General features: G+C 39.7%; 1 long non-coding RNA gene across 1 annotated transcript; it reads right to left on the reverse strand.

Annotated features, from left to right (window-relative positions):
• Window positions 1-53838: 53838 nt before the first annotated feature.
• LOC139600409 (uncharacterized) lies at window positions 53839-120923 on the reverse strand. The gene is made up of 3 exons (XR_011682515.1): window positions 120295-120923; window positions 55368-55443; window positions 53839-55018 (listed from the first exon to the last, which is right to left on the reverse strand). It is a non-coding gene; the product is annotated as an uncharacterized lncRNA (long non-coding RNA).
• Window positions 120924-141813: the final 20890 nt, after the last annotated feature.

Below are 141813 nucleotides of genomic sequence, written 5' to 3' on the forward strand. Positions count from 1 at the left end.
GGAGGGGGACTTGATTTTGGAGGGGTTTCTCAAAGGTTTTTCCTTTTGCCACTTTTCTAACCTGTTCCAGCTTGGCTGGCAGAGGGGCATGGCATGTGTGTGTGTCCACTGGGCTAAAATTGTTTACTGTTGGAGAAGAGCACATGACCTTCCAGAGGTTTTTTTATGCTCAGCACGCACAGGTTTTGAATGTGAGATTTACCTACGGATGCCTGAGCATAAATGGGACAGGTTTTTCAGAACAGCCAGGGGAAGTTTGGCTTGCGCCATCGTGGAAGGGGAAGGGCCCCACTTCCTACATTATGGTGAACATGGACAGTTTTCCATCTGTGGAAAGGGAAGTCCCAAGCAGAGGTTGAAGCGGAGCAGTCTGAGGGGAGGCTCAGTTTCTTCTGAGATCCAGGAAGGGACTTCATGGCACTTTTTCCTAGGATTTTAGGGAAGAGGCATCTCCGGAATCTTTGAATGCAGTCACGGAACACTGTGTGAGCGAAGAAATCACACCCCCTATGAAGGAAGGCATGAAACAGTTGCTCTGACAGCTGTGGCTAGAGGTGGCCCCTGCCCTTGGCTGGACAATACCCAGGAGATGGAACAGGAGAGTGGTCCTTGGACTGGGTTTTCGCCTGTGCCTCTTCACTCCTGTCCTGGTGGATGGGCCACTTGAGTGCATCCATGGCCCAGCCTGCCTGCCACACCTGCGCCCGGCCAGCGTGGGACTGGGAGCGTGAGACCTGTGGGAGAGAACATCACCCCCCTGGGTGGCACTGCTTCTGCAGCTGTGGTGGGGAAAGGCAAATGAACTGGAGTTGAGCCATTTGGACAGACTGATGTCACCTTTGTAGACGGGAACACAGTTCCTATGATAGATGGCTGTATCGCAGTTTCTGTAGTAATGAGTTTTGTTTTGTGTTACAGTTTGTGTTTATTTTGTTAAGTTGTGGTTAAATGGTTCATTCTGTTATACCCCCATGTTTTCCATAAGTTGGTTTACCCCTGATTTGTGACCTCCCTCAAAGCTGTCTCTCATGCCCTTCCCCACTCTTTATTCCAGCTCCTTCCCTGCCTATCAAGGCAACCCTGCCCCTTATTCCTGAACCTTCCCTGCCACTCTCCCCATGGGCCAATCCCTGATTGTGACAGCCCCTTGGAAATCCCCTAAACCACGACATCCTATTGGCCCATGTGACCTGCCCTGTCCTCCCCCCTATCCCGTAGGAAATTTCACCGTAGATTTCACTGTAGAAATCTAAAACCTGATTGGTTTTAGACTATTGATGTAACCCCCTCACTCCTCCTTTGATAGCTCCCTATTGGTTGTTCTTTGGTATTCACCCCCTGATTTGTTAGTGTATTTAATCCCGTGCACACTGGTGCTTGGGGCTCTTTTGTCTTGCACCCTTCACCCGGAATAAACCTTTCCCTGTGGACCTTCAGAACAGAGAGCCTCCTCCTTTCTCCTTTGTCCAATCCCTGTCATCACCTGACATCCTTTACCATAGAAAAGCAGCTCTTCAGGTTCAGCTGTGGGCAGAACCTAGTCCCCAGCTGTTCACCATTGCTGGTGCAGTGCCAGAGTGTCCACAGAGCTAGCCAGGGCTCCGGTGGGCTGTGTCAGTTTTGGAGAAACATGGAAGCAATCATGAGCTGTGAGTGGCAGCAAGGGGCAAGGCACAGACGAAGTGGAGCATGCAACACCAGTTAGCCAGATGCCCACTGTGCATCTGTCTGTGCGCTGAGCTGTGGGCAGCAAGGCTCTTTGTCTGTGCTGCCAGGCAATCAAGAGGAAGACATCATGTCTAAACAGGGGGAAGACATTATGAAGAAAAAAATAAGTTTTTGTTTCTGTTCTAATTCATTTATATGAACGATGGAAAAAGGGCTCCAGCACATGTTTGCCAAAGGGTAAAAGCAAATTATACAAATCTAGTTTCATATGTATTTGAATGTGATTGAACTGGACTCTTGGAATTGAAGTCTTCTCACAGCATAAAATATAAGTCTTGTTTTTTAAACTTAGCCTTAAATGCTTAAATTTTCAATTTTCATTTTAACAATGTAAATCTTAGATTCAATCCACAAGGAGAACAGTATTCTGTTTATATCTGTAAGTCAGAAATTAACAATGGTTCTTGCAGTGGGGAGACTGGTTTTCTTCTCCATCCTTGGGAGGAAAACCCTGGGCCGGTGCTGGCGGGATGCCAGAGGGACGAAGAGCATGCCCTTGCCCAACAGCACTACCCCTCAGCCCACCTTCCGCCCAGTCCCAGATGTATATTATCTGCTCACCAGGGTAGAAGGAGGTGACTCAATCCCAGATAGTTCCAATGAGTTTATTGTAGGATCCAAGGTGTAGGAAAAGTTGGAGAAAAGGTGGTGGACTGAAAGGAGCAGGGAGACAACTGCAAAGGAGGGCACCAGGGAGAGAATCTGACTGTTGAGGGAGTCATATAGGATATATAAATGGATAGGGGTGGGAGGGGTCACAATACAAACGATCCAATGGGAGAAGGTATACGAAGAGGGGCAAGGATGAGCTGATGGAGAACAGTCCAATGGGGAATGAGGAGAGTGTGGTTTCAAGGGATTTCTCATTTAATTAAAAATCATAGTGGTCTTTTGTAGTTGTAAAAGGGCTTGTGTTCTGAAATCACTAATTTTATGTTATCCTTTCTCAGACATAAGGATGTTCATTGTTGGCTAAGGGTGTTTTCAGCCAAGATAATTCATCACGTGACAAACCATTCCAGTCTGACTTAGTTATGTATGATGGGGAAAAAAGTTTCTGCTGTATCAGGGGGAAAGGTCCTGTCACAGTCAAGCAGAAGTCTTTCAGCAGGTTATGGAGAGTTTCACAGTTATAGTACAGCCAGGACTATTCCACTTTAACAACTGGTATTTTGAAGGAAAGAAATGGAAAATAAACCCATTAGGTAATTTATACATTATGATCCTGTAAGAGGAAGGCATGTAGCTGTATGCAGACATGCCTTTGTCTTGTCAAAATCAAAGAATGTACATAATGCATTTTGAAAGTTTGTATTTCTATATTTGTTCAGGACACTATAGAAATTAGAATGTTTTCAGTCTTTTTGATAAGTTTCATGCAACAATATGGTCATTCTGCATTAGCACACCCTTAAGTTATTTTTACTAGCTAATTATTAGGTAGTTTATCCCTTGTGTAAGGCTTGACATCTGAAGTTATCATCATACAAAAAATTAGATTAAATGAATAAGGCAATTATTAACTATTAATATTTTCCCTTAAAAGATTTCTGGAGTCCAGGTGAAAAGTAGATTCTAAGATTAGATTAGAAAATCTAATAAACCATTTATATAAATTTGGCTTATTTCTCTTTGTTCCTCTTCCTTCACAGAAGATTGATGTTAAGGAGACCTCACAATTACTGCAGCTTACTTAACTTCCACAAATTGGTGCCACAGTATTTTCCTAGATTTGGTTACTCTGGTGAAATCCTGTAAATATTAGGTTTTTAGCTAGTATGCCAGTGAGAAGAGAGGAGAAGAAATATCAAGTATGTAGAATTAAGTTACAAATCTATATCTCTTTTATATTTGCATGAAAAGTGTAAAATGCACTAAGAACAACTGAGCTGCTTTGTTTTGTTAATTTCATTTTTTTATTACAAGTACAAAATTCACTGTAACAATGCATTTTTATCATAATAGGAAGACGTATAAATTGGATATTATTTTGCAGTCACAAGCTGGCCAAAAATTCCTTTGAACATAGAGTTAATCCTTACAGAGAAGAAAGTGTAGTTATAAGCACCTTGTATTTCTTATTTGCATTTCTTGGTTTTGCTGTTTTGTACTGTGATAATGCTGCTTTTCAACTTCAGTATTTTGATTTAACAATAGAGAAGATATAAAGGAAATAGGATCCTAAGGACAATTTTGACATTAGCATTACTGAAAAGCATGAAAATGTTCAACATTAGAGGAAAGATAAATTTAATAAATAAACATTTCATGCCTATTTGCATATGATATAATAATGAAAATGAATGAGCATTCATTACATCAAAGGCAAAAAAGAAAACAACATATTTTTTATAAACTTTGTTACACTAATCAGCAGTTCTCAAGATAAACCTGAAATGCCTATGATTGGAGGGCAGAAGTGCAAGAAATAAAATCTGGTTTGGCTAATGTAAAGGAAAGATTAGATTCCAAAAGTGCCTGTTTCTGTTAGTATTGTTCAAAAGATAGAAATAAAGATTATCAAAACTGACTTAACATACTAATTTAAGAAGGAATATGTGGACCACTTACCAAAATAGCAGGAAAAAGACTTAGCTATTAGTTGGTCCGACAACCTGCTTGGACATTCCTACGTTCAGTTTTGCTGTTCCAGGAACACTTCTAAAAAATCTACCAAAATTAAAAGATGATCAAATTAGAAGGCTCTATTTTCTGTAAAGATCAGATCAAGTAAATTTGAAATATTTTTATATTGGCAGACTAGTTTTTTTAGAGGTAAATGAAATTTTTCTGTATTGGGTGAAATAAATCTGGTTCATTTCTTCATACCTAAGAGTTTATATAATATCATCCACTACTAATTTCCAAAACTACCAAGTACCCTGATAAACACAGGCATGATTGTATCTGTAATAGCCTTTTTATTGCACTGTATGTCACTGAGGCAAATAGGGAATCTTGAATCCTATGACAGTCAAATTCGATGGAGACTAAATAGGGACGAATTAATAATATCTATTAATTTTGTTAAGGGTCTTGTGAGTAGTCCTATAAATAATGAACTAAAGCAGCAGTTTATGCATGCAGGAATTGAGAAGTGTAATGTACTTTTACTTATCAAAGTCAGGACAGTTTATCTGTAGTAAGGACTGGAACATGAGGTACAGAGGGCTGTTCTCTGAGGAGAGATTCTGTATTTTCATCATTTAGATGCTTACTTTTAAGCAGTTATCCTCAGTTTAGGGATTAACCAAACAAGGACAGATTTGAGAAAGACTAACTCAAAAATAAGTGATTACCGAATTATGACATTATCTTGAGAGGTGAGACATTTCATTTCGTGTTCCTTTAGGGATAGCTGGAATTTATAACACAGTTTGCCTTCAGTCTTGGGTAAAGTAAAGGTATGGCATCAATCTCACCCTGCCTGAGTGTGGGTCATGCAGGTGAAGACATCTCCATGTCTTCACAATATATTTTAGGGGATGTGAGATTCTTAGATTAGATTTTCAGAAATGTGGAAACATGACACGTTCTGATTTCTGGTAGGACTTAGGCATAGAACTCCTGAGCACAGTCAGAAAGTAGGTAGATATGGTGCCCGGATGTAAACATTTTGGTAAAAGTAGGTGAATAGGCAAATTTATAGTAAAGGTCTGGCTTACAAAGAGGCAAGAGTAGCAGTGCCTTGGTTTTGAGGACATGGATTTGAACTATAAGCTCTCAACTCTGTGAATCTAGCCAAGTTTTTTTTCTCTATTTATGTGAGTATCAGTGTATCATATCATGTGATATGACTTCTTTGTGAACAGGATGAATTTATTAGGTCATATGCCAAAGAGCACATGAAGAAAGGCCTACAAATAAATTAAGTATCAGTACATAAGTATCATACATAAGCTAACATATTTGTGTTTAAGATTGCATTTGTGTTGTGTTCCAAAGTGGACCAGCTGCTTCCTCAAGGCAAGGACAGTGGGATCAATGGGGATTTGCCATGGGGCAGCTGTGGATCTGGACTGGCCAGAGGGACAGCTGAGGGCATCTTCAGCCCAGTGAATCAGACAGCTTCTCAAGGATGAGGTCAAGCCAGGAGTTCCAGCAAAGAAGTAAAGGTGAATAGTCTTGTTAATATCACTGAGCAGCTAGACTTTCTGATTAGGTGTGATTTGTTGCATTACTAATGACCTTAACACTGCCTGTATCATCCTTCCTATGCTATGCAAATATAAACAGAAACTGAGTGTCATGGTTTGACACTGGCCAAACACCAGGCACCCATGAAAGTCATTCACTCATCTTCTTCTGCTACATTTGGGCAGAGGAGATGGAAAAAAATATTAACAAAGGACTCATGAGTTGAGATAACGATTAGGAGAAAAACACTGTAAGGACAAAATAGGTTCAAATTTAAAGGTATAAGGTGAATTTATTATTAACGGAATCAGAGGAGGATAACGAGAAGTAAAATAACCTTAAAACATCTTTTTCCCCTAGCTCTTCCCTCCTTCCCACCAACAGTGCAAGGAGACAGCGTGTGGGGGTTTTGGTCAATTCATCATTTGAGATCTTCAGCTCACTCAGCGAGAGGATTTTTTTTCCCTGCTATGCTGTGGAGTCCCTCCCACAGGCAAACAGTCTTCCGAAAACTGTTGTGGTGTGGGTCACTTCTTCACAGGGTGCAGTCCTTGAAGGATAGGCTGCTCTAGTTTGGAAGCAAAGGCCCTCTCTATCTCTGGAAGCAGAGGGGCTCTCTCTATTTGGGTCTCCCACTGGCTCACAGTTTTCTCTAGCATCCATCCGCTCCTGTGTGAGCACTTTTCCCACAGGGTGTGAGTGGATCCCTGCATCCCCCATGGACTTCATGCATTACAAGGAAACAGTCTGTTTTACCATAATCCTCACCATGGCCTGCAGAGGAACCTCAGCTCCGACATTTGAAGCACCTCCTCCCCCTCCCTTTTTTTCCACTGACCTTGGTGTTGCCATGTTGTTCTCTCTCACACAACCTCACTTCCTCCTCTCTGACTGGAAGAAAAACTACTGCTTGTAGGTACCATTGCCAACAAGTTCTACTAATTCAGATTCCTGCAGGATCCCGCAGCACTGAGAGGATCTTGATTTTATCTAAGTTCCATGTCAGGGAGTCACTTGTCATGCTTTTGCTGCCAGCCCTGTGGCCCCGCTGCCATTGCACAGGCAGTGGTGGCCACCACAAGTGCTGGCACTATTTAATGTATCTCTTCATTCAGGGCACTGTGATGGAGAAGCCACCGCTTCTACTCCTGCCCTTCTGTCCACAGTGTGGCTGGCTAGGAGCAGGTCACTCTGGGCTGCATTGAGATGGCAGGAGCTCTGGTGGTGCATCAGCACAAGCTGCACCAGGGATGGCCCCCGGCAGCAGCACCTCTCCACCCCTAGAAAAAAATTGCATGTGCTCTGTTATGTTTTTCTTAAATATGTCATCACAGAGACATATTGCCTGCCTCTCTAATTGGGCCAGTGGCATGTCTGTCTGTAGAGCCATCAGAGCTCTTTGGACATGGTGGAAGCTTCTAGAAGCTTCTCACAGAAACTACCCCTGTGGCCTCCTCCACTACCAAAAAATTAGGCTATGCCAAAATCAACACACTGAGGAACAGAATTTTCTAGATCTGTACAGAAAAGCTGCATCCTGTCTTTGTACTGAATTGTCTTATATCTTTAGAAGAAAAAAATATTGGCTCTTAAGGTAGCTATTGCCATGTCTACTGTCAGTGAAAGGTGAATGATGAGCTAAAGGTTTCTTCTGAACAAACATTTGTAGAAAGTATCTTAGGTAATATATGTGTTTTGGCATGAAATGAATGGTTCCTTAGCTGAGGCCACCTTATTGTGAAAGACACATGTTGACTCATCAGAGAAAAGAAGGGACTTTCACCTCTTGTTAAAACAATGGTTCTCTATCAGTTAGGCAAGCAGACACGATGGAAAATTCTCTTGAATGATAAAATTTAGACTCACATTAATAATAAACTGAAGAAACAGATCTAAATTTTTAGAACACACTTCAATGTTATTGCAGCAGTGCAACTCAATTGTCAGCGTCCGGCTAGCTACCAGCACTGCTAGCAGCACAAGGGGGTGCTTTTCCCAATAGCTGGCTTCAGGATAGCGCCTAAGACAGTGCCCAGCTTGCGGCTGTAGGCACACCTCGTGCAGGACGGAGTCTAGTAAAGGCTGCAACCAGCGGAAAGAAGAAGGCGGACTCCAACTGTGGCTTAATCCAGGCTTTAATGAATCCCAGAGGGACCGACAGGAGAAGACAGGGGGGAGGGGATGACAGCAAGTTTTAAGGGGTAGGGAGAACAAGGGAGGCATTGGGCCAGGCATTGGGCCAATGGGGGTGTAGTGGGGAGTGGGGTCCAAGGGATTGACACGTGGGCAACACCAACGGGAAACATTCTGGGGAGGGGCCCCGGTCCCTAAGCCAACCATCGAACTCCCCTGCTGGAACATTCTAGCAGTAAGGGTGGGGAGTGAGAGTGACTGGCAGGGTACTGGGGAGGGATCAGAAGAAAAGATACAAGGGTTTCCAGGGAAACCAGGGCAGAGTTTAGGGGATACATTGTTGGCTGAGGTGGAGCCAGGAAGACAGACAGCTCCAAAGGCGGGAAGGGAGAACTGGGGCAGAACCATTTTCAGACAGAAGGGGATTGGAACAAACCAACCTAATAACTTAACAAAACACACTTCAACATCTCCCCCTTTTTCGTTTAAAAAAAGAAAAATCAAGTGAAGGCTTAACACACATCTTGCGGGTCTTGACCTTCAAGTTCAGAGTCCATGTCTAAGTCTTCAGCGTCTTGAAACTCAATAGACTGTCTTCTTCGGCCGACACTTGATTAACATTAGGGGGGAACGTCAACTTAACCAAAAGTCCTTTAACTAATCTCCAAACAACCGTTGACACAACCGACACTACGAATATAACCAACAGGACTAGCAAAGCTGTCTTTAAGATCGAGCCGATCCAGCCGGAGAGGCCCCAGTTTTTGAAAAGGTCCCCCAGCCAATCCGATGTGTCTTGCTTGATCTGATGGACCATGTCCTGCATTTTTTGAATGGAGGCTCTCGCATCTTCGGCCCGGGATGATAAATTCAAACAGCAGAGGCCCTCGAACTCTTCGCAACGATGGTTATGTAAAACCAACAGGAAATCAATTGCTGCCCTATTCTGGAGCGTTGCCTTCCTCGTTATTTCCTCATCTGATAGGAGGTCTGATAAGGTGACTGATGTAAAATTGGCTTGCTTAGCAACCCAACACTCTAGGTGAGCCAATTCTCCTAGTGACTTAGCCACCAACAGCCAAGGTAAAAACAAGGTGACGGCTACAATTTTTGGCTTGGACCAATGGATAATTTCAGAGTCACACTCCGGATCGAGATCCTTAAGGTCTCTTTTGGACCGGACTGATTCCGGAGCGGCTCTTTTCACCTTCCAATCATTAATTTTGGTCAGGTTGGGTGTAAACAGCAACAGCCGACCCAAAGTACAAGGACCTCCGACCAGGCGAGAGGGGATGCCTGCCCACGCTCGGTCTCCGCAAATAAAGAAAATTCCCCGGGGTAGGGACAGCGGCTCGCTTCCCAGGGTGGATGCAATGGGTATTTCAATGGCCGTCTAACACCACTGGGCACCAACTTATTTGTTCTTTATTGGTTTTATACGAGTATACCTGCTGTCCCAGGGGGCTGGGGAAAACCAAAACAGAAAACAAAGCGAGGCATTAGCGGAGCCAAGCAAATCCAGCTCTGGAGGTTCAGAGGTCAAAGGGGCCAGCCCCTTGATTCCGTCCCTCCAGACATCTCTGGGATTCCTATGGTGAGAAAGGGTTTGGGTCACGAATGGGACAAGGGAGGAGTTGAAAGGGGAGGGCAACTCGTCGGGAGAGAGAGGGATCCCCACGAGGCAGGTCGACATCGGGTCCTCTGCTGATGCCATACTGAGGCAAATGTGTTCTTGGCCGAGGGCGTTGGCAAGAGTTCTCCAAACGTTGGCCCTTGGCTGGGGGATGATCCACGGGCTCGCAGGTGGGATAACGGGCCACAGAACGATGGCCAGCAGGAACATAACTGAACAGGGAGCCATCCGGAGAGAATAACTAAAACATCAAGAGAACAGAGTTAACGAAACAAAGCTTGAGGTTTGGTTCTGCCCTCAGAGTGGGGTGAGGTTTGAACAGGAGGGTTTGCGCTTCCTTCTCCAGCAGACTTCCTCCACCTGTGCTGCACTGCTGGTTTGTCTTGACCGCTTAGGGAGGAAGGGCCTGACCCACTTTGATGGCACCCACCTTAAACCTGAGGGGGTGGATACGCAGGCGTATCCCCTTCCCCAGGTGACCAGGTCATATGGCCCTTCTGTCTTCCATGTCTCCGGATCTTTGACTAAAACCAGAGGCTTGGCCTTTAGGTGCAGCTGCTCATGGTGACCGAAGTGCTGCACAATTGGGGGATTTAAGTTATCAAATGAACAGTTCAAAAAGTTGATGGTAAAGAGTGCCTTCAACAGCCGGACATGAGGGGACTTCACCTTCACAGCTGTTCGTTGTTGTTCGAGTACCCTTTTCAGGCTCTGGTGGGTCCTCTCTACCACGGCTTGGCCTGTCGGGGAATAGGGAATGCCAGTCTTGTGCTCTACTCCCCATTGCTGCAGGAAGCTCCTTAGCTCCCTGGACTTGTACGCTGGGCCATTATCAGTTTTGATAACCTTAGGGATGCCCAGAACAGCGAAGGCCTGCACAAGATGCTTTTTTACATCCGCTGCTCTTTCCCCTGTGTGGGCAGAAGCACACCCCGCACCAGAGAAAGTGTCAACAGAGACGTGAACATAACTGAGCAGGCCAAAGGAGGGGACGTGAGTCACATCCATCTGCCACACTTCACAGCTAGACAAGCCTCTGGGGTTTGCCCCAGAGCTGAGGGACGGAAGCTGATGAGATTGGCATTGGGGGCATGTAGCCACAATTGCCTTGGCCTGCTCTCGCGTGAGTTGGAATTGACGAACGAGGCCAGGGGCATTCTGATGGAACAGCTGGTGGCTAATCTTTGCTTGATTGAATATGTCAGGGAGTGGGGCCATCTGGGCTGCGGCAGCAAGGGCATCAGCTTTTCGATTGCCCTCTGCAATGAACCCCGGCAGGTCAGTGTGTGATCTGACGTGCATCACAAAGAAAGGTTGCTCTCGGTGGGAGACTAAAGTAATCATCCTTGAGAGCAAATTGAACAAAGGTACGTTAGACACCTCTTGAAGGACTGTGTTCTCTGCTCTGGACGCTACACCTGCGACATATGAAGAATCTGTAACCAAATTGAATGGTTCAGAGAACCTCTTGAAGGCTCTGACGACAGCGTCCAACTCAGCTACTTGTGGAGAGCCCTCCACCTTAGCAACATCAGCCTCCCACTGCTGAGTTTGAGGATCTTTCCAAGTCATTACGTACTTATGGGATGCTCCGGACACGTCAGTGGAAACGGTCAGGGCTTTCAGAGGGGTTTGACTCTGAACCTTTTTTATTGATAATGTGAATTGGACGTCCTGATTAAATAATTTATGGGCCGGCCAATCAACATCAATTTGACCGGTCTAACTGTCCAGTGCAAATTGTAGCGTCTCGTTTTCCTCAAGCAGCCTCTCAAGGGTTTTCTTTCTGAATTGGCCCGATCGCAATTGAATGGGAATGTGAATGCAGTCAAAATCACAGCCTGCAAGCTCCCTGATCCGTGATCTTGCTTTGCAGATGAGTTCTGCCACCAGCTCCTGTGGCTGTGTCATTCTCTTGGACCGGTGATGACTGAGAAAAACCCACTCTATAATCAGAAGAGGGTCTCTTGAGCCTTGGTCCTTGCCCCTAACTGGTTTGTCCCATTGAAAGATCATGCCATGTAGGTGTGGCAGTTTCCCCAAAACGATGAACCTGAATGGCAGACCCGGTTGATATCTGTGGGCCTGCCTGGCCGAGATGGATTCCTGGATTTTCTCCAATGCTGCCTGGGCCTCTGGGGTGAGTGACCTGGGAGAGCTGAGCTCCTCTCCCCCTTTCAACAAATTGAAAAAGGGGGCTAGGTCTTCGGTTGGAATGCCTAGCCAAGGCCTCACCCAATTCAAAGACCCACACAGTTGATGGACATCCGCTAAAGTCTTTACCTTCGTTTTAATAGCCAATTTTTGCGGAACAATGGTCCGCTTGGTGATTTCCAAACCCAGGTACTTCCAGGGTGGCATCCGCTGAATCTTGTCCTGTTGGAGCTCGAACCCTGCAGCAATCAATGCATTGATTGTCAGGTCAAGCACATGGGCAAGTATGTCATCGGTCGGAGCACAAACTAATATGTCATCCATATAGTAATAGATGGTAACGTCCTCCAAGGCTGTGCGAATTGGGGACAGCAAGGAAGCCACATACCACTGGCTGGTAACAGGGCTGTTCTTCATTCCTTGTGGAACAACATGCCAATGGTAGCGTTTCCTTGGGGCTTCACGGTTGATGGAAGGAACCGTGAAGGCAAAACGTGGTGTGTCATCAGGGTGTAAGGGAATTTGGAAGAAACAGTCCTTTATATCTACGACAGCCAGATTCCAATTTTGTGGGAGCATCGCTGGGGACGGCATCCCTGGTTGGAGAGGTCCCATATCTTCAATGATGTTGTTAATTTTGCGGAGGTCGTGAAGGAGCCGCCACTTGTCTTTATTAGGTTTTTTGATCACAAACACTGGGGAGCTCCAAGCTGACATGGACTCCACCAGGTTTCTTTTAATTAACTGCTCCTGGACGAGCTCACTGAGTGCTTTCAATTTTTGTTTGTTAAGCGGCCATTGTTCTACCCACACTGGTTCATTTGATTTCCAATTCAGTTTCTGGGTAGAGCGCTCTTCAGTGGCCGCTGCCCGAAAAATCTGGGGAGCCGTTGGGAGATCAATTCTGGCTCCCCATTGGGCGAGGAGATCTCTCCCCCACAGGGGTTCCGTGTAGTCTAAAATGAATGGGCGTACTGACGCCAATTGCCCATCCGGACCCCGAATTTGGACGATGCTCTTAGATCGTCGGGACAATTGCATACCCCCAACACCTTGTACGCGACCAGCCACGTCTTGCAGTTCCCAATGTGACAGCCATTCCCGAGAGGGAATGATCGTCACATCTACCCCTGTGTCCTCTGTGTCCACTTTGTCCAGGAGACCTCTGATTGATCTGTGGTCCCCTCCCCTCGAGAGCTGGCAAGTAATTCGGGGCTTTTCTCTCCCCAAGACTTGAGCCCAGGCTACCGTTGGAGAGCTGCTCTGTTGAGATGGTGAAAGTAGCTCTGGACTCAGCTTCAGCTCTGGCACTGGGATGGCTTGTGCCACCACTTGGCCTTTGGGGAGGAAGAGGGGAGGGCGGACACAGTACAGCCCCATCGAGAACTTCCCTGGGTCAGCTGTCAACAAGCCCGGGACGACATTGATCTCGAGTGGAGTGAATTTTGTGTCTCCGACAACAACATACCCACAACGTCCGAGCCGTCTCCACTGGCCGGGGCACTCTGGGCACACGGTCACCAACTGGAAATCAGTGTTTCTTAGATGCAGAGATCGAGTCAGCTGCAACCTATAGGGAGCAGATTTAGATGTTGTGGTCAGAATAGGCTGTGGCTCAAGACAGGCTAAACAGATCAAGTCTGGTGAGAAAATAGCATTGGGCACAGGTGGTTCTCCCCCTTCCCCCTTCCCACAAGATGTTATTGAACCCGCCTTATTTTTATCGTAGCGCAAGGGGGGACTGCGGTCAGTCTTTAGTTTTTTTGTGAGGGATTCCCCCTCTGTGATTTCCCCCTTTTAAAATCCATGAACTCCCGCCTTAGGGGGCAGTCTGGCATCCAGTGCCCTAGCTTGCCGCACAGGTGGCACGGAGAGACTGCCTTCCCATGTGGTCCCGGGGCGGATCGGGGTGTTGGGTGGTCATTGACAGGAGTGGCATCTACTAACGAATCATCCAGGGTATCAGCAGCAGCAGCTGGCATGCGAGGTGGCATGCGGGCCCTCTGGTCCAGTCTCCTGATGTTATGGTGACCCGGCGCGCGCAGACTTCAATCATTTGCTGCACGGTCGGTGGAGGATCTGGTGGGAGGCTAAGGATAGCCTCCTTGCAAGCAGGATTGGCGTTAGTACGGGCCACCTCCTTTAAGAGCTCCGCTCTGGTTCCCTCGCTTTTCACCTGCAACTCAATAGATTTGCGAAGCCTTTCCACAAATACAATGAACGGTTCATCTGCACGTTGCTTAATTATTGAGTAGGAAATGGGGGGTGCAGTTGATGGTAATCTCAGGAAGGCTCTTTCTGCCGCCTTACTGCTTTCCCGCAATGCCTCAGGAGGGATGACCCTCGCCTGAGTGTGCCCGTCTGCCCAATTCCCCATGCCACACATATGGATCAATTGAAATTATCTCCCCATTTGAGTCACGCCCAGTGCGGGGGTTTTCCCACAATGATGGTAGCACCTCTACCACTTCCCTTCTCCATATTGTCTCCCATATAGATAATTCAGTTGGGTTCAGAAGACAGGAGAAAACGGCCCTACTATTGTGGCCTTCAGGATCCTCCGGAAGTACTCACTCTCCCGGGAGAAATCCTTTTGGGCCTTACAGAGCTCTTTAATCTGATGGTGCGGGAAGGGAGTCCACTGAGCCACCACTCCTCTCTCCTCTTCTGGATGGTAAGTAACTGGAGCTGCTGATGGAATAGGAGCCAGCTCTGGCTCAGCGGTTCCCACCCCTCCCCCCCCGGATGCCAAAGCTTGGGAACCGGAAGGGGGAGCATGGGAACCGGAAGGGAGGGAGGGAGGAGGGGGAGTGGCCGAAGGATTGGGCAGAGGACTGGGCAAGCTGGGCGGGAAACACAGATGTCAAAGTTCCCGCCCCAAGGGAGGAGTCAGGGGGCAGGGTGAAGTAAGAGGGAGGAGGGGTGGGAGGGACCGACAAGGGAGGAGGGGCAGAGGGAAGCTGGGAGGGGTTGAGGGACAGGAAGGGGTTCTGGGAGAAAGAAGGAGAAAAGGCGGGAAAGACCATGTGGCCCCCTCCATCTTGGGCTCCACAGGAGCCATCTTGTGGAAGGAGCTGAAACTGAGCAGAGGGTTTTTTAACAGGGATTTTTTGAACTGGGGTTTTAACAGGGGTTTTTTGAACTGGGGTAGCGGGGGAGTGGGAAGAACCCCGAGAAGTCTGGCCAGGACTCCTCAGGCGGGGAGATTGGGAGCCTTGAGAGCAGCCAGGGGAATGGTGGCCACTCCACGCCGTGCTGGGACGAGCTGCTCCTCTCAAGATCCCAGCTTTAGGAAGAGCAGGGGAGGAAGGAGGGTTAGGGGTGGAGGGGCAGGGAGAACAAGGGGACAAAGTAGAACTCGTGGAACCTTTTCCCAGTTTCGAAGATCTTAACACTAGCCTGATTTGGAATACCCAATAATTGATCTCAGCTAGAGAGGAATCCCCGGATTTAATTTCCTTTTGTAATTTGCTGTAAACTGCGTCCCAAAAGAGGGAGTCACGAAACTGCTCCGGGGAAGCGTCAGGAAATTGGGAAAATATCCACTTCACTAACTTTTTTAATACTTTTTTATGAACAACGAAACCCCTCCCAGAAAGGAACCCCACAACTTGGGCAGAAGCCGTCTTCTGCACCGCAGACAACCGTGCACCCATGGTGAAAGATGTTAAAATCTGTGGCTCGCAGTGGACACCACCCAGGAATAATGGGTAAAGAAAACAAGAAAGAGCCCCCCACCAGTCCCTGCTGAGAAAGAGCTGTGCAGCGAGAAAAGGAGAGAGGGTCCACTTGGGGACAAATTAGTTAAAAAGACAGGGAAAAGAGAGAAATGCTCACCAATCCCGGCGAGGGCCAAAAGAAATCCAAGGGTGGCAGCTTCCACTGAGGGACGACTCCTCAGGCGCAAGAAGCTGCCGTCCCCAGTCCCCTGGAGCGCCACCCACCAAAAAGGGGTCTGCTCCCACAGGGGTAGTCCAGCGGCCAGTGGAATTGAAAATTCCGTCCGCAGGGTCCGGCGATGTCCTCGGACCCCGACGTTGGGCGCCAAGAACTGCAGCAGTGCAACTCAATTGTCAGCATCCGGCTAGCTACCAGCACTGCTAGCAGCACGAGGGGGCGCTTTTCCCAATAGCTGGCTTCAGGATAGTGCCTAAGGCAGTGCCCAGCTTGCGGCTGTAGGCACACCTTGTGCAGGACGGAGTCTAGTAAAGGCTGCAGCGGAAAGAAGAAGGCGGACTCCAACTGTGGCTTAATCCAGGCTTTAATGAATCCCAGAGGGACCGACAGGAGAAGACAGGGGGGAGGGGATGACAGCAAGTTTTAAGGGGTAGGGAGAACAAGGGAGGTGCCAGGCATTGGGCCAATGGGGGTGTAGTGGGGAGTGGGGTCCAAGGGATTGACACGTGGGCAACACCAACGGGAAACATTCTGGGGAGGGGCCCCGGTCCCTAAGCCAACCATCGAACTCCCCTGCTGGAACATTCTAGCAGTAAGGGTGGGGAGTGAGAGTGATTGGCAGGGTACTGGGGAGGGATCAGAAGAAAAGATACAAGGGTTTCCAGGGAAACCAGGGCGGAGTTTAGGGGATACATTGTTGGCTGAGGTGGAGCCAGGAAGACAGGCAGCTCCAAAGGCGGGAAGGGAGAACTGGGGCAGAACCATTTTCAGACAGAAGGGGATTGGAACAAACCAACCTAATAACTTAACAAAACACACTGCAACAGTTATCATGATGCATAAGCTTCCCAACATCATTCTTTTTCCTGTTTTTTCAGTGAAATAAGAGATCCTCCTCACATTCTCCACATATTTGCAGTTCAGCAATTGCAGTGTTCAAAATAACATTTGAATGTAAATATCTTGTTTCATAATCTATTGCATTCTTTTATTGCTTTAGTAAGCTCTACTTGTTCACATACTTTGCTGAGGAATTTATAACAGATTAATCAACAAGGAGTAATTAAGGTTAATGACTTTACCTCCTGTGGCTAGTATACAAAGTTTTATATGAGATGAGAGAGAGAGGAAAAAACTGAGTTTCCATTAAAAGAGATGAGAGATTGGGTAACTGCATGACACGACAGAGCTGTGTTACTAAAATACAGTAAAATACATAAAAGAAAGAGTGTAAGTAGAAAATCATGGGCATTTCTGAAAGTGCAGCAAATTTTCTTTTTGTGGTTAAGAGGAAGTTCTGCCAAAGTGTCTACCAAGTCTAGTATATGTTACAGGGAAAAATGTAATAATGCAGGAAGGAATTCCACGGAGCCCTGTATTTTTTTCAAAAAGAAAAATTGTATATGCATGCACATGTATATAAGATACAACTTAATACCCGAATGGTAATTTTCTTGGATTACAGGAGGCATGACAGGAAGTTTGTCATGATATATTAATTGCTTGAATTAAAGTATATAAAATTTAGCCATTTAAAGTGTAATGGCAAGACAATAACTAATGAATATATCTTGTACATTTAATAATTAATACATTTTTGGGTTTTTTTTATTAGTAAGTATGGGTGATGCTTGTTTTTTGGCTAATAGGATATTCTGGGTTTTTAATATGATATTTTAGATAAGGGCAGTTATTGATTGATTGTGGTAATAACAGCTCTGATATCAGCATTTTGAAAGAGGAGGAAATATTTTCTAGTACCTGAGTAATTATACCCCTTAACTGCTATTGCATTCCTGTGGCATCTGCCATAAAATCCATTTGCAACAAGTTTCTAAAAGAAATGTGAGTTTTTCAGAAGACCTGAGAAAATTTAGGGGAATGATTTACCTGGCCTGCTGGAAAAATGTAGACTTGTACCTAGAGTTTATATAGCACTGTGGTAACTGGTAACACAGATGGGCAAGGTGGACCTTTACCATTTACAGAACTTTCATGGTAATGCTAAAAAATCTGTGGAATGCACAGTGCCATGGAGGAAAGGAATAAAATATATCTCTTATCTCTGTGAATGAATGTAGCCGAACTAAGAATTGAGTTATGAAAACTGTCATTTCAAATAAATTAATGGTGGAAAAAACATGCAGTGAGGCAAGTAACACATGCAACACAGAATTTTATGTACACACACACAAGTGTGTGTGTGTATATATGTGCACATATATCAATGTGGTGCACTTTCATTGCTGCTCACATAAAACTGCATTAGGTGTAAACTGTTGCAACAGATTTCTCTCTATTCTATTCATTAGAGCTTGTGGAGTTTACTCTTTGATATTATGTCTTTTTTTGGTTTTCTCTTTTCTTGCTCAATTATTTTTAATTTCTGGATCTGAAAAAGAATTAAGTCCTCAATTTTGTGTCAGTTGATTGTAACTGTCACCAATAAATCCTCATGCATTTTTACTCTTCGGGACCATTTGCTGTCAGTTCTCAATCAGTTTTATACTCAAATACTTTGCTTCTTCACATCAGATCTGCTTACTTTGAAGATCAGTCTTTTTTGTGTTAGGTTGCACTGAAGCTTTCTTGAAGTGTTGGAAAATTATTTCCTCAGTTTTCAGTCTTCCCTTCAGAAGGTTCAGTAAGATTTAGAACAAAGACTTTTGCTTTCTTAAGTCCCTATTTGGACAATCTTTAATCAAATTGTGTCTCACGGGTTAGAGACCTAGTGTACACCTGATTTCCAACAAGGACATGTTGAAGTCTCATATCCAGCCTAGTCTCCACCATCACTGCCAGACCCTTTTCTGTAAAGCTGCTTTCCAGCTGGGTACAGGCCTAGCATACATTTGTCTCTGGGGTTGTTCTCCCTAAGACTTTGCTCCTCCCTTGTTGAAGTTCATCAGCTTCCTACCTCTCCAGACTGTCAGTCTCTCTGGATGGCAGAACACCTTCTACTCTATCAGCCACACTTAACAGTTTGGTGTCATAAGAAACCTTGCTGTAGGTATGCTCTACCCCACCATTCAGCTTATTAATGAAGGGAGTGGAAAAGACTGGACTCACTAGTGGCATAGTGAGCACATTGCTAGTCACTGACCCCCAACTAGACGTTGAGCTGCTAATCACCACCTTTAGTAACCAGCTGTTCAGTCAGTTTTCAATGCACCTCATTATCTACTCATCCAGCCCATACATCAGCCGCTTCTCTCTGAAGATTATATGGAAAACAGTGCCATACATGTCATCTTGGTTTGAAAAGACAGGTGTCTGCTTTCAGGCAAGGATATGAGAATAACAATTATTTACTAGTATATATAACATGGCAAACAAACAAACAACAACAATGGCAGTGACAACAACCAGAACCAGAAACCCAGTAACCTTCTTGGCCGCAGGCACTTTCCCTTTGGTGTAGTTATGGTCACAGCCAACAAAGGCTGGTGGCTCCCGGTGGGCAGTGCAGGTGCGGTGATTCCTTCATGGCTGCAGGGGGCACTATGGTGCAAGCCCAGGGAGCACGCTGTAAAGGCGGCTTGACCCAGACGGGAAGGGTTGGAAGAGAGGCTTTGCTTCACAAACCCCCTGGGGCAGTTGATCCCGGTGTCCCAGCAGGACCCTCAGAGACAGCAAGCTGGACAGCAAGAATGAGCAAAACTGTAGGGGTGTTGGATGAGATGTATCAGACGCTCCACACTTGTAGCTGGAACTGCGGGGCATCTCAGCAGGCAGGGGGTGCATGGCTACCCCTTCAGTGAAAGGGATAAGCAGTGCAGTGAAAGTTCCTAACAGTGGCAAAAAAGTGGTGGGAGCAGAGCAGTGGCTACCCAGCTCCCAGCAGGGCAGGGAAAGGCAAGCTCAGGATCCCAGGGTTTGTTTTTTCCTGAGGCACCGGCGCAGATGGTGAAAAATGTACCAGTGCAAAGGTCGCTCTTAGAAGCAGAGCTCTACTCATGGTAGAAGGAATGCAGCAGGACATGGAACTCCATAGTGGTGATGAATTCTCCTCTCTGAATCCAAAAGCCCAATAGTATCTGCACGCCACCCTGTTTTCTCATCCCAGCTCTGGCAGTATCTCTGCCCTACACTGGAAACCTAAGTTAAAGCGTGAGTAGCCAGCTGCACCCTTCCCCTGAGCTGACAACTTCTTTTGTCTCTGTTAAATATCCAGTGGTTATTGTCTCCTAGGAACATGGGTAGGGAAAAATTCCTGAAGAGGAAAAAAACAACAGGAGAACTCCTGAAACCCCACATATGTTCTTATGCTGCTTACCGATGTCCTGGTGTTCTCTGAAAACTTAAAAAAATTGTGAAAGTAAACACACTGTGTAGTATATAGTAGAGATAATTCATGCTATTAATGTATAAAATATTGTAAGATCCAAACTATGTCCTTTGACCACCCTGGCCGGGAGCAGTGTATTATTCATATACATCTAGTTCCCGGGTTCTTTAATGTAAGAATAGAACCTTCCAGGGTGATAATCACCGCCTTCCCGGGTCGCTGGGACCATCCAAGAGTGATTATCACCTCAAAGATTGCATCTACCACGATGATGGATGGCGTCACCCTGATGCATGTGAATGCCGACTTCCCTGAAGTTCTCTGACATCATCTAGACACATGGACTGGATCTTTGTCTGCCTCTGCACATGTAAAGCCACAGTTCTGCATGTGAAGGGACACAAAGAACATTCAGTCATCTCTGCCTCAGGCAGAATAACCTGTATAAGAACTCACTGTGCGAAGCAGCATTTGTGAACAGGGGGAAACTCTGACATTTGGAGGTCAGATCCGTGTGTTCACCCAGCGCCGAACCCAGGCTCAATGCTGACCCTTGGCTGTGGTGGTTTTTGACGACTGAAATTCGGTCTCGCAGACAAATTAATAAATCTTTGCTAAATTTTCTTATAATCTTGGCTCTCAATTCGATCATTTATAACACACTGGATAGTACTTCACTATTTTAATAGAAGAAACACATTTACTTTCAGAGAAGTAAAACCTTATTTCAGCTCAGAGTACCTTCTATAAAAATTAAAAACCCCAATAATTTTTTTCTTCATACAAAAGAGCATTTTGAGATTAATTTTATTTCGTGTGTTCTAAACAATCATTTGAAAACATAAATTGATTTAATAACTTCAGGAATCTATCCATAAATGCTTGGTGAATGTTTCCTATCAAAGACTGCATTTATCTATAGAAAAATGAAAGCTTTACTTTGATTACAGTCAGAACAAATATGGAAAGGAAATCTGATAATGATGGAAGGAAGAGTTAAAGGTTCAGAAATCAGATATTCTGGTATGGAAAGAAACATATAGAGAAATCAGGATGCAAGGAGTCTAACAATAAGATATTTTAGTCATGTAGAATATGTGCTTTGAAGAGTACAACACTATGTGACAGTGATTTGGTTATGAAAAATTTTTTAGAATAATGCCTCTGCCCAAATTTAGGTGCAAGTAAGGCCATATGCCAAAGTCAATAGTATGGTTTTTATTTAACAGTAAATGAGAGACACAGAGAGAGGGAAAAAAAAAAAAAGAAATAGAAAAGAGGTAGGGGGAGAGAAAGAGAGTGACAGAAAGTAAGTAGACAGAAAGAGTGAAAGAAAGTAAGTAGAAAATATCACCAGTCCATGGATCCCACCAGCATCCTGATGATCCTCTCCAGCTGGTCTTCTGGTGGAGAGGGTCCCCTGAAAAGCATAAAATCTAATGGATTAATATAGGCTCAGGCAAAGTGGGAATGCCCAGGTACCTCCCACAGGGAGGTGGAGGGGGGTGGAGAGGGGCAAAGTTATACACTGTCTCTTCCAATACACTCTGGACCTATTGCGTCACTTTGCATCACATGCAGTCCTCTACTGGATGTCCTCAGGAATTAATCTGAGGAGCTTTGATGGATTTAGGGGTCTTTGATGGATTTTGATACCTCCCAGCTGCCTCTCACGTCCTACTGGTGCAGTCTTCCTGGTATTGGGATACTGATCAGTTTGTGAAAAGGAGGACTGGTGTTCGCTCCCTCTGACCAGAGGTTATGCCCACACACCCAAAACTCTTCTCCTCTCACCTTGGTCGTGGGGTAGTGTGTGCAAACATGGCCTCAGCAGATAAGCCTGTGGGCTTTGGCCTTCTCCAGGAAGGCCAGAACTGGTTTTCAGGACAGCTGATGGGTTTGGATTTCTTGTAGATGCATTCTTCTCCCTGGACCTGAGATAACTGAACTGAGATAACTGAGATAGTGTCAACTTTATCTTATGTCAAGTTCCCTTAGGTGACTTAACTTACAGAATTCCCCTCAGGAGGCATCTTCAGGGAGGTGTGGGTTTTGGTGGTTGCAGCTTCTTTATACAATTTTGCCATAATGGGCAAAAGTCCTTCATAACAATGCTTAAGGCATGAACCCTAACATTTTAGTCTCTGACAGACTGCAACATTGAAGGAAATGAACTTGCCACAAAAAGCAATGGAGGAGCAAAACTTTTGTTACAGGTGTTCCATGGATAAATATAACCCAAAAGACTGCCCCAGTATGAAGTATTATGACATGCTATTGCTTTTCCTTAAAATTTAGCTGTAGCCTCATAATAACTGTCAAACACTGTTAAATTACTGAGATCCAAACCTAAAGCAAAGAATAGTTCCTAATGCAGCCTTCTCTGTTCTAGAATATCTGTTCAATTTCTGTTCATAAAAAGTCAGCCCAAGTTTCAAGGGTAACTGGTTCATTGTTTACTTTCTTGTTCAGTGCAGTTCTTTTTTTTAACATTTCCATACCAACGTGACATTTCTCTTCGCTTGAAAATATTTGTCTCCTGATTCAAAATCTCATTTTCTTTTTCAAAATTTGTAAAGTCTTATGCAACTATTTTGGATAGTGCTATGTTACTCTCATTGTAATTACATTGAACTGTGTTCCTCTCTAATAAGGTGACCGGAATGGCATACATTACTGTAAGTTATATCACTAATCCGTTACATTGTATTAAGTACAAATTAAATTAAATTATTCTAATTTTTCTATGCATTCTAGTTTTACCATTTTTAATTACTCCGTGTGATACTTCAGCATTTATAAAGAGTTTCCAGATCCCTCTCCTCCTCTCTGTTTGTAGAAAAAGTCAGTATAGTTTGCTATACTTCCTTCACCACTAGCTCTTCCTCTCTTTATAATGTTTACTTCAAGTTCCTGTCATCTGTTATAATTCTAATTCTTGGTATCAATAGCGATATTTTGTTAACTCCACAGCCCTTTGTTCATGGTCTGGATATTGAAAACACACCATCTATCCAAAGATGCTTTCAAATTAAGAGTTTACATTCCAAAAATAATCAGACCAATATGGGTGATTCAGCTTTCAGTAACTAGCTCTGTTTTTCAGGATAACACACAGTGCTACTGACAAAATACAGCCAGCTTCCTACCAGCTGTTTGATTGCATTTTGAGCCAATAGTTATTAATAGAGAAGGACCAAGAAACTATTTCAGGATGAATGTTTGTCCCATTATTTCCTTAGAAGTGAAATGTGCAAGATATTTTTATTAAATCTCTCTGCCAGTTCACCTAAAATCTAACTTTCATTCTTAAAAGTGAAATTAAAAGTAGGTACTCATCCCTCCTCAACTTCTCACTAGGCAATTGCACTGAGCACATAAGCCTTGACATGTTGCTTTCTAGGTTGGTAACACCAGTTAGAGCTAGAATATATTCATGTAGAAGAGACATTCTGTGCTGTTCTTGTGAGCCAGCAAAGGCCTCCTGAAGATAAAGGAAAGCCCCATATCTCTCCTGAGGAAGACACCAAGGTTGTCACCATGGAGATGTGATGAAGGACAGAAAGTTAAGAGATAGAGACTCTAGCTGTCTCACAGAATGACATGGCTCCTTGGTCACCCACTGAGAACTTTGTTTCTTTCCTATAACCAATGGGGAGTGAATGTGTATGTTAAGTGAATGTAAATATCTCAAAAAAGTATAAAAGGAATATGTTGCTGTAATAAATCTCTCTTGCACCCTTCTGATGGAGTTGTGGGTACCTTCCAATTCAGGACATTCTGTGATTCTATGATAGGCAAAAATATTTTGTAATCTAGATTTAAAAAAACAAAAAAATCCTGTTAATTCTTCTTGGGTTTTTGTTGTTGTTTTTGTTGGGTTTGGGGGTTTTCCTTGGGGTTCGGGGTTTTTTTAATGTTTTTTTCTCATACTGCTTTCCCAAGTCCTATAACAAGAGATACCTGATGCTGGGTAGCAGTTTAACTAGTTTTCAGGACACTGAACAAACTCTTCTATCAAATTTATGGACTAGAAGGATACAGATTCCCAATTATTTCCCAGAATTACCAGAGAGACATTGGAGATGAAAACTGTAGCAACAGCTTCTTACAGATTTTGGATATGAATCTGTATTAACAACCTACTGTGCCATAGACATGAGTGTCAGGATCTGAATACTAAGGTTCTTAGAAATGCCGCTGCTCGAATTAAGGTTCAAAAGAGCCCCTATGCCAGTGACAATAGTATGGGTTTTATCTGATTAATAGTATGGGGGGGGGGGGGGGGTGGAGAGAGAGAGAGGAGAAAAAAAGAAATAGGAAATAGGTTGGGGCGGGGTGGGGGAACAGAGAACAGAGACAGAGGAACAGGGACAGAATAAGGAAAACATCACCACTCTGTGGATCCAAGCGATGTTCTGTTGATCCTCTCCAGCTGGTCTTCTTTGTGGTGAAGGTCCCCCCCAAAAAGATAGAATCTGATGGGTCCATATACACTCAGGCCAGGTAGGAAAATCCAGTCACCTCCCAGGGAGCAGGGGGGGAGTTTGCCATTGTCTCTTGAAACAGACTCTGCATCTTTTACATCACATGCAGTCCTATGATGCAAGGCTTCAGGAATGACCCTGGGGGGCACTTCAGGGGACCTTTGATGGATTAAGGCATCCCCTCAGCTGCCCCTCATGTGACTGTCCCATGGATGTGCAATTCTCAGGGTTGGGGGTTCCATAACCAGTTTGTGTAAGGGTCCACGGCCCCCGAGTAGAGGTTACGACATACCAAAAATTCCTTTCCCCACCTCATTTGGTGGGGGAAATCTGTGGAAACCTGCTCCCAGCAAATGGGTGTGTGGGCTACAGCCTCCCCCACCCCAAAGCAAGGCTGTGAGAAACAACTGCTCACTTTAAAAATTTTAAAGGGTTTATTCAACCTTAACAAAAAAAACAACAAAAGGACAAAATAAGGAGAAACAGGCCTGAGAGGCTCCCTTGTAGCTGTCTACCACATGGCTCATTTTCAAGCTGGATGCTTTGCCTTTTCTACCGCTGGGAGTTGCATCAACTAGCCCTAGCCCTTCCCAAAGTCTGTCAGTCAACTCTTCTTTGCCATTTATTGGTGGAGACTGCTTTCTTGTAACTTGATTGGAGGGTCAAGTGCTGTCATGCCACGCCCCCCTAGCCACAAGCTTTTCCATTCTCAACTGCCTCGTGCCAGGGGTATACGTACACGTCTTCTTTCTACCTGTCCTAGATAACCCTGGCTGTCTGGTGGTAACAGTACAGAGCAGGGAAAAGGGGTCTATGGGGAGAACAGAGGACATCTAAACAACAATAACATAACTATACATCAATAAAGCTTCTTTTAATATTCACACAATATTTATCCCTTAATTATGAGAGCCAATCATTTCTTTATCCATCTATAACAAAGACAAAGATGATTCTTAGCACAGCTGCTGGGTTTGGCTCACATTCTTTTCCGTGTTTACATGTTTGTTTCAGGTGATTGAACAATGGGTTTTCCCTTTATCTCTTCTAAGCACTTTGACTTTCAGTCCAAAGTCTCAATCAGGTATCTTCAGGGAGGTTTCTTTGGTTGTAGCTTCTTTATACAGTTTTTGTTATAATGAGCAAAACTTTATATCAATGTTTGAGGGATGAACTATTTCAGTTTCAGACACATGAGTTCTTAAATCTGCCTTCTAGATGTTTTTGGTTTGTTTGTGAGAGAAGAGCTGCTAATTTAGAAAAACCATCGAACAAAATCTCTCCCTCTATACTTTCTTTAAGGCCATTTAAATTTGGTGCAAGGAAAAACTTCCTTTCTTGTCACCGCTTTTGTAGGAGATGTATCTCTTATTTTCAATTCACTAAGAATTGAGAATTTTAAATCATATTTTGTCTCTGTTTTTTAACAGGTTCGTCATGAAAAACTGTACTTGATATGACAAACTTGGAAAGAGAATTTCTCCTCTATGCTTCCCAATTTTTTTTACAGGCTTCATTTTATTAAATTGAATTATATGAAAACTACAAAGAGCTAAGAACAGACCTTGATTTTGAAAAGCCTTAAAAAGCTTCTTTAAAGAAAATCTTGACAAGTTGTTTTAGAAATATTTATAAACTCTCCACCAATTATCTGAAGCACTTATAAACTGTCAGAAAATTCATCTGGCACATGAAGCAATGTCTGAAACTCGAAAACATGTATTCTGTATAACAACATGGGAGTCTAGGTATAAATCTCTAATAGATGTAGAATTCAGAAAAATTTTGTTGTCTCATTTGATCTAAGCCCAACCTGTTTATTTGAAAAAAAGGAAAATGAAGTCTGTGCAAGTGATTGGATCCAAAACCAGTATGTAAAACAAGGTGTTTTCTCCTTGGTGAGCATTTGTTTAAACCAGGACTATATCCTGTTCTAGGCTGAATAGGAGAGTGAGGAAGACAATGTCCAGAGGTCTATATCAGCTTCATTCACTCTTTTATTCTGACTTGGATCTAAATTCTGATATATGAAAATAATCTGTGATTAAGCTTTGAATATTTAGTACTGGTGGAATGTCGTGCAAACTGGCTTGTAAGTACATAATGTATATTTAATAGTACAATATGAGTTTCTCTAGCCTGGCTTTATTTGGCTGCATTTTCTCTCATTTATCTTGAAAACTTTATGTAACTTTCACATTAAAATATGTAAATTACTTTATATCATTTTTACCATATGTATTTATATATATTTATATAAATATATTTATATATTTTATATATTTATATTTAAATTTATATATTTATATAAAATTTATATAAATTTTTATATATTTATATATTTAAAAATTTTAAAAATTTAAAAAATTAAAAAATTTAAAATTTAAAATTTATATATTTAAAATTTATATAAATTTATATATTTATATTTATTTATATTTATATTTATATTTAAATATTTATATATTTTAAATATATTTATATATTTTATATATTTATATATATTTATATTTATATATAAATATATATACACACACGTGTGTGTATATATATACACATATATATACATACTTATTAGAAAAATTGCAGGGAAAAAGCCCTGCAAGAGCAGAGGGCCAAGGCCTACAGAACTCTGCTCTGGATAGAGATGTAGAGATCAATGATGCATCTTGATCTAAACAATTAAAGGATAAGATTGTTTATCATATATTGTAGCCCTTCTTATTGACGAAGGAATTTGGGGGGCACATTGCTATATAGGAGTTAAAATAAATCTATGTATAAATAATTACAATGGGCTATAAGGCATCTGAAAAATTCTGTCACTGCAAGCTATAGACATTTCAGTAGATGGATCTTACTAATACTATGCTATTTTTAATAACTAAATGTTCAATGGAACAGATAATAGAATTCAGGCATATTAAATTCTTCATGTCTGTCTTACTAGTAGAATAGAGAAGTAGCTTTCAGATTATTGGATCAATTAAGTACTTTATGGTTAATGGTGGAAGAAAATATTCTTGAAATGTAATTTTGCTACTTGAGTGTAAGAGCATCCAGGATCTGGCTAATGAAGTACAGCAGCAAGTCTCAACTTTTCTGGAAAATGGTACACGCTTGGGCAGTGCTGACAGAAGTGAGCTTGCTTAGCAGCAAGCCAACTCTCAACAGTTAATTGATGTTTCTAGAAAACAGAAAAGTAAACCTGTGTCTATGTATATGTATGCATAGCTTCAAAGAGTTCCAGGTATGACTTTACAAGTGTAATACAGGATTTTGCTTCATAGAGTTCCAGGTATGACTTTACAAGTGTAATGCAGGATTTTGCTTCTGAATAATCATGATCTGGTTACTGTCTGATGTCAAAAAGAAATACCAGGAAAGCTTTGGACAGCTCTTTTACACATTTCATCAACAACTGAATTCTTCTGTGATTTTGTTTTTGACAGGGAAAATTGGAAGTTTTGTCCTATTTTCATCCAGTTGCATGAAAGGATGGATGCATCTAGACTCCAGGTCTGGACCACAGTTCTTAATCATTTCATGGCACTAGTATTGTACTTCTGAAACTAAGTGCAGATTCCCTTCTGGTTTTGAAGATGAGGTCCTAAATTTGTTGCCATTCAAATTTGAAGTGTGTGTCTGGGGTTTTTTAATGGGCTTTCCACCGTGGTTTTTTTTGCTAGTGATGGGTTTTTTTGTCCCTATGTCATTTCTTTGTCAGTTTGTGGTTTTTTCATTGAGTAAATGAAAGTTCAAACTGTTTTTTCTCTTTTGACATAATTACAAGTTTTTCTACTGGGCCAAGGCTTTTTTTTTGCTCTCTGTCCTTTAGGATACTAGATAGTGATGGCTTCTCTGAAAGAAAGATCTATGCTGGCATTATCTCTGAGGTATGTGATTTGGTATTATTAGGGTTCAGGTTGGTTTGCTGTTTACAGCTTTCAACTTTCTGCTGCTAAGTACTTCAGATGCATCTCAGGGTACCCCAATGTGATAGAGAAATATGCTAAACAAAAAGAAATTATTTAGAAAGAGGTAGATTTCTTGAGCAAGGTTTTAAGAAATGGGAATAAATTTTTAACTTCTCTTGCAACATAATTCTTTGCAACCCACTTTTATATCCTTGTAATGCTCCTTAAAAATTTCTTGAGGTCAATCAGTAAGAATTGTTTTGATGCTGTCGTTAGAGTTTGTAGTCTTGTGTCTTTACTTCTCCCACTAAAATCTGTCTTTTTTTTATTAATAGTCTCCTATGGATAATGAGAACTGAAAATCTGATTGCTTTCTCAGCAGCATTTAGAGAAATTGATAAACTTTTGGAAGATATGGGGGGATATTGACAAGGATCAATATAAATAATAAAACACAGATTCATCAATAAAATGAAATGTGTCTTGCACATAGACCTGTGGCTCACAGGTCCCGAACAATTTATTTAGTAAACATTCAAGAACATTTATTTATTTCAAGTTCGTATTTTGATCTTCAGCAGCAACAAAATTTAGTTGATGCCATACATACATATCATGATCTAATTTTGTAGTTCATTCACAGCTTTGGGTTTCCTTCTTAAGTCTATAAACCTGTCCGGTGCTTCAACAGCATAGCTGATAAGAGTGTTTTCCTCCTGATGACTTACAGGTACTCCTCAAAATTAATACAAGTAACTGTTCACACTGTAGCTAATAGTGTCAAGATAACAGTAAATGGAAAGGAAACATTACAGGATATATAAAAGAAAAATGTCACCAGAGATAAATCATCCTATCATCTGGAGCAGACTTTAATCTTACATACCTGTTAACATCTGAGGAACTGAACAAAACCACTATATTTTCACTGCTTTTCAAAGTGAGAAATCTTCTAGGGTTTAAAAGTAAAAGTTTAGATAAATTCAGGATTTTCTTTTAGAAAATTTATCCATCTGGAGAGTAAAAAAAACTATCAAAAGAAAAAGGAGGATACTTTCTAAGAAATTACCATTTTCAATCTTCATTATCATTGAAAAACACAGTCATACTGAGGCCATGTAGAAGGTATTCAGTGTAACTTGTTCAGCAAAGGGTTATGTGAAACTGTGCAGGCTGAGTCTGTTTTGCGAAAATGATTGTACTGCTCAATTTAGTTAATATATAGTTGCAGTACATTCCATTTGCATCTAAATGGTAGGAAAGACTTAAAACTGCAGTCTGCCAGCACAAAAATGTTTCCATAGCGCTGTGACACTGGTCCATTTCAGCCAGCACAATGAACTACTGGTAGTGCAAAAAAGGAGAAATACTCTTATCAATGTTCAGAATATAGAAAGTTTATGTTAGTATTTTTGGCATCTGGTGATCTTAGTCATGTAGTTTCTTCCGACATATCCATGTTTCTAATTTTATTTTTTATTTTTAGCTGTCAAGAGTTTTCATCTTCATAATAGATTTATTCTTAAGAGTGTATTAAATTACTTTTATTTCTGCCCTCTTAAATATCTTAACTCTGTGAAAACTCCCTTCTGTCACTGTTACTCATACCCCTGGATCTGACTGATGCTAGTATCTCCTAAAAAAAGCTTTTAATGTGGGTCAACAGCTCTGACTTTTTGTTTGATGCTTTCTGCTCTACCTAATGAAAGCAAATCGTACAGGTGAGCTTGTATTTTCAACTGCTAATGAGACTGCCTTAGGATCTAAGGCCAGTCAATTTTACACTTTTTTTATTTCTGCGATCCCTCTACAAGAACAACTCAGAGCCTGACCTGTCTTGACTTCTGTATGCTTGTGAGATCTGTAAAGTCTTTGTTCTGTCTCTATTTAATTCTTCCTCAATATGATTGAAGGTATCTCTTAAAGAGAACTACTGATTGTAATAGTCACCACTGACTTTTTCCCTTGAATTTGAAAAGTTTCCAGGTAGTGTTCCTGACTGTCAGTGCAGCTTGTTGCTTTGAACCAATGCCTTTTGGTCTTCATTGTTTGCTTAGCTAGTACAAACTATTTAATCCAAGTTTTTTTATGTGCTAAGGAGAGTCTTCAAACTGGAGTAAATTTTGATAACCAGTGAATTGAATGAATCCATTTTCACTTAAGTTTGGCTTTAACAAACTTAGCATCCAACTCATGCGAATGAACAAGTTTTATCCACAACATAGTCTATATGCTTTTGCAATTTTTAATTTTCGTTTTTCCCAACTATCACAGTTCGTATCTTGTCATCAAAGTCTATCACTTCTCCCTCACTGAAGCACACAATGGCAGAGATGGGTTGGTTGTGTAAGTCATTAACAATGTGATTACAGCTGCATAGGACCCAGAAGAAGTAGAAGCACTTTTTATTGTTTATTATATTTACCACTCCTTGTGTGCTGGGCTTGTACAAGCAGAGTGAGAGAGGTGTACAACTCATACAAAACATAAGGGAAATAATGATTTGGCACCTTTTTTACATTAGAACCGTTTCTCTTAGTGTGTAATAAAGCTTGTTCTGAAGACTTTTCTTATTTTTCTATCCAACACTGTTTATTTTTTTACAGCACCTTGGATATTACTGATATTAACTGTTAAGGTTCCTGTTTCAGTGTTTCTGGCAAGGTTCCTCCCTTTTAGGTGCAAGTATTGTAGCATCCATTCTAATGTCACAAGTTTGTCAGAAACCTTAACAGCTTTCCTACCCACTACAGTGGATAGGTTTGTTAAAACTAACTCAAAATCTGTTATGCAGCCTTTTTCCTTTCCAGACTGTTAAGGAGTTGGAGATTTTCAGCACAAATTCTGCTAAGCCCCTTTTTTTCTTTTCATGTTTCAGACTTCTCGTCAAAGCCCTGTGGAGAGCAGCTCAGCTCTTTCCTCCATTTACTTCCGATGTTTATTCTCAGATCAGTTCATCAAAGAGTCTTCTCCCTGAGCATAATGTTGGAGCAAAGGAATAATCTGGTACTGCCTCCAACACTGACTAAGTAGACAAGAGTACAGGAACAAAACAAGCATGTACTGGTGCCCTTCCCAAAATTACTCTCCCAATCCATTGTTGTAGGGATTTGTTTATCAGAGTTGTTTTTTGTATGTGAAAGATTTCTGTTTTACAGACTTTTTAGTCTCCCTTTGAATTCAAACATCAGTGTAGTGTCTACATTATCTTTTGACAAGTCACAAATTAATTACAAACTGAGTGAGCAGTCTACTTTTGTCTTTGGAATTTGACAGGATCATTCATTCTCTGTTAAAATTAAAAGACAATCTTTCAGAAACTGTCTGCTTCACTGAATTCAAGTATCTTGACAGATATTTTTCTGAAGCAACATCAGCTGAGGAAAAAAGTACAGCAGGCAAGTCCTACCATATTAGGTAGCAATAAAAGTGTTGTTATCCCAATAGCAAATTGGAGCTGAAGCATAACTTAGACATTTTACTGTAGAGAAGGCTTAAGGAAACTTGGTTTCCTGTCTCATCTAGACCTTTCCATATTTTTCCAGTATCAGGGGAATAATAATTGTTACAGCCCAAGGATGTACGTCTGGAATACCATAAATTTTATTTTAAGTGCTTATCCTTCTGCTGAGTTGACCAAAAATTTCTTGAACTTATTTTTCTGCCATGTTATGTAGTGCATGTATTTCATATATGCTGAAGAGAAAAAGCTAAACTGTTAGAAGAACCATAGAGCAATTATAAATATGACAATTTCACAAGAGAAAAGGAAAATCTATACAGTGAAGTCCTGAGTGTACCTGTGGCTAGTGTTTTGTGAAAAAAAAAGTGCTTGTTGGTGTGTCCCTTAGTAAAGACAGCACTTACAACCTTCCTCTATTGTAAACCTGTCAATACCAAGCTTCCTTTCCTTTAGCTGAATGCCTGAGGATATTTTTGGACAATTACCTGTATATAGGAGATGTATTATAAATAATGTAAAACTCTGGCATATGTGAACATGCATGTGCTTATGTTTGGGGAAAAGGGGCATGTTAGTGTTGAAAAAATCAAGCTCTGTGCATGAAAGCACATAGCTATGCAACTTCTGTGGATGGATGACATAGAAGAACATTATATCAGTGCGCTGTATGCATGGATTGAAGCTGATTTGCAAAATGCGTCATTTGGAGACTCTCTAAAGCAGTGGAATTCTGTATGCCTACTTAACTATAGTAGCTATCTACAAAGAAGAACCAAAACTGATCTGTTCATAAGCACATTTGTTGAAGATGTTGTGAAGCCCAGTAAAATATCAGCAATTTTTTACAACTGCCAAAACACCTTGTATCACCTAAACACCAAATAAGAATGACTAATAATTATTGAAATTATTTTTTCTTTGGTTATGAGTTTTCCTGAGTTATAAATTTTATAGGCTAGTTTTGTCTAATTCATTTGACAGCTCAGTAGAAAAGATTCACATACCTAACATTTGAACAGCTATATGGATGTTTTAAATAAGCAAATAACCTGGTGTTATGTTTTGTTGTAAAAGCCCTAGTAACTAAACAAACCTAAATAATTAAGAACGTTCATTTCACGTAGAAGACTTTCGGTTAACTGTACTATTCAGTAATTTAGTGAAGAATTGGGTCATTTTTGCTTATTTTATTTTCATGTATTTCAAATAAAGCAACTGATCATGGATGATAACCCAGGGGTACTTTATAATTTGGGACTATCTTCATCTTTTTACCTGCCACTGTGGAGCAGAAATAAAAAAACTTTAGAAAATCACTGTGCTTCTGACAATCCTGACAGGAATGCTGGAGTATACATTTAATTGTTATTATTGTTTTGTATGTTTGGTGAGGCTTTTGGTTGTGTTTGGTTTTTCATGTTTCTGCTTTAATGCTCTCTCTATATCATCAGCATCCTTCCTCTGTGTGATGTACGTGATATATTTAGCTTAAAATGTCTCTTTTGTCTGTAGATGGTATGTCACTGGACTGGATATGGGACTTAGTGCTATGGTTTAGTTCAGGTGGTAGAGTTTGAACAAAGATTGGACTTCATGATCTTGGAGGTCTTTTACAATGTTAATTCCATGATTCCATGATTCTTTGATCACAATGTCTGGCTTTATTTTCCCTGGGAATGTTACAGAACTTGATTGCTAGTCATGAGTTCCATTAGTACAGCCATCATAGTTCAGCTATTGTTTCACACTGTTTTGCTGATTAGTTTGTCTGCTGAGTTCCCTGTATTCCCAGCAGTCTGCTGCCAATAAGTCTAGGTAACTTTTCCTCTCCCATTCTGTGAGTCCTCCAAGCTGCATTTAATTCTCAAAACATTTCCAGAATATTCCAAATGATGAGAAAATTGTTTATTTTTACTCTTGCTTCTGCTTACAATATCTCCTAATATTGCAAGCAGTGTTGTGTTGGGCCAGTTTTCTAGCATATGCTGTTTTTCATTTCTTAAAAGCTCTACTTAATAAACTGTCTTGCCATTTTCTTCAATAGGAAAAGTCTTGCTTCCATTATTACCAAAATAAGTTTGCAATCATCATAAATTTGGATCATAGAAGTGGAAGTGTAGCTAAGATTATTTATATGCATTTTTTAAAGTGTCAAGACTAGAATCAAGTCTATTAAGAAAAAGAGAGAAAAAACCCAATTCAACAAAACTACAATAAATAAACAAATAAAAAGCACTACTGCATCAAGTCTTCACAGAACAGAATAATTTATAATAAGGGGGGTCCTCAAATAAATTTAAAGAAAAGCAAACAACTAACAATTTTTTAATAACTAGTCTGACACTGAACTTAATTCAGCTCCTTTTTTAAACACATTTAACACTTTTAACACATTCATTTTTTCACGGTCCTTGATTCAGCCTCTCCTTCCAGCCATATTTCCAGTCATGCAAGTAATTCCCTTCTCCATCTTAAAAACTGTCTCTACAAGTGCACAAATACATAGATGTGTGGCAGCAGGTCTCCGGCTACAGAGGGCAACACAACTTTTCCCAGGCATCATCCTGGGAAATGCTGTGAGAAGATCAGAGAAAAGAATGAGAAACAATTCTTATCTTGGTCTGCTGCAACAGGTTCTGCACCTGTTGTTGTGAACATGTGGAATGTATTATGAAGATTTATTTACCAAAGGGTGTTTCTTAATTAGCCAATGGTGATGGTGTTTGGACTGGAGGACCAACTAGGTCCACCTGTATTGTACCTGTCAATAAAAGCAATGGGTTTCTTAATATGTATAGTATAATAAAGTGATAGATCAGCCTTTTGTGAATCATGGAATCAATGCTAATTATTACCTGTCTGGGGGCCTGCGATGACAATTGGTGACCTGACGTGTGTTACATCAATCATGGAGTCACAGGATGGGCAGAGACACCTCAGGACCCTGCTGGGACCCCGCCAGGACTCTGCCAGGACTTCATTGGGACTCTGCCAGGACTCCGTCAGGACCTTGCTCAGACCCTGCGGCACCACTCATAACCGGACACCTTCTGTTTTTCTGGAGAGATAACGTAACCTTTCCCCGCGTCTTCCTGGAGAAGATCTGTCCCCCTGGCCCTAAGGCTATGACCTCGTGTCATAGCCTAAGGGCCAGGGTGGGGAACAGATTTCTCAGCAGTAGCACTGCCTGCAACCCAGGTTGGGCTTGCGATTGGGAAGAGGTGCCATGGGCATCCGAATTTCTATGCCTGAACATGTAACCCTCATGGTGTGGAAACTTATGAACAGAGACTTCCTGTGTCAGAGGATGCTCTCTACAGGCTTTTTGGTTGGGCCAAAATTCATTATTTCCCCATGGATGTGGAAACCTCTTTGGATCCACAGGCCTGGGACTCACTGGGTTTCTTTCTATTGGAGGGACTCAGGAGAGGAGATGCGAGTGTACCTCTACTACTACTGATTTGGTCGATGCTTTCCAAAGCAATGAGGGGCTGGACCCCAAGGAGAAGCAAAACCACCTCAATAGGCACGTCCCAGTCGGACTTGGAGGAGTGCCTCCCACCGCACGGGCAGCCACCGGCCTCTCCACCACAGCCAGCTGGGGAACGATCCGTTTACAGGGAACAATCCATTACAGGGAATGGTCCGTTAACAGAGAGCCACAGCTGGTTCTTTCTCCCACAGCACCACAAGGGGGGGCGGCATTGCCCACAGGGCACCCAGAGCAGCTCTCGCCTGGCTTCCTGGCACATGCGCAGGAAGGACCAAAGCCTTTAGAGGCTCCACGTCCACAGTCAGCAATTGTTCCGATTGGAGCCGCGGTCGCTTCTGCCCCTTCGCTTCCACCAGCGCAAACGGGACTATCACCTCCTGCTCCCACCCGGGTAGCATATGGATTGGCCCCACTGCCGGGTTTCCTCCCTGCCTGCAGCTTGCACTGCGGTCACAGGAGTGGAGAGATGCTGGCTAGCTGCTACTCGAGTGACCGGAGGGGGCCACAAGAGCAGCCACTCCCCGGCTCTCACGGAGACTACCCAGGTAGTGGTGAAGGCTGCAGCGTGGGTGATGCAGGCAAGTGCAGGCTGCAAGGATCCAAGAGGAAGGAATGAGAGAGAGGACACTTGTATAGATACCAAGGAGACATTATTCCTCAGTGGGACCAGGGACAAGTGCCAAGGAAAAGGGGTCTGGGTAACTTATAAAGGGAGCGGGCATGAGGGGTGGAAATACAAGGCAACCAATGAGTGAAAGCAAGGGGAGGGGTATAACGTGGTAGAACCAATGTGAATTACACAGAGGAGGGAAGAAGCCTTGGAGTTGAATCATCCGAGTTGGGGATGATTGATACAGAATTTTCTCAAAAGAAAGGCGGGTAGTTATGATGGCAGGCAGGGGCAGAGGGTAGTACTACTGGGATTGACATAGGCATTTAAGATCACAAGGGGAGGTGCAGGGGATAAGTCACCTTGAGGGACAGTCAGGTGGCGGGAAAAGCAGGGAGTAAACAACTTAGGGAGAAACTGTTCTGAGGGGGTACAGAGGATCAAACCATTTTCCTAACTAACAGAAAATAACTGTGTAACAGAACCAACAATAATACTTGAAAAACACATGACACCACACCTCCCCTGCACCTCAGGTGGGGGCAGAGCTGCAGCTACGAACCCCAGCACAGGATGCAGCCAGTTCTGTGCCAGTGCAGGGTGTGTCTCTGTGGAGTTTGTATCTCTAAGCTTGGAATTTTATCTGTAATGTTTTATTCACTGTCTTATAGATTGCTTTTGTAAAATTGTTGGGTGGCTCATTATTGACTTCTTCCTCTGGTATAATAAGTCTTTTTGAGGATGAGGGAGCAGTGCAACAACATTCATCTTTTTACCCAGCTTCTAACTATCATTTTACTCTATGCACAGTCCACTAGTGATTAGTCAGTTAATCCCTACTGACAGAAGTGGAATCAACAAAAGCTTATGTTTACGTACTGTTTTTATCCATATTGAAATTCTAATAAAGCTTTCACAGCTCCTGTGAAGAATTTGCATTCTTCTATGAGTTTGCATTCATATAATATGAATGAAAAAATTACAATTGATGTTCAAGTAGATCACCCATAGCAAAGGAATTTCCTACCCCACCCCTCTGAAGAAAAGCTCAGCTTCGTTTTTTCAGTGGCAGAAATGAAAGAATCAGGATGATTATCCTTAGAATTCTGGTTGTTTAGGGTTTCTTTAGATTTCAGGCATTTAGATTTCAAGAGGGAGACTAGAAACAACCAAATGTTTTCATAAATAACCTTTTAATTGAGACCTCAAATAACGTTTCAAATTCTTCACTTTACAGATTCAATAACTTGTTTGAGCTAAAACTAATTCATCATTACAGATCTAGGAAAAACCTTTTTTTTATTACTTTAACTTCTAAGACTCTCTTACTGGATGACATAGTGTCATAGTTTGACACTGGTACAATGCCAGTGCCCCCAAGATACCCTCTCCCTGGTAGCTGCTGTGAGATGTGACCAGGAATAAGCAAAGCAGGCTCCTGCTTAGGAAAGAAAAGAAAACAGAACTTTATTAACTACTCTACAACTACAAATAAAAAGGAACACACACACAGGGAAAATGAAAACCTCACATATGCATTTCCTCCTCTCCCCACCAAATTTCCAACACAATACATTTATTCCTCAAATCACCAACTCTCAGTCCAGCACCACCTTTTAGACAATCAATCCTCAGTTCATCAAGAGGAGAGGAGTCGTTCTTGTACCATGGGCTTCCCCTGGAAACACAGCTGAAGCCTCGTGTGTTTCTGTATCACTCGTGGCACCGCCCGGAGTACATCTGCCGTTGTGACCTTTTCCTTTTCATGTCCAGTGCTCTCACCACTGAACACGGACCAGAGCTGCTTCTAGGGTTTTTTAAGGATGCTCTGTCCCGATCCAAAAAAGGCACAGTCTCTCCTTTGGGACACCTGTCCCCCCCATATTTTTTTCACCCCCTGGGGCCGAGGGGCACCAACACTGAACCCTCTTGGTTCTGTGGCCATTGCCTCCCCCTAGAATGCAGTCTCTGTGTCACAAGGAACATGGGTCTGTCCATGGCTATACAAAAAGAGTCCAGCAAAAGCCACTCCATCATCTCTTCCCACTAGGATTCTTCTCTACTCTTCTACTATCTCTCGCTCGCCCAGACCTCTCTCACACATGCACATTTCCTTCCTCATCTTCCACTCTATCTTCTAGGAGAGGTCAATGATCTGTAAAGTTCTCATTCTCCAAAAAGGGGTTAAAAGCTCCTACAAGCGGCCGGCTGAACCCCCCCACCCCCCTTCTTCTCCGTCCCAGCCGTGCTGCCGGCACAGGCCCATGTTTATCAAGCTTCAAGGTTACAGTCCCAGGCAGCGGCTCTCTCTCTCTCTCTCTCTCTCTGTGTCTCTCAGGGGGGGCTGCCCGGTGGCTCCCGGTCTCTCTCTCTCTCTCTTCCACCCTTCCACCCCCGGGGTCAGGCCTACCTCTCCCGGCCACATGGCTTTTCCCCTCCCCCTGCCCAGCCAGCAGCTGGGCCGGGGGACAGACCCGAACTCTTTCCCGCCGGAAACCCAAAAGGACCCTTGCAGGGGAGAGCTCTGCTTTTAACCCCGTGTTCTCAGAGGCGTGTCCATGTCCTAATGGCCAGGTTAAATGCCAATATTAAAGCCTGAATATCCATTGGCCCAAAACACAGCATCCCAAAAAACACATTTCCTGTCAAACCACCACACGTAGATAGATGAAGCAAAGGAAATGAAGCTTTGGAAAATCTAAAATCTGTAAGAAAGGATTATCTAATGTTCTGCATGTATTTCCTGTATAAAATTACTACTTCAGTAACTGGAAACTGTCATTATGGCTATATTGTAGAGAGATAAAAGAAAAGGGGGGAAAATAAAAGAAAAAGGAAAGAAGAAAAATCAAAACCAAACCAAACAATCCCGACTTTTTGATATTGTAATAATTATGGTTCCTGGAGCCGAAGATCATCTATTTCTATCTATTTCAATCATCTATTTCTTGTATAACATCATTATTCTTGTACAGCAGAATATGAAACAATTTTATACACATCTTTGATACTTTATATTCAGATAACTTTAGCCACCTACTTGATTTTTATCATATATCTTGGTCTGACATGGTAATGCTTATTTTCTCTATAAATTTTTATGGGAAGCAATTAGAAAAATAAAAGCTCTTTTTGCAAATGAAATGTACAAATAATTTGCAAAAGCTGAGAGAACTTTTTGATGTCATTCCCTAGTCATTGCAACTTTTCAAATTTGAAAGCATCTTTTTAAGATTTTGATACCATTATATTTCTCAAATTGCAATATATTATACTTTAAAACTTACACATAAATCTCCCATTATAATATCCACTGATGAGAAAGAAGAGATCTGGAATTTATCTTTTTGTAAACTCTTTCTCATAGCCAAACAATTGTTTTATAAATTTTATTGAAGAAATTAAGGATAAAGATTGAGTAATTAACTTTTTAAAATTTTGATATTTCATGGTATTAAGTAGTGTGTCTATAGGCACACATAAGATATTTGGTGGCCTTTTTTGGTACTCTCCTAAATTAGATTAAAATATTTTTGTATTTATTTTATTACAGAAAACCATATAAAATGGTGGAAAATAGCCTATGGGTAGCCTAAGGGTAGAAATTATCTATGTGATAATTATTGCATGAAAGTTTGTCACAGTCTCAAAGATAAGTGCTTGATTCTATTATCATTGCTGTTTCTTTATCATTTAAACTCAAATTATTAAATAAATACAGTTCACTTTCTTCTCTGATGTTCCAAGTATTGTTACTATAAATGGATGTTTACATGTATCAAAATATAACAAGTTATGTGAAAAGCATATTAACTTAGGAAATTAATTTTGATTATTAAAGAGTTTTTGAAAGTGGTGACTTGGAGTCAAACTTCATGCAAATATATTACATCCCAGGGGATGTACAAAACTAAGCCTTAGGGATATGCAGCAGTTGGAATTTAGGATCATTCTTCAGTAAGTTCTGCATGTTTATTAAGTTCTAAGTGTCTCTAAACTGAAAGATCTGCATGTAATTGTTTGGAAAGCTTGCTGAATCAACATTGTAAATTACTTTGGACTAGCATTAGTTTTTTCCCCCTTCGAAACCATAATTCATAATGATGGAAAAAAATATTTTTAAATGCACAGTTAAGAAGATCTGTAGGGCAAATGGACGAGATTTGAGAGACTTTCTGTATTCAGGCATCTGATTTGCTACATAAGTTAGACAGAGCAGGAACTCTAACATTAGTGTTTAAAAGCTTCATGTCAACAGCTGGATCTGTTTTGATAAATTAGATAGTACACTGATATAACCATTACTTGAGGATTTGTTAGAATATTTCCACAAGCATCTCTCACTGAACACTGCTTTCCCACATTCAATAACACCAGATAGATGTGATGCGAGTCCTAAGAGTCCTCATGGACAGATTGGGTTGAAGAAGCCAACTTCTGGCGCATATTATAACTGAGTGATTGATCAGTTGTCTATGGCATTTCTCTTAAATTTTCAAGCAAAGAACTAGTCGCTTTATGCAAAAGAAAAGGGGAGTTCTTAGTAACTCCAGCCACTGGATTTGAGTACAAAAATATTTAATTTAACTATACGTCATGTCAATTTCATTTTTGTTCTAATGTTTTAGTAATTTCGTGGTGAATTACACAGACAAGAGAATAGTATTCATATTATCAAAACAAGCATATGACAACTGCACTGGCATTTCTGAGAGGATATTTATCTACTGTTTGAAAATGGATAAATACCAAATAAGATGCTATATTATTGGTCTCTGATGTACGCCTGATGGACTTTTCTAGTATTTAGACATATAAGACATATAATGTTACCCATTATATGTCTTATATGTCTAAATACTAGAAAATTTAGACATATAATGTTACCCATTGATCTGGTCCCTTATCAAGAACACTGGTTTCTTTTCAGTTTAGTGTTTTGCTAAGAGGTTTGAGTCCCCAGTTTGCATCTCATTATCTCATCTGTCTAGAGTACTTTTAAATCATCTGAATTAGATAATCAGTACAGGAGCAGAGTCCTTTAGATTCTTATTTTTCTGAGAATGATCCATACTAGCTCCTTTTGGTTTAGATGTCAATGAAGTAATTTCCTGTTTGTAGTAGAAGAGTGACCAAGCAGATGGTTTTGAATGAATAAACAATTTTATCATTGGGACTACCATGGTCTTCAAGATTACCATCTACATTGTTAAATAATTTAAAATTTTGCCTACCTGCTATTTAAGTACTGTCAAATGGCCATTTCATCATCTTCCTTGAACACTTATCTGTGTTGAATTGGCCCTTCATGCCTGATGATATAAGTGTCTTGGATTGCCTTCACTGCTGGCTCTGTGACAGAAATCTGCCTCTATTAAAGTCTCCTCACTGCCTCAGGAATTTGGTTTTGCTGGTAGCCAGAATCGCACTTTAAGCATGCCAGGGAAAATGCTAAAATGCATAATGAATCTGAGGTTCTTAAATAAGAGGTTCTTAAATAATGAAGTTCTTAAAATCACGATAAACCATAAACCCAGATCTCTCAATCTGTCTATGCTGATATTCTTCTTGCACTGAAGATGGATCAGTAATACAGCACATGGCTTTTGGCCTCCTCTGGACCCCAAATAGCATATGTCATCTGAAGAGATAAATGTACGTGCATGCTCTTCAAGTAATAACAGTGATAGCAATGGTGCAGTCAGGTTCATACTCCCACTACAGACAGTTCTCACATTTCTTGAATAATGCATGGCTATTGGGCATGGTGATAGCAATGGTGCAGTCAGGTTCATACTCCCACTACAGACAGTTCTCACATTTCTTGAATAATGCATGGCTATTGAGCCAGTGAATACTGCCAGTTACAGACAAAAACAAGATGAGGAAATGTGGAATGCAGTGTGGTTGATCAGTGTTACAGTGTCTCCCTGATTTTCTATTTACATAGTCAGGAATCAGTATAGTCATACTTACAAAGATTGGTGTGTGACAGGGCTAGATCAGGATATGACACTGACAAAATGTAGGATGAGTATTTGATACTAAAATGGAAAACAAATAAATAGAATGGAAATAAAAGAAAAAGCCCAATTAAGAATTACCATTATAAAAATAAAAAGGAACAGCTCAGCAAAATTTAAGAGATTTTTTTTGTTGTCATCTACAAATCATTGCTTATAAGGAGACAATTTCAGTATCAATTCACTGTCTCAAGTGTTTTGAAAAATTATTGTTTGGTTTCCAGTTGTAGGTTGTTTTATTGTGTGACAATGAATAGAAAGGAATGAGATCAACCTTGGATCCTATTTTCTTTTTCTTCCATTATTTCCTGTGTTACTATCATTATACATTGGTTTTATGTGCAATGAAGATGTGACTGAAGCATTAGTAGGCTTGTACAAAGACAAAAGGCAGAAGAAAAATCTTTCTTCTCAGAAGAAGAAGAAATGCAGGTTTGGTATCCGAATTGCTCCTTCACTTGCACTTCCATTGTGCACTTCATTCTTACTTAGATAACTCTCTCTGCTCAACTTGTTGAGTTTATATTCTGTATAAAATCAGAAACTATTGCAGTAAAAACATCTTACTAACTTTACAATTTGCAGTTTCTCTGGCACTTTACAGACATATTTGGCTCAGCACTACAAAACAAAAACATTAGAATGACTCAAGAAACTTGTTGCCACCACTTGGGGCATGGCATCCAGGGTCTAGACGGTTCAGTGGCAGTGCCTCTGCCACATGGGCCAAGCACACGCATACACCAATGTGGTGGACAGTAACTGGCCTTTATTAACGGTTAGGCAGGGTCTTTTATAACAGGGGGTAACAGTCAGTTAACGGTAAAAGGGGAGGGGTTCCGCCTAAGCGTAACATTGCGATATCTTGAGACTTCGTGATATCTTGAGACCTCGCAATATCTCCCCACATTAGCTCCCCCTTCTTTTTGCAGATTATTGCTTTAATTTATTTGAGTATGAAAATTTTACACTACAATACTAAAAAACTTTGATTAAACAGTGTGTCTGATGTTTCTTTCATTGCACTGACACGGTTCCACAGGAGATATTTCCAGGCTAGCCCTCTCCTGGACTGCACCAAGAGTGGTCCCTCCCTGTCCCTGAGGCTGGTCTGGGTAGTGGTGAGAGCAGGGCTGCTTGGCACCCAAAACAGCTGTGCTGCTCTCTATAGGAACTGATCCTAAAACGCATCAAGGATCAAGATAAAGGAATGGGAGGGGTCCCTTGCATGAATTCCCCAAAGCATTATTCTCAAGAGGAGCCAGAGGCAAAGAACAGAGAACAACAAAGTACAGTAAATTATAAAGGAGGGAGGTGACAGGGGGAGGGCACAGAACTTCAACCAATTGCAGGGAAATGGGAGGAGTACAAGGTGGGGACTACAATGCCTAGACCAGTAGGGAGTAACAGGGGAGGAGAACAGTTTGAGTACACTGATGTGGTCTCAGGGGATATACAAGTGACATGGAAAGTTTTAGGAACAAAGGCAGGGCCACAATGATAGACAAGAGAGGAGGGTAGAGTTACAATGATAGTCATGGAAGGGCCTGGAACAAATGGAAGGTCTTTGGGAAGATGGACAAGGGTGGTGCAAGAATACGACTCAGGTATAAGCCATCTACATAAGGGTAATGGAACAGACCATTACAAACCTGTAACAGAAAAACACACCACCATATTGGGCATAGTTTTGTCAGTTTTAAGTACAGCCAAAATACAGCCAAGTACTTTTGCTAGTTTAAACCAGTAATATTCATCTCTAATCATCTCACAGAGAATCTGAAATTATCATATATGTAAAATACTTTAAATATAATGGAGCTATTTTAAGACCTGGGATCAAGTAATACTATTATTATATTAATGTGAGATAATGAAGCAGAAATAGATCTAAAACACTCTTTTCAATGGGAACAAATTTAGCAACATATCCTTTATATATTTTTAAAGTCTTTTCCCCTCCAAAGTTGGTTGATCTTAACCCAACTCAAACTTATTAACTGTCTATTCCAAGACCATGGAATTTGGTTCATAGTGAGAATTTTTATCTGGATTGGTAAAAATGACTTTTTTTATATTTTCAAAATAGAGGAATGAAACTGTTGTAATACATTCTTATCAGTTATCACAACTGCAAAATCTGATTATAAAGGGGTTTATTTCTGCCCAGTGTGAGAAGAAAAAAGCAAACGTTTAGCAATACGATTCTCATTTATGATAAAGATGTGACTGGAAAGTTACTACAATGTCTTAAATAGTTGCTGAATTTTAGTGGGATATTTTTATGTAAAGAAAGAACATTTTTGAAACTATGAAAATAATCTGGGTTTATGGGGCTAATAATTCCATGTTTTCTAGAAATTTCAGATTTGGTTTTTGTACTGAGGTATTGGTGATCGTAAGGTCTCCTCCTAAACACAACGGGGATGCTTCTGTTCATATCACTGCATGCTTGCAGACAGAGACAGATTTATAAACATTCTGAAACTGCAGAATTTTTTGTTAAACTATAATGCACTCAAAACCACAGTTGTTTATCTGATATATACTACAGAAAAAGGCTTTGTTTATGCACATTCAGTAAATGGCAAACAGTAGTTTAAATAACTTAACTAACTGAAAATGTAACTATGTACTTCAAATTTCATGCAGTGAAAAACTATGCCCTCTGCTATCTACATTAAAATTTGACTTTACAAGACAAGAGGAACATTCTTGACTCTCAGTTCCATTTATTTATAGATGTCTCCTGATTGTTGTTTCTGTTTGATGACAGATTAGCTTCTTTTATGTTGTTCCCTCTTTCATCTTTCCCTTCCATCTCCTCCATGCTATTTAGTCTGAGTGTAGGGGACAGTTGGTAGAAGAGATTTTGATGGATACATCTATAATAAACCAAAGTTTCCTTCTACTGTGTTCAGTTTGATTCTAAATATGTCCTGTCATTCTGAACCTGAAATACATTTAGAACAGCCCTACTTAAAATTAAAGTAAATATGTTGCCAATTTTAGCAGTTAGCTCATGGGAGCATCTAATTTTTCTCATTGTAAGAGAATAAAACTTCATGTGTATTTCTAAGCAAAGTATTTATTTCTGTATACCAGTGTGCATCATAGTACATAGCCACAGAGAATTCTGTCGACAATGAAACACTGGTACATGCAACCTATTCTTGGATCGGCGGAAGAAATGCGGCACACAATATGTGTGATCAGCAAGTCTCAAATTTTATTGATAGTTCACACATATTTATATTGGTGTTAATGAAGCTTATACATATTGCAAAGCTGAGCTCATTATTGGTTAATTACTTATCAGTCAACCACGCCTACTTCTATATTCTTATGGTTATTTTGTTACTACTTCTACATTCTTGTGGTTATTCTGCTGAAACTATCCTCATATTTTTGGCAAAAGATCCTCTCCTCTACCCTGTTGTTGCACCAAGGGCACAATGTCCTTGTCAGTGGTTGGACACTGACTGCTGAATCCTAGACTTGCCTCCTTCTAACTTAACCAACGGTATCATGTCCATGTGACCTTTCTCAGCTAGCCAACTGTCCACAAAGCTCTCCACACTTCCCCCGTTTTTCTGTTGAACAAGCATGGTCTGGTTAAATGCAGCAGATATCATCTTTTGCACCATGTTCTGTAGGCATATGCAAAAGCATGGCAAAATTAATACTAGTAACAAAGCTATAATGCCCACTATAATGCCAACCTTAACAATAGAGCGTAACCATGATCCCAGGCCTAAAGATTTGAGCCATCCATCAATACCAAAGCCCGATTCTACCTGTAGGTTTCCAGTTAACCTCTGCAACTCAGAGAGTTGGGACTGAATGGACTGTGAATGATCAGAAAGATTCATGTAATGCATGCCCTCAAATGCTTCACAACCATGGCCTTGTGCAAGTAAAAGAAAATCAATTGCAGCTCTATTTTGAAGGATTGCATGGCGAATAGAATCAATATCAAGCAAAAGGCTAGAATGGCCAGGGATCTGCTGGTAACCCAACCAAACAGGTTGTAAATGGATTACCAGGAGAAGATAATGACAGGCAAATAGCCTCCTGGTTAGTTAAATTTGCCAGGGTGACCCAGATGTTAGTCTTGGGCTGAAGCGGGGCCCATACTTGATGGGTTTCCACTCCTCCAGCAACATCTGTACTGTCTATTAAGAGGGTGAAGATTAGTAAAACAGCAGCATAAGTTTGCCATGTCACCCTGATCTTCCCAGGTACTGCTTTTTAATAACAAAGATAGGGGTATTCCATGGACTTGTTGACAACTGTGAATGACCTTGTGTATATTGTTCATATACTAGTATATGAACTTGTTCCAGACTTTCCCTTTTTAACAGCCACTGCTTAACCCACACTGGAACATCCGTGGTCCAAGTTAATGGGATTGGGAAAGTCCACGCAATGGCCATTAGCCCAAAGGATGCTCATTTGTCAGCATTACTCCCATTTGAGCCAAAATGTCCCGACCAATGAGGCATTGTACAGTAGGGGGCAAAGGTACAATTGAGAAAACACTCCACAAAGTTTTTCCATCAATAGTTACAGGTAACATGGGTGATTTTCTTGCAAGTGTTAGGCCTCCAACCCCGGTAACTGTCACTGTGGTTGGCTGTAATGGCCAGTTGTGGGGCCAGAAGTCTGGACTAATAATGCTGGAGTCCGCACCAGTATCCAATAATTCTTCCAAGGTTTGCCTCCTACCCTGATACTACATTATTACAGTGCACTTTGGTCGACCATTCAGGTTCATTGTTATTAAAGGAAGTTCTCCAGTAGAACCAAATCCTCCCTCCCCTCTTGACTGTGATTGGCGAGGGGGTAAAGTTTTAGCCAAAGGAACCAATTGAGCTATCTTTTGTCCTTTCTTGATTTGTATAGGTGGACAAAAGAGTATGCACCACAACACCACAAGAGTATACATACATTTGTACAATCAGCGTCTATTACCCCAGGTAAAACAAATAATCCCATCACGGTAGCCGATGATCGTCCTAGAAGTAAAGCTCCCATAGGTAATCCATCAATGATGATTGGTCCCTTTATTCCAGTTGGAACCTTTTCCGGTTAGGTGGTCATCAAGGTTACTGCTGCTGAGGCTGCCACGTCCAATCCAAGGCTCCTGGTGGTGGCTGGTTGAAGGGAAGCTGGGCTGAGGTGTTGACAGCAGCTACTTGTGTCTGGGCGCGGCTGCTGGTGGACGCGCTGGCTTTCCTGTTTCCCAAGCAGCGTCAGCAAGCTCCGGTGTTGTGGGTATCCAAGCGACAATTTTGGCACCAGACGCTAGCTGCTTGACAGGCCCGTCGCGTGTGTCCTATACCTCCACACTGGTAACATTTGAATTGGCCAGTAGATGGAGCCCGTGGAGTAATTGTTGCTGTTGCTTGTAGGGGGGCAAGAGCAGCTAACACCTGACTCTGTGAGGCTTCTGCCTGTTTTTGTAATCCTGTTCCCAACTCCTTAATAGCATCTACTAACATTGCTTGATTCCCTACGGGCACATTTGCCAATCATTCTAAAGCTTCTTCTATAGACCAATTAGCTCCTAGGGTATTTAATACGTTCTTTGTAGCCTGATTACTGTTCTGGAATGTTTTAACAAAGTACCCTTTTTGTACATTGTTTTAACAAAGTACCCTTCATGAAATCAGGGACTCCTGCCCGCTCAATAGCATTGGCTACCTTATCTATAAAAGATCCAAATGACTCATCTCTCCCTTGCTTTATTCCCATATAAGAAGGAATTCCCTTTTGGGAATGGCTCTTTTATCCTCTCTATAGCCAACTGCACCAGACGCATAGCCTCCCGACACTTATCAGGACCGAGTAACACTTGTGCTTCTGTCCAAAGAAAAGGCCCTAGACCCATTAACTCCTCTAGGGTTATTCCATGTAACAGGTCACGGGGCTGCCGTATTACTGCTGCACTTTCCTGACAAAGTGATTGCCAGTGTGCATTAAAAAAGAGCTGCTGATGCTGAGTGAAGATAAGCTTCGCTATTCCTCTGCAATCAGCCGGCAGCAAAATCTGAGTCGCCCAGATATAATCAAGCATTTGTTTTGTGGGCTCACTGGCTACCCAAAATTGACTAACTGTGGACCATAATTGTGACAACAACTTCCAGTCTAGAGCAGTTATTGTTGCTTGAAACCCACCCCCTGCCACAGGAGAATATATCACCGGACAAACAACATCCATAGCTGCTTTTATAGCCTCCTCATCCCCCATATCCATGATATCTTTTGCTACCGCTGCCCATGCCTCCCTTCGCACCCATGAAATGGCCCCCGCTAGGTCACTTTCTGACCCAGGGATTGGCTCATTTACTAGGAGGAGGAGATGGAGGGTCTGACACAGGCGGTGCAGACGGTGCTGTTGTAGCACACGCAGGGGGTGAGCTGCTGCTCGAAGCAGGAGCCAATGGGGGTGAGCTGCTGCTCAAAGCAGGAGCCAATGTTGGTGGCAAAATGACTGTAGATGTGGCAGGGGGTAACGGACAATTAAACCAGTCCCCATAACCCTTATTCTTTTCATGCACCATGCTAGCTTGCTGAGCAGCCTTCTTTTCTGCCTGATATTGTAATAACTCATCATGCACAGCTCGCCACAGCTTTCCCAACTTTTTTGAAGTTTTATCATCGCCTGTGACTGCCTCCCACAGCTTGTCCCCAAATTTACGCCACTCCGTTAACTCATGTACTGTGTGAGGATTTTGAAAAACTCCCTGTTCATACCCATAAGCTAACAACCCAGGAAGCTCTTTCTGCAAATCTATGCCCTTAACCTGACGCTTTTGTAAAAAGCAAGTAAATCATATGCTGCTTGCCTTTCTCTATCCATTTTAAAAACATCAGTGCTGTTGCAGCCCTACAAGGTCTCGGCAGCACGTATCGGCCGGGCTCTCCGATGAGGTCACCCAGGGCGTGGCACCTTCCCTTTTTCAGCAGTGCTTATTCGCCGTCCTTGCTGCGACAGGACCCGAACTCCTACACCGATCCACTGTGGTTGCCGTTGCCGGTATCACGTCGCGGGGTCACCATTTCTTGGATCGGCGGAAGAAATGCGGCACACAATATGCGTGATCAGCAAGTCTCAAACTTTATTGATAGTTCCTACATATTTATATTGGTGTTAATGAAGCTTATACATATTGCAAAGCTGAGCTCATTATTGGTTAATTACTTATCGGTCAACCACACCTACTTCTATATTCTTATGGTTATTTTGTTACTACTTCTACATTCTTGTGGTTATTCTGCTGAAACTATCCTCATATTTTTGGCAAAAGATCCTCTCCTCTATCCTGCTGTTGCACCAAAGGCACAATGTCCTTGTCAGTGGTTGGACACTGACTGCTGAATCCTAGACTTGCCTCCTTCTAACTTTACCAACGGTATCATGTCCATGTGACCTTTCTCAGCTAGCCAACTGTCCACAAAGCTCTCCACAACCTATAAGAAGAAAGGGCATGCTGAATGCTCTGTGTGTTATGTTTCACTAATTGTTCATGGTAACTTCGAGTTTGATCTTTTTGTCACTAGCTGATTTTTCCTGAAGATTTTTGACATACAGTATTCCAGAGAAAGGCTGTTTGTTGGGTGTGTTTGTTGGTTTCTTGTTTGTTTTGTTTTGTGAGTTTTTTAAATAAAACTTTCAGGGCATACGCAAAAGAAATTTCAAATATTACACTTTAGTTTGTACATGCTGTAGACAAAGCAGTCTTAATTATCTCGTCTTTCATCTCAAGACTAGACAGATTATCATGCCAGCCTTTCTAACTCTAAGGCAATCAGAACATTTTGCTATCAAATCTTCCGGACAGAAAAAATTTAGCATTACTTTCTGTATATTTATAGCCATATAATTCTTTCTTTCCTCATAGGATCAGTGAAAGCAAATTTTGAATAATTTTATAATTTTACTTGACTTTTTTTTCCTTCTTTAGTGTTCTTGTGACTTTTTGTTTATTTATTGTGCTGTACATTGTCTCTCCATTTACAGCACTTAATACCTTGAGCCTCTTCACTCTTACGTGCATCTCCTTAGTAGACTGCTTCACACCTCCATGGGCAAGTGTCTTCTCTTGTCTGAAGCTCACGTGGGAATTCAGTGCAGATGTATTCAGTGCAGGACTTCTGCTGAGGAACCCATTTCTGTGTTCTTAAATAGAGTGCTCAGCCACCAGTGTGCACAGGCATTCCAACTCAGATCTATTTATGGATACTTGTATTTATTAGAATGATCTTAGCACAATTAGAGTGTTTCTGTCATACTGAATTCTTAGTACCCATTGCTGCCCCAAAGGGCAACCTGCAGAACAAGATGGTAGACCAGGAAGAGAGTAAAGATGATGTTTCCCAGTGTTATGAATGAGGTCCCATTTGTCCAATTCCATAAATCACAAACTTAAAATTTAGCAGCAGTTTTAATTGAGGTCTGTAATTTTAATTGAGATGAAGTAATACAATCAGATATAATTCAGTAGTTACAGAAAAGAAATTTGGCAGTGGTTTGGATAAATCATAAGGAAAACCAATCGGGGTATGGGAAGGGTTTCCCACCCTGCCTCATGTACAAAGGCAAAAGAATCCAAACACAACTTACATACTGCGTGCTGATACATATTCATTACTAGTTTCCCATAAATCCCCTCCTATTTTTGATTCTTGAAATCTACGTCACTCTTCTGCACAGCGCATACTCCCATTGTTTCCAAGGGGTCTTCTGGCTCTTTTGTGGTCTTCCTGGAGAAAGGCCAATGTCTTCCTCACATGCCCTCTGGATAACCTGGCAGGTGGCGCATGTGAATTAAGCTTGGTGTTATACAAGTAAGCACTATGTTCCAATTAAACCTTATTTATTTCATAGATAAGACCACTATTTTTAGACTCCCTATCTGGAATTGTCCCAACATTATTCTTCTCAAGGCCGATTTTGCTTTGGGAGTCATCTTACTTCTACCAATTTTGTGTTGGGAGTTTTTCCTCCTCAAGGCCATTTCTACTTTTGGATATTCTGCTTATTCCAACATTATATCCTATATCCGGTTTCTCACAAGAAACATCTGTAAGGGAACCCTCCTGCTCTTTAACACTGATCACATATACTTTTTCTTATTATTTTCCCAAATTATTGATATAATTACAATTTTATTAGCACGAATCACATCCATTTATCACACCAGGAGCAAGGGCTCTTCTCCAAAAGTGCTTGTTCATTTCATCTTTCAATGCCAGAATTGGATTATCAATTTGTAAATTGATAAATTCATTACTTAAAATTCTCTCCAAATGTTTAAGTTTTTACCCATGATAGCTGTATGTGAAAATAATTTGCTATTTCTCCAAGAATTGCTGAGAAGTCATCTTCACTGACTTTATTGTTCAATTAATCAACCTTTTGATAATTGATTGTTAATGTAATGAATTGCTAGATGTTATAAACATCTATGGGCTGCAGGAACACACAGTATAATTGAATATGAACACATCAGCAGAAGGGAAATATGAAAGATTACAAGCAATGTACATGTCACCTGGACTTCTCAATGGGTGATACCCTATTATTTGAAACTTCAGTCTATCAACTGCTAGACCTGTTACAATATATTTTTTAAATGCCATAATTTTCTATCTGTCTCTCTGTGCAAGATAAAGACTGGAAAAAGGAGTTCTGTGGAATCCTCTGACTCATCCCCCTCAGGGAAATCCCCAAAGCCTTGTCTTGGAAGACTGTATCACAGAGTTTTCCCCATCTAGGCTGATAGAGAAGACTTAACCCATGATGCTCTGCAGCATCTCCTAATCTACATTAGATTGCCTCCCTCATTGCCCAGTTGACACTGCACCCCAATTATTAATCTCATTTCCCCTACAGGTTCCTGCCCTTTGCCCTGCCCTTTGCCCGCCCCTGTGCCCTCAGGTCATTGGTCGCTGACCCCATTCTTAGGTCATGCAGATCACATAGTCACAATTTTTTTGTGACTGTTTTGTCTCTGGTTCCTTTGGCATGGTGGATGTTATAAATCCTCACTGGAATATATCATACAAAGGCTCTTCCTGTCTTTCCTCTGCTGAGCTATCTGTGGGGTGTGTGTGTGTGCATGGGCTAGAAATGGCTGTTCTTGTGGCCTTACTCTGGGCAGCTTCTGAAGGAGATGTTTCAAAGAAGGCTGCAGCATTTCTACCACCCTGCCATGCTGCAACAGTGTTCCTAATACAAAACACATGCAATACATTGTCAATAGAGTAAACAAGAAAAAGATGCAAGGGAAATAGCTCTTTTCATCTGAAATAAAAGGCAATCCAGGGTGATGTGAGGAGACTGCTGCAGAGTCCAGAGGTCATAAAATTGTAGAAGGACACTCCACATACCCTTACCAGTTAGTGTGATTGACAAGGTTTGTTTTTTCTTTCTCCTTTATTATTGCACTGAAAGGTTTGTGTCTGTGTTGTTTATGACTTCCTCTTTTTCTGAAAATTTTTCTATTGAAAAGGCCCTTGACCACTTATCCTTAAAGGACTACCACTTTCCTTCCACACAACCTTACATGAATCACTGCAATTTTTTGAGCTCTGCATCACAGGCCGGATACTGACAGAATTTCTTGAAGTCAAATTATATATATTTTTAAGTGGCTAATAACAGGGAGGGGTTGGACCATATGACTCACTTGTGGTCCCTTCCAACTGTACCCATTCTGTATGATTCTGTGAATTTTAAGGATACTAATTAGCTTTGTCATTTTGTGCTGAAATTCTTCCTTAAAATATTTCTGAAGTCTCAGACTTTCAGTGCAGTCAAGCAGAAATTTTTAAGTATATAATCATAAGGAGTTTTTCAAAGTCAAGCAACCAGCAAAATTTGAAATGTAATTCTTTATTTACACTTGCATTTTTTATTAGAGTTTTATTTAGCAAACTGGAGAATAAATATTGGAAAGGATAAATTGAACCCACTGCATTATTTTCACTCACCATTTAAATGCTCCATATACACTTCCATTATTTAGCTTTGTTTTTCAGGGCTGCAGGTGATTTTCAGTGTGAATTTCTAGTGTTCTTAGTAATGCTAGTGGCTAACTACAATCTGCTGCTAAAGGGTAAGCATCCAATGTTTTGTACATTGGCTTACTGTAACAGCACTCTCTGTGATAGAAAAGAAATTACAATCAAATCAGAGATAATAGAAGTATTTCATGGTCTTTCTGCTCTTGCTAATAAATTGGCATTAACACAGTCTTTACAATTAGCAAACAATTCAGTCTGTAATAATAGATTGTTGTATTAATAATTAATAATAGATTGTTGTAATAATATTGTTCTCATCTTTAAAGGTATTTACTCAATTTTTATAAGTTCATTGAGTTCTATTTACTTCTGTAAATGGTTGTGCCATTTAAAGTTATTCACGTCTTGTAACTCCTGGTTTCCCTATATCAACTGGATGTTAACAGGGCCCGCTTTGGAACAAATTAATGACCCCATTAGCTACTTATCTTCTTAATCTAATATGGCAAACTCTATGGGGAACTGAATAAATGGCAACTGCATTGTGCTTCTTGTGTACCCTCTTTGCAGCTGGTTCCTGCTTGCAACTGATTCTGAAGTGATTTTTGCTATTTCCACTAGCTGTGGTTTTATCTTGGCTTCTAGTTAGGTTCCTAGCACTTGCTTACAGTCAAGAACATGTTCAAGTTGAGAGAGTTCTGACTTAGAAAACAACCTAATTTCTTATTAAGTTTATATGAATAATTAAAACATTTTCAGAACACTTAAGTGGTGGTACTGGTACTGTAATTCCATTTTGCTACTTGAAAAAGTCACCTAAGATTTTAATCTTGCTAAGCAGTTAAGCTGAAGGTCCCACTAGTGGAGGAAGCTGCTGTCACATTTCTATGCAAAAAAAAAAAAAAAAAAAAAAAAGAGGTTTGTATGTGACTGATATTTCAGACAGTAGAGAAAGGCAAAACTGAGTTTGGTTTTGAAACTAATGAGGAAAAGTTAAAAACCTACTTTCTTAGTAGAAAATTGAGGGAATTTGAACTCATTTTAAACTTCAGAAGAAAGAGAGTCAGATGAATAGGCAAAATCCTGTAAATCCTTTCTCTAAAGAATGCTGTGGGGCATAAGAACAAAGGACTGCAGTTTGGAAGGAAGACTAGGAAAAATAAAGCAGGGTTGAAGATTCTATATATGTAAGAGAAGACCTCTGAGAGATCTTATTGATTTGTGGATTTTTTTGACAAATCTTTAGCAAATATTGTCTATTACATACGTCAAATCTAAACAGTCCAACTACCCTCGGTACTTGAAAGTTGATTTTAAAAACACACTAGAAATTAAATAATCATACATATATACATGTGACTGGAGATGGATGTGCTACCTGAAGATTCAAGTTCACTCAAAGGCTGAATAAAAGAGACCCTCTTTCTCTGAATTTCAGCTTTGAGTCAATTCTGAGAAGTATGGGAGACCTAGAATAAAACTTTGTGTAGCAGTCTCATACAGATCAAGAGCTACCTGAAATTAAAAGTTTCAGTAAGTGTAGGACAGTGATAAGTCTGGATTAGTTATCCATCTGGACTGATTCACCTTGTGTCTCAGTTTGATAAGACAGGTGTCTGCTAAGGAAGGCAGGAGCCTCTCTTGGAATGGAAGATGTAACATGCTTCCCTCTGTATTATTATAATTTTGAAATTAAGGGGCCTTAAGGCAAGGATATGAGAATGGGAACAACAGTTATTTACCGGTATGTATAACACAGCAAACTATGACAACAACAACGGCAGTGACAACAACCAGAACCAGAAACCCAGTAACAGTCTTCTTGGCCACAGGCACTTTCCCCTTGGTGCAGTTCCAGTCACAGCCGGCAGGGGCGCTGGTGGCTCCCGGTGGGCAGTGAAGGTGCGGTGATTCCTTCATGGCTGCAGGGGGCGCTGTGGTGCGAGCCCAGGGAGCACGCTGTAAAGGCGGCTTGACCCAGACAGGAAGGGTTGGAAGAGAGGCTTTGCTTCACAAACCCCCTGTGAAAGGAATATTTGAATAATGTATGAAAGTTGATCACAGTGCCCTAGCTGGACCCTCAGAAGCAGCAAGCTGGAATAGCAGGAATAAGGAAAATTGCAGGGGTGGTGGATGAGTTGCTGTAGCTGGAACCACTGGACTTGTAAGCAGGCAGGGGTGCAGGGCTAGTGCAGCAAAAGCTCTAAACCATGGCAAGAAGTGGGGGAGGTGGAGCAGCAACCACCCAGCTCCCAGCAGGGCAGGGAAAGGCAAGCATGGGAGCCTGGGCTTTTTTTCTTCTGAGGCACCTGAGCAGATGGTGAAAAGTCCAAGTGCAAACACTGCTCTTAGGAACAAAGCTCCACTCACGGTAGAAGAAAGGCAGCTGGAGTGAGAACCCCACCATGGTGATGAATTCTCCCCACAATAACAGCAGCCACTCTCCCTGCCGAGTATAAAAGAGGGTTAGGGGCTGCACACAACTCCATTTTCCCAGTCCAAATCTTACACTATCTCTGCCCTCCAGGAGAGACCCCATGTAAAAAGAGAGAGCTGCATCCGTCCCCTGAGCTGTGACACCTTCTTTTGTCTCTGTCAAGTATCCAGTTGTTACTGTCTCCTAGCAACATGTATGGGGGGAAATTACTTGGGGGGGGGGGGGGGGGGAGGGGGAAACCCAAACAAAACAAAAGGAGAACTCCTAAAACTCTGACACCTTGGAAGATGGTTGTGCAGAAAAATGAAATTAGTATTTTAAGTCTATATAATATTGAAGAAAGAAGGACAGGAAATCTGAAAAACTTTTAACCTTTTACTTCTACAATTTCAACTTTTGTTAAAATTTTTGAAGTTTAATAGTAATTACAATAGTAATAAAAATTAGGACAATAAGAGACAATAAAAAGCAAAGAATTACGTACATCTGGGTGGCTGGCAATCTGCTACAAAGCACACCTTGCTAACAAAGGATTACCCTTTAAAAGCAATAGTCTATTGAAATGGAGGTTTAGGGGGATTCATTTAAGTTAGCAATATGAATTAAGCATTTAAATTTTAGCTTGTAGAATTATGTGTTTAATTTTAACCTTTTACTTAAACCTGACAAGGTTGTCTTAGGGTGAGGTTATGATGCTTGTATCCCCCTTCGTGTGTTCTGTTTATGCTGGATATTATGTTCTGTGCCTTCACGACTGGCTCTGAAGAGTGAAAGTTTTGTTTTGGTTTCTTATCAGCCTGCTCCCCCACAACTGGTGGGACACAGAGACGGGGCAGTACATGGTGCTGCTTTTGCTTTTTGCTTGGCTTTTCGCTTTGCTCTTGCTCTTGCTTCTGCTTTGCTCTTGCTTTTTGCTTCTGCTCATTAGTTAGTTTAGCTAAGCAGTCTGCATTTTTCCCTGGACTGCTTTTCCTTTCCCTTTTTTGGAATTACTCAAACCTGTTCCAGAATGAGACCTGGGAAATACCAAGAGATTGCACCTTGTGGCCTGCAGCTGCTACCCCCAGCACCAGAGGGACTGATAACAGAGTCACCACTCCCAGGAGAGACTTTCTGAATTTGTAATCTTTTTTCAGAGGGGTGAAAGAGTGTTGTCATCTGGTATTGTTCATTTTGTGTGCTGGGGGTTGCTTTGCCTGTTAAATAGACAGGTTCTTTCCACTTCTCTCCTAGGAATCCTTCCTGAACCAGTTGGGGGAGGGGCTGTGTGGCTTTTCTTTCTGGAGGGGCCCCCTTTTGGAGGTTTTCTCCCAAATTTGCCCTAAACCAGGACAATGAAACAAAGGGCATAGGAAAATGCAAATTTCTGAAGCTTCTTGCGATAAAGGACAATACCAGGAGAAGACCAGGGAATGCAAGAAACCTAGATAAAGGAGCTCCTCTGTTTCCAAGCTGATCAAAACCGACAACATACTCAGCTAAGCACCAAGGGACCACAGCACACAGGCAGAGGAGAAAAGTTCAAAAGTTCAGTCATGAGGAAGACCACAACCTTCAGTCTCAGAGACCACAAAAGACCCCCCCCATGTGACCACCACTGCAAACAAGGCATGCTCAGAAGGGCATGGATCTAATTACAATGAGAGGCAAGGACAGGTGGGTTTGAATATGCATGAAGAGATTGTGTAAAGTAATGCATATGGAACATCTTCATGAATAAAGATGTGGCTCAGACCAAAGCTTGGGGCACAAGCTTTCATGAGAGCTATCTCGCTTGTGCTGGGCTCTGACAATACATACCCACTTCATAACTACATCAGGCTGTGGAGTCCATTTCTTCGGCATATCATTTCACTATTGCATATTCATATATTTCATACATTATTCAAACATTCCTTTCACAGTAGGGTTTTTCTGCTTAATTTTAGATCTCCCCCTCATCTTGTACATCAATCTTCTTGGTTCCTCAAAGTCTGAGCTTTCCCAATAAAGAGGCAATAATTCTTTTCTTGCAATATTGGTATCTTGTTGCTGCTATCTCTATCCACACAGGATAATGCGAAGAATTTCTTGATTATCTTTTCCATTCCTTGCACTAGTTACAAAAAGTATCTTACCTCACATAGTTTCTTTTTTAATATTATGCTATAGCCTGAAAACTATATTTACCACACTACTTAAAAGAGAGTAATACCAGATAACTTTCCAACATAACATATATAATATTCATTTTAATATTTGCGAAGAGCCAATCATATAATATGCACTTTTCACAGGAAATGTTTGTAATTCTTTGGACCATTTCTGTTAGAAGGATCACACTGATTCAGAACATGGAATTTGGCAAATGACCTACCTGACATGTCCATAATCATTCTCATCAGTGCATACAGTGGACTTAAAAGAGCTAAATATTGTTCTGATAATGACTAATATGTTTGTTTTATTCAGTTTCCTTTCCGGGTATATTTCTATTCTCTTACTCAGATGAACCCAGCATTGTAGCCTTTAATGTTAACTTTCAGGTGGAGCATGTACTGTCATGCCCTTGACAACATAAACCTTTGCCTTCTACACTGTACTTTATACCTGCCTTCTTTTGCTGAAGCTGAGGGTCTGGTCTAAAAATGGATGTGTATGATCAATATGACCCCTGGAAAGTTGATGTTTTCGGAGAGATTACAGAGAGGGACTATGATGATATGGTGACATCAATCCAGGGAGGCCACAGTTGATCACAGGGAAAATAGATGAGACAAGTCTCTTCGTTGTTTAGTATGAGAGTCCATTTTATTTCCCCCCCGAACCCTGTGCTGGGGTTGGGAGGAGGTGGAGGTCCGGGAGCCTGAGCAAAACCCTGAGAGCCAAGAAAGCAGAGAGAGCAGAGAGGGGGAAGCAGACCTGAGGTTTTATCAGGTGTCCCATAAGAGGAGTCTTAGGATCAGATTACAGCCTCCTCAGAACAGGAAAGCTTCACAATAAACATCCTTATATGTTGCAGTGCGATTTCCTGTTTTACCTATCCCAACCCCCTCAGGTGTGCCAACCTTTCCCCCTCCCCCTTTTGCCCTCCTGCCTAAGAGCTGTCCATCAATCTTAACATTCCAGCAGGGCGTTGTGTGGTTGGCAGACGCTCCTCGGGTCTGGGCTCATTGGCCTGTCCAAGTGTCTGTATCCTTGGGCCTTCCCCTCCTCACACCTGGTTGGCCCTCACCTGTCCCTCCCCTCCCCCTGTCCCCGGGGCTTAAAAGGACACGAGACCATGCGGCTGGGTCGTCTGTCTGTGAGCTGTTACCACATTCAGAGGTCTACCATGCTGCAATAAAATTCTGGAACTCTACAACAGAACCCGCTTCTTTTCTCTTCACTGCCGCTTGAACCTTTTCCACCAAAGGTAAACTGAGTTCCTACTTTGCCTGGATTTGTTCCGAGTGCCCAGCTGCAGCATCCAGCTGGCCAAAGGTATCTCTGGGGTGAAAAACGCCACAGCTGCCGCCTTTGGTCTAGCAGCAAGGGCCAGAAGAAGCCAGGCCCCCCCACACCTGGAAACATTTGGGGTCTAATATTCAATATATTGGCGCCCAATGTCGGGCTGCACGGACCTGCAGCCTCAGAAGGAATCTCAGAACCTTGGAAAAGCATAACAGCAGCTTTGCTTCCACTGGAAAGAGCTGTGGTTGCACAGCTCTCCAGAGAGACTTGGGACTGAACCCACAAAAAGCCTCGAGGAACGCATTGTGCCTCTGGAAAGTGCAGCTCTTTTCTGGTGAGCGAATTTTCCAGGGGAGAATAGGGGAGCCCCTCCTGCCCAAGGGGTCCTATTCAGTGAAGAGACCAGCCTGCCTGACTTTGCCAGCACAGCTTTGATTTCAGTGAGTATTTCTGCTCCTTGGGGGGGTAGAAGCCCAAAAATCCGGCTTGCCGACAAGTTCTTTTTTGCTCTTTGCATTTTAGGTTGCGCAGCCCTGCAGAGCTAAGGTGGTTCCCTGTAAAGCTTTAACTCTGCGGCGTGTTCTCGCCGCTTTTGGAATTGGCGCCAGCTTGGAGGAGGGAGACAGCTCTACCTGCCCCTCCCCCCGGCTCAGCAGCGCAGCGTGCCCGGCTCTCGGTGCAGGGGGGGGCGGAGCTCTCTCGAGCTGGGGAGGCTTTGTCTGCCTCCACGCAGCACTGGGCGGCCCCAGTTTCGGCTTGCCATGTGACGCATGGTGGGGGGAGCTGCGTTCCCGGGTGGGGGAGGCTCTGTCTGTCTCCATGCAGGCAGGGTGGGTCCCGACTCCCTGCTGCTGCTGCCGCGGCAGTTTTAAAAGCAGTGTATACAGCTGCATTGCGAAAGCTTTCGTCTGTTATCGCCTTTTAACCGTGGTTTTTTCTTTTTGAAATCGGTAGCTGATTTTGGTTTTGTATTTGGTCGGCAGGACTTTGTTCTGTGCCATTTACATCTAAGATGGGCTCGAAATTAAGCACAGCACAAAAAGGAGTGTATTATCATATTACTGGAATTTTAGTTAGTGCAAATGTAAAGTTCTCTAAAGGAAAATTGAAACAGTTTATAAGGTGGCTTTTTCTGCACTTCCCACAAACTTCTCCTGAGGAAATCCATAATATTCAATTTTGGGATAAAGTAGGGCATTAATTCATAACCTTGGGACAGTCTGGGAATACATCCTCAGCTAAATTTGTGTTCTGGAGCTTACAAATTTGGACCGCTTTGCTCAAACAAAGGGAGTTGGAGAAAAAGCCAAATATTAAGCCATGTACCTCTGCTCTCCCTCTGTCCCCCCCTTCCAGCCCTAAAACTCTTACCCCAAAACTTGGTATTTTAAAGAGAGCAAAACCTGCTCATGCCCCGGGAAGTCAGCTCCCTGAGCAAATTAAAATGCCTGAGTTCCCTTGTCCACAAGGCCCTGGCCAGGTCTCATGGAACCCTTCCCAAAACCCTGCTTCCCCCACTCTGAAACCCAGAGCACATGTTAGCTTTTCAGAGAGCAGTGATTCCCAAAATGGCCCCCAGTGACTTGGGGATCCACAAGATGGACGATGCCACGAGGCAGCATTCCAAACCTGGTCGTCTTCTTCCCAAGATTCCCTTAAGCATCCCAAAATTCCTTCCCCATCCCCCTCTCCTCCTGTTCCTCGTGACACCTTCCCTCCCCCTCCCTCACCCACTGTACCCTCAGCTCTGCCCCTCTACTCCTCCCAGGGGGCATCTGCTGAGGTGATGTCACCAGTTGTCCCCGCCCCCTGTTCCCACAGTAACCCCGCCCCTTACCAGACCCCTGTCCCCGCCCCCTGCCTTCCCCCTGTCTCCACCCCCTGTTCCTATTGCATCCCCGCCCCCTCCCCGGGTTCCCACAGTGGGGGCACACTCACTGCATGTCCCCAACCTGTATGTGTTATCTCAGTGCTTCCAATTCAAACGATACAGGGCAGGAAGCTGCAGACCCAATACAGGGTCTCACTTTGTCATTCGCCCCTGTTTTGTATCAGCCTGCAGCCCAAGGGGGAGCAGCCCAAACTGCTAATTGGAGCTCTTTTGGACGTCAATTGATTAAAGAGATCTGCAAATCCCACAAGGAGTATGGTCCACACAGCCCATATTTCCGTGGCCTTTTAAATTCTGAATTGAGCAGGACTGTGGTTGTCCCGCATGATTTAAAACAGCTTTTCTCATTCCTCATGACCTCTACAGAATTCAAATGATGGGAATTATCATGGAAAGAACTGTTCAAGGAGGCTCTCCCAGGCTTGCATGCTGATCCAAACACAGCGAAAGATGCTAATGGCATGCCAATTACCATTGAGCATCTCTTCGGTGATGGTCAGTGGTCTTCACCCTCAATCCAAGCAACTGTAATTCCTGTACAAACACTTGAGAAGGTAAAGGAAGCTGCTGAAAAAGCATTCTTTTCCCTCCAACCTGAGGGGCCTTTTGAGCCCTACAGTATGATTAAGCAGCTACCATCCGAGCCTTTTCTGAAATTTGTAGAAAGGTTAACTGGAGCCATTGAAATCCAAGTTAAAAAAGAGAATGCAAGGGAAGAGGTTTTAGAGGAAATGGCATTTACAAATGCAAATGAACAGTGTCGAGTGGCAATTTTGAGCCTTCCTCTCGAACCTCCCCCTACACTAAAAGATATGCTTCTAGTTTGTAACAGGAAAGTGCCTCTGATTAGTATTGCTGAAGACACCAGACCAAGGCTGCTGCCAAGACCACTTCAGCGTGTCGCCGTTGCCAGCCGTGCGCCCATTCCCTCAGCACAGCAGTACCCTGGGCAGCAGCGACGACCAGCAATGGTTGACCCCACAAAACCATGCCTGCTTTGCCACAACCTTGGGCATTGGAGTAACCAGTGCCCCCTGAAAAAGCAATTTGATGAATTTAGAAATGGCACGGGAGGGAAATTACAAACACTCCCAGGCGGTCAACAACAACAAAAAAACTGAAAGGGGAGCGCCGGCCTGCCAGGTGTGCAGACACAAAAAGAGCAGGCCAAGGGAATAAGAGAAGCAAAACAAACCAAGCACGCAGTAATGTTACTATTTCTGTAAGTGAAGCAGATGCTTCAAAGACCACGTCTACTGGTGCACTGTTAAAAATGCAAGAAAATAACCTTTGTTATGATTTACGTGAACCTATGTTAACCACGTCTTGTGTCAATGAGCCTTACAGGTTGCAGCTGACAGAATCACTCTACCTGAAAAACACGGACTGGCATTTTGTCTCTGTCAATCCAGAACAGAAGGGTACTTGGCACCAAATTCGTTGTAAGTACATCGTCATTGGGGACACCAAACACACACCACATGAGATTGAAATTGATCCAGGAATGACAACATAAGATCCTGAGCAATTCTTTCTCGGGCTGCACTGTTTCCACCCATCCCTGTTTCTTCCCAAAGGTCAAATTGTTGCACAAGCTATCCCTGTGCCGTTTTTGCCTGAAGGCACCAAAAAACAAGGCCCACAGTCATCCAGGTCCAAGTTATTGGAAGAGATAAACCCAAATTATGGTGTAATGTCAGTGGGGGTGGGGAGTCAAAATGCATTGAGACGCTTGTAGACACGGGCGCAGACTGCACAGTGATCCCAGTACAAGACTGGCCTGCACATTGGCCTTTGCAAAACGTTGCTGGTCACATTCAAGGTGTAGGAGGCCTGCAACTGGCAAGACAATCCAAAAGCATCATCCAAATCGAGGGACCAAATGGACAATTAGCAAATATCCGTCCATTTGTGTTAGATTATTCGGAACCTTTGTTAGGGAGAGATTTAATGGCCCAGTGGGGTGTCACAATTGATATTCCAGACTCTCCACAGCATTTTTGTCCAGCGGTCATTGAACAACAGTGCTCCATGTTGGGCGCCAATATATTGAATATTAGACCCCAAATGTTTCCAGGTGTGGGGGGGCCTGGCTTCTTCTGGCCCTTGCTGCTAGACCAAAGGCGGCAGCTGTGGCGTTTTTCACCCCAGAGATACCTTTGGCCGGCTGGATGCTGCAGCTGGGCACTCGGAACAAATCCAGGCAAAGTAGGAACTCAGTTTACCTTTGGTGGAAAAGGTTCAAGCGGCAGTGAAGAGAAAAGAAGCGGGTTCTGTCGTAGAGTCTTAGTCCAGAGTTTTATTGCAGCATGGTAGACCTCTGAATGTGGTAACAGCTCACAGACAGACGACCCAGCCGCATGGTCTCGTGTCCTTTTAAGCCCCGGGGACAGGGGGAGGGGAGGGACAGGTGAGGGCCAACCAGGTGGGAGGAGGGGAAGGCTCCCAGGATACAGACACTTGGACAGGCCAATGAGCCCAGACCCGAGGAGCATCTGCCAACCACACAACGCCCTGCTGGAATGTTAAGATTGATGGACAGCTCTTAGGCAGGAGGGCAAAAGGGGGAGGGGGAAAGGTTGGCACACCTGAGGGGGTTGGGATAGGTAAAACAGGAAATCGCACTGCAACACTTATAAATCTTTGATACGTTTTAACACAAAAATCTTACTAGCAATAGTTCACTGTTTTACAGTCACAAACTAGAAAGAAGCGATTTTCTCTTATATTAATATAATATCTGAGTGTGTGGTCCAAGACTCCTTTGGGTTCTTTACAAAATTTGTGAAAGAACAGACAATTATCTTCAGAAAGGAGTTTATTCTATTTATTTAAATAACTGACTCTGACATCCCTAGAGGATGACTCATCCGTCTTCACTGCTGACTAGTTTAACACTTGACAGACAACTTAAGGATTATTAAATTAAGCCACTTGAAGTTCTGTCCATGATCAAAAAGAAATCTAAACTGATAATAAGATAAAGGCCTAATAAAAACACCAAAGCAAGGAGCTGCTGTATAATCTTGGTCATAATGGATTTTGTTCTTTTGATTGGTTCTGGAATTATTTTGGTAGAGAGGTGGGTAGCCTGCATAAAAATTATGTAGGCACACAGTTTGTGGTAATTGCTGAAGAATTAATTATTTTTGAAAGTTGTAAATGCAAAGTAAAAACAAATTTATTTTGTTAGACTTTGTATGTTTTGCACCAGAAAATCAATGACATGTTTACTTTTCTTTAGTGGAAGACCACCAAAAAAATTTATAGAATTATAGAATATGCTGAGTTTGAAGGACTTTCTTAAAGTAGGATAAACCAGAGAAGTTTGCTATGTATGCATATTTCTTTTAATGTGCAAAGATGTTCAAAGACATTTTTTGAAAATGTTGTTTTAAAAACATGCTGACTTGCAGTAAGGAAATTAATATCTTTTCCTTGGGAAGGTGAATTGCTAACCTAGACAAAAAATTACAGCTCAGCTTTTCACTTTGCATCTTCAACATTTGTGGACATTTACTTCAAAATTGGCAGTGACTTGTGCCTACACTGAGATATACTCTGTGCTTGTTGTCTGCAAAACAGCAGCGCTGTTAGAAATACTATGTAGAATTCTACTGCTTGCTCTTACTGAAGAAAAGGTTAGGAAGTCCTTAACGTTCATAAGTAAAGATGAGTAAAGACTTTTGAATTTGGCTTCTTTTCCTTGCTAGACACATACTTTATCAAGTAAGCAATAGCATGTGCCATCAGAATGCACCAGAGCACTGCATGGGATGATTGGTATCATCCGTAATTTTAATCTTGTTATACAAAACACTTATATAAGCAGTCACTATATTTCAGAACCCTGTTTGTTTTGCTTTTTGCTTTGTTTGTTTGGGGTTTTGTTGTTGTTTTGTTTGTTTGCTTTTAATCAAACCTCTAATACTAAGAAATATTTTTGTATTTCTTAGCAATGGGGATCAAAGACACATGGACTTCCTTGCTGCTCAGAAGAAGATAATTTATTGTAACAAACCAAGTCTTTTTATACTCTAAACTTAACCAAAAGAAGCATTCATTGGCTGCCTGCCCCTGCAGTATCATTATTCACACGTCCCTTTATCCAGTCATCTCTCTGTTCATAGGGTGCCGATGCATCTCCCCAGCTAATCACTGCCTCACACAAAAGGTGACTATCAACTGACTCTCCAGCCTGCAGCTGAATCATTCCCAGAGTGCTTTTCAGTGAACAAAAGTGAAAAGAAAGGATCTTTATTTCCCACACTTTCAGAAATTTATAGAGCAGTTCCTGCGTCAAAAGCCTGTCCATAGGAATATCTTTGTAGGACAGGACACACCTGTCTGGCCCTGACTGAGGTCTCCAGGAAGTTTGTAGACAGTTATTAATTGAGAATGGGTGTACTGGATCTGGTTGGGATGCAGAAAATATTCTTCATAACAGCCTGCAGCTTTTTCTATTTTGGATCTGTCAGCAAAACAATGTTGGTAATACACCAATGTTTTAGCTACTGCTGAACAGCACGTGGACAACACCTCTGTTTCTTATTGTGGCCCCACCAGGAAGTAGGGTGGGTGTAAGCAAGAGCCTGGGAGATTGCACAACCAGGACAGCTGACCCAAGCTAATCAAAGTGATATTTTATATGTCAAGTCTTGTTCACCAATGAAACTGGAGTGGAAGTTTTTGTTAAATAACTGTTGCCTGGGGACTGATTGGGCATCAGTGTGCTGGTGGTGAGTGATTGCTCTTGCATCACTTGAGGGCTGGGGTTTTTTTCCCTTTTATTCATTAAGCAGTCCCTTGATTCACAAGTTCTCCAACATTTGCCCTTCTTGCTTCTCCCCACTCATGCTGAGACAGACTGCGTGAGTTATTTAGTGAGTGGATGAGTGGGGACTTATTTGCCACCCCTAGCTACCACTCTGGCTTGTTCTCTTTTAGCACTAGGGTTATGCCTATCTTTTTGTGAAGTGGCTCAGTTTCAAACAAAAACTTGGAGAGTGATCTACTTATTTTGCACCCTAGAGGATTTCTCTGCAACTGGAAATGGATTGACCTTACTTCATGTTCAAATGAACTTAGAAATCAAATTCTTACATGTGACATGATGGCTTTGTTACTATAAAATGATTTTGTTTGTGTTTCATACATGCTCTGACCTGAACTCTGCACTATCTGGATTTATTAGATAACTTTAGGTAAATAAGGTAGGCAAGGATTTAGATTGAATTTTGTTTCTTAGCAGTGAATTAAGACATCTATGAGTCGGCAATGGGCATGTGCCAAGGTGACCAAGGTCCAACACATGCATTTTAAATCTGACACATGCCTTGATGTAGGCAATTGGAACAGTTCTCAGGGCCTGACATCTCCTCTTTAACTTCTAGAAGTGGGCAATACAAAGTCACCAGTCACAAACTAACTGTTTAATCCATCTGAATTAAATGTCTCCAATTTAATTTTATTTAGCTTTTTAGGTATGTTTATTCATTTGATGCCTTCCAAAATAAGTCTTGATACCTCATTCACATGTGGAACAGTTATCCAGATTTCTTACAAAATCTGAATCCTGAAACTGACCCTCAGGCTACAAGAGGGGCTAGCTACTAGGTAACTAGCACTTCATGTTTGTACCACAGGAAGTGTTTTCTTTTTGAATAAGCAGCTAATGTCAAGCAATTTTTTCTGAGTTGGGTATATGTCTCCATAAGTCATCTTACTGTGCTGACTGACCTCTGGTCTTTTTTACAACAGGAAGTCTTAAACGTTCTAATCTTCCTAAATTCCTTGGTGTTCTATGAGAATAATTTCTAAACAATTTTATGTTGCATTGACCTAAGGACTTTTTTGCTGTGAGGGACTAGCTTTTGTAATCGACTTAGGAACTCTAAGTATGGATAAGCATAGGAGGTGATGGATTTTTCCAAGCATCCTAATGTTACTGTGAGGAGCCAATTTAATCTTGATTTCTGTTTCAACACTTGTTGTCAGATGCATGTGGGGGAGGGGTTGCACATGTGCTGCTTGCAGGAGTCAACTAGGAGAAGATGGGAGAAAGCCTTGTCTCTGGAGTTACTTTTCCCGGCAACGATTTCATTTCCTACATGTGACAAGCAGGCAACAGACCACCAGGAACACTGCACCCTCCAGAGGGGTTCTCCAACAGATGGAAAAAGGTCTCCACCAATGGACTGCAGTGGAACGTTGGAACACTGTGCCAGTGGTCTCCTGTCAGCAGGCAGATCATGGGAGGAGACAGGGGGCATAAAAATAACTGAGGCACAAGCTCTGGGGGTTTTTTGAGTCAGGGCTTTCTATGTTGGGGCATTTGCTCTCGTCTTTTTGCCCAGGCTTAAGGTCTGCATATTACTCTGGCCCTAGCCTAATTTTCGCCCTTGCTAGCTCCAGCCTGCCTTTTGGCTCTTTCGCCCTTGCTGGCCCTTACTCTCCCGCAAGTACTCGCCCTCCCTCTCGCTGGGCATTTGGCTGCACTCTGGCTGACCTCCGAGCCTTGTGTGTAGCCTGTGTCCCGCCCCACCCCTCGCCTGTCCCAGCCGCCGCCTGTCCCGCCTCCCTGTGTTCTGACCGACGCCCTGCTTGCTTCGTTCCTGCGTTCCTGCCTGCTTCTAGCCCTGCTTCGCCGGTCCAGCCCGCCACCACGATCCCCACCGCCATCCTGTCCAGCGTTCCGGACGTCCCGCCCGAGCGCCCCCTCCCTCACTCCCCTGGTGTCCGGCTGCCCGTGGCCGGGGGAGCTGTGCCTATGGAGCCGTGCCTCTCCGAGGGCTGCGCAGGCTCCCCAGCAGCCAGCGGGCACACGCTCCCTGACACTGGACCGTCGGCGGCACTCCCTGACTTCGGGTGGTAATGCCCAATTTTTTTCTCTGTCTCTCCTCTATCTCTTGCTTCACCATTCTTTTCTGTCTTTTCCAGACCTCTTTAGTACGACAACTTTTTTTCGGTGCCAATAAAGAGTTCTCAGATACAATGTTGTCTCATTTGACTTAATTTCTTTCTAGACCATCTGGTTTAAAAGAACTCCTTTCAGCTCCCCCCATGGAAGGCAACAATAATTTTGAAAGTTTGAGAGAAATAGTCTCAATACTATCCCATTTTCAGTAGTGTCCAATGGCAGATCTACGGGCAATGGGGACAAACTGAAATGCAGAGGTTTCCATTTGAATGTCATGAAGTTCCATTTCATTGTAAGGATTGTTCCATTTCATTGTAAGGATGACAGACCACCAGCACAGATTGTTCAGGTGGGTTGGGTAGCTTGGTCTTCATTCACAGGGTCTCACAGGAAAAAAAATTGAACATAAGTGTCTAAAATTAGGTAAATTAAAGTAAAACAGCAAAAGTTCTACTTTACAGAATCACACAGGTTTTAGAGTACTGCTAAAATTGCAGAATTCTGCAATTTATATATTATTGTTTATTAAAGTGGGGAGTTGTGTAGTAGTCCGTTTATGTTGCAAACTGTCACAGTAAATTTTAAACTGAGTAAGTTTTTCTTTTAAGCAAATACTTTACCTGGAACTGTGGAATTAATTAAGTTCATTAAGATTTCCATTTAAGGGAAACCACTTTACATAAGTATTTTGAGTTTTAATGCAGCATTTATTTAAATTACACTTTCAACACATAGAATTTTGGAGCTTGGTTTTTTTTTTCCTTTTTTTTGTTTGTTTGTTTGTTTTGTTACTTTTGTGTCATTTTATTTTCCTCCTCATTTAAGTTTTAAATTAAATTTCCTATTATTTGTTTTAAATTAATTTTCCTATTATTTGTTTTCTTCGCATTTTGTACTGCATCTATAATGCTGTTATATAATTCATCAAACAGGTTTGTTTGGAGGACTTCTTGTAGGAAAGGAAATGCTTTAGTAGATAAAGCGATTTTGAAATTTTTCAAACAATTTTCATGGAGTCATGGATGTCTTATCAATTCCTTTTCATGTCATTTTCTGTCTTTACGAAGAAATTGTTACAAGTTTGGGATATTTTATGCCGTCAATATTTCTATTCCTGAACTCTTTGTCTTCAGCTAGCTAACTATATCTTGTTGCTTTGGTTAAATTATATTTATTTTCTTTGGCCATTAGGCAGATCCAAAAGATGTCTCCCTCCCCCCACCCCCCACCCTGCTTCCATATGCCTTCCCTCTACCTTTCCTTGTATTTCCACAAAATTACTTTTGATTATACACAAGAGTGAAGGATTCTCACAGTGGATGGAAACGAAAGACAAAGATATACACTTTGCAGATTGGGGAAAGTCAAGGATCTGTGACACATTGGACCTCTGTCCCTAAATCTTGTTATCACTATGCTTTGAAATTTCTTCTGAAATTATTTCTGGTCCTTCCTGGAATCCTTCCAAAGTGGCCAGACTGGACTTAACTTTGCTTTAGAAATCAGTCTGAAAAAACATGATTTAACTGCTTTCAGTCCTGGTCCAGGGCAGGTGTCCTTGGCTGGTATAGAGATAAATCTATGGGACTCAGAGGTTTCCCTACAGAACTCGGCCCCTACAGAACAGACTACTTCATGGTATGCTAGGCCTTCTTTTAAAATCATATTAAGTCGTCCAGTCACTTTAAAAAAAAATTGTACTAAATTTGAGGCTTCTATCACTCAGGTTTTTCACTCATAAGTAAGGGATCTGAAGTATTTCAATCAGAGGAATTTGAAATACTGTAGATGAATCTACAAAAGGGAGACCTCACTAGATATTTAGTGCAACTGGCAAAAGTTTGACCTTTTAAAAAATCTATCAGATGAGCAAAACAAACTAGTATAGTCTAAGTTGTCTAAATTTTATTATTTTTAGAGCAGGATTATAAGGGTGACTGTAAATACTAAAAAAAAAAAACTTTCCCAGTACTTCATCAAAACTGCAAAATATTATGTGTTTTAGATGCTTCCATATGACATCAGTCTTATTATGATACAAACCCAAAATAAGTACTTGCAACCTGGTCCTAAAAGTTTAAAGGAAGTTCTGTAGTTTAAAATAATATTCAAATAATAAAATTAATGTCTAAAAGTGTTCAGAGATTTATGAAAGTGAAGGTGTCATTTTTCCAGTCCTTCATTTCCAAGTAGAATTAGGCAGCTTTAATTTCTGTCAGATAGTCTCACTTTTACCAGAGCTATACAAAAATTAACAAACAGCAGAATGAGGAAGAACATCAATTGGAGAGAGTTAGAATATCTGCATGAATATTTATTCTCTTCCCAAGGCTGTTTTTCAAGACACAGTTCCAAGCAATGCATAGATTTTATTAAGCTATTCATAAAGGACTTTTACGAGTGATGTCATGTCTATTGTTTGGAGTTTTGTGATCATGAACAAAATTATATTCTCATAACAATTTTAGATATTTCTGAATATTCACTCATAAGTGTAGCGGCAAGGCAGGGTGGTAGATGCTGCTACCTTCCCCACAAACCTCTCTGGGTGGAGGGTGTTTGGGCAGGCACACAGCACACACTCAACCTGCACTCTAGCACGCCACAGATAGCTAACAGATGGGATGCAGGAGGGTCATTTGTGTAGAGTTCTGACAAGGGTTTATTGTGCCCACATGACAAAGGGATCCAGGGGCAGAAGACCAAAACAAAGGAGATCCAGAGTATAAATACAGGGAAAGAGGGGGAGGGGAAGAGCATCATGGATCCAATGATCTCAGGGCTCGGGGGGCGGTACACAGGGAAGGGACCAACAGGGAATGACAGGGTGGATAGGCAGGGTTATAAAGGCAAATGGGATAACAAGGAAGGGAGAACTTACTAGAACATAAGCATATAAGGGTAAAAAGGGATAGGGAAGGCCAACAGGCCAATGGGGAAGACAGAACTGGGATGAATTAACCTATTGCAGGGCACTATGGGGGAAGTCTTCATGTTAGTTCCCCCCTAACCTCTGGGGAATGCCCAGAGACAATGGTGCATTTCTCTGCAAAAGCATATTGCATTTTAATGATTAGGAAAGAAATATTCACAATTTATTCTAAAGGCTACATAATAATTCCTGAAAACAAGCTTTTATTACAGTTCACAGTTCCTTAAGCATTGTGTATTTTTCCAATGTTCCCATTTATGGATAGTAAGGGATAATAACGAGATTATAATGCACCTAATTATGTTACTCTTTCTAGTATAAATAATCAACTACATACAATGCCTCCCTATTTTTCATATACCTCTTTTCAAATGTCTTTGAAAAGCAGCTTGTGAAAGAGAATCATTTCATTGGTTCTGTACAAACACTGAGTGAAAAAGCAAAGTAAACTCCTTGCTGAGCTCCTTGAAGATGGGCAGCCTTGAGGCAAAAATGGACCTAGAGCTAGATACTGATTAATAGAATATTGTATGCAGCTTAACCTTGACACTTTTATTACCTTTTGGAAAACCTTTAGTAATACTAAACTGTGTGACAATGGTGTTCCTTGCAGGTTTCATAATAGTGTAAAAGTTACACTAATACAAAGGGCTGTCATCTTGGACCCATTTGAAACACCAGCCAAAATCACTGCATTTCATCTTTCATAATTTTTTGCAAAAAGTAGAAAAACAGAACATCACCACATATGCATGACAGCATGCTTTTTAACCCCAGGTGTGTTGCCACCTCTGTCCTACCTGCATGCCTGTTCTAGTTTCAGCTGCTACACCTGCATTGCTGAGATACTGGGGACTAGAACCTTTCTGAATCTTACTGGTAGTGGGACGACATCAAACAGCATGATTGAATCAAGATATTTACACCTACAGCTGTCTTCTGTTTTAGTCAGTTTCAGAGTATTTCAAAGACAAGATGAAATGTGACTAATTTCCAGTTAAACCAGATCTGTGTTAGTATCATAGTTCTTATGATGCTTCACCAAGCTGTGGGCTTCCTGCTGGAAATAAGTGTGGTTCTGTTGAACTTGTGATGACGGAAAGCAGCAGCTATATGTGTCTTTTGAATATATGGTATTAGCTAAAAATAACATTTAATTCACTCAATATGTCACTATTTAAAATAATCAGATAGGTTGCTAGGATGGCCAGTGACAATTCCTAAAAAATAAGTCAGCCTGTTACCATAACAAGCTCTTTGCTCAATACATTTTCCTCTCTGACTTTAAATTACCCATGAACAACTTCTTTTACAATGCCCCAAGCACATCCTTTCCTTAAGCATGGAGCTCTTGGTCCTTTGCCAACTGATCCCAACTCTATGGTCTTCTAATGCGCTGAGTAAGATACTGAGAAATTGTTTTGAACTACCAGCAAAATAATTTATTCTTGTTGTAACAGCATAGAAACTAATAAAAAACTTTCCAGAAATAATTAAAACTCTATTCTTGCCTTTAGTTTCACCGTGTTACCTTTTTTTTTAATATTTCCATGACAAAGGAGTATATCCATGTGTACAAGTTACACAGAAATCCAGCAGCAGGAAGTGTGGTGTGGGTAGTAACAGGGTAAGAAGAGGGAGCATTTTACTTTACAGCTCTTTTCTCATGAAGCTTTCAAATGTATATCAAAAAGTAATGCCAACTGGCCCACTACTGTGTAGAACTACTGAGGGATTACAAGGCTTAATACAAGCACAGTGACAGAACCTCACACTCTTGGATGAATTCAGGAATTTGGTACGAGACATTGGGAAAACAACAGCAACAACAACCAAACAAACAAAACCAAGACAACAACAATAAATTTTTTTTTAAGTGTCAAAGTCTCACAGAAAATATGTACATGATGATAAATAAAACTCCTACTTACATTCTGAATGTGGTTCAAACTGCTATTTTTTCTCCCTGAAAACCTTTCCTGAGTTCAGAATAATGCTCTCCTCCTTTATTCTTCATTTAAGCTGCATATAAAGCTACACTTTTAACAATTAAAATAATTCATTAAATTAGGATGATTTCTTTATTGTGAGTCCTTTTTGCATTTCTGAATTTAAGAGGGTAAAAACATCATTAAACCCAAGATTGCATGAACATTTCTGAATTCTCAGAATTCAGAAATCCCTACTTTGACCAGAAAACTGAATACTTAACACATAAAATCTAGATATATAAAATGTTCTTTTTAAGCTTATGGTGGCAGGAATGAACAGCTTAATCTTTTACATGTACCTTTACTCTCTTGTTAGTTCATGAAATCATTTTGCGACCCCACTTAAATATTGTACTACCACGTCTAAATTTTCCCTCTATTTCAGTCCACTTTTGTAACAGCCTTAATGATACTGTTTATGCTGCTAAGAATTCACAGAGAATTATGGAGAGTAATCACCTTATTAAGAGCATAGACCTTTTTGTTATCACATTTTTTATCTAATTGTATATGTGTGTAGGAAGGGAGGAGACCAACTCTTTTCTCTTTTTTGAAATCATAGCTTCATACAAAGGGGACTATGCAATAAATATGTCACATGCTATCAACATACAGCATCAATTAGAAATAAAATGTGACTTTTTGCTTTTAGGCACTGGAAAGATAAGGTCATTATCCTCAACAGTCAGAAATTCATAGAAATATACGTAAGGCAAGACTATCCCTGCCAATATTTTTGCACTTTGATACTCATTGCAATAAGATGCTGTAAGTAATCATGACATGAGTTAGTAACAAAAAGAAATAGCATTATCTGCAGATAATTCTTTCCTATTACCGGAATATTTCCATTTGTGAAATGTTTAGTCTTCTGGTAATTGGAAGAATTTAACTGTAATCTTCTCTAAGGCAAGAAACACTAAAGTTAGCATTAAGGAGACAAACCAGAAAAATGATGATGTATTCGAGCAAGGATAATGATTTATATTTGCATTAAGTGCAAGGGCACTAATTAACTTGAACAAGCATATGAAAAGTTTCAGGGAAATTGTTTTTACTCTCTTACAGAGGACAAGAAATAATATTAAATTGCTCTTCCTGCAGTCTGATCTAATAACTTCTACAGACTGTTACTCAATCATTAGTCTATTGTTCCTTCACTTATTCCCCTTGTTGGATCACTATAAATTAATGGTCTATTTAAAATTATGCAGTGTACATGGCAAAAGGAAAGAGCTGCCTCACTATGACACACACAGAAGGATGACATATGCTAAACATGGGTCTTCCACCTGCAATTAGGTGGAAGCCTAAAATTTCAGACACAGACATAAGAGTTTCTGAGAATAAGCACTCTAAAATGTAAACTTGTTTAAGTAATGCACTAAAGTACTGTTATTAATATGGATAGTGCATAAAAATATTACTGAACTCTCATTTTTTTCTGAAATGGGTATTTTGAGACATGTTCCTGTGGTGGGACACTCTAATATAGTCTAATGATATTTTGTCATTCATTCCATTTTAGACAGTACAGAATTAATCCTAGAGGTTAAAAGTCAAGTGGCAATTAGAGGCTATCTGATCAGTATATTTTATGCATTTGTCATGGAAATAAGCTTGAGCTTGCAAATTTAGGCTCAGTTATACACAGTAGATGCAAGCGCTTGACCTCACTAGCTGCCTCTTTGCTGAACACTATATTCCTTTATAAATTTTCCTTTTTATATACTTTTGATATATGAGTGTTGAAATGATTGAAGATTTCTTTTCCAAACTATGATAGTGGTCATTAAACATTCAATATGATAAAAAATGCTAACAACCTAGGAGATTTCAGCATGTGATAAACCCACATTTTAAGGCCTGATAGAGATTCTTGATACAGAATACGGAAAACACAACAGAAACAACCCTTCTCTGCCTTCCACAAAAGTTATCTTCAGCTGTTCTCAGGACAAGATGAAATAATATCTAAATCAATTTTGACAATGACAATATTTGATTCAGGTGTTTTGGTCTTCCGTTCACTACTTTTGTCTCTGTGGTTAATAAAAGATTAGTCATAATCAAATATCTTGATGGCTAGTCATATAACCTGAAGTTCAATGGGTTTCTTGAAATTAGAAAATGTCATCCATATTCTTTTAAAATAATTATTTAACAAGTGCATATGCAAGGTTTAATTATAGAAGATACCCTTTCCTAGTAACCCTAAACATTCCAAATTTGCCAAAGTATTTAACAAAACTGTGCTTTTTAAAATTTCAATTTCATTAATTGTTTCAATATTTATATACTAAATTACTTCATCCTTACAATTTCCTGTAAAATAACTGTTCTTGAAAGGTTTCTTGTAGTTAAATATTAAAAAATTGCAGAGACAGAATGCAAGTAGCTATGTCTGTTGCATTAGCATTCCAAATCTTGTTAATCTACTCTACTGTATGTGACAAAGTATTCATACATCTTCTGTACCTCAGATAATCTATTCATTTAACCTAATGTGTAATTGTTTCTGTTTGATGTGGGATCAAAATTTTCTTTATTTCATACTATGCCTTAAAATATTTTTCGGATAGATGCTTTCACAAATCAATAATTTCTGTCTTTTGTTTTGATTGATTTAGAGATAGATATAGTTTAATTGGAAGCAGGAAAGAATGAGAATGTTATTTATTACCATTTTTCCTTTCTATGCATTTTGCTCCTTGTAGAAATCTTGACATGCAAAACCACTTTGTGGTTTGTGTATCTTGATTTCATTATTGTTTATTAGATTTTACTGTGTGGCTCCCTATATAAAAATACTTAAGTGCCACATACAGATATTTGAAGTAATGTTTGAGAAAGCTGTGTTAAATATGAATCCCTGTGAACTCTCTGGTGAAGTACTTGATACATTCCACATCTCCCAAGATTATCTGGCTTATGCTTGATCAGATACTGACAATTTCCTGAAACCAGTTGTGAATTCTATGCATTTTCTTCTGTGAGGTATTATATCTATAGTTTTACCACTCATTGAAATAAAGAAGAATTTCAAGAAGAAGAGATGACCCTTGTCTTTGAAACTGTAGGACAAAGCCCCCAGATGTATTATACCTCCTGGATGATGGCCAAAATGACACATTTTGATGCAAGTTGAATTTTGGAAGTACAAAGAATTGCTTTCATACTGCAGTTTGTGTGCTCTTCATGACAGAATTCTAACTGTACATGGTGCCAAATCTCTTTAAAATTATATCCTGGATTATTGAATTACAGTTTGGTAGCAGATGGTGATAGTACTTGTCCTGAATAACATTTGGCCAAAATTATTAACTGCTTTGAGGAAAACAAGGTGAAAATCAAGATTTTATTTTTTTAATCTCTACATGCCAGTATTTTAATGCTGTCATTTAGATACAGAACAGCTATTCAAATAATTGATTTAGCTAGTGGAAAATAAAATGCAATGGCAGTGCGTGGTGTGTGTTTTTACTTTCATTTGCAAAGCCTTTTATGTCAGTAATCCCTGCCACCAATGCAAAAAAAATCTCTACTATCTGTAGAGAAAAGCATGACACCAAATTTGGAAGAAAAGTTAATTGAAGATCATCCTTAGATGAGTATTTTTAATAATGTGCCGAATATTTTGCAAGTATGCTTGCAAGCTGAATGGAACCCCCTAAAAGGTCTTTTTCTGTCCTTCACATGCCCTTTTCCTACAAACAGAAAGCTTTTTTGTTTGATCAAATGAACCATTAATCACTGCTAAATTAATTCAGTTGCAGAAATCATATTTGCTTTGAGTCCCGTAATATAAAATGATGTTTAAATCCTTTGTGGCAGAGGGGTGACACATTGTTCATGCAGCATTTAAACCTTACAGTAGAAGTGAGAGAGTTCATATTGTGATGGCTTCTTCCACAATCTATAAATATATTTTTCTGTGATCTTTAAGAAAATGAAAGTGGGCTTCAATTATAATAGAGAAAGAATTCCTTTCTGTCCAACTGTGATTGCTGTGTAAGTATTGGTTAGTATTTCTTTATTGGTGGCTTTTCCATGAAAGTAAGAGTGTCATTATATATCTTCTATGTCCTTCTGTCTGCTTTATGCCCAGAAATGGTTCCTGTAAGTTTAAGCTAGGTCTGGGAGAGGCGGGTAGCCGGGGGAATCCTTTCAGCGGTCTGTGTTCAAACACAGATACTCCCTCCTTTTTTTTTTCTCAGCTCTGCTCTGTAGTGGAGAGAGGGAGTTAAATTCTTTGCTTGTAGCTAGCTTCTTTTTGTTAGCTGAGGCAAGAAGTTTTTCCCAGGACTGTGGCTGCTTTTTCTGGAGCTGCTCCTGCTCAGCTTTGCTCCAGTACGAGCACCAGAACATCACCATGAGTCCCAATGCCACGGCCCAGCAGGGGAAGCTGCAGGGACACCGCATCCTAGCTACAGACCTCAGGAGAAGCCAAGCAGAACTCTCAATACACCAGCTTTCTCCACAGTGAGAATGTTCAAATACTAACGAGAAGGTTCAAATACTAATAGTTATACCTTTTTTCCCTGTCCCTGTGTTCACTCTGCTTGCTAAATAAACATTATTTTTCACTTTCCACCAAGAAATTCCTTTCCTAGCTGAAGTGGGGGAGAGAGTGCTGAAAGCTGCCTTCTTTAGAGGAGATGTTTGAGCATTTCAGGACGTTTCCCCATAAACTTGTCTCAAACTGAGACCCTTCTACACTGTTTTGTGGTGATTTTTGTGCAGAAATGGTTTTCCCCCCTAAAAATACAGAAATGTAAAATACAGTAATAGTTGTCTACCTGTTGTATATCTTTGTTGCATGAAATTGAATGAAACATAAATAAGTAACCTTGATGGGGAGTGCAGAAAAAGGAAAGATAGTCTTACTGACAGGTTTCCTATCTTATAATAGATAGTTCCCTGTCCAAAAGTAAGAAATGCTATGTTTGCTGATTTCAAGACAGCTGTTACAGCTGTTTTTTACTGGGAGGCACAGGCACTAATCATACTGGAAAGTCTAAGAGGCCTCATGCAAAGCCAGCAGAGATGGCTCTGAACTGCAGTTCCAGTGAGGACTGCTGAGTGGAAATACCTCATTGTCCATGTACAGACTGGGTTATACATATATTTATATTATGACCTGGGTTCATTTCAGTCAGACATATCTTGAAGGACATACTGGTGTTTTCTCTATACTTGTTAAGGACAAATTATTATCCCTTTGAACTATGTGTTTTTGTTTGCTTGGGATATCCCATAGACCTCCAACCTCTTACATCTCCAGAGACTGAAGTAGTAGTATATTTTAAATTCGTATTTTTAAGTATGAGTTCATAGACTGCTCATAGATGTTTATATTTTTTGACATTGACAGTGGCAACCTTCATCTATATCAACCAATCCACTGATGAACATGCGTTATTTTGGCATCTCTTGGCTGAGAAACAGAATAAATAAGTGATTTTTTTAATATATATTTGACAAATTACTGACTGGAGGAGAAAAAAATTCTCAGAATAGAAGGCTGCAGTGTGAAACAGTCCCATGTCAAGTTTGTCAGTTTTTCAAAATGGCCCACTAACTCCTGCTAATGCAGGATGGGAAAGCATGCTGTGGATGTAGGATGATATCCTTTGTCTCCATAGTGATTAACACATGATTATAAAATAGTACCTTGCTGCAAATGAATGTTTTCCAGGCTGCTCTGCTATGAACTCTCACTATACTGAAAACTCTGGATAACTTGTGCTGTATAGCTGAGCAATTGTGTTAAAATGAAGAGAGACACCACCTGTGTATCAGGAAAGGATTACCTTCTCGGCCATGATCATATTTTCCTTATTTTATTCTGTGTAATTTATTCTGTCTTAAAATTTGAAGCTAAAATGTAGACTTCTTGACGTTTGATAGTTGCAATTTAGTCTGTGTGTTTCTGTAAAAAAATGCCAAGATTTTGATTGTGGGAATTCACATACCAGCAGCAGGACCTAATCTTTGCATCTCTGCTACTAAGTTCAGCAACAGGTTCATCAAATTTCAAAGCCCTTTCAAATTTCAAAATTATTTTTTATTATCAGGATCTCTAAGTTAATACGCACTTTTGAATAATATGTGTTTCACATTAAATATACCTGCATGAGAGATCAAATCACTCGGACTATGCAGCTGCCTGGCTCTCTGCTTTTTTTGGTTTTACCAGGTACCAATCAGAACCAAATTTTTGCAAGCTGATTACTTTTGGCTGCACCAGCTCCCATTCCTTCTAAGTCTTTCTCTGCTGAAAAGCAGATATTAAAATATTTTGGAAATAAAAATTCTGTAATCTGTATAACAAAAATTGCTATTTATTTTGTGTACAAGAAGCAGCAATCCTAGAAAAGGTTATCATTGCAATACATATCAGGTAAATACTACTGCAAGTGAGGCATCCACGTTGGTGCTGAGTTCTGTTTCTCTGTTCCTTTTCAATTTTTGACATTAAGAGGTAAGCCGAAGGCATGTTTAGCAACATTAACAACTAGGACAGGTTTGCTACTGCTAAATGAAAAGGCTTGCATCTTTTCTGGTGAGTCCTTTCCTGGTGAGTTATTTAGCAAAATTTCAGTTAAACAGATGTAAATGTTAAATAGAGATCACATGACTGAGATCTATTGTTAAACAGAAATGTTATTTTTAATGCAGAAAAAATGGTCCTATTTGAAAGCATTGGTTTGTAGTTTTGTTTTCTAAGCAACGGATTTGAAATTTTGTACTTATTCTGTCAAGTTTTTGTAGTGGTATTTATACTGAAAAAAAAATGTAGTTGATAATAAGGCTATTTATTTTTTGAGTCTTGTCAAACATTAGGTTAGCAATACTTCTTAATTTGCTTTTCACAGTGTTTCTTCACTTTCATAGCAGAAAACCTTCTGTATTTCTAAGATCCACTGGAAAATTGAATCACCATTGAAATGCTTGATTGCTGTTAACATGAGTAACATAAGTTGCATTCCTATTAATTAATATCACCTTCCACAACACACTAGGCTTTTAAAAACACATAATTTATCCATTTGCAGTTCTTAAAGTGACATGGTTTAGTTTTAAATTCTTCTTGTATACATTATTCAAGATCAGAAAAGGAAATTAGAAATCTATATTTTTAACATGATCAGTAAGCATTTTTTTGTTTCTTATTTGTCTTCACTGCTTTGTTGATGAAAATACCTCTAATAGCTAATGTTACAGCTTTCTGAATAAATGAGTCACAGACTTGAGATCTGAAAATTGTTTTAATTAACAGGAAATTAATAACAGGAAAGTCCATAAAATAGTTGTCCATAGTATTTTTTATTTCATAACCCTATATTTCTTGTGTTCTTCAAATTTTCATAAACTGGTTTGGTTTTCTCCTCTTTTCTTTTTTTTAATTGGCCTCCAACACTTCTTTTAAAACAGTATCCTGATAAATCTTTGATTATATATCTTTAATTTTACCTAGATCTGATAGAGAAAACACAAGGGTGATTTTTTTTTTCTGGTCAGACCCACAGACTTAGATTACTGCTACTAACAATGACTTGTAGCTTTTTCCCCCCCTAGTGATATTTACTTTAAATTCTATGTAATTCCTCTTGTATAAAATGCAGGAAGACTATCAAGATCAGAAGCACTTAGTCGAGAGTTGTGTTTGGTAGTTCTGCATCTGTTACTCATAATAATTTAAGAGTTTTATATAATTTTGGCATCTGTAAACTTTACCGAAAAAGTAAAGTAAAAAAAGTAAAGTCACTTTACTTCTGTGACAGAGAAATAATTCATAGAAGGATTTTAAAAGAAATCTATTTTTATTCCTTTCCCACATTTAGTTCTGCATCATGGAAACAGATGGCTAAAGGGTGTTCGAGAGCATAGTTATCAAATTTATGGTCCTAGTTCAAATTAGATTCACTTAGACTTACGCTAGCCTTCATAGTTTTAGCCAGGCTTGGTAATCAAGTGGCTTTCCCACACAACCTTCGATTCGTCTCTGCCTGCACCATTGGAATTTCTTTCCCAGCACTGAAACTATATCCTCCTTACTGTAATTGAAGACTACTATTTTTTGTTCTGTCCACTCTGGACATGGAGAACACACTGTAGTTTTTTTGTTTGCTGCAGCTTCTGAGTATTTTAGAGCCACAATTACATGATCCACAGCCTTCCTTTTTCACATTAAGCAATGCCCAGCTCTTCTCCCTTGTCAGGTTCCTTAAGCGTCATCTCATTCACTTTGATTTTTTGTGGAACTTCTTCATTCAGTGAATTGAATTGTTACATCCCATAGTGGAAAATGTGCTTGCAAGTGAATCCATACAATCACTGAATACAGAGGGGCTGCTTCACATTTTGCAATGTTCTTGTTTATATCTTGGTCTCCAACTGCAAACATTTCCAAGTTCGTTCCAGCATGATAAACACATCTCTTCATAGAAGGGTGAATGTGCTCCCTCTTTCCACCTCTTCATGTTGGTTGACAGCAAATTTACATGCTTTTGTATTTGTATCAATATTTAAAGGATTCACTATTCTTGTTTATCCTGTTTTGGATTTGGTGAGAAGGCATCCTGTTAAACCATGGGAAACAAAGCAAAAAGTGGTCCTTCCTCCATCAGGCAATAACTTTCACCGTCAGGAACCCCACAGCATAATTTTCTGTGGTTGTTCCATGCTGACTTCTCCATTACATGTTTTTAATTAGTTCTCTGTATTCAAGGGGAGTCATATTAAACAAGTAATCATAAGCAAACAGAAAAATATTATTATTTCTTCAAAGGGTTTTGTATAAACAAAGATTTATTTGTGAGACAGAGCATTAGAGATAACTGTCATAAATTTTCACAGAACTGAGGTTCTTGCAACCATTTTATAAAGCTCCTATTTTTATTTGAATGTGATAAGCTAGAAATAAAGGGAAAAAATTGAAAAAGTAGAATATTTTACATTAAAAAATGTATCTAAGGAACAATACTGTCCTGCCAGTTGTCATCTAAAGGTGAAAAGTTACATGATGTGAAAATTGCATTCACGAATCTGTGATACAAAATCACAGATATATTAGTGAATTAGCAAATGAATGGATAAAATGAAATCGTGTCCCAACAATTAATAAATTATATGCAAGCAAGGATTTAAAAACATTCTCATTTCCTGATCCCCCTTATAAAGTGAATTATTCAATCAATCTTTCTGGTTATTTTTTCCTTTACTTGATTTGAATAACCCTAAGTATTGCAAGAATTTTTTATTGGTCCGGACTGTGAATAACAGCACCATTTACACAACATTTCAGTCTCCATAAAAATAGATTTAGTTCTTTATCTGTTTGTGTCTTACCACCGGTTGACATGAATTTCAGAAACCTGACATATTCTATGGCAACTTTCTCAATGTGCAGATGAAAAATATACACTGTGAGGTAAATTCTTCAATATGACCCAGAATTACTCTTCTCTGGAATTATACCATGCTTCATTTACAAAACGTGACAACATAATACCTTCTGCAATAAGTAATTAGTTTCACATTTTAGGTAGCTGTTAGCCCCAGCCTTAAATATATTAACATTTTTTTAAATTGATAGCAGGTCTTAAGGGTGTTCAGGGTCACAGAAATAGAAAAAAGGTGGGTTTTTTGCCTCTGGAATACACAAATCAGAATGACATAATCTTCCATGTATGATTACAACACAAAACCTGTAGGTCATAACAAACAAGTGAGTGTATACTGTATTAAATTTATTCTTAAATATTCTTTAAATGCATTTGAAGGCAACATAATTTCTTTAAAATTATTCATATTTCACATTTATATTCTCCAGTCATCATGGATTACAAGTAACAAAAATGTGCATAATTCTTTTTCATTATCTTACATTTTCCTGACCTATGACAGATCAGCAAACTGGTATTACTAACACAATATTATTGCAGATATGAAACTCCAAAACATCTGTATCTGCAGTTTTAAAAGTCTGGTTGCTGGAATTTGTTTCCCCAATAACTTCAAGTGAGAATTCTAGTCAGAAACAATACCAAAACCCAAAGTAAATAATATACAGAAACCAGTATCTAATGAATCCATATGATACTTGGCATACATTTTTTTTTAACATCTTTTTATCAAGACATGAACATTTTGGCTGATGACTTGTTTATTGAAAATAAGAATGCAACTTATATGTTCCTTAGTGAAGTTTGGATTTAGTTTTCTGCATAGTAATGAAAGAAAGTAATGAAACACTGCCATCAGAATATTTCATTGCAGAAACATAGGCGTTGACCACTCTGCCTTTTCATCCTTCATTTATAAATTAATTATGCTGACTTAGAGTCAATGGTGTAGATATGTTCATTCCTCTGACCTGAAAGCATGAATGAATCTGTGATTCCATACATATACATAGTCCTGAATATAGAATATGTGGGTTGAAAGAGAAGCATGAATGACATACTACTGGCCTTTTTCATCTAGAATCTCTAAAATAAGTCCTCTTTTGCTAATGCTCCATTTCGAGAAGGGGTAATATTAAGCCAAAGGGACTGTTATTATTTTCCCATTACTCTCAGAAGTGACTTCAAAAATTACTAGGTAGCATATTAGAGGCTGGAGTTCAGCTAAAGCAATAAAAAACTTCTGCACATTTTATGCAAGAATCTTTGAATTTTATTACTTATGTTAATAAAATAAATCCTGTAACCTTGCAGCAATTCTAGAATTATTATCCCACTTTACTGTGAATATTGAGGTTGCACAGGTTTTTTGACCTAATCTTGAGCAAAAATTCATATATCCTGACTTTATTCTATGGATAAAGGATGTTGTTCTTTATCCATAGCGTCATCAGTAATACAAATGAAGCAACTATTTTAAGCTAATACTATATTCAGGAAGTGTACTCCATTTTCTTTGAAGGCTTTTCTTTTCAATATCTTCTATTAAAAAAATCTTCATTACCTGGAATTATATCAAGAATAATATATGCAAAATTTTGAAGATTAGATTGCAGAGCTTTGGGGCTAGCTCAAGGGTAATTCAGTACGTGCATTTCAATATTGATGTGTCCTTTTCAGTTTGTAACATTTCTGTTACCAAAAAATGCAAGTGTGTGATCACAATGAGAAAAAAATTAGCCAATTAATTATAGACTTCTTAATTATTTCTGTGTATCTTTGGAAGTCTTACTGGAAAATAAAAAAAAAAAGTAAGCTATAAGATTAGATTTGTGAAGTTTTGCTTAAATCAACCACTTTTTGAAGAGGCATATGCCCCAGGCTTGTCTTTAAGTCCCACTCATGAACACATTATGTTTCTAAAAAACATAATCAAGCTAACATTATCTTTGGCAGAAAAGGAGTTTTAGTGTGAACTCTAGATTCCATGCTAGAGAGAAGATCAAATCAGGTGCTACACCATGAAATCTTGAGTGTAATGCCAATAAAGGAAAGCTAATTTCACTGTTATAACCACTTTTTTCCAAAAGGTGCACACCGTTTTTATTAAGCTTCTACCTGATCTAAATCTTGGAGCTAATCACTGTGAAGGAAGAAGTTGGTTAGGAATGTTTGCATTTGAAAGTTTTCCATTTTTCAAAACTCAACGAAACACTTTCATTTTTTAAAAACAAATGAACTTTTTGAACTACCTTGTAGATATTTCAGGCCTGAATAGCATTTCAAATGTCTTTTGCTGGCAAAAGTTAAGTCACAAAAGCCATGACTGAGTAAATATTCCATTTTGAAAAGGTCATGGACAACAGTCAGAAGGATGTAAACTGTAATTTTGTAAGGTGTAATGGTTCATCTAATGTATAGCATCATCCTTGCTTCAGTGGAAAAAATTCTCAAAACAGTGTACCTCATCTGAAAAAAACATTTCATATTAGATATACAACATTTTGCCCTATTAGAATGTAGTTAAGTAATGACTTGTCACCCTTAATTAATGACTTATCACCCTTAAGTAAGAAAAGCAAAATCTCTGGCAAAAAACATTTTGAACAGTTTGTCTGCAAACTAGGAGGCCTCAGTTTCCTATTTTGCCTTATAAACATATTTAAGTATACAACCTCTCTTAAGACATTTAAATGCTATTTTTATTCATGATTTATAACAGTTGTCCATTTTCAACATATTTCTTTACTGCTACTTACAATTAAATCTCCCATTGGAATATCTATTTTTTAACAGAAACAAGAATAATGTTTCCAATGTGGTCTTGTTCTTGTTATAGTTGCTGTAAAAATATAATTATCCAACAACAGATGAAGTGGTAGGAACAGGGGAGACTCAGATACCTTGCTCCAAATTTCATCACGGAGGATGTTCTTATGTCTTTTATGTTCTGGACTTGCAAGACAGAATTTTTAACTGTTCATCTAGTATGATATGAACCACAAAAGAAATTAGGCGTATTGGTCATGCAGTCCTATGATTATCATATGCCTACATAGGCTTTTATGGTGTAATTTTAGACAAGTTCTTGGCACTCTCCCAGCTCTATTTTTCAAAACCAAAGCATAATTTCTTCCTTCCTGATAAGATTTTGGTATTTAGTGTGGAGGAAACACGCTAGTTTTCACATATTTTTCTTGGATTTGTAAATATGTTGTGCATAAAAACTCAAAAATCATTCATTCACTTTGAGAGAAACATCTGTCAAACAAATTGTAGTCTTCTTAGGCAATAGGACACCACTGTGTGCCAAAGCTATAGCCTAGAAAAGATTTCAATTTTTCTTCTCTAAAACACCACAACATCTCTGCTACCTCTGTCAGGAGGGTTATGTACCTTCAGCTTCCTAACTCTGCATTCATATTTGGGAAAACATTTTGTGTGGTGGCTAACAACTGGCCTGGAGGCCTCAAGTCATAGACAACTCTAATTATAACTCAACAAGTCTATGCCTGTGGTGGTGTGTTTTTTCTTTAGAAGCTTGTATTGGCATGTTCCATTGCCCCTGTGCAGATGGTTTGCTCCTGAGTCATATGTTCCCACCTCCCTTGTCCATCTTCCTAAAGATCTACCCTCAGTTCTAGTTCTTTCCATGCCCATCATTGTAACCTTACTCTCCTCCCTTGTCTATCAGGAAGCCCTGCCTTTGTTTCCAGAATTTACCCTGTCTTTTGTGCATCCCTTGAGACCCCATTGAATTGCTCAAACTGTTCTCCTCCCCTGTTACTCCCTGTTGGTCTAGACATTGTATGCCCTGCTTTGCACTCCTTCCCCAGGTTCCTTGCAATCGGTTAAGGTTTGTTTCCTACCCTTATACCCTCCTCCATATATAAGTTGATATAATCCTGTGTTCACTGCCTTTCGTCCCTGACCCTTTCTGGGAAATAAACTTTCTTGGGAAACCATAAGAAGGGTTCCTCCCTGCTCTTTGTCCCGATCCTTGGTGCGGATGCAGCTGGTGCTGTGGAGAGCAGCCTCACTGCTGTGGCATTTAGCAGCCCTGCTCTACTGCCACATGGATCAGTACAGGTCAAGGGTGGGTCAATCTCGGTACAGTCCATGAAAGGGCTAGCTGGAAATTCACCCAGTGTCACAGACAAATTTTATGAAAAATCCTCTCATTAGGATCTTTCCTCCTGAGAAGCTGAGAAGCTTCATGCTTTGATGCTTTGGAATGTGATTTGGAGATCTGTTTACCCAGCATTTGAAATTGTTTTTACTTGATGACCAATGAAAGCCACCTGTGTTGAGGCTGTGAGCAGTCACCAGGTTTTATTGTCATTCCTTTTCTATTCCTTGACAGCCTTCTGATGAAATCCTTTCTTCTATTCTTTTAGTATAGTTTTAATATATCATTTTCTTTTAATATAATATATATAATAAAATAATAAATCAGCCTTCAGAAACATGGAGTCAAGATTCTCATCTCTTCCCTCATCCTGGGACCCCTGTGAACACCACCACAACCCGGCACTTGCGTCATATGCCGTTGGGAATAGAGATAAACATCCTTAGAAGGAAGGCACAGAGAAGCCAGGGGATTCAAATCCATACAGCAGATGCCACTCCCCTGCCTGAAGCTGATTGGACAGCCCAGCCACTGCTTGGCATGCCCACTCACAGCTCTGGGACACAGGCAGAAGCTGGGAGTCAGACAGTGTCCAGCACCAGGGGCTGCTAGAACCCGGAACCATGGAACACTACATCCTGCTGCATGCACAGCCCAGACTCAAGAAGCCTGAGGGAAGCCACAGCAGCCAGCGTCCATGGGGCTGGAGGACCCTGCCAGCCCCGGGCAGCCGCAGAGAGGAGCAGAGCAGAGTGGGGCCCCCCACCACAGAGAGGGGAGGCTGTGCCCTCACCACAGCCACACCGCAGAGCAACCACCATCTGCAGCCAGAGCTCTACATAGCGCTCTGAGCCAACCACAGCCACGCCAAGAACCACTATCCTGGGGGGCAGTGGAAGGCCAAGATGCCACAGTCTATTCTGCAGCCCAGCTGGCAAAAGCTGGTGGGAAGCTCATCATCCTTACTTAACAGTCATGCCATCAGCATGCTCACCCAGCTCTAAAGCATTAAGAAGGCAAGTGGATACCACAAATGGGATGGGAAACCAATACTGCTAGATGATTTCCCTAAGGAAGGATCTACCTTTTTAAATGATCCAGAAGCCTTAACAAAGGCATACTGCTTTGTCCATGGCGTTTCAACAACTACATTGTATATACAGGTGGTGCCTGTATATTTGAATGAAACTAAATATTTCCCTAAATATAATCTAATATTTTCTAAATATGAAACTAAAATATTTCCCTATTACTGTATTTTACCATGGCATCTGTAACATTCCTTATCTCTTACCCTGAGAACACTGAAAATGTGTGAACTCTTCTACTAGACCTGCTGTCCTTTAAATATGCACTGTATTTAATAACCTCTTAGTAACATGCTTAAATATCAGCAGTCATATATCTCTATATATTATGGCTGAATTTATATGCATATATAATACTTGCAGTTTAAATTAACTAGAATTGTCTCTCTAATGAACATCTCAAAATTATAACCTGAAATATATAACAAAAGTGTTCTGCTGTATTTCATTCACAAGTATGATCTTTTTTTTTTTGCATTTTAGGGTAACAGGGGAAAGAATGTGTCCCAGGAATAATTTGATTATGAGAGGCAGTTTGAAGATTTTAAAGGTTACTTACATTGTTATTAGGAAAGTGGAGTGAATAATAGAAGGAGAAGGCTGTTAATGATACATATACTGACATGGCAACCTATTTCCTAATACAGAATGTATTATGTGTGGGGGAGAGAGTTTATTTCTTACAGACTGCCTTAAAAATAAGAGATACCCCATCCTCACAAAATCTGATCAGCCAAGGCACTCCTAATCTATTAGTAAAAATTAACAAAGTCTGAATTGATATTTTCTATCACAAGGCTTTGTACAATTATCCATTGTCCTGGGTTGTAAGATATGGTTTGGGGATGTGTATTCTCTTGCCAACTGTTAGAGATGGGGCAGTTATCTTTTGTTAATTGGGCAGTTTTCTTTATCTCTTCCACAACCAGTCCTCCCTCCAGGAAGATATCTTTTGTTAATGGGCCATTGAGTCTCCTTGCATGACTGATAAAATTACATCATCCCATTGTGAGATGCTCCACCCAGGGGGAGGTGCTAAGCATTCCTATCTGGATATAATCTGAGATTTGGAACAACAGAGGCAACGTTTTCCCACTGGATTCCCAGAGGAAGACCAGACCCATCTACACCACTACTGGACCTTCAGAGGAAACCTACACCCTTCTACAGAATCACTGCTTCAACAGAACCACATCTGTCACTCCAGGAGGACTGCAGCCAACATTTGGTTTTTGTTTGTTTGTTGTACTATTGCATTTATATTTTAATTTTCCTAGTAAAGAACTGTTATTCCTATTCCCATATATTTGCCCGAGAGCCCCTTAATTTCAAGACTGTAGTAATTTGGAGGGAGGGGGGGTTTTACATTTTCCATTTTAAGGGAGGCTCCTGCATTCCTTAGAAGACATCTGTCTTTTTCAAACCAAGACATTTTGGCACCTAACATGAGGTACGAGGGCATCAAGAGAAAAAGACTGAAAAAAGTTATTGATTAACCTAATTCATTAGGTTAACAGTTCTTGATTATCCTAATGTTTTGTGTGCTAGATACAGAAACCTCATTAGATGTCACCATGCTTATCCTGGATTGGGTGGCATGTGGTTGTGGCTATATTTCACCCATTTGCAGGCCCTTATCTAAACATGGGTCCCATAACTAAGACTACTATGGCTTTTGTCCAGTTTTATGCGTTAATAAGGTGAGGAACTCATGGATTTTTAACTTCCTCTGGAAGGTGGGCACATGGATTCAGACCTGTCACACACAATAATGGTACGTACTGTGAGGAAATGACACCAGGGGAAATTTTCTCCAAACCAGCTCTTTGGGTCTACCTCACCACTTTTTGAAGTGTTCAAATCTTCTCTAAATGCTAATGATATCATACAGTGGTTAGTGTTGCTGATATGCCTGTTCTATTTAACATTTAGAAGTAAAGGAAGATTGACCCTGATACCTACCCCAGAGAATAGGATGCTGCCCCAGAACCTAGCCCTGCCCCACAGCCCACGTCAAAAATAAACCACCCACATTTGGATGGCAGTAATGGAAGAGAAGATACACCAGATGCTGGAGGAATACATTTCCCCAGCTGGTGAGAAAGCCTCCCACTGCCAAGAAGAGGGAGAGTCTAATGGTGCAGCAATAGAACCCACAGACATTTCAACTGTCCAGGTTCCAGCTGAACTGCAAGGACCATCACAGCCAGCTGCAGTCGCCCCAGTGGAAATGAGGAAGTCTAAGATGAAATCAAAGCAGATAATAAAGATAAGAAAAGAGGGCTTTCAACAACCCCCAGGGGAGCCAGCAGTTGAGATCATCACTGAGTCCCTGACGTATGAAAGTCTCTGTACTCTGCACAAAGACATTGTACGACAGGCGTATGATGCTTACACTTCGATTCTGGGACCTTATGGGTACAGGTGTGCAAGTGGATGGTAATTAGGCAAGGAATTTGGGACCCTTGAGCCAAGAGTCATGTATGAATCAGGTATTCATAAGGGAGACAGGGTCTCTTTCCCTCTGGAAGCAGCTTTTAATGAGTATAAGAAAGAGGTTTGTCCACAGAGAGATAATGCAGGAGCATCATCATAGAATGTGCTAGAAGACCCTTGAGGAAGGGATCCAATAGCTGAGAGAAGTGGCAGTATGGGAGGTACTCTTTGGGAAGGGCGAACAGCATGATAATGACTCCGACAAGGTCAGGTGCCATCTCAATACACCACCTTCATTGTAACAATTAATGCTGATAACAACCAAGAGACAGTGGGTCCTGTCACCAACAATCTTAGAAATTATGAGAGTATGATCAATGGCCTGATGCAGACTCTGTGTCTCTGCTGTGGTTAAGGAATTCAAAGAGGAGTTTAAAGAGGAGTTGAGGGAGATGAGGGAGGAGGTGAAGAAGATCAATGCAGCACCAGTGCAAGTCACAAGCCCCAAAGTCAGACCCCAATGTCCCCAGCTAAAAAGAGAGGGTACACCCCACAAGCTGACCTGTGGTTCTTCCTGCGTGACTATGGGGAAGACATGGGAAGGTGGGATGGGAAACCACTTCTATCCTGGCAACACAGGTGTATCAACTCAAGGAGGAAAACACTAACCAAGGGAGTTCCAGTAAAGTGAAGGTAGCCTCTGCCTCCCATGACCGAGCTGCTGGGTATGATCTGCCAGAACCCCTTAAAGGAACTTCTGGTATGTATGCCCAGGAAGAAAATTATAACCAGGGCTAGAAGGGGCCTTCCTCTAGCCAGGAAGAGGCATGGGAAAACTGGGTCTTTTGGACAGTGTGGGTCTGATGGCCTGGCACACAAGAGCCACAAAAATATGAAGCATTAGTTGATACTGGTGAGCAGTGTACCCTAATGCCACTGGAACATGCTGGGGCACAGCCTGTTTCCATTGCTGGAGTGACGGGGGGATCACAGCAATTGACCCTGTTGGAAGCCGAGGTGAGCCTGATCTGGAAGAAGTGGCAAAAGAATCCTATTGTGACCAGCCCAGAGGCTCTGTGTATTCTAGGCACACACTTCCTCCAAAACAGCTATAACAAAAACCCAAAGGGACTCAGGGGGGTTTCTGGAATAGCTGCTGTAGAAGCAGAGAACATTAAGTAATTGAACACCTTGCCTGGACTATCAGAAAACCCCCCTGCAGTAGGATTCCTGAAGGTGGAAGAGCAACAAGTACCAATTGCCATCTCGACAGTGCACCACCAGCAGCATTGGATGAATAGAGATGCCATGATCCCCATCCACAAAATTATCTGTGAGCTGGAGAGCCAAGGGGTGGTCAGTAAGGCCCTTCAACAGTAGGTTTTTGTTTGTTTGTTTGTTATACTATTGCATTTGTATTTTAATTTTCCTCATAAAGAGCTGTTATTCCTATTCCCATATCTTTGCCTGAGAGTGCCTTAATTTCAAGATTATAAGAATTCAGAGGGAGAGGGTTTACATTTTCGATTTTAAGGGAGGCTCCTGCATACCTTAGCAGACACCTGTCTTATTCAAACCAAGACACTGAAATATAAAAGAAATCTGTTACTCTAGAAACTAAAAGGAGATTTTTGGTCATAAATATAAATTAGAAGGTAAAGTTTCTGTAAATCAACAAAGGAAATAAAGTTTCAAAGATTGAATTGGCATTTGGGAATTAGAGAATTTCTTCTTTTTTTCTGGGAACTATACAAGAAACAAAAAACTTTCAATGACACCATAATGAGATATTCTGAGAAAAAGGTATGTCTAACAATTATGAGTTTGTTTTGTATGAAGTGGAGGGTAGCTATTGCAATGCTTTCAGGTGTAATAAAAACTTGCATGGATGTTAAGCAGCAGATTCTAATAAACTTTTCAGGAACTGCTTAGCTGGATCACTTATAAATCATGGAACACTGAAATCATCTTAGAGGGAGGGAAAAACAACGAGAATATTCAAGTATGGACTTCTAGGTGAGACAAGAGCCTTCGCCAAAGAGTTCTTTGTGTTTGTGTGATATTGGTTACCTTTATTTTTATCAGTACCTTAGAAGAAAACATATTTATTATGACAATTATTATAGTAAAGATTATCACAGAGCTACTGAGAAAATTTAAATAATGAAAGATATACTGGTGGATCTGGACTACTTGGTAATCTGAAAATAAGGAAACAATATTCATTTATATATCAATATTAAAAGTGATATATAATGAAGCACAGAAGTAGTTTCTGTTGCCTTGAAGTGTAGGATTCTAAGTTGGTGTGAAGTGTTCTAAACAAAGCTTGGACATACAAGGATAATTTAATAAATGTGAGATTTTGAAAGCACATGTACAATTTCTTTTTAAATAATATATCCAGCTCAGGTGTCCACTAATTCTTCAAGGTCTCTATCAACTGAAGAATATTCAGCAAGAATCATCTTAATTATTATTCCATATATGAAACAAATAAATTTGTAGTACTTATTTTAACCAATTTGTAGATCTTTTAATAATAAGTATAAATGTAGCAAACAGAAACTTCTCAGCCCATCAGGCAAGGGTCAGTAAGGTACTATTATCCAAATGTAAAGCAAGTGAAAGAAAAATATTTCCTCCTTTTAAAAAGCTCATGAACATGGATACTAAAAACTTTGAATCAACTCTGCCTCTAAAATTTAGATCCTGATTTCTCCTGGCATATTGCCATTGGTCAGCAACAAATAATTAATGAAAACCTAGAGCTTTTGCTGAGATAGTGATGCCTATTGATTTTTGCCTCTTTTTCTTTTACATATTCTCTGTATTCTTCACACATATATTTGGAGATCTGTAGCCCATTACTGCATCTGTAGCTAGTTTTCCTAGTACTTTTCCTGACCTGATAGGCAGAAAGATCAAACATATTACAAAGCCCCTATCCTATCTTGGTTCTCCTTAGGAATCCAAGCCAAAACCAACTGTTGAAGACACCTTTTAGTCAAGAAGTTCAGTTTCCATCTGAGGGGGGAGGACTTGGAAGGGGCGTTATCTGTGGGGGGAATTGCATCATCACTTGTACTCCTAATTGGCGCTTTTTTAGTCAATTAAGCTAATTTACCAAACTTATAAAACTGTATGTACCCCCATGTAGGTGGGCTTTTGTGGACATTTTTCTATAACTGCCCCTGGAGGCCTCCAATAAAGACCAGCTTTATATTACCTCTTATATCAATATTATCTCAAAAGTGTTTGTTGTTCTATTTCCAGGTTGAAAAAGGCATCACTGCAAGTCAGACAAGGTGATCACAAAAGGTCTCATAGGAGTATCCTACTATACTTCAATCTTTTGGACTGGTTATGTTCTCTGTCACTGCCCTTTTAATGTCCAAAATAGTCCTCCTAGACATCACTGGCAGCACAGCTAGGTATTCCTTGCTCTACTTTCTATTTTCCTCCATGCTTCTGTAGTTTATGAGAGTGACCAGTACATCTTTAACTAACATTTCACACACTTTTGTGTATATTTTCAGATATCTCTTAAAATTCTCTCTTAATGGAAAGGCTCTTTATTTACTCCACCATGATGGCCAGTAAGTAGAATGCAAGAAGATAGATTCTGACCTATCTGTTCAGGACAGCACCTTGTAGTAAGTATTTTTTAAAAAGTAAACTTTTATTTCAAGTGTTATAAAGAAAGATCCTGAAATGCTCTCCCCAGTCACCATGGGTAAATGGATTAATAGCTCAGCTGGGGTGTATCTACACCAGTGAATGCAGCATGGGCAAAAAAGAAGCCATAGTGCAGCTGGAAAACAGCAGTTTAGTGTGACCAGCAGAATCAGGATATAGATTGTATCCCTGTATTCAGCATTGGTGACATCACACATAAAATCCTGTATCCAGTTTTGGGCCCCTCACGACCAGAAAGACATTGATTCATTGAAGTGAATCTAGAGAAGGGCAGTAGATCTGGGGAAGGGTCTCTAGCATTAGTCTGATCTGAAGCAGCTGAGGGAGTTGGTGATGCACAGCCTGGAGAAAAGGAGGCTCAGAAGGTACCTTGTCACTCCCTTCAACTGCCAGATAGGGGAGTGTAAACAGATGGTCTCTTCTTCCAGGTATAGGCCTGTAGATGAGAGGTAATGCCTCAAATTGTGGCAGGAGAGATTTAGACTGGATATTGAGAAAAATTTCATAGCCAGAAGAGTTGCTAAGTGTTAGAATAGGCTTCCCAGGGAAGTGGTGGAGTCACTGTCCCTGGACATATTTAAAAGATCTGAATGGGTGCCATTGAAGAACTTGGTTGAGTGATGGATTTGGCAGTGCTGGCTTAATAGTTGGATTTGGTGATCCTAAAGATCTTTCCATTCTTTGGCTCTATGACTTAAAGACATAGTTTTGTCCTGAAAAGGCAACAAAAGGGTTTTTTTATGAAAATACAAGTGAAGAGAACTATTTCTGCCTGAAGATACTATCTGCTTCATTTTAGCTTAAAGTTAATGTTTTGCTGTTACAAATCAACATGAGAAAGAAAGGCAAGAAGCATCAGTTTGCTGTGACGTGGTTAAACATCAGTTTGCAGTGAGAAGCTCTACCATAAGAGGGAGCTGCCTCCACAAAACTTCTGCATGCTGACTACTCCTGTCTCTGATACAACTGATCTTTTCTATAATTCTGTACAAAGACTCCTGACATGTATCCTTGTGGAAGTCTGTACAGGTAATGTGATATTCCTTTATTTTACTGTATTCTCTGTAATGTAGGCAATGAATTCTGAAATTACAGAAATGGCCACTATTACGACAACTGAAATATAAGCTATGTGTGATATATAGTTTTAACATATTTAAAGATTTAGTTTTATTTCTGATCAATTTTGTATATGTCCAGAAAGAACTTCTTGTGAATAACAAAAATAATCCTTCTATTAATTGTGAATAGAAACTGTCTGATAGATATTTTAACATTTAATAATTGGCATCTGTTTCGAGGGAATGTTTATGAAATTTAATAATGAACAAAGTAGGATCAAACTGAATGCAAATTTAAAGACTCAATTTGACTCAAATTCTTTTTGATGAATCAATTTGATTCATCAAAAAGAAGTTACGGCATAATGTATCTCACTGTTAATCTTCAGCTTCACCAGAGTTGGTCATAAATGTTGACTTCTCCTATGTATTAAGAAATTACATGATGAAGAGAGAGACTGGATGGCTGAAAATTTGTAGAGACTATTAACATTTGCATGTTAAAATTACATTAATATGCTGCAAAAAGCATGGCATTGAAGAAATATTCTGGAAATACATATAGGTCACAACGGGCTTTTGAATCTTCTAAACATGTATTGTGCTTAACAATGAATTCTACCTACATACCATATCATAATATTCCAAGTGTTACAGAGAAACTGTGTTATTTCCATAGGCATCAGAGATCTCCTGCATCAACATGAATATGTTACTATGATAAAAATACTTTGACAGAGGGGTTGGATGCAGCCAACATCTAAATGCGCTATTCTGATGTAAAACTGTCCTGCCAGTTTGCTGCTTCTTTCATAGTGTTCCTGCAATTCTTTGCTGCTTTTTTTTTGGTTGGTTGGTGTTTTTGGTGGTGATGGCAGTTTTGTTGAGTTTTGGTGGGGGAGGCATTTGGTTGGTTGGTTGGTTGGTTGGTTTGGGTTATTTTGTTTTGTTAAAGGAAAAGAATGGCTAAGAAAAAATCTTGAGCCATGGCTTCTGTTACAAATAGATATGAGCGTTTAGATAAGTCCTTGCCTTTTGTCCAGACTTCTGGCAGCAGACAGTAATCTTTTTGGGGTGCCCAGCACCCTAAAACCTACTCTCACATAAGACTTTAAACAGGTTATTTACTACACAGGAATAAATAAAAAAAAAAAAAGGAAAACTACTAGTAGGTAACATACACCATAGACGTATCAATTATTACAGCTAGCAAAGAAATAGCATAGGATTCAATGCATCTTACTATCCATTTGCTGATGGAGCACTGTGGAGACAGATAGGCATGTCAACCCTCTCCCTTGGAGAGGTATCCCTTGAATTGGATATTATAAGATCTTCTCAAACTCTCCTGGATTGAGAAATCCTCCTTGGTCATGGTGAGTTCCCAACATGCTTTGGAGTCCCATGTAGATTTGTTGTGACTGACTGGTTCCACCCCCCCCCCCCCCCCCCCTTCTTTGTAACACTCCCGCTTTTCCCCATAAAAACCTCAGTTTCTGCCCTGTTCAGGAGGGAGCTGTCATCACTGGCATCTTTAGCAAGGTGCTGGAATAAAGGCTACCTCTGTGGAACAACCACACAGTGCTTCTGTCTCCTTGTTCCTGTGTTGGCAAGGGTACACCTCTCAAGGCAGAGCTGAAATCGCTAAGAGCTGAAAATCACTTCTAAGAGCTGAAAATCACTGCTAAGAGCTGAACTGCCTGCCCCTTGCTGAGGTTATCTGGTGGCTGAGGGACTGCCTGAGACATCTAGAAAGTTGTGTCTTGCAGGACCTCTCTCTGGAACGTTGAGGCATCCAGGTCAAGCCATGATCAGCCACCCAACAGGGCACACATTGAAATCCTTTCCCTCAATTTCCAGAGAAGTAACTGTGAAGATGCATCCAGCTTCAGGGAGTAGCCATCTTACACATTTCCAGGGAATGTGTAAGATGCTTCTACCTTTGTGATAATTTTTGTGGCTTTTATAGTGTAAAACAAGGCCTTTTAGTTATTAATACCTATTTTCTTTTATCTCTTCCCACATCTGCTCTCCGTACTAAGATGCTGATTCTTAGTTGCACTGAAGACCTTTTGGCACCAGGAGATGACCTCTGTGTTGGGCCTTTGACATGCCTGGTTTATCCCTCCCATCTGCACCAGCCATCTGAGGAAGGGTGGTAGAAGTCTTGCCACAGCTTCCTCTGGAAGACAAAAAATTTCTTTCCTCCTTTCAGTTATCAGTAGCATTACATTCAGCATACATGGTTGCCATTAGATGCTGGTTATTAAAATATATTAAGCAAATGAAAGAAAATATGCCATAATTTCTCCACTAATTAACATTATTTCATGAACTGTGAGTGACTCACAGGCAAGTTAGAGAACAGAGGAGAGGCTTTGCTGACTGGCTGCATTTTTCTGATTCCTCTTGTACAGTTCAAATTAATCTCCACATCAATAACAAGGACACTTAAGCTGCCCAGGGAGGAAGTACACAGGGATCACAGGATTTCAGAACTGAAGAATGATACAGGAATGTCATCATCATCTAGGTAGAGAATATTCTGTCTTTATTTTTTTTACCTTACTTCCCAGGTGTTACAAAGTAATGACAAAATTACTTTTTTGTTTGATTTTTTAGTCAGTAATGGCTATAAATTCTGTCTGGTTTCTATTGGTCAATGAGACAAAACAGTAGTACATTTTTGCTGATATAAGATACGTGTCACAAAGGCATGAAATCAGACTGGAATGCTAAAATGCTTTCTCTTTTCTGGGTATTCTTCTCATTAAAGACCATTTTACACTGATTCCTGTTCTGAGATCTGTAATTACATGGACTTTTGGAATTGTCTCTACTCCAGAAATCTGGAATGTTGGCATAAATTGATTCAGTTTAGTATTTAATTAATAAAATTCAGGCCACAGATGTAAAACTGAAACTCTTTCAAATCGTCCAGCCAAACAGAGTTTGTGGAGATTATTAGGATCAGAGTTCAGATTTTGGTCCAATGTTGATATGAGTTATTCAGTCCTCTGATCTACTTCACGGACAATAGCTTGTCATTGCCTTGCACACCCATTCATTAGAGACCTCTTTCCTCCAAGCAGAGGCTTTTTTTTTTTCTTTAACATGTGCAGTCTCTGAACTATTTGTAGTGATGATGTGATTTTTCCTAGTCCTACATGGCACTAGGAAAAAATTGTCTTCAAAGACATTAGGTAAAAATTGTCTTCAAAGTCTCTGAAACTGGTGTCTTCTAAATTACTGTGCAGAAAGAATGATCACAGTACACATTCTGCCTTTTTCCAGCACATAAGAAGTAAGATTTCCTAAACATATTTCCTAAACATAACCCTTAGTTACCAAATACTAGCACAAGACGATTTTCAGAACAGTAGGAGAAAAAGATCTGAAAATACATTTCAAAAAGTCAAGTAGTCACTAAAATAAGTAGAGGAAGAAAACATTTCATTTCAGCGATTGCATGGGCTCCAGCTCACTATTAAATAGATTATATGGTTTTGTTACACACTAGATCAATCTCTTTCCATTTATTTTATATTTATTACTTTTTGTAGACTTGAAGACATACACAAAACTCTTCATTTACTCATCTGCAACCTGAAATCAGTGCATGGCACAGACCGATGCATATTGAAATTGGAAACAACAGCCTAATACCCAGTGTCGTATCTTTTAAACTGAAAATTACGTCAGTTCAAGCAGTTAATGATAGTTGACATGGGGACAGGACAATATTCACTTTAACCTTTGATAGCTTTGGTCAGTATAGAGGAAGAATTATCAAATTCCATGGGATAATGTTTAGAGTAACTTTGCATGAGAACTGCATTTGCTGAAACAAAACACTGAAAATGCCTTTTACAAGTGACTCAAAAGCTTCTCCTCTGTGTAACTGTGATCCTGTAAGTGACCAATGAACTGGAAGGTTTTTTCCTAATACATCATTGTTCCCACAAGAATTTATGCTGTTGTACTGATCTAAATTCTTTTATTTTGTGATATTTATGCTTCTAATGTATACTTTAGGCCAGTGATGGCAGAGGGTACTATGACATACAATCATCTCTTTGATACAAATCATATTGTTCCATAAGTAGTTAAATGAACATTGAAATACCTTCCAGATCATATAAGAACTTGGAAAGCAACGTGGTATGTCATGCTTCCCTAAATGTAACTCTGCACAGATATGTATTTACACCAGATACTCACATCACATACATTTCAGAAGAGACTCATAAAATTTTTGTGTCATGCTAAGAATTGATAAAATCAATGGGAAAATATTGTCATGAATTTCCTTTCATACAACTTTAAGCAGTATGCCTCTCACTTAGTTCCACTGTGTCCTAGGGTGATGTTATGATGCTTGTATCCCCCTTCGTGTGTTCTGTTTATGCTGGATATTATGTTCTGTGCCTTCACGACTGGCTCTGAAGAGTGAAAGTTTTGTTTTGGTTTCTTATCAGCCTGCTCCCCCACAACTGGTGGGACACAGAGACGGGGCAGTACATAGTGCAGCTTTTGCTTTTTGCTTGGCTTTTAGCTTTGCTCTTGCTCTTGCTTCTGCTTTGCTCCTGCTTTGCTTTTACTTTTTTGTTTCTTCCCTTTAGTTAGTTTAGCTAAGCCCGAATTTTTCCCTGGACTGTTTTTCCTTCCCCTTTTTGGAACCACTCAAACCTGCTCTGGACTGGGACCTGGGAAATACCAAGAGTTTGCACCTTGTGGCTGCAGCAGCTACCCCAGTGCTGGAGGGACTGATAACGAGTGACCACTCCCAGGAAAGACTTTCTGAATTTGTCATCTTTTTTCAGAGGGGTGAAAGAGTGTTGTCATCCGGTAATGCTCATTTTGTGTGCTGGGGGGTGTTTTGCCTGTTAAATAAACAGGTTCTTTCCACTTCTCTCCTAGGAATCCTTCCCGAACTGGCTGGGGGGGAGGGGCCGTGTAGCTTTTCTTTCTGGAGGGCCCCCTTTTGGAGGTTTTCTCCCAAATTTGCCCTAAACCAGGAAACACTGTTACCGCCTGTGATAATATTAAAAGGATTTTCAGTGGTTTTCTTGGTAGTCAAGACCAAATGTGAGTATTCCATCAGAGAGGCTTTCAGATTTTTTAACCCTGAACTTACTGGGAATAATGAAAAAAAATATATTAGAAGTTATTTACTGAGCAATCAGAACAGTACTGTGTTTACTCAGGGAGTCCTGCTGGGAGTTTCCTTAACCTGGATACATCCTTTTTTTATATTTGTGTGCAGTTTTTGTCTGTCTTTTCCAGTTAGAGACAAGTTTTTCTTTTGGGTTTTTTTTTTGCATTTTTTTAATTATAAGCTATCACAGACAAATATGAAACTATATGGTTAGTAGTAAATCTGGTATATAGATTTTCATATTTAGCTTCTCATGAATTTATTAAGGTAACAGAGCTTTGCTGGCCTTGATTTTGGCTTAGATAGTAATCTTTTTTATTTTTTACCAGATCCATTTCTTAAATTTAAGTCCTGATAAGACTTGGATGTTGCATATGGAATTAGAAAGATCTAAACAAGAATCTGTGAGTTCTTATGTTGGCCTCTGAAATGAGAGCCTAAATGCCTGTAACTGTCCCAAATCATTGGTTTGGCAAATCATGGCATTTGTTATATTTAATTTTCTCCAGCTCTGAATCAGAAATAATGATACCCGTCTTCCTTAAGGAAAGCAATGCTAAAATTGGTCAATTATTAAGACATTTCCCATATTAGAACTTTTCTTCCACAGAAGTTATGCTAATTATACTTTATTAAATTGAGTTAACTTCCAATCACAAGTCCAGTCTTAATTGGTGCTTTTCATATGCATTTTTGGTATTTTTTAGTAGCTAGAGTAGCAAAAGCAAATGGGTTGCAAATCTGAATCTTCTCTGTTATTGTTTGCCTTCAATTATCTTTGAAAAATTGACATTATGGGTGTTTTCTAGAAACTCTTTTAGGAGCATCACCTGGTTTATTCTGTGTTGAAATGTTTAAAGGAAATATTTTTAAATGTTTACAGCAGTAAATACCTAATTATTTTGCTTTGTCCACTGCTCATCGATTCCACTGATTTCTCAATGGACCACTGAACTAGTTTCACAGATCTTCTAGTTTTAGTATATAAGAAAGCAGTAATAAAAATAGATAGCATTAGTCACTCTTGTTTCAAACAATTTTTGTGGCATGTGTATCATATATTACTGTTTTCATTTTATGCATATTCTTTAAGCATGGATGAGAAATATTTTAGATCTCTGTGAATAAATACCAACAACAAAAGCAATACACACTCTTCAGATTGAATTTAGTCTGTTGTAACAGGAAAAGACATTATACCATCACTCTTTATATAAGGGTGAAATTGCAGAATGTAGCTCATAGGTGATGACAGCTCTTAAATTAGCCTGAAAAGAAAGAATATGCTAATAATACAGCAAAGAAAGTTCCATTCTGTTTTGATAAGTCTTAGAAGTAATATTTAGCAAACAAGGACTTGAAACAAAGGTGCTAACTGTGTTCTTGGAAATTTTGAGTCTTAAGAAAGAGAAAGAATGGTGCATTTTCAACTTATGTGTGAAAATTTTTGAAGTTATTTACCTGCCTGCTCGTCTGATCAAGATGTCAAAATGCATCTTGATCAGTCCAAGTGCAAGTCCTGTGCATTTTCTCTTGACATACTGCTGCTGTTGAGAGAGCTTGATGCTGTTGGAAACTCTCATCACCTTTGCTTTATTCCTAGAAGCAATCTTATTTATTCTAATATTTACATGAGGATATCTGTAACATTAGCAATGTGCAGCATCTCTAGCCTGTGGACACACTAGCTGCTCTACTCCCCAAAAACTTTTCTCTGTTAACTAAGGAAGGTCAAGGAAGAGGATGGACTGTCACAAGGAAAGTATTCCTGCAGTTTTTACTGCTGAGCAACATCATTGTTATAATGTATAATTTGTCTTAATATTAATTTCCTTTTTGTGAGAGTTGTGATCTTCCTGAAGCTTAGGCATTCCTTGCAGAGCTATAGACAATCCACGGTTTTTTACTGAAATGTAGAAGACATTCTCAGTAAGTGGTACTGACCATAAATCATGTAGGTGCCCATGTATTGGCAGGAACTGGAACTGTCCAGAACCAGATACATCTGGTTGAGCCTTCTCCAACAAGACTACCAGGCACAGCTGAGCCCCTCTGCCAAGATGCTGGTGCCTCTTGGAAAACACATTAAAGAGATGGTAAACCACTGTATAAGAGTGAAAGGAGTGATAAAAGCAGCTATGAGAAATAGCCCTGCCTTCACCAAGGTGAAGGTGCTCCAGACTCTGGGGCACAGATTCTCTTGCAGTTTGGGAGGATCATGTTAAAGAAATTTGTCGTCTACAGCCCATGGAGGACTACACTGGAGTAGAAGGTATTTCATGAAAGAAACTGCAGCTTATGATGGGGACCCACTCATACTCATAATGTATCTGTAGTTATCAAATAATAGAGGCAAGAACAGGAGAAAAGTATGAGGGGGAAGGAGTAGCAGGGAAGAATTGTTGCAGACTGACCTCAACCCTGACTACCCACCCATCTGTGCTCTTCAATAGAAAAAAACAGAAGTTAGGTTTGGGGAAAAGTGAGAGAGTGATGAAAGGAGTTTTAGCTTTTGTCTTTGTTTCTAGCCATTCACATAAATTTTAAATATCAATATTCGTATATTAATACTCCCTAAGTTGAGACTGTTTTGCCCAAGATGGCAATTGGTAAGGGATTTCCACTTCTTTATATTAACCCATGAACTTTTTTCCATCTTATTTTCGACCCCCATCCTGTTAAGAAGGAAGAATGAAAGAGCAACTCGGTGGGAGGCCAAGGCAATGTCATCAGAGCAAGCAACATCAAATTTGGACCAGTTAATTTCTCATTTTACTTGCTTTCTCAGCCTAAAAAATCCCATTAGCATAATGAGGATTGAAAACGTGCAGATTTTAAAATTATTATGTGCCAATCATTATACATTCATGTTTCTACTTAATTTTGTAAAGTCTGTATCTTTGTGTATCTATTTAGACAGCCTGGGCAAGATATAAGGCACAACAAAAATCACTTATACAACTAAATCTCATGGATGATTTATCCCACCAGTGCCTCAAAGTAATTCTTATGTACTCATAATTTTCTGCTGTGATAGACCACAATCTTTGCATTTATTGCAATGTACAGCAGTAAGTGAGCTGGAGGAGTAGTAGCAAGCATTATGCAGAGGAGTGTGATTGGGTAACAATAGTAGATGTATTTAAGGACTCAGATTGCAGGCAGATATATTTATTTTAGTTTTAATTTTTTCAGTCTTTTATATGTGTGCAAAAACATAACCATTTGAAATAGGGTAAAGAGGTGTCATACCTGAGAAATACACATATTAACATTTCAAACTGAGAGAACCAGAGGTGAATCTAATTGTAGTTTTTAAAATGTAAAATACCTGCATATTCTATTTGGGAGAGAAAAACCACAATGTTTTGACAGGAACTGAGGGAACCCACATGAGTAGGGTCAAGCTTGTTTTGGGCCTCGGGTCTTCAAAGAGACATGAGCAGTTGTTGGTTGTAGTAAAGTTGTTTATTGCATGAATACATCAGTCTCGAAGGCAAGGAGTTCAAGTTATTAAAGTCCATGCTAAAAGATTTCTGGCATAGAGTCCCAAGCAGAAGTTGCTGCTGCAAGGCTGCTCTCTGGTATAGAGTCCCAGGTTCCATGCATGAACAGTAGTAGCAGCAGCAGCAGCAACAATTGTTCCCTGGCATAGAGTCCAATGTTCTGAGCAGCAACAGCAGGGACCATAGCCTTTTCTTCTTCTTTCTTTTCTTCTTCTTCTTGTTCTTCCTTCCTCTTCTTCTTCTTGTTATGGTTGTTGTTTCTTGCACCCCATTACAGGGCATTTTATCCATGAAACACCCAATCAGCTAAAAACATGACTCTAAAACCATTGTTTCTAAACCAATCTAAACTTGATTCTAATGTGGTCAAGTAGTACAAAAGTCATGTCAATTTTTAACTAAAAAACTATGTTTATATTATCCATTTACACAAATATACTGTTTTATTACTTAAAATTTACATATATTTATGTGTTATTATATATTTATGTGAATTATTATTATTATCATCATTATTATCTATTTATGTGAATAGGTCTATCTATTTACGCATATAGTTCTATCTGTTCCAGAGGCTCAAGCAAAGTTCTATTAGATTTTTGTTATGTCTGGAACTAACTTACTGTATAACTTCCACTTCTACCACTTCCACTTAAAATTTAAACCTACACTTCTACTTCTGTGTAGGTTTCTCTGTGGCTTAATGTATCTTAATTTCTCTAAAGGCTTTAATTCAACCCCTTCATTCATCTCTCTCTTTGAGGAACTCAGAGAGGCTTGCATTCCAACAAGTAGAAACAAGGAGTATCATGAATTTTGAGGATTCATTCCCTCTCTGAACTCACAAATGCTATCATTTAGACATGTATCCCACTTATTTTTAAAAAAGCATGATGAAATATGACATCAAACTTTCAGACAATTGTTCTAATTTTCCTTTCACTACTTCATGTCAGTCTTTCTATCTTATTTCATGGCAAAGGAACTTAGATTTCAAATGAATTAATTTTGAAAACAAGACTGAGGCTTCAAAGCCTCTTGAACACAAATTTCCGAAGTCTTTGGATGTTTAATGAGCTGATGATGTGATTAAATTGGGATGCTATAAAAAACATGAGAATTAGAGCAAATTAGATTCTCATGGTATTAAAGCTGGCCTTGTGGTTGATGAGAAATAGCTCCTTATTGGTAAGGGAGGGCACACTACACTCATTGCTTTTCCAGCAAAGGAGCAATGGCTCTGTAGGGTCTTGCATGTTCTGTTACTCCTGTCTTGTAGGGGTGGGTTTGTTTGCTTGTTTAGCAGATTTATCTTGGCATAACCAGACAGCTCAAATTTTTTTTTGTGATTAAGTTTGCTACATCTGCTTGTACTGGCCACTCACTCAATCAACATTATATTGATAGAAGCATTTTTTTGGTACAGAAATAAATACTGGAGAAGAGAGTCTATTAGCGGAAGTCCTGTGTAGCAATTTTGTTTTCTCTGTGAAAAAGCAGACTTGTCAAAGGTTAACTGACATATCTGCCAGTTATTTAGTATTTTTTTTTAATAAAAAAAAATAGAAAGGCAAATAGAAGATTGGGTAATTTTCAGATTGTCTGACATTTTTCTCCTGATGAAATATGACTTTTCAGTTTTATTTAGAACCAGGAAATAGAGAAATTGAAAAAACATAGATGTAGTTCCAATGAAGACTTCTTTTTTTTTCCTCTCTAAAAAGATACCTTTCCTGTAGAAAGGTAGGAATGTCAGTATTTCAGGAATATATCACTTGACTATGACATTCGTATGCATGCAAGAACTAATCACCTTAGCTTCCAGTAGCTAACACAGATTTTCAATGAATTTTTTTTTATCCTCCTCCACCTTGATGCAGAAAGAGAAAGAAGTGTGCAAACCAAACAAAATTTTCCTTCATTTTCAAGTTTTCTGGAAAGATATATGAAATTAATTGCTATATAATAAAACAGGAATATTGATGGATTTTGTTAAACACTCCTTGAAATTAAACTGGTCCCTGATTTCATTAACGTGTAAGTGTTCTAAATCAGTATGTGACATAAAAGAACTTTTCAGACAACCACTTTTTCCAGAGAGGTGGTAGAAAGCTTAGGTCTAGGTGATCATTGAAGACTTGCTTTGCCAGCACAGCTGCTTTAATATCCAACACTGGCAGAGTTCCCAAACTCAATTTTCAGCAAAGACTTGTGCTTTTTCTGGAAAATGCTATACTGGAATGGTACTCGAAGACAAAATACCAATTAAATTACTATATTTTAGGGTAATTTAGGACCTTCAACAGTTGAAGCTGTAACAGTCAAAAAGCAAACTTAATTCTCAGTGGTGTGATTATAATGTTACACTGTAGAGCTGGAAATGGAGCATCCCTATCTCAGAAACAGATGAGCCACCTAAGAGAGCAGTGTGTACTAATAATTACCTAATTATTAGGTACCTAAAATTTTAAGTTATAGAGTAGACTGAGTATGTCTACCCACTACAGTGCAGAAAAAAAAACCTATTTTGTTAGTCATTGATTTAAATTACTACACATTATTTTCATATCACGGATAATATCTAAATTAAACTGGTATCAACTTCACCATCTTATGCTATTATTTTGCTGAACCTTTCTGCCCCCTCCTCTGATACAACAATCATCCTTGATTAAGGCAGCTGTGTATCTAACAAAAATGGTGTTATTGTAAGAAATGTTACCCCCCAATAAGGCTGCCTGGACCATTGGCTTCACTTGCCAAATCAGGGACTGCACAGATACAGGTCATTGGAAACTGCTCTGCTATGCCAGGGCCAGACAAGAAAATATAAATGTAAATATATTAATTAATGCATTTGATCTCAAAAGAATAGGTATTATTTTGTGCTCTATCAATTAAGTATATTTGGGTTAGAAACCATTTTCTAAGATCTCATCTGTTTCATTGGTTTTTTTATCCCTTAAAATACAAATTTTATACCAGATTCCTAGAAGCTTGCAAACGCTTGGCAGCTGTGAAGAAATATTGTGATGGACAGGCCACTTGCTTTGTGTATTGCTGACTGTTAAAAGGACTAGAGTTTCCATCTAGAGTACCAATGATGCAACTAAACTGAAGCAGGCTTTGGTTGTGGGGGTGTCCCCCTTGCAGGGGAACATCCTGTGTGGTTGTGGGCAAATCACTCCTTCATGGGTCCCATAGGAGTGGCTCCACCTCTTCCACCATGCGCACAGTCCTGGATGTATATCAAACGGCAGGACCAGAGAGAAGGACTTGGCACTGGTGCAGATCCAACTGGGTTTATTAGCGGATGGTCCGAGGGTTTAGGGAGGGAAGGAAAGCAGGGGTGCAACTGCAGTTGAAGGGAGCCGCTGTCGGGGTGAACTCAAGCCCCAAACCAGGACGGTACCGGGGGTTTATAAAGGGGAGAGGGTAGGCGGGGTCAGGGTACAATTCAACCAGTGGGGAAAGGGCGCAGAGGAGGAGACAAGGTGGAGTGATCGGCGGTGCACCTATAGGAATGTGGGGAGAGGGTGATCTTGGGGCGAGGTCCAATGGGGGAGTGGGGAACGGGGAATTTTCCAGAAGGGAAGGAGTGGGCTATAGGTGATTGATGTTAGAATCATCCCAGGGCACTCCCGCCCCAACTTCCCTGTCCCCTCCTCCCACATTTAGTCTTATTAAATTCAATATTTGGATACCTACATACTGGTGCTAGCAACCAGGAAGAGGAACTGGGTTCACAGTATAACCACAACCAAAAAAAAACCCAATTAAGACTAAGCTTGAAGTGCATAAATTCCAATATGACAGAAGAAATAGACATGCCACTTTATAGCAGAACTATGTGAAAGATAAGGTGAAAATCTAAAATAAATAAATAAATACATTTGAATGGTATTCTGACAGCAAGAATTCTCTGAGATGCAAATATTTAGGAATGTTTTCATTCAATCTTCCCTTCTTAAAAATTCATAAAATTAAGCATATGTCCTGTGTACCCCATGTCTGGTGTTGATGAAAAGGAGATGTATATACATATATTTATCTGCTATTTACTCTAAAAAGTAGAGAAAAGGCACAAGGGACTAATTTTATTTTTTATATTAAAGAAATGTGCTCTGTTTAGCCTTAAAGCTGCAAATTATGTAAGTAAATTTATCCCATAGACTAGTGTAGATTTTTAGCTTTCTTTCTCCCACGTAATTTCTTTATCATTTTTAGATTCTTTGTGAAGTGATACTCAGTTTAAGTTACAGTTGTTATTGATACTATAATCATTACATCATCAGTTCCTACATCCAACTCAGAGCTGCTTTTTAACATGGGTGGGATATTTTGTACTCAGTGACAACTTATGATTGTTTTTGCTATTCTGTTTCTTTTCTTAGATATTGAAAATCAGTTCTTGTGACTTTAGGATGGTATTGGCTTGCTCAGTACTGCAAAGATGGTGGATATGGCTCATGAATAAGAGGGCAACAAAAAATATAGCACATTTCAATTCTTTCAGTATGATTTCAAGAATTCTTTTTAGAGCCTTTTTACAACTTTTTTACAGCATTTGCATAAATACTTTACAGCTTTTTTATAGCATTTACACAAATAATTTTGAATGAAGTATATATGAAGGATGGTGAAGTGAGAATAAGTATACTTTTGCCAATCTGGTTCTGTATTTATTGACTTATTCAGAGCTTATTAGTGTTTTTCTCTGATAGATTGCAGTGTGACACCTGGAAGCCAAAGAACAAGTTTTAGGATTATTCATCTGGTCTTTTGATTGCTGGAATACGTAGACTTCTGGTTATGATCAAAGTCCTATTAGATGGCAGTTAGGATTACACATTTTAAGATGAAATTTCTCTATTCATCTGTTAGCAATTTCTGTTACTAGACATGAACCCTGACATAGTTCATGAATTACAATATACCTGTTCCGACAGAGGAGTTTGTTTCCCTTCTGGGATTCAAATAATCTTTATCATAGGACATAGCTGCCAAAAGTAGTTTTAATATATTTTTGTGTAATATATAAAATATCCACTCAATTTTGCAACAATATAAATGTAAAATGAAAAACTCCTTTTCCACTATTGTATGAGATATGGGTTGTAGTTAATACTAGAGGGGAGATCATCATATGGACAATAAATTCACTTTGACTTGGTACTAACACAAAAATCAAACCCTTTACTTAAAGCTGCTCACTGTTGTTTCCCAAGAAATGTTGATCCATCTGGTAACCATAACAAGCAGAAAATACCCAGTTGCAGCACTGTCTTTCAGAATACACATGGACCAAGGTCATTCCCATGTTCCAGGGGCAAAGATTATTCCCATCTATAATCTCATAGATGGTAGGAAACTGTCACAGCTAAGAACTTTGTCTTCTTATAAATAGGGAATTACTTGAGTTAAAAACCTGAATTCTGCATGTATGTAGTACAAACTTGAAGTCTGTGCTTCAATTAGAAGTCTAAACAGACAGGTACATTTTTCAGTACAGTCTAATGAGAGGTATAAAAAGACAGGTACATTTTTCAGCAGCTTCTCAGTTGCCCATACTGGCTACTTGGTCTAGTTTATCCTGGTTACAGTTTATCATTGCTTCTGGTACCTACAGAGTACATTTGTAGTGAACTATCACCAGTCAATTCAATGTAGAAATCCTCATTTAAAGTATACCCAAGTTCTTCTTTCAGTCCTAAAAGTAGCAATAAACCCTGTTCTTCTCTTTTACTTTTGCTGCCTTCAGAGTATTTTCTTCTAACAGGTACTCCTAGAAAACTTGTAGAATGCCAGCAGCTGCTGTGCTGATACTGGCAGTTTTTTTCATTTCCTGTTGTACTACAGCTCCAGCTGCTTCTGTTGAAGCAGAAGAGAGAGAAGTTCCGAAGAACGAAAATGACACTATTTCATTATTTGTTTACAAAGTTATTTTGAACTGCTTACTGAGAAAACAAGCATTAATGACAGCTTCTTTATCCTAGAAGATGCTGTTAAATCATTTCTTAGAGGGTCTGTAATCTCTGTCACTGCAAAACATAAAGGATTTTATTAGTTTTTGAGAACGTGAAGGATATCATAAAGGTATTTAAAGCATTACCTTTCAGAGAACAAATCTAATTTAGGTGCTGCCATGTGCACATTAAAGGGTCTGATGTACATGAAGAAATGCTCATGCATTACAATTTAGAGCCATAAAATTTGAAAATTCTCTCCAAAGCAGGCAGATCTTCTTGAGGAGATGTAGCAGGGTTTAAAATACAGAAGACAATACGGTTATATTGTATTGGTACAATATGGAGAAGGTAAACTCCTAGGCAATTGAATTCAATCCTATCTATTACTAAGTAATCAGAAAAAACACTGCCATTATTTCTTCTGGTCTATATTTCTTTATTTGGTTTTTGGGGGTCTGTGTCAATTAGGGCTTTCTCTCATCTATAAGTGTATGCATTAGAAGTTAGTGTGGAGTAGGACAACAAGTCTAGGGGGCAGCTGTGGCTGCTTTTTAAAGAGTTTAACAGTGCGGACAGAGGTTGCTCTGTGGCAAATGGCCTCAGTAATGGTCATCTGGTAACTAGTTAACTACTGTAGCAAGTGAGCTTCCAGCATATCCTTAAATATATAGGAGCAGAACACTAATGGGAACATTACTGTTGTCACCTTTTTTTACCAGAACACGATGGTGCAAAATTTCCTCTCTCACAGAGAACTGTCCCTGGAATTACAGAAACATCTAGAATCATAGAAAGGAAACTACACCACTGTTTTCTATTAAATATTAAGCCCCGAATGTTTCGGGGTTGTGTCCTGCCTGGCTTCGTCTGGCCTCGCTGCTGGACCAAAGGCGGCAGCTGTGGCATTTTTCACCCCAGAGGTGCCTTTGGCTGGCTAGGTGCTGCAGCTGGACGCTCAGAACAAGTCCAGGCAAAATAGGAACTCAGTTTACCTTTGGTGGAAAAGATTCAGACAGCAGTGAAGAGAAAAGGAGCGGGTTCTGCCGTGTAGCTTAGATCCAGAGTTTATTGTAGCATGGTAGATTTCTGAATCTGGCAACAGCTCCAGACAGACAGACGACAGAGACAGAACCACGACAAAGACAGAATGACGGCAGAGACCCCGACCGCATGGTCTCATGTTCTTTTAAGCCCCGAGGACAGGGGGAGGGGAGGAACAGGTGAGGGCCAACCAGGTGTGAGCAGGGGAAGGCTCAGGGGATGTGGACGCTAGGACAAACCAATGAGCCCAGGCCTGGGGGGCATCTGCCAATCACACGACGCCTTGCTGGAAGGTTTAGATTAATGAGCAGCTTCCAGGCAGGAGGGAAAAGGGGGAGGGGGAAAGGCTGGCGTACCTAAGGGGGATGGGATAGGTGAGAGGAAATGGGACACACTGCAACAGTTTTCCAATTAATTGGACCAAATATTCAGTTCTTGAGATTTCATATGAGATAACAGTCCTAGCCAGATTTGGTTAAAGATTTGTTTTTTGATAAGAGGAAGATGGACATTTTGAGTTAGTCGGTTTCAGCTAAGGACAGACCAATAAGGAGGTTGTTGAAAGTAGAGCCAAGATGGAATAAATGTTTATTTTAATTATAAATATTATAAGTTGATAAAAGAGGTAAGTTACCATAACAAATGATTGTTCACTTTTTCTCTCAGGAGAATCAATTAGCTCCTTGCAGCATTTTGTTTTGAGAATCTGACAATCTTCCTAGAAGGACTGGGCTATCACACAGGGACACTGAGGCAGGGTGGATGGATTGTCACAGTTCCCAGAGACACCACAGCAGGTACAGTACAACTGCTTCAGCTGCAGGTGACTTTGGTTACTAGCCTTTTAATATACATAACATAAATAACCAGTGCTGTGTTTAGGACTCCTGACAGTCCCTGCTTGAAAATGCATGCTAAACCTTGTGCGTTGCATTTTAAGATGTGAGGTTAATTCACTAGTTTCATAGATGCAATTTTACACAGAGCTTTTTTTCTGGGGGGGAGGGGGGTGGTATTTTTCGAAATATGTTCCCCAGTTGCATGTTCCTAAAAATGGAAAAACATGTTGTGTTGTGATGTTGAATACAATTACTTTGCCTTCTTTTCTGATCTTAAAGTTTAATTCAGGAGTGTGGACATGTATAGTTCTTCATATGTTCTGATCAATCTGAGGTGTAAAACCAAAAAATCCTTTTTTCCTAACTCATTTATACATGCTTCACCAGTGTTACATGTCCCCCCACCGCCCCGATTCATGCACCAGCCAATCTGTGGCAGATTTAACACCACTATGCACCATTGTAGTGTTTTTCAATATATCGCTGCTTCTGTGAAGCTGATGTTTTATATTGTGATCAGTGACAGCAAAATAAATTGTCTTTGGAGGAACTGACTCCTGCAGAAGTCTGTGACACAGCAAGGAAACAAGTATTCCAAGATTCTGCCCAAGACACAAACATATAAGTTTGCATTTAGCCTTCCTAAACCAATAGTGCTAAAGAACTAGACAATTTCTTTATATTTATGAAGAGGTAATGGTAAGAGGAAACCTGATTGGTTTTCATTTACATTTTTGGTCTTCAGCGATTTAATCCCAGCATAAGCTTTTCATTCAGCTGCTTAAATCTTCCAACAATTAAGTTTGGGCCCTAGCTGATTTCTAAGTGGTGGTCTCTTCAGTTAGTAGTATTGTGTTACCAAGAAAATATACACTTGCTGATTGGTCAATGGGCTTAAAAATAGAAAAGAAATGATGAAAGACTAAAAGTGGCTAAGCACATCTCACTCTCCATGCATGTATAGTTTTAATGCATATAGAAAATCTTGCCCTTGTGAAATAAAAATCTGCTTCTAATACCATAATGAAAAATGAAAAGAAAAAAAATTAAAATCTCATTAGAGGGAAATCTGTTAAAGAGGATGTTGGCTTGGAAAATTGCAAGTAGGAATAGCTTTCCACTTCCAGAGAATTCTTCAGCTATTAAAGAGTAGTTGCTGAATGAATTGGATTTTAAACACAAAATATTGACATCCTCCACTGCTCTCAAGTAATACAATGAGAAATGTGACAGTTAAGATACTCCTTTAAGATATTAAAACTTAGGGTAAAATATCAATTAAAAAAAAGAAAAGGAAAAAATAGTATCTCCTCATCCTGCGATAATTTTCATTAAAAATTATCTTGCTAAGTTCTCCATTAATCAGCAGAAATTTTATTAGATAACTTAAATATATTCACTACTCTATAAACTAAGCAAGCACTAGACTAAGGGAAATTGCTAGGACAATTTTTTTCTAGCTACAGTCTGTAGCTATCTTTTGAACTGACAAGTAAAAGATCTTACAGCCACATGGCACTGCTGATACTCTTTGTATACCAGATTTATGTCTTTGCATTTACAGAGTAGCAGAGTTACTAGAGAAAGCCTGAGAATTAAAGCCTTGGAGAACTCTCAAATTAACATTTTTAATGTATCATTATCTGATAGATTCTATACAAGTAGTAATTTTTGGAAAACAAACAATCAAATAAATTAAAAGACTTTCTACTTTGTTTGAAAAAAGAAATAAATTAAGAATACCTGAGCATGAAAAGATGTATTAGAGTAAAAATAAATTACACATGTCTGTGTAGCTCTACAAGGAATAAAATGTAACTTACTACAATTTAAATAATACTTGGAAAAATTTTAACAAGGAAGAAATTCTTGGATGTTGCTTGTTCTGGTCTCAGCTGGGATAGAGTAAATTTTCTTCCCAGTAGCTGGTGAGGTGCTGTTCTTTGGATTCAGTGTGAGGTGATGTTGATAATGAACTGATGTTTTGGCTCTTGCTAAGCAACGCTTACCCTGAGTTAAGGACTTATCAGTGTCTTATGCTCTACCAGTGAGGAGCTACACAAGAAGCTGGGAGGGAGCATGGCCAGATCCAGTGACCTGAATGGGTCATTGGAAAGGGTTATTCCTAACATCATGCCCAGCACATAAACTAGGGGCAGTTGGCTAAGAGAGGGTGAGCACTGTTGGGCTGGGCATAATTCAGTGCATGTTGAGCAACTGTATTGTGCATCAATTCTTTCTCTTGGGTTTTATTCTTCCCTCTCTCTCATTTCTTATCATTACAATTGTTATTATTGTTGTTTCAATTGTTGCTGTTGTTGTTATTAATTTTATTTCTTTTATTATCATGCTTTTCATCTCAACCGCCTTCTGACTCCCGTCCTCACTGAGGGCAAGCAGATGAGTGGCTGTGTGGTCCTTGAATGCTGACTGGGGTTAAAAAAACCACTAGTTTAAAAGCAGTTTGAAAATATGAACTTGAGTTGAACCTTTTTATAAAAGGAAAAAAAAAACAAACAAAAGTTAATATAATTGATAAACTACTTACCTTAGTTATTCGTTTGTCATTCATTGTGTGTTTGGCTCACTAGAGATTTTTCCTTAGTGGAAACCATGAACCAGATGGAATACAGTGTGAATCTTCAATATAAAATAAGATAAAGTCTGCCTGTTAATGTTTTTTTTAAATTAACTTTGGACCTTGAAAAAAACATTCCAAGAGCACTTTGCCTGCCTTGTGGAACTGCAGTATTATCAAGCTTGATAACCAAATATTTTAATGTAGCACTTTGAGTTCAATTTAGATGTTTTAAGCTTTTCCCTAAGAACAGCTTTGGAAGCTCTTCTAGAACTGTTCTACAACCAAAGGTCATTCATGTCTGTGGTCTTTATTTCCAGACTGAGCAGCAGAAATTCTCTTATTTACAATTTATTGACAACTGAGCATCAAAATCTGCCTAATATTTGCCACTTTTAAGTCTGGTGTATTTCATAGACTTCAGTGAGACAAAACCTGTTCGGGGTCAGAAGTGAAGCTAAAATGTACCCAGAATGTTTCACATATAAGAAATCTACTCATCACTATGTGAAATGTTCAGTTCAAGTCACCAACAATACAACCAAATCCAGGAAAATTTGCAGAAGTGGAATTTTAGGCAGAGTGAAGGTATCAAAGTAAAAACTTATGTGCGCCCTGGACAATACTTAGCTTCTTTGAGGCTTTTGGGCACATCCTCTTCACTTTGGTATAAAAATTTCTGTGTGATGACAGTTTCAAAGATTTTTTTCAGAGTAACACTGTCAGAGCATTGTTGCAAACACCAAGATTTTCCTTTTCATCTCCTCAAGGGAAGGAGGAAATTCAGTCCAGATGTCACTGTCAGGGTGAGGCCTTTAAATAGGAAATATTGTGTGAAAGTTGGTACTTCACTACCAAAATCAGACTACAACAGCACTACATAAAATTACAGTTCTCCCTCTGTTCTATGAAAGAATGGCCGAAGATACATTTATGGTATATGAATCACAAATAACTTCTGATTAACATATTGGTCACCTTTCTTGGGTGACTCTTGTGGGATTTCTGTTATTGAAACTGATCTGCTACAAATAAATTCAGCATTGTTAGATAAGGTTGTCTTCAAGCAAAGCTCAGTTTTCCTAGCCCAGAGGCTCTCAGAGGCTTCGCTGACAGAGGCAAAGCCTGTCCAAGAATGATCAAGAGACCAGGCTCAGAATCATCATTTTTTGACAGTTATTTGAATGAATGCTTTTCCCGTAATTACAGCTTCTTTAGATGCTTCTCAGGAAGGATTACACCAGGAAAGGATGCTCAGTGGAAAAATGTTTCTGCCTGCTAGACCTATAGATCTCAGTTAACGATTCATCAGCAGAGGACAATTTCTCAAATGTCAAATTAAGCATGAAAGACACTTTTCAATGGACTACTGCCATAGTTTACCCTACGCTATGCAATGTTATCTAGAAAATGCTGCCCAAAACAATGTTTTCCCTCAAGGAATCTGCTCCGTGATAATTCTCTGAATTTATCTCTATTTAAATTTAAAACTTTCCAAGAAGACAGATTCCAAAACTCTTCTTGTAACCTTTACAGGAGTCTTGAAATGCATTGTAATTGTATTTGGGTTTTGTTTTCAACTTATTCTAAGGTGTTTTTCTATTAACATTACATTGACAGCTTACATCAAAATAGGTGGTATAGTTCTGAAAAAGAAGTTTAGTGGGTCACACATTAAAACTAAGATGGACATAATAGCCTACTTAAATTAATGTATTATCATATAGCCATTATAACAGTGCATTTATTTTATATACATCATTACCCTCTTGAACTGGTCTATGATTCAGCACCAGAACACTGAAAATGGCTTTAGTCTACGTTGAAAATAGACAGAGAGATATATCATCACACTTAAACAAATTCATCAATGTAAAGCATTGCTTTATATTTAGTGGAACAGTCCAATGTTTTCATTTGCTTAGGCTTCAAATATTGAAAAAATGGCTGATTTAGTAAGAAAAAAGTTACTATGTTTTACTTTGAAATTATTTTATTTTAAAAAACGTTATTAAAAGCCTTTTTGTATTGAATTTTGTTACTTTGCAGATTTTTTCCAAAAATGATCTATTGTAATTTAAGATGAATTGCTACTTTCCTTTTCTTCTTGTACATTTAAATAATTTTAACTAAATATCTTTATCTGTCTTTAACTAAATTGGTCAGTAAATCCTTGTATTTAAGTAAACTGATTTTTTTTTCAGCTCTGAGTAAGGCTTAAATTCTTCAGATTTCTTTGGCTGGATAGGTATAGATTTATATATAAGGCATGAGTTCTGTTACTTGCACATTCTCATGTCTCAAGACAAATAAAAGAATCTAGCATTTTTACTGGAACTAGTACTCAGTAAATTGGGTAACCTGGTTCACAATTGTGGAATGCCAGTGTTGATCAAATGCCTTTTCTCAAACTGGCATGTCTCTGTTGAAATTTGTATATTAATTGTAGTGTGCTTGCTTATTAAATAACCACAAAATTGTTAAAAGAAAATTAATAGATTTCAAAATTAATTACTTGACAATTAGAAAATAGCAGAATGAGTATTTGCTATGTAAACGTAGTTCATCTGACTGAGTGCACATTTTGCACGAGTCTCCCATTTCATTCAGTGTTAGTAGCAGATACTGTTCAATTGAATATTCCCCCTTTCAAATTATGCTCTGTGGACAATGTTAATAACCTACTTTCAGGAATTATCTGATCTTTATCATTAGGATTACAATATTAATGAATTATTTTCACAGCATAGCTTTGAGGTAAGGAAGAGACACTAATTCGAAATGCAGAGATATCAGAATTGGCCAAAACATTTGGCTACCTACACTGAAGTGCTAGGATCAGAGACTTCCCTTTTCGTTGTGCACAAGTACACCTCTGGTGACTTCAGTAAAGAAGTGTTTGCTACTGCAAATCAGAGTCTGTATTTATTTGGTTTGCAATCCTGGTTCAAGAGCCCTCCAATCCCCTTCCTCTTCTTCTCCTCTTTCAAAGATACCCAGAGTGACCCAGGTCCCCATCCCCAGCAGCATCTGTGAATGGTACCTGACAGAAAAATGTTAGTCATCCCTTGCCAAACTCTACAAGGTTTAAGAGAAATCTTTTAACACATGACAACACTGGAGCCTTATGCTATAGCCCGGAGAACTGGGATATGTTTTGCATCAGCATAGCCACAGGATCTCTACTGTATTATCCAGTAAATAAGGTAGTGCTTACTGGAAGGAACCCTAGGGCCAAATGAAGAGGGATCTAACTTTCCAGAGCCTTTCTCTTGCCTCATTCTTACATAAAATATTATAATTCATTCCAGTCCTCTATGAGACCAAAACACACTGAATTAAGTAGAAGGAAGAGTAAGGTAATAACTACCATGTTTTCCCTAGGAAATATGGGAACTAAATCAAGGTGTGACCAGCTTGATAGTAGTATTTCCTAGCTCTAGAGTGCTTACCTCGGCAGAAACAGTTACATTGTCTTGCTAATGATAACATTATTTCAATATTTTGTTGTGGTGACACAAATTGCATCTGTGATGACTGTGAGGTGAAAAAGACAATGAAACAACTGCTGAAAGCTGTTTCTCTGCCTGATGATGTTTTGACCCTAACTTAACTGCTGGTTTACTGTACTTCACTGTATCATAGGCATTGGTAGCGTGATCTTTCAATTAATTTTCTTTCATTTTTAAGAATGTATCTATATTCTGATGGACTTATGTAAAAAATAAAATTATTTCTATATTGTAATTGGGTAAGAGAAAGCTACACAAAAGCCCACCCACCCACTCACTCATCCCTAAAAAAAATAAAAACCCAACCAATTAAAACAGAGAAAACCCGCACCAAACAAGCAAACAAACATACCTAATCAAACCAAAAAAACCACCTTCTCAAAATACCCAAGCCCAGGCAATTACATAAAAAGCATTCCAGAAGACATTTGACATTATTTTGGACAAATGCAACTTATATATACATACATAAAATAAAGTATGAAGGCAATGAAATTATATTTTAATGTCATGTCAAATGTCATAAAATATAATGAATCATCAGTCCTTTCAAATTTCTCACTAGTAAATTGAAATTCTTGAAGAAGCTTTTATTAAAAAATATTTGCCTGGTAACATAACATGTGGACTTGGACTTACAGATTGAAAAACAATTTCAGAGGAATTTGGACTGAATGAAAAATTAAATTAAATGTCCCTTACAAATATTTTTTAAGCTCTTCTCATAGTACATCATCACTGCAGGGACTCACTCTCATAGTGGTTGTATCTGTTATTTTCTTGTCTTTACCTCAAGGTAAGCCAGTTGCATTCTGTGAGCATTGGAATCACTGCTTTAAAATTTAACTTGGGAAGATGTGAAAATCAGCAAGGAAGTAATAAAATAGAAAATGGTAAAATTGTCCTCCTTTTAGGAAAAGAATGGAATCAAGTTTGAGCATAGCCTGGGAGATTGTAATGAGCTTTACAAAAAATTAAAACATTCTTTAATGCTGAAAATGGGTAGTATTGGAGTAAGAATGATGTCAGCTTTTTTAACCAGGGGGGAATGTTTAAACTTTAAGCAATCCCTGCATATATCATAATTCTGCAAGAGATGATGGTCTTACCTGCCTTGTTTTTTGGAATCTGAAAGCTTGGTGACAGCTTCAAAAGTAAGATTCCTTAGTATGAAGCAACTCAAAGCTAGCTGGGTTTAAGATAATCACTCAAAGCTTTTCCTGAAAGAAGTATGATTTCCCTTGCAATTTATGTGTTAAATTAGCATGCCTAAATTCAAACTGAAAAAAGAAAACATTTGTCCAAAATTGCAGATCCATAAAAAGGTAGCCATTTGTCCTCCCTTTAAATGACTACAAGGAGTCATAGTCATGAGGTATCTTTTTTCCTTTTGGATCCAGTACCTTTTTTTGGGGGGGGTGGGGGGGGGGGGAGGGGAATGAAGAAGCAATGTGTATCTATACACATATAAATGAATATGTAATTTTGTATATACATATTCAGATATACACCAAGTCACATAGCTTTCAAGCTAGAAACAGACCAGATGTGACCTTATATATGGACAAGAGATTTGCCTGTGTTTTTTGAAGCACTAGTGTACCAAATATTATTTTATGACTATCTTAAATGTTAACACTGTAAATACTTTTCTCTGATTCCTCGCAAATAAGGATAATCCTTTATTTAATTTCATGGATGTTCTTATCTTCTTACATTTTTGATTCTTACATTTTTTAACAGAGTCCACAGCAGAACTAGTAATTTTTTATTATGGGTTCTAGCTGGAGTAGCCTTACATCATCTCTTTGTTTTTAATGTAGCTTTTGTATGTAAATAATGTGCTGTTCAGATAAAATGAAGTCATTACTAGGTACTAAGGTCTTTTAAAAGTACATACATTGTGTATGTATTGAGCACACTAAGAGCAGATGGTCTCCATCTCCTATTTAGATGGTAAAGGATCCTGATCTGAATGCAGTAAATGACAATTTAGTATTGACGCTTCTCTGTAAGCCTGCCTTGTGAATTTAATATAAAGTTTTAGAGCAGGCTTATTCATGCCAGATTGTTTTAGTTGCCCCTTTCTCATTTAAGTTTTTTGGGTTTAGCTGCCTTACCAACTCTGCATGTTTAGAGAAGGCTGGGCTGGCTGTAAGACTGCTACACTTCTTTTTGATAAATATAGAGTCACTGGGAATGGTCCTTACCACTCTCTTTAGGCCTGTCTGATATGATTTAGGCAGATTTGATAAATGAGTCAGCAAGTTTAGGTCCATTTTAAAATACAAGGTGTACTCCAACACTTGGAGTCAGTAATTTGAGCTCAGGCCATGGGATCATATTATTTTAGGCTTACCTGTTATCTTTGTGTAGTGTGTCATCTAGCAAGCTCTGTGCTTGTCAGTTTTTGAAAACATCACTAGTATTTCATAGTATTTCATTGTCGTTCCATGGAGGAAGAGTAGGATTTTTCATGTCTGTCCTTCAAAGAATGCAGGACTACATTTCTTTTCTTGAAAGCTAAAAACTGCAGAAATCAGGAATGCAGAACATGTTCCCCCAGCTTTATAGTGAAAAAAAAGAACTGATCAACCACATAACTAAGGATGGCTGTGACCTGCAAAGTGTGCTGCTGACAGACATTTTTGCATTCATGGATGTTTCGTGGTACGTGGTCTAACTTAGTGTTTCTCACACTGACATTACATTGCATTAGAGTACTGCTGAACGGACAAAACATGCTGGCATCAGAATGAAGGGATAGGATATATAAAATCTCTTCTGCATGAGAATCCTCTAGAGAGCTGCCTCACAAGTTCTCACCTTGGAACCATTTTTTCTGAGGAAAGACTCTAACACATTATCCTAAAAAGAACATCTAATCAGTGCCATCGAATTAATGAAATTAATGAAATAAATCTAATCAATGAAATACACAGTAAAAAATTCTCAGCATCCAAAGTGGAAGAGTCAAAAGTAAGAAAGAAACTCAAATGTGGAACTGCAAAATTAGTAGCCATAATTTCAAGTTTCCTGAAGCGTCAGCAACAGATCAGAAACAAAGCTATATTTCACCAACCTTAAAAAGGCCTTTCAGAGTATTGTAGAGGATTGCTGACTCTGGTTTATTTACTAGGGAAATGGTTTGAAATTATAACAAAAAAAGAGAAATGGTTGCAATAAAGCAAAAGCAAGATAATGTACTATTCCCATATTAAAGCAAATTTTAACATATCCATCACTAAAGACAGTTAAGAAAAACTTACCTTTCTGTCCTGCTTTGGGACAAAATTTAGGAGGAAATTTCCTTAAGGGGTCTCTAAAAAACAAATTTCAGCAGTTCCTCCCCCAACTGGTCGGGAGAAAAATCTCCTTGGAGAAAAGTGTAAAAAACCTGTTTATTTAACAAGCAAAGTATTCACAAGCATGAAAAAAAATGAATAATAGTAAACAATGAAACAGACAGCATAAGACCATTGCTCTGAAGAGATGGCAAATTCAGAGAGAGTCCTTCTGTAGTTCCGAGAGTCCTCTGTGAGTATGTCTCAGTCTCTTCAGCCTCTCTCAATCCCTCCAGGCTCGGATCCAGTGTCCAGGCCACAGAGCAGCTTGGAGGACACCCCCAGGCAATTGTTTGGTGTTCTGGACTGGAGAGAAGTCGAACAGTTCCAGAAAAAAAGACACAGTCCTGGGAAAACCTTCCTCACCATAGCTAATGAGGAAAACCAGCGAAAAAAAGCAAAGAAAATCTCCCTGTCTCTCCCTCTGCAAAAGCTGAGAACTTGGAGAGCACTGCACTCTTTATCTCTCTGTGTTTTGAATACAAACTACGAAAATATTCCACCGCTCCCCTGTCTCTCTCTTTGTAGGACAAGCTTAAAGCTACAGGACCCATTTCTGAGCAAAAAGACAGACGATGCGAATACCAGCATAAAGTCACCCCAGCACACTTTCTTAGGATAAAAAGATGGATAAATAATCCTCTTATTAACAACAGATTAGGAGTAATGATAAAGCTGAAAATGTAATTTTTCACAACAGGGTGTTTCCTAGCTGCTGTGCCCACCTGTCTCTGGTATTTCAAAATCGTCTCTCTAAAGTGAGTAAGATCATTTAGGGAAATAAAAACAAAACCAAAAACACATATGGAGAAAAACATCTCCCCCCCACTCCCACGCTCACTTTCACTCCAGATTCCTGCGTCCTGATAGCATCACAGGCTCCACATTTTCCCTACAATGAGGCTGTTGAGTGGCACAGTGTTTGAGGTCAGGATTGTCTTCACTGCTGCTCCTTATTTTCATGGTTTTTCTTCATGCTGTTGTGGGTCCTCTGGAAGCTACAGTCTCTTTGGGGAAGCACCTCCTTCTTCTCTTACCATAGTGATCCCACCATTGTTTCTCAGTCCTGCTTTCTTTCCTCCTCCTCTCTTTCCCCACTGTTCCTTTCACTTCCTTAAATATTTTTGCACAAAGGCATGACTACTCTGGCTGAAGGATTCAGATATGGCCTAAAAAGGGGTCCACTGGTGTGGAGGCCCTGGAGGGGCTTCTCCTAAGTTACACCCCATTGGCTCCTTCCCCTGTTCCTACGCCTGAACATAGATGCTCCTGAGCCACTCCCTCCCTTTTCCCTGATTGGGCCTCACCTTTGTACTGCCCAAGGACCAAGGTCAGCCCCAGGGGCCCCTGGAGGGAGAGAGCTGGACCCCCCGGGTGTGTGGATGTCTGGGACCTGAAGATCTCACCGAAGGTGAATTAAACATCTGTGAATATTATGCAAAGGCCCTTTTTGTTTCTTTACCCTGGACTTTACTAGCAGCAATTCAAGCTGCAACACACTGGTGCCAACTGAAACAGCACAGAGCAGTCTCACTCCCCTTTCAGAGGTGGCTCTGAAGCCACCAGCACCTGGGCACTTGCACCCAGTACAGGGATTAAGGTGGCTGCTGCTTGAAAATTTTCCAAAGACAAAACTAAGATCCCTGCAGATGTTTCTAGAAATTAGCTGGTGAGGAGATAGCGGGATAGAGGACATGCGGAAGTGAAAAATGCACAATGATGAACAAAAGGAAAAGTACCTGGGACTCTGGTTTGTCAGCTGAGAAAAATTGTTATAGCACAATTTTGGCAGGAGTGGTGAGCAGTTCAGTCCAAAAATCTAGGAAATGTTAGGGAAGAATAGACCAGAAAATATCACTATTGTACTGTCACATCTTGAACACTACGTGCATTGTAAGCCTTTTTCAAAATACTGAAGCACAAAAATGCAGAGAAGAGTAACAATTATGGCTGAAGTTATACCATTATTTTTAGAGGAAAAGGAACTGTAAAACCTGAAAAATGAAGGAAGGATAAGAGCAATAGATGATACATCCCTGCAAAATCAGGTATGGTACAGAGAAGGTAAGTACAGACTATTCATTACTCATTTTAGCACCAAAACAACCTGGCAGGCTCCCACTGAAATGAGCAAGCAACATTTTCCTGGGCTTTTTTTGAAGGGGAAATGATTTTTCACCATGTGCTTAACATCAGACTGGGAAATTAATTTCCACAGGAGGTCATTAAGACCAAAAGTACAAATTAATCTGAAAAAAAACTGATTAGGTGAATTAGTGGAACAAAAGTCCATGGGGACTAATGAATGTGATCGCTTGGCTTGGGATGTCATAAAATTACTGATTCCTGAGAAGGAATACCAGCAGATGCATTACCTTGTAGCAAGCCTTAGAGAGCAGTCTTTGCAGGACACTACTCAAGGCAAGTCTTTGGCCAATGATCTGAACCAACACAACAGTCCTTGAACACAAAACATGGGGAACAGCCTTACTTAAACTAATTCCACTGAAATACATACTTACTAAACACAGTCTTTCCATTTTACCTTCTTTTCTCTCTCTTTCTCCTGTTGATAAGTTGCAGGCCTGAGTTGTGCATTCTATTCTCATTACCATTTTTCCTCCCAGAAAATGTGAGAGAGGGCAGTAGGAAAATAAAATTGCAGCATTAGTGTTCAAAAACACATAATCACATAAGCGATTATATGTGGTGCTTTTTATTTAAGAGCTCTGGGAATCGGAGTAATTTCCACCCAAATCTGATTCCAACCATACATTCGAGGTGAACGTGTTTTATACTCTATCGTTATATAACTTTCATGTTAATTATTAAACTTATATTGTTCTATTGTATACACAGATTTCAGCTAAACATAGCTTCTCATGGTTCCGCCCTTAAATTTCTAACATAGTTTCTCATGATTCTTCTTATGATTATACAATAATTATATTTAATTACTAAACAATCATCACATCTAACAATTATATCATTTATCATACTGCTTACGCAGGTGCAGTGATCTGAGAAAACACAAAGCCTAACATTTTCAAAGTCTATCTTTAACATTTTCCAGGGCTCCACTATCAGCAGTACCAGCTGTACAGTAACCTGTTACTGACAAATAAAAGCCTAATATGGAAGAAGGCTCACAGGAGATGGCAAAAGGCAATTGTACCCACAAATATACCACAATGCAGCATGGAATAATGTATGGAGTGACTGATTAACCAACATTTTTATTGTGTTTTCAGTACATTTAATTTCATCGTTTCATTACTTTGTTTCATTTGATTTATCTAGTAAAACAGGTATCCCATGTAACATCATCTTCAAATAAATAAATTTTACATTAAATATAGCCTTCCCTCTGTGGAATATCTAAAAGGACCCAGTCAGAGAGTATTGGACTGTGGTACAACTATAAATCAGCACATTTTCTTTTGAAATAACACAGTTATTTATTAAAACTATCCTGTGTAATGACCAAGGCAGGGACTCAGACCAGCAGGGATAATGAGACATTTTTTCAGACAAACGAAAAAATGGTTTTATACACTTCAAGACACAGTATTTCCTTATACGGTATCTTTCACTAAGTGACCAATCACACATTGCCATGTCAGCAACACACTTTTTTAATGTCCTTATATTCGGTGATCACGCACTGTTCAGGTGTCTGGCAGCTTCCAGCAGGCTCCTCTCTGTGCAGGGCATCTCCCACATTACATCTCCTCCCCACAAGGTAAAGCTTTTCTGTGCTGGCATGGCATTCTGCAGGTACTTTCCACAGCCTTTAGCTCAACTCTATCTTAGCTCTCTCTGCACTGCTGAGGACCCCCAACCATACCTGAAAAATATTTCAAATCTTCTGTTTGCTTCTCTGCAAAGGATCTATCATGGAACATTTTAGTTCCAGTTTGGGTGGTTTTGTAGATACAGTATTGACTGCAACACAAAGTTTCAGCTTATTTTTCAGTATACAGTGTGATGAATAAATAAATAAAAGAAATTACAGTCTTTTCTGCAAATTTATTTTATCATTTATGACAAAAATAGAGCTCATCTCAACCCATTTACTTTGGACTTCTTTGTTGATTTCATAGGTTTTATCTCTGTAAATTTTACTCAGCATAAGTTTTTCAGTGCTCTCCATTCACATAGCTTCACTCCAAACACTCATACCTTATTCCTAATAAATCCCAATTATATTCACCCAGTTATCAAACTGTTTTGATCTCAACCCATGCGGGGTTTTTTAGTTTTCTTTTGTTTTGATTTTGGTTTGGTTTTGGGTCAGGTTTGTTTTTTGGTTTTTTTTTTTGTGAGTGAGTGAGTGAGTGAGTGAGTGAGTGAGTGAGTGAGTGAGTGAGTTACTTACTTACTTACTTACTTACTTACTTACTTACTTACTTACTTATTGGTACTTAGATGGCGGCTGGGGATAAACCTCATTACACATTAATTAAGGAAGATAGAGCATGGTATTATATATAAGGCACTGTCTAAGTCAGCAAATTTTGACTAAGTGGGACAACAATGCAGTGAACAGTGACAAATAAAGACTGCCATCAGAAAATACAGCAACATTTGCAAACATTTTCTAAAAATGACTAAAAATATTGGTTTTTCTCCATAAAAGAAAAAAAGGTGGGAATTGCATAGAACACAATTTTGCCCTAAAATATATATTCATTAGCTCCAGCACTTAGCACTCATCTGGCTCTCCACTCCAGACATTACTATCTTTAATGTTCAATATTCATGCTGTACTCCTATGGTAGTAACTTTTAATAGAAATGTAAGGAGAACATCACCTGAAACACATGGTTTTTAATTGAAAGTAAAGCATTTAAATTTTTTTATAACATGGTTTTTATTTGAAAGTAAAGCATTTAAATTCTGTCATTAATGTATTTTCTCAAATTGCAATTCTCAAACAGATGCTCTACTGCACTTTCTCCCTTTATACTTCCTTGACATGGAAGTAAATGCAGCTTTTAAAATGGGAGTTGAATAACATAAATAAAAAGGAATATGATGAAGTTTAAAGTACCACATTTAAACAGTTATCTTGGTAAGTAATAATGATGATTTTTTTCAATGTGTTCATTTTTCAATGTGTTCATTGATCACATCATTCTCACCAAACACAGATTTCTCAGTAGATCAGGAAAAAACCTCAGAGTCTGGTAACTATCTGCTTTATTTCAAAAGGAGCTAGTTACATGCAGTAGAATACCAAAAAGGGGTTAGATTTAGTTTTCGTTTTTCATACACTCCAGTGCTAGAAGTTTTTGTGTGGTAACTGAGTTTCCATTTCATGGGTGCTTTTGGCTAGCCTATGTAGCCCTGGAGGCAAAGGAGAGAGATCCCTGCTGCAATTGTACTAAGGAAATACTAGAGGTTATTTTGCATAAATGAGATTTATTCTGATTGCCTGGGCTGGGTTTTTAAAGATCTGTTGTCACCTTATAGTCAGTGTAGGCCATTTAGAGAAAAATTTTATAGTAGTAAAAATGGTAATGCACAAGAAAAAAGAAGGCTCTAGAGGCTGAGTCTGTCTACCGCAATAGACTGTCCAATTCACAGTGTAGGTTTTCTTCTGATCCTGAGACTGCATGTTTAAAATTGTCAAGTTTACATAAATAAATGCAGAAAATTTGGAATTATTTCCACGTAAGTGAAAGGCAAAATACAGCTCAGAAATCTTATTTCATCTTTAGCAGGTCAGCCCCTTGAGAATTTATTACTGTAACAGTTAGGACTAATTGAAGCCCTGACAAATTTGAAAATCATCTGCCTCTTGTACTCATGTTCCTGGCAAAATGATGGTCTTTTAATTTTACTAAAATAAAAACTTACTCTGTTTGTTTTTTTTTTTTCCATGAAAAATAGACTTTTTGATGTGCTGACTTAATTTCTGACTCCCAGTTAAGGTTTAAAAAAACTCTGATTTCATTTGTCAATGCTGTACATACAGATGTGGTTTCACATTTAACTGGAAAGGCAATTTACAGCACTTATAGCAGAGAAAAGAAGGAGAGCTGTACAGGTCATATGACATTACAGATAACTTAGGAAAAATTTAGAAATTGCCCATAATTTGGAATTTACACAGAAGTTTATTAGTGAACTTGAAGAGATGCATTTATTGAGGTTTTTTTTTTTAAATTTTTCATCTGTTTTCTACTTGAACATCAAAAGTTAAATACTATCTGGATGATATAACCCACCAGAAGTCTAATCAGTCCTATGAGTCTGTGTTTGAAAAACAGAATGGAATTTCTTTGTAGCAGTTATTAGACAGCTGAAGCTGACAAATGAAGAGACCTTCCTCTATTCCATGTTATGCTACTTTATCTGCAGCCATACATAATCTTTTTGTGTATTACTATAAGGTTGCAATTTACTCACATTGCAATTACTCACCATGAGTCTAAGAATTATTAATATACATATGGGAGGTATTTTGAAAACAGAAAGAAATTCAGCAATTCAAGAAATAATTTTTTTTTTCACATTTACGTTTTTTACATGGTTTTTTTGTTTTTGGTCTTGACTGGAAAAAAGCATTCCTGTTCAGAAAATTGTTATTATGTGAATGATTCTATGAATTAGATCTACAGGAAAAAAGCAAAACAGTTGTGCAATTTTTAATTCTTACACATTAAAAATAAAATAATAACAATAATAAATTTAACAAAATGCTAAAATGCTTTAGCAATAGTTTGAAAAAAAAGTATGAGGCAAATAGATGACTTATCTGGGGAGTTGGGGTTGGGCAGAAGAGTTCAAACACCTCAGTGTTAAAACAGTATGTTTAGACATTACTTAAAAATCTATACGTTTTTTGAGTTATTAGTCAGACCTTATGAATATTTAACTACCAGGGCTGTAGTTCATTCCCATCTTTATTTTTAGGATTTGACATAAGAAATATTCTTAGAGTATGCTTTTTTGGAAATTGTTCAAATAGAATACAGTGTTACATTTAAAAAGAATCCTGTTGCAGTACTGTCAATATCTGTGTCTACGTTTGTATTTTTGCATTTTTAATCTATATTTAGATGGTGGTATTAACACAAATATTTCCTCTTTAGCAGGAATTAATTAAGAAGTAAGTACTTCATGTTTAAACTATTATCCATCTTTCAGTCTTTAATCCAGGCCTCAGAGTGGAAAGTATGTTGTCCTAGGTTGACTGACACATGTCCACAGTCAATTGATCAGGACTGATGAGTAGATGCTTAGGATGGCACAAAGGTAAAATCCAAGTGAGATATGACTTGATTCTGCCATTTTCAGCTCACATGGTAAGAACGGGTGTAGACTGAGCTAGCTTCTGTAATGTTGGCTGAGTGCTGCTCCACTTCAGAGGTTCAAGTTCTTGATTGATTAATTCAACAGCTTGTTGAATTTCTCCATATAAGTAATGTAAAATGTTGATTAAATAGCTGCACTATGAGAGTCTTCCAAAGTGCAGCTGTTAAAAATAATGTGATAGCTGTAGTCTCCAGCTTGTTCCCGTGTATGCATTAGATAAGGTTTTCTTGAAGCATAGAAATTGAGTATGGATTTTAATGCACAAAACTCTTCCTACATTTGGCATATCTTCTTAATCTGTATTTATTTCTATAAATATTGGGTCACATATGCACCCTGTTAGTAATTTTGAATTGTAACTAGAACTATGCCATTTTAAAAGTATTTCTATTCTATGTTCTTAAATCTCTATTCTATGTTCTTAAATGAACTCATTCAAAAAAATCACTAAAAACCAAAACCCAAAAAACCCTGAGAATATAAAGAAAATATTATCTGTTAGGACTAAAAAGTACTAAGAACACTGAAGATTAAACCTGTCTGATTTTCTCTGCTGCCTGTAAAGTGTGATAGAATCTTTTCTGAAGTACCTGTCACCCCACTTTTGAGTTCGAAGAGAACACAGCAGCTGTTGTTCATAGGCCAACTACAAACAGCAGTAAAGAACACTCTTGATATTGACTCATAAATGGCTTCATATAACACACTTACAGGCACTGGCCAGTATATAAAATCCAACTGTAGTTGGATATATATGCACATGTCCATAAATATGCTGTTAATGTAATGCTTAGAGATACAGAAGAGTATCTGTCATCAGGAAATTATTTCTAAAAAACTCTTTAATAGCCCTTGCATGTATGCAGAGGAGCAGTGTTATGTATATTCCCCATATTGTTTATATAAGTGAATGTAATTGATTTTAGGCTGAACTGAAAATCCTAAAATGCACATGGAGAAAATAGAGATGATCAGGGTAATATTTCAACCTTACCAGCTTTCAGAGACTCAATTACTGCTCAAATAAAAATGTTACAACATAAGTAAATCTGTGCTTAAATATATATAAAAAACTTACTAAACAGGAGAACAGATTTATTTTTCTTAAATGAGGCTAAGTTTGAGGGCGGCAAGGGAAGACAAGCAATCAATCAATATGACTGGTAAAGCAAGCTTCGTTTTATTTTGAGTACACCAGTACTTTTATATTGTTTCCAGTAATTATGCATACTTGACATTATTTCATTGGTTTAATTACTCATGCATGTGGTGAGTTCATTGGTTTAAAGCAAAAAATTACATATTCCTCCTACTTTGTGGTTTCCTACTTTGTGGTTTCTATTCTTGTCACTGTCCTTGCCCTTTCGACCTTATCAGCAGGCAGGATGCAGCATATTTTGCAATGCTCCTATCATGGCGTGCCGCCTGGTTATGCTAAGTTACCTATGCTAAGCTAACATGTATGCTAAGTTAACATGCATGCTAAGTTAACATGGCGTTTGCTTGTACAACATTTCCACGGATCCATGGCCCTTTTCCTCTAGCCATTCTTCCACATAAGTTAACCTCTATACATGAAAGATAACTTAGTATGGACCCTTTCCCATAAATAGAAGTACTCTTCAAATGATGCATTGTCCTCAATCTTTTTTGTGGCAAAGTGATTTAGGTCTACCAAGAGTAAAAATTATTGGAATGGACTCTCTTCTAGCAAACTACTGTTTTGTCTAAAATTTGAAAACATTTTGAAGCCCTGAGTGATAAAATAGTTCATCTCATGAAAAAGCAAAATACATCCAGGGCAAAGAGAACTTTAAGTCTATATAGAATCACAAAATACCCAAAGTTAGAAAGGACCCATTGCGATCATCAATGTCCAACTCCTGGGCCTGCAAAGAACCATCCCCAAGAATCACACCATGGCCCTGAGAGCATTGCCCAAGCACTTCTTGAACTCTGTCAGGTTTGGTGCTGTGAGCACTTCCCTAGGGAATCTGTTCCAATGCCAAACTACCCTGGTGGTCAAAAACTTTTTCCTGATATCCAACCTAAACCTCTCCTGACTTAACTTCATGCCATTTACTAGAGTCCTGTCACTGGCCATTAGAGAAGAGATCAGTGTCTGCCCCTCCTCACAGGGCAGATTTAGACTGCAGTGAGGTCTCCCCTCATTGAAGAGTCTCCTCTTCTCCAGGCTGAACAGGCCAAGTGACCTCAGCCAATGCTTATATATCTTCCCCTCGAGGCCCTTCAACATCTCCATAGCCAACCAAGGATGCTCTGTAATAACTTTACTTCATAATTATATTGTGCTCCTGTAATAAATTAATTAATTGCAGGATATCTCCTTATATATCTGCAATGAATCCTAACCAACATATACTTCTGCATCACTACCAACTTCAAATTATTTGCATTTTTCATCAGCAGGGGTTTTTTTTTGTTTTTTTTTTTAGATAGCCTACTTTGTTATTGCTGCTGTTATGGACTGTGTAATTTATTTCCTTTTGTCCTGCATTGCTCAGCATTTTTCTTTGAGAACTGACCCATTTATTGCAGAGACACCTTGTTCTAGCTAGTGATTTACCCTTCTGTGACTCTGGTTATATTACCTACATTTAATAATCTACAGTTTCTTTCTTCTTTTGCTTCCTAACAAGAGCATTTATGAAGCACAGTTTTCACTAGCCTTGGAGGTATTTGTCAAAATTTGCAGAGCAAGCCTCTTTCCTCACACTAACTTTGTATATTGCCTTTCATGTCATGATAAATGTGGTCACTGAATAAATTCTGCCTAGGACATTCAAATATGTATGACAGTTATATTGCAGGTTTTTAGAAAGAGGTGTCTGCAGTTTCACAGGCCACTTTGCTTTCCCCCCTCAAAACAACCTCTTATGCACAGATCAAAGAATTCTTTAAATTAAATTAAAGTAACTTAATCTAGCAACTTTCCCCATATCTGGTGGGGAAGGTTCCTGAATTTTTAGACGTGTAGGATTTCACACATGCAATTTCTTCTTCATAGGTTCCTGAATTTTTAGACACGTAGGATTTCACACATGCAATTTCTTTACATTGCAATTTGCTTTAAATAGGAAAAAAACCCCAAACTTTACAGAGGGTCAGACTGACAGATATAGAAGGGAATGTGGAGGTTTTATTTCACTTTTGCTAAGTGTTTGTTTCATTTTTCAAACCATGTAATGGAAATATGGCATAGAGAAGTGATAGTGAGAGGAAAAAATTTAATTATCTGGGCCTGGTCAAATGTTGCACAGCATAAGGAGTCTGCTGCTGGAAACTGCTGAATTAAACACCTACTCCTACAGATCTCCTTAGTCACATGGTCCAGAAACTTGGTGAGAAAAGCATCCAAAAGATTGCATTGTTTTGGCACGAAGGAGATCACCAAGAATTATAACAAGTTCAAAAGATCAACGGAGCTAAATTTTCTTTCCCACCTTTCATTTCTTTCTAGAGGAATGAAGGAAAAGCCCAGGTATTCACTTTGGCTTTTGCTGAGAGACATTCCCTTCTGTTTCAACCTCATTTGAACAGCTGAGAAGACCAACTGCAAAAGTAGTACTGTTTCAATCAGGACCTCTGGTTTTAAAGTGTTTCACTTCTCAGATAGAGAAACTCTAAGAAAGGACATCATTAACACACAGACAAGTTACAGGGAGACTGGCAGAGTTCTTTCACTTGTGCCTGTGAAAGGCAGAGCAGCTATGGACTGACTACCCACAGAAGAGCCTTCTCACAGGACTCATAAAAATGTGGTGGCTGGAAGAAAAGGACAGGAAAGAGCTGCAGCAGAATTAAAATGTGGTAGTTATAAGGGGCTGACTGAAATGGTAGCTTCAGTTAATATTCACTTGAGACCTGAGACAGAAACTGAAGGTCTGCTTTACTTAATATGGAAAGGGAACATACTGGTTTTCAACTGAAAAGTAAAAATTACTAAAATAACAAAGGAGTAAGTCTTGCAGTCTTAATTGATTTAAATAAATCCTTTTTGAGAGCAATGGTAGTAGTTGGAACACAGAGATGCAACTAAAACAGAGAGATAGCTAAAACTTGCTAAGACTCACTAAGCCAAGAAGAAACTTGAGAATTAACAGGACTTTGATACAACAACTGTGAGTTCAAATTGGCTCAAAAAATAAAACTCTGGTCTTGAAATGTAAATATCAGTATCGAGGAGATGATGAGATACGAGCTGTGAGAGCCAGGAAGCCAGGGTATTACAATGCATGGAAACAAAGGTGCCAGCCATGTGTCAGAGTTTGCATGGGTTGGTCAGTACTACTGAGCATGCACAGGGTGGGTTGAGAAAAGGGGCCGCAGAGCATGCTAATGTAGGTTTTCAGTTCTACTTTCATCTCCCTGGTGGAATATAAGAATGACCTGTGCTTAAATACAGGACTCTACTGTTAAAAAATATTATTCACCATGGTTATAAAGTTTCACCTTATGAATATGGTGACTTATAACCAACTACTTCCACTTCATTGGTAAAGGATCAAATTAGTTTTGTCAGAGTTTGGGTATATCTTCCAGCCTTTAGGAAGCAATTGCTAAGCCAAATCTAAAGATGAAACTGAGCAAATGACATACAATTCAGTTAGTTTTAAAACGCCCTATGCTGTCGAGGAGACAGAGCAAAACCAGTATGTAATGCCATGGCTAATTGAATAGATATGGGGAGTCAAGACAAAGGAAAAAACTATTGTGTTCACAAACCCAAAGAACTGGTAGCCTGTCAGAAAATGTGTTATCTATTGAGGATAAAAAGCAAGTAGCATTTGTACGGTGTATGATCTGCCAGTGGAGAAGGAGCTCTGTGAATATGCGGCGCGAGAGAGCAAAGATTATGAAGGTGGGACACCCTGGGATGAAGCAGTCAATCAAATGTAAAATATAACTTTTGTGCTAGCAAGTTCCCTGCTCTCCACCTTTCCATTGGATTTCTCTCCAAAAGACCACCCCCTCCCCGGTTTTCGATTGGTGTACTCAAGTCACCCCACAAAAGACCACCCCTGTACCCCCATCCTAGTGGTCAAGGGGCACCCCCGAGCCCGCCTACTCCGTTCCCCTTTTTAAACCTAAGTCCCAGCCGCGTTCGGGGCTGGGCACCCCAGCTCCGGCGCCCTTCATCAGGGCTGCATCCCATTTTCCTCCCCCGTCGGCACCCTCGGACTTCCCGAAAATAAAGCCTGTTGGAATTTCACCGGAGCCTCCCGAGACCTCTCTGTTTGGCTGTGTCGGCTTGAAACATCCGGGGCTGCGAGTGCGCGTGACCGCGGCTGGATCCCTCCGCGGCGACGGACGCCGAGGAGGGGGCCTTCCGGCGCCCACCCAGTTTTGGGGCCCCTGGCAGCTAGCTGGACCCCAAAAACCCACATGAATACATAACAGTGTTTCATCTGAAGAGGGTCCATGTTATTAAATTGCTTTCTGGATTACCCTCTTGAAAGAATTTCACAGAGGAAGAGCACAGAATGGCATGTGATAAGAGTTAATCTAGCAAAGAACAAGGATTTTTTAGTAGCAAGCCTGAGCTCATTCATTAGCAACTTGCTTGCTTCCCCAGACTGAAAATGTACTAAATTCCCTCCAAATAAACAAGTTCTTCTTGTGAAAACATCAGCCTGCATTCTAAAGACATTGCCCTAACAATGCTGCTTTGCAGGATGCACAGCTCAAATCTTGACAATCTGAGATGCTGACAGAAATGCTAGGACTAATGGATGTGAGACATGTCCAGGATTAATTTGTCCAGCTCAAGATTCAGGGAAAGATGCTGCTGAATCCCATTTGCAGTGGTGTGTTTCAAGGCTAAGGTATCCCAGGTGCTTTTGAAAGCTGAATGTCAATGCGCCTGTAACTGCTAAGTGATACTCCTATAATATACTATAAAATCTGAAAGCCATTGATTTGGAGGAAGCAAATGTCACCTGGAACTCATAAATATTACACTGCTGTGCAAAAAAGGACTTCCTAAGCTCATATCCTGAGAGCCCAGAATGTTTTTGTGCTCTGTGCCAGAGCTTGAGCTGGTAGGACTTCCCTCACTACAAAGCAATTTCCAGTCACTGCCAGAGAGTATTGTCATTGTACACTACACTTCTGTCTGTTCTTCCCTCTGCTTGGCATTTTTTTTTATTTTGAGGGAAGGACATGGAATGAGAACAGACCTAGATGTGGCACATCTGTGTTTTGCATTGTGGAAATTCTCCACTGAGAGCAAAAACATAACTACAGCACTTTGCAGCAGCTGAGAAAAAGAATTTCTGAGTAGTTGTTTCTGACACAAATCTAGGTTCATCGTATCTTTCTTTAGCCTAAGACCAACACACATGTTCTCACTTTCCAGCCAGAAAAAATAGGTATGTGAACATATGGAAAATATCCCAAAATTCTGCCAAGCTAAGTGGTGATTCCCTGTTCAAGCACTTCAGACTCAGATTTGTCTCTTCCTCTGTAATTCTGTAATTAGAGAATATTTACATCTTGTGACTTACAGTACTTTACAAATGTTTGTTTACATATATACTTTTTCTTTCACATATTACTTTCTTTCATTTAGGGCTAAACCAATGATTTCAAAACCAAATGTTTGTTTTGCTCTAATGTTAAAGTTCACAGTCTGTGATATTTACTTTCCATAGTATTCCTCTGAACTATAAAAATAATGGTGCTCTTAGTTTCTATCAAAAATAGCTATTTTGGGGTTTTGTGACATAATTTTCTTTAAAGAGGATTAAAAAAAAAAAAAAGTTGTCTAAGCCAAACTAAAAAGTCTTCTGCCTTCTATTTAATGCAAATCGTATTTATAGAAGTCAAAAGAGTAGATCTGAAATTGATACAATGCTTATACTTCCTCAGAAGAAATAGTCTCAGCATTGAGGATCTTCTAAAGGATTTCTATAACTGTGTCTGGTTAAGAACTTGTATGCTTTTCCTGAGTCATCGAAATTACTATCAAAGAAAAAATGACTGCCCTCAATACTGTCTTTGAGGGGACTACAAGTTATAGGATTAGATTATTACTTCCATTTCTCATGTGATAAAGTTGCATTATTTGTGATTTTTAAAACTTTTTACTCCAAGAGATTTAATGAAAAATACTAAAGAACACTAAGAAATATCTTTCTTGATATGTAATTTTAAAATTCAGTGGTTGTCTATCTTGACTATATGACTAGAAATTAGGTGAGCTGAAGGGATAACCTAACACTGCTGAAGTTAATCAAAATTTAACACCAATATCAGCAGATCAGCAACACAATGATCTCCTTCATATGACTTCCAATTGACCTTGGTGACGTATGAGAAATGTAATTTCCTTGTGGATTTATCTTCCCCAGGTTGGTGCCAGGGTCTTCTCTGCAGACTGATAATTTTGATGCAGGCTTTGCCATGGGAATTTAAATACCTAGAACCCCGTCATCTGTGAGTGGAACACCAAATCCTAGTTTGCAAAGAAATAAAACATAGAGGGGGGGGAAAAATGACATCCTTGTATTTAAGAGCAATGAGAGCTGAAAAGGATACTACTTACTTATTCTTGGAATGGAGTAGATGAATTGGAGGTTCTTGTTTTTAGTGCCAGGTCATTTTGTAAACCAGTTTGTCTCATACTGTAAAACTGTCATTGAAAGCAGCCATTAAAGACAAATTTAATCATAACAATGCAGGGTGAGAATTAGCTTCACAATTTACCACAGCAGAGGGTATACTATAAGCCTACAGCATCTGTTAATTATGCAGTAAAAATTCACACATGTGCTTTTGTCTGCAGCAAATACAAGATTATGTTAAAGTATTTTAGTTGCCAATCAAAAGGCCTTGCTTGTTCACCTGCCCATAAAGGTCTGTAAGGTGTATAAAAAGCTGATGAAGACAGAGAAAAATCCCTTTTTGACAGGCTTTTTATGCCAGGTCAGTTCAGAACAGGCTAAATTAATGTTAGGTCTGACCTGTCCCAATGACCAGAAATTCAGTTTTGGATATGGAGAAGATTTCTTTTTATTGAAACTTATAAGGATGCCATAACAGTGTTGTTGAACTACGCTTTTCCATTTAGGAAAAAGAAAGGAAAAAGATCTCAACAAAATGTCAAATTCAGCAAATGCCCTGAAGTATTACTGTCAAAGAAATATGTAAGAAAACATAGTTGAAGGCATGGGAAACTCTTTTGTATGACTTCATCCAGCACAAAGTAATAAAAGCCAAGCAATTTTTTACTGTCTAGCTATATAATTTAACCAGCATTACATTAAGCAAAATTTAAAATAGTAGTAATAAAAATGGGAATTAGTTCCCAAAGACTGAATAGCTGTTGCTGTGGCTGGAATTCAGAAAAAAAGTTATTTCCCCATCTTCAAATCTATAACCTAGTGGGTATCTGGCTGTAAACTTTTATTAAAATTATTGTTCTCACTGGGAAGTCATTCACTGTTCTTAAAATATATAGAATAGAACCTCACAAACCCACCATTTAGCTTCTCAGAAAATCTCTTTCCCCTTCTCAGTCATGGGGAACTCATAAAGTAATCTCTCATAATTTCACAAAAATATTTTTAGGAAGTGTATTTTCACTTCATGCACTAATGTGTTACATAGAGATATAAATAAATTAAACTAAAGCATAGCCTTCCAAATGAAGGAAAAAGTCAGCTTTGCTTTTACAGCCATGGTTACTCACTCTGAAAAAGAAATCAACATGCAAACTCTACATTAATAGATGTAAAGCAAGTATTATTTTATGACTTTATGAGACAATTCGTTAAACTTCATTTTTGCAGTAGCAACTGAAGAGAAGATTGCTAGCAGGTGTGGCAACAACATTTCTTAACTACAACTAATCACACTGCTGTGCAGGGGTGTGGGATTGTGTGGAAACCTAAGTTCACCTTGGCTGTGATTCCAGGCCTCTCAGCCCTAGAACCTTGCCTAAATATTAGAAGAAAAAAAATCAACCTGGACATTTTTTGCCATGTTAAAAGAGTTTGCAAAAGCCGATGACAACCTGCCTACCTCTGATTTCACTTCTTAGCTCAGAAGGGCCATTGGAAACACCACAGGACCAATACAGGGTGTTGTGCTTAAACCCCAGCCAGCAGCCCAGCCTCTCACTCACTGCCCCACCAGTAGAACTGGGGAAGATAATTGGAAGGGTAAAAACCAGAGAACTCAGGAGCTGAGATGAAGATAGTTTAATAAGGAAAGCGAAAGCCACATACACAAACAAAACAAGGAATTAATTCACTGCTTCCCATGGACAGGTAGATGTTCAGCCATATCCTGGAGAGCAGGGCCCCATAATGCATAAAGGTAATTTGGGAAGATAAACATCAAACACCATCACTCCAAACATCCCCTCACATCACCTTCTCCCCCCTCTTCATCCACTTTGTATACTGAGCATGATATCACATTTACTTTTGGTAAGTTATGGGCACCCATCCTGGTCACATCTCCTCCCATCTTACCACATATCTGACTTCCTTGTCAGTGTGTCAGTATGGAAAAGAAAACGCCTTTAGTATGCAATAACAAAAACAAAATCTTTATACTGTCAACCGTGTATTCAACACAAATGCAAAACACATTACCTTATCAGATACTATGAAAAAATTGTAACAGTCAAAACCAGTACATAGGGCAAACAGTTTCAGACCTTCCTGATTGTTCGATGGAGTAAGGGACTCTGCAGGATTCACTGATCTGAGACCACCTAAAACCAGAATAGACTCAATGCAGCTGAGTTAAACCTCATCCAAAACATAACCCTTAATCCTCAACCTTAACCTGTAAGCCCTAGGCCCTAACACTTAACCCTACCACCCTAACCATAACCCTAACCTGCAAAGACCATAACCCTAATTCTAGGCACCTTAACTGTAACCCCAAACCCAACCCTGACCTCTCACTCCAAACCTAAACCCTAACCTTAACACCTAAGAGGAAACACTTTGGACAAGATTTCACTGCAGGCATGACCAAGGACAAACACATTAGGATTAACCTAATGATAACATAGCTGTGATTTTTTTTCTTCTCTCCTTCAGCAATATGTCCAGTTGAACTAATAGCATAAGGAGGTGTATAGAGTCCTTTGCAACTCTCATGAATACCCCCTATCTCATAAGGAATGTCTCAGCAGGGCTGGACAGTAATGCAGGTTATCATAATTCCCTAAGTCTTACTTGGAAATAGTGTAAATAATTTTTGCTAGTTTCAAAATTTGAAGGAAAAGCTGCCCTGTAATGAAAAGAGGATTGGAGGTTTGATGTAATCAGAAAGCAAATTGCTTTCTGAAGTTGTAAATGTTTATCCAGTTACATTTTAGATGTGTTTGCAGTTTACAAGTTAAACTGCAAGCATGGAAATATGGCCAGAAATTTACTTCACTTTCTTTCATTGGACCTAAAAGGAATACCTAATGTCTCGGTCCCTCTGTGAGCCTCTCAGTAACCCTCAGCCAGCCCCAAGTCGGCAGACACCGGGAGGAGGGGCGCAGCCCCGACACGGCCGACAGCGGGGAGACACTCTCCCGTGCTCCGTGGGTCCTGAGGGCACCTAGGCTGGTCACCTTTGCAGCAGAAGAGACACCAGAGACATTGGTAGAAGATAAAGGACCGACTCTTAGCAGGGGTTAATCCAAGGTTTTATTAGGAGTCCCAAAAGAGCTCCTGCACCTCAGGGGGCTTCCTGCCGAGAGCCCTGGGAGATGTGCCAAGGTTACATTTAAAGGGAGGTGGAAACCAAAAGTAGGTAACATTTTACTAACCAATAAGTGACCCTAAGGGATGGGTACTGGGGGATAGACATTTAGGACAGCGTATGAGGCAAGGCTTGGGGGGCTTACCCCTAGCCTCTGGCTACTGGCTAATCACTCAACGACCTGGACCGAAACTTCTAGATGGAGGGATGGGATACTGAGTGATTGACAGAGAGCCAGAGTGGGGATTTGGGCATGGTCTCATCCCTGGAGAGGGATAACACAGGTAAAGGGAGGGGGGTACAGTCTGGGATAAACCATTTGGGAAAAATATGGGATACAAAACAAAACTACTTCAAAGTATTACAAAGTATAAAAACGCTCTACAACAACCTAAGTAAAAAGCAGTCTCCTAGCTAAGTCATATTTTATCTTCTAGAAATAGAAAGTCTTCATTTGGACTCCAGAACTGAACAGTATCTGATCAATTAAGTGAATTTAGGTCTTGACCACAGGTGCAGGCACATTTAAGTAAGGGAGACAAGAGGCATGTTCTTGCAAGAAGGACAGATCAAGACAAAAAACAGACACAGCTATATGCATTTCTTACCTTGTTTACTCAGTAGGCCTGAATTAGTCATACTTCTCCATTTGCACTAGTTTGAAGGCAAAGCAGTGGGAGATTCCAAGTCAGGAATACAATTTCATTGGAAAATTTAAATAAAGACAATAGGACAGAAACACTAGCTTAATCTGACAGAGTCAGAATACAACCTGACACCCTGTTGGTCAGGGTGGTGGGAGCAGTCCTATTAAATGGTGGCTGTAGTCCTGTTGGAGTGATGGATGTGGTTCTGTCAAAGCAGTGATCCTGTTGAAAAGTCTAGTCCTTCTCTGGAGCTCTAGTGGTGGATATGATGCTCTTTTCCCTTTTCCTGTGGAATCCAGTGGTACTGCTCTGGTGTTCTAAGCCTCAGATTATATACAGTTTGGACTGTTTGGTTCCCACCCCACCCCCCACCCCCACCCCCCCGGCGGAGCGTCTCACAATGGGATGGTGTAATTTTGTGAGCCATTCTGTGAGACCTTGATGGCCCATTAGCAGAGATAGCCCTTTGAACGGAGTTATTAGGGCTGTCTCCTGGTGGAGATAAAGAACGCTACCCCACCTGTTTTAACATCTTATGAAGACAGTAATAGAATACAAACTTTCGGTTACATCTTACACTGTAACCTAAGACACCATTTAAGTAGGTTCTTGTACCTTTTCTGAACTCTGAACTTTTCCTCTAATTTCTTTTACTGGATCAGATGTAGTTGTTGCCCTCTCTCGCAGTTGCCAACCCCTTAATCCTTTCATCTTCACCTTTCTTCTATATCAACTTCTTCTATCTTTCTCTTCTGTTAGTTTCCCAGTGTTCTCTAACCCTTATCTGTGTTCCCTAATTTTTCTCTTTCTCCCACTTACAAAAAAAACAGGCTGTCTTGAGCCTCGCTCAACTACAATATGGGAAGTACTGCAGCTCATCATTATTAAATTTCAGATATACAGTCCCTATGCATATGATAGACATTTTGATTAAAAGTAGTGAGGATTTAGCCCTCTTGCAAGGCATATTAGCTGAGAGCCATCTTGAATTAGCATTTTTATCACCAATGTTTGTGGGATTTCTGCAATATCCTATGTCACAAAAGTAAGGAGGAGATCATGACAACTGACAACATCTTCTTTCCAAGTGGTCCCTATCTGCATGATCATTCTGCTTGGAATATGGACATGGTTTGTACTTTCCTACTGTAAAAAAGCGTGCACTGATCAGGGAAGTATGCAATGCAATAAACACAACAGTGTATGTCCCTAAATTAAACATCCTTCTTTGCTGTTGCACTGCAGCTTTATCTGGGGATCTCTGCACTGGCTAAATACACTACTGCAGAAAAGAATGTAAATCAGACAGTATGGCTTCATTGGGATTTAGTTCTAACACTCCCTAAGGAATTACTGCAGAATTTCTTCTGGAGAAAAGTATACTCCCTTCCTATCACCCACACAAAAGAAATGGCTGAGAAATTTGAATAAGCTTATTCTGTCTCCTTACTATTGATCCTGTGATTGTTCTGCAAAGCAATTACAAAGACTACGTCAGCAGTGCAGGCTGGTCACAAAAGTGACAGGGAAAGTGTGGAGAGCTTTGTGGACAGTTGGCTAGCTGAGAAAGGTCACGTCAACATAATACCATTGGTTAAGTTAGAAGGAGACAAGTCTAGGATTCAGCAGTCAGTGTCCAATCACTGACAAGGGCATTGTGTCCTTGCTGCAACAACTGGATAGAGGAGAGGATCTTTTGCCAGAATATGAGGATAGTTTCAGCAGAATAACCACACGAATGTAGAAGTAGTAACAAAATAACCATAAGAGTATAGAAGTAGGCATGGTTGACCGATAAGTAATTAACCAATAATGAGCTCAGCTTTGCAATATGTTTAAGCTTCCACCAATAGAAATATGTGTGAACTATCAATAAAATTTGAGACTTGCTGATCATGCATATTGTGTGCCGCATTTCTTCCGCCGACCCGACAAATGGTGATCCCGTGACGTGATACCAGCAACGGCAACCACAGTGGATCGGTGTAGGAGTTCGGGTCCTGTCGCAGCAAGGACGGCGAACAAGCACCGTTGAAAAAGGGAAGGTGCCGCACCCTGGGTGACCTCATCGGAGAGCCTGGCCGATACGTGCTGCCGAGACCTTGTAGGGCTGCAACAGCACGCTGACGTTCTTAAAATGGATAGAGAAAGGCAAGCAGCATATGATTTATTTACTTGCTTTTTACAAAAGCTTCAGGTTAAGGGCATAGATTTGCAGAAAGAGCTTCCTGGGTTGTTAGCTTATGGGTATGAACAGGGACTTTTTCAAAATCCTCATACAGTACATGAGTTAACAGAGTGGCGCAAATTTAGGGACAAGATGTGGCAGGCAGTCATAGATGATGATAAAACTTCAAAAAAGTTGGGAAAGTTGTGGCGAGCTGTGCATGATGAGTTATTACAATATCAGGCAGAAGAAAAGGCTGCTCAGCAAGCTAGCGTGGCGCATGAAAGGAATAAGAGTCATGGGGACTGACTGGTTTAATTGTCTGTTACCCCCTGCCACATCTACAGTCATTTTGCCACCAATATCGGCTCCTGCTTCAAGCAGCAGCTCACCCCCCGCATGTGCTACAACAGCACCATCCGCACCGCCTGTGTCAAACCCTCCATCTCCTCCTTCTAGTAATGTGCCGATCCCTGGGTCAGAGAGTGACCTAGCGGGGGCCATTGCACGGGGGCGAAGGGAGGCATGGCCAGCGGTAGCAAAAGATATCATGGACACAGGGGATGAGGAGGC

This window comes from Agelaius tricolor, unplaced genomic scaffold, assembly GCF_023055355.1.
Source record: "Agelaius tricolor isolate 1412-34295 unplaced genomic scaffold, bAgeTri1.0.p SCAF_27, whole genome shotgun sequence".
Taxonomy (NCBI): domain Eukaryota; kingdom Metazoa; phylum Chordata; class Aves; order Passeriformes; family Icteridae; genus Agelaius; species Agelaius tricolor.